Below are 144,179 nucleotides of genomic sequence, written 5' to 3' on the forward strand. Positions count from 1 at the left end.
TACGTGGTTTATGGACGCTCCCTTATGACGAATTGGTAAGAAGTTGGTTTTTGTTGTAAGAAATAATATCTAGTTGTTTTAAATAATTATAAACTGATATAGAATCGTAACATATATAAATAAATATAACCTTTCAAATCAAGTAATGTATAGCTTTGCAGTTTTCAGTACAAAATGTACGTAACTGTTCTACTATCCATTGCAAATCTATAATTTTATATGGGTCTTATTATATAAATGTTTATAGTTCACAATTTTACGTTTTTCAGTGGTTACGTGTAATCATAATATAAACAGTAACACTGAACAGTTTAAATATCAAAAATTTATCTCTAAGATTTGTTTAAATAGTTTAATTTTATTTATTGTACTAAATTAATAAAATAGTATTCAGACTATACAGTACTAAAAAGGAGTGCCAAGTGTATTATGTATAATAATTTAAAGGCAGTGCTGTTAAAAATACAAAACAATAGAAAGGAAAAAATACGTTAATGTGTTCAGAATTGTATCGACCGGTGCTATGGTGCAAAAAAATTATTTTGATATGTGTAAGGAAATACTTTGAAATAAGACAATAAATTGTAACAATACAGTTTAAAACATGGACGCTAAAACTGCATGTGTCATAGTAATATCTCTGTCCAAAAAAAAGGGAATCTGGAATCTATTTTTGTATGGCAAACGAAATAATAAATTTTGCATCTGTCAAAATTTAAATAAAATTACAAGCAAAATAATATGTTAAATAGCTACTGAAGATTGAGAATTAAGTTTACAATTTAATAATTGTGTTTGCAAGCAAACGAAAAAAAAAACAAACTTCAATTATATCGACAAGTAACACAACGTAGGTAGACGAAAAAATAGTCAAGTAAATACGCATTATCAAAGATTACTCCAAAAGTTGTAATCAGATCTCGATGAAATTTAAATGTGGCCACATGATAAACATCAACTTTCGATTAACTTAAAAATCATTAAAATCAGTACACCCAGTAAAAAGTTATGCGGATTTTCGGATTCGCGGAGTATTTCCCCTCGATTGCTCTGGGATCCCATCATCAGATCCTGGTTTCCTTATCATGGTACCACACCAGAGATATCCCCTTTCCAACAAAAAAAGAATTATCAAAACTACATACATAATATATATATATACGGTCGAATTAAGTAACCTGATGATGAATATTTTTTGTTTTCTTTATTTCATAATTAGACACTACTTTATCTTTTAGATTTTTCTATTCATTTTATGTAAAACGGTAGTTTTAGTTTAATTTTTGAAGTGGAAACAAGCCCACAAGGCACAAAGCCTGCTGCTATCTGACAACCTGTCATTAACAGTGGGAAAGGCCCGAAATGAAACTGTTTCTTAATCTTCAGTAATTAATTAACAATAAACATAACTTCTTAATCAGTTTCCTCAAATTGGAAATCGTGGTGCTTCCATTAAAGTGTAGCAGTTAACTGTTAAGGACCTTTGTGAACGTTAGCCTCTACACATTAATTATTGTTGCAATTACATTGACAAAATCCGACGTGAATGGAGACACTCGACAGTTTATTTCATCTTTTTTCAACTCAGCCTACCGTCAGGGTAAATATTTTTCTCTAAAATTATTTCTCATAACAAAGAGCTTGGAGTTTAAGGAGTTTAATCTCCGTCCTTATAACACATTCATTTAAATTCATTTGATCTTCTAGTCCTGTAACCGTAGTTTAGAATTAGATTTAAATTATCATTAAGTTACATATTCACTAAAATTAAACTATTTTGTTACTAATCGATGCAAGGTAATATTTATATAAAATATTTTAAAAATTCTGTATACTCTGTTGAGAGTGACTTTTTTTTTTTTTGTATACTGTTCCTATTTTTTTTTTAATTCAAAATAGCTTTATTGAAATGCTTAGTATTTGTTTTAATTTAGTAAACATAGTGTTGATTACTTTTAACTTTTATGTTATTGTTTAAAAAAAATAAATCGCATAATTATGGCATCTAAAAATTGTTAACTTTTCCCACCATTTTCTTATTATAATAATTTTTTAATATAAGCTATTATCTTCACTTACTAATTATTACTTATAGAATTAAAGATCTGTGAAATTACTTAAGATTGAAGTGAGATTACATGACATAAGTATAACAATAACCGAATTTATAAGAAAAACTATAAATGTGTTACATTGGATGGTACTGTTACGTTTTTCATATTGTAAGGTTAGACATGGCATATCATGTTTTGTAGAAAAATAAATGGTTATGCAAGTTGAATTTGTCTTTGTATTTTTATCCTGCAATTTTTTAATTATATATATGACATAGGTTAAATGTTTTGTTCCAATCCATACTAATAGTTAAATATGTTATCAATAACTGTCGTCGAACAGTTACCTACTATTGCTCGCAATAACAAACTTGTCAACTGTAGCTAAATTTAATTGATATTAAGTATATTATGCATATATGAAGACGCGTTGGCGCAAAGGTCGCAGCACTGGTGATTGTTGCGCTGGCGGTTGCGGGTTCGAACCCCGCACATGATAAACATTTTTATCTACCATACTATATAGATACCATACATATGTTTACCGTGGTCTGGGCGTTGTGCCGTCCTTGTTGATCTCCCCACCGTGCCTCGGAGAGCACATGAAGCCGTCGGTCCTGCTTGTTATCATGTATTTACACCTGCAGGCCTAGCATGCACGCCACGACAAAATTTTGTCTACCCCTTTTCTCGTATTATCTCTCTATGTCTACAGTAGCTAACATGCGTGCATGTGATACTCTTCTCGTTACGTCAATAGAAGAGATAATCATTAAATTTTAGTGATCTGTGATATTTATCTCTACGGAAGCTAACATGACATCGTAATTTTGTCGAATTTTGCCGTTTTAGGAAGAGAAACTTCTCGTCTTCAATATTATCGACGAGAAAGACGATAAATAGAAAATAAATAAAACCGGGTGCCTATTTTTTGTATACCACGGCGTTTCCCTATTATAATTATATAATTTCGGTAATTTCTTCTTATTCTAAATAATAATAATAATAATACTTTATTTCAGACCAAAGTATAAGTCCATATTGAGTTAGTACAACAAGACAAGACAACATTCAGAATAAAAAACAAAACAAAATTATATTAAAAAAATCAATAAGTAAAAATAAAATTAAATAGAATAAAAGTATAATCAATAATCAAAAAAAAAACAATGCGTGATAGAATTACAATTATCTAATGTGCGACAAGATATAAAGCACAACACGAGCATATTGTTTTACATATATAATTAAATTCATTTACTTACGCCGTTTTATTTTCCATATTAGATTTTTTAAATTAGATATACACTTTTTATCTTAGCCAAAAGGCCGAGAACATTGTTAAATAAAACATGTGTCACTCGTTTGAAATTATACAAACGTTGGCTCATCCTGGTTTGGCACGATTGGTCAATAACCTTGTAAATTCAACTTTACGACATAAGAAATAAGAATGATATTCAGTTGTGATTATGGTTGATAATGTTTCTCTACTCGACAAGGCGAAGTCTTCGGAAGAGAATTTTGTCTCTCGTAGTGCGCATGTTAGGGTAATCGAGAAAATACTCGATGTAGACATTATCTCTCTCTCTCGTCAAGAGATATCTCTTTGTATGCATGCTAGGCCGGCTGGTAGCGATCGTTACTCTTAGTAGGGAATATATCCGCCAATCCGTATTGGAGTAGCGTGGTGGATTAAGCTCTGCTCCTTCTCCTACATGGGAGAGAGGCCTATGCCCAGCAGTCGGATATTACAGGCTGAAGCGTAGCGTAAGAATATTATGTTAAAAATTTTATGTATTCTAGGTACTAAATTACCTAGAAATGTATTTAAATAAAGAAATAAACACAGTTTAGACATATATTTATTTATACATTTTATAAATGTAATATTTTTTTAATATTAAAGCAGTCTCTATTACATATATCTTATATACTACATTTTTCATTAATCTACCGGTCGAGTAGAGATCCAAGTAGTCACATTGCACTCCATGACACTGGTACACTCCACAAATACAAATATACACTATTTATCTACATAGTTATTATGAAATTCAATATATATTATATGAGCGATATATTAGTTCAGTATTAGGACATTGTAGGAATCTGGCGAGGCGGGACGTCACGAGTCGTCGTCGAGCCTCAGGTCTAGTCAGGTTAGGTCTCCGTCCTCGAGGGCTAAGTCTCAAGTATCCTGCCAGTAGTTGTAGCCGGAGGGCGGGGGCGGGGCGTAGGGCGAGCCCTGTGGGGACCCGTAGCGCGGTCGGAACCAGGGCCGGCTCGTATACGTGTACTGGTTACTGGCATACGCGGCTAAATTCTGCCCGGTCGCGTTCGGGTAGGGATTTTGGGTGTTAGGGTAGGGATTTTGCGTGGGGACGTTCGCCATCGTTATGTTCTGCGGAACGTTTGGCATCGTTGGCATGTTTTGGGGGACGTTGGGCATCGATGGCATGTTTTGGTACGTTTGATTCGGCGCAGGTGTTGTCGATGGTGAAAAGTTTGCTTGTGACGTGTTTTGTGTGCTTGGGGTCGTTTGTGGATAAGATTGAGTGGGTGTTTGAGGGTTGGAGCCATTGCTGGGGTAGCTCGGGGGTTGTGTGGACGCCTGGCTGACGCTGTAGCCGGTGTTCTGGGATCCACTGCCGTTCGCAGACCCGTAATTCTGTTGTGACACGGATTGATTTGTCGACGAGTACCCCGCTGTAGGTGTCGAACTTCCATCGTTTGTGAAACCCTGTTGAGTTGCGTTTTGAACAGACGTTGTGCCAGATATCGAGTAACTATTATCTTGAGAAGATGACGAAATATAATTAGTTTGATTGCTTGTTCCGTTTGTATTGTCCGCTTCAGCGGTGTTTGATTGGCCATTACCGTTTGTAGGCGCTGGAGTTGTAGCTTGATTTGTAGGCATAGTGTATTGAACATTGGGGTTTGAAGGCATAGTTAACGCTCCAGAATTCGTTTGCATAACGTACTGAGGAGGCATGCTCGCGTATTGTGAAGTAGGTGTCATGTAATTTGAATTTTGCGGCAAAATTTGATGCACTGGAGGTTGAGACGCATTTAGTGTAGAATTGTTTGTCATTGGAGAAGATGGAGGTGCTTGAACTATTGGTATCGTTCCGGAAACTGTTAAGTTTGAATTCGCTAGCTGTTGACCCGCTAACGCTGCGTTTAATTGTTGTGCCGATAATTGAGTATTGAGGTTTAACCCTGCTGGCATGTACTGAGAGTTATGAGGCATATTCATCGGCATCAATGGTACGTTGTATTGAACACCACCTGGCATACCAAGTTGATTTGGCTGCATTACTGTAACATTTTGTCCCGGTTGTAACACTTGTTGCCCAAGTAGCCCGGGAGGAAGAGCACCTTGGACTAAGTTCGGATGATTCGCTGGTATCATGTATACTTGACTATTTGGTTGCCCAATCACTGTCGGCATTTGACTGATATTGAGTGGATTTTGTAAAACAGTCATTCCTTGCGGAACTGTTATCATTTGAACGTTTTGTGCTGCGCTTTGTATTTTATTAGATGTCAAATCTTGTTTCTGTCCATCTTTACTCGTCTGTATTTGTATAGCGTTTCTATCAATCTGCTTTATGTACATTCCTGTTCCGTCTTGGGTTACTGTGGACGCCGATACACTGTGAACAAAACACACATTTCATTAAATGTTATTTCAAGTAATTACTTAAAACTAAGCTTTTTTTAAATAGACACGAAATATTGACAAACTAAAATAGGAAAAATATTTTTACATGTGTCATCATTTAAGAAAATATGACATTCTTACTTATTTAAAACTCACTTTGTTTGTTGTCCAGAAGATACGTGGATGATGGTCCCGTGAGCCGGATTAATTTTCATACCCATGCTGACCATCGTATTGTCTCTAGCTGTTAAAATGTTTTATCGTGTACATTATAAAAAATAATTCAATTTTACGCAACGCATATCTGCATTAATGAAACTACGCAATTGCACATCTTTATGTATAATCAAGACAGGTGACAGCTGACAGGAGACAGGTGACAGGTTCCCGATGTCTTATATGGGTTAAGGCAAGTTCAAACAGATTCTGTAGAAAAAAACATTATTATTTAGGTGTTGTTGGTTGATCTTGAGAATATTCATATTAATCCGACTTTCGGAATCTTGTGATGACCCTGTAAAGAAAATTAATAATTATAGGAAACAAACAAAAATTGTGTAAAGTTTTGAAAAGCACCACGTCCGCTAACCCAACGAACCTTACTCTGTAATGACAATATGGAAGAAAAATTCTGTTTACAAAATATAAACCCATAAATAATAATCAGTTACGCTTCTCGACCAAAGTTTTAAGTGAAAATTTCATTTCAAATTTTACTAAAACTTTTATTTCACTTACGCAAGGTATTGTTTACGCTTTACGCTTCACAATAAGCTATGTAATTTTGTTGCGCAACAAAGAATATTGATAAAATTACTTATATCAAGTTTATACGCAAATTGCAAAACAATACGCTTTTCCTTAAATTAAAAAAAGCACTTTTTATCATTGCTGGTTTGATTAATGACTTAATTTACTGCCACTCCATTGGAAAGAGATTTTTGTCGAAATTAAAGCAATGTACATCCGGTCTACAAAGAAGCTTATACCTGCAGAAGATTCTCGTTTACAAAACTAACTTAGACATAGTATATACTAAAAGTAGCTCCTGCTAGCCCAAATCTAAAAACTCGAAAATGTAAAAATAAACAGACACTAGAATACCAGCTGCCAGGAATTCCATTATCTGTCTACCTGCACAAATGGACAAAATCAACACAATTAGAATAAGAGCAAGAAAGAAAATGTAGAGTAACATCTGCAGTTACTGTTGACACGGCACAACTCTAACAGCTGAAAATAAAATATGAAACAACCGTCTTTCCTTTAAAACTTGACGCAAAACTTTGTATATTTACGCATTTTTTTTTATTTTTACTTCGGTACATCTGATTGGAATTAGGTACGCTAAATTTTTTGACGCAAATTAAACGCTCGAAAGTTTTGCATTTTTATTGTTCCATTAAAAATCTAAACAGCATGATCGTGTAAGGTAGAATTAAAAATGTTGAAATTTGAAATAACTAGTGATGACTTAATAAGTATGAAACAAAATGAAAGATGCTCTCCAAATTTCCTTTTCAAAGTTTCAAATATGAAAGTACCTAATTGAATTTTGGGGGAAAGCTCGGATCATCGGTTGTTCCTAGAAATAAAAGTTTAAAAAAAAATCTAGCAGTCTGGTCTGGACCTACAATACAACAAAACACATTACATAATGTATATAACTCATGACCCTTGCAAAGAAGAACCTGCTTAAAATAATCTAAAGAATAAAAAGGCATCTTCCTATATCTTCTGAAAGAAATTCGCTTAGCATTATTTTTAGCAATTAAAATGTTTAAGGCTTTTAAAATGGAAACGCTGATTTAAGCGTAATACATTTATATTAATAACTACAAGAGCGGATTGGTTAGTCGTTACGAGTTTTAAACAATTTATAACCGAGATAAGTAAAATGAAAGTTGTACTTTCTATATTATACATATTTAGGGTTGCCATAACTAAATAATCAGCAAATCTTAGTAGTTCTTTCGTCAGTATGAAGCTAAGTATTAACATCTTACATCAACTTTTTAAACTATGTAAACTTGACTAGGATCCCGACGATAAAAAGAAAAAATTATTGTTCATTAAATAATTGTAAATAATAAAAGAAAATAAGTCTTGTCTGTGTGTATGTTATATTTAATCAATAAGTTGTTTGAATTTTTTCAAATTTTATATAACATGAAGATATTAAAAACTCAACTCTGGAAAATAGACTAATTTAAAGTAATTTAAAAATAGTATATAACAACAACCTATTAATCATCTAAAAATATTTTTAATGTTTAATTAAATTTTTAGTCCATCACTAATAAAAAAAAAAAAAAAACATTAAATTACAACAAAAGAAACAAGGTGGTATTTAGAGTCATGACAGCCCTGTACATATTCAAAATGAATTCAAATTTTATACTATTTTAAAATCAAACAAGTCACAAGACAATCTCGGATATAAAGTGCAAGTTTAAATCTTCAATACCTGCGGCAGCGGTCCACGATCTGGAATCTCTTGATGAGCTCTTGTCCTGGTTTACATGAGACCTGCGGCATCGTATCGTTTCAATACACAAATTATACATCACACAATATCGTATATATTAATAAAGCCCCAATGAGACCAAACAGTCAAAGCCGTCGTCCAAGGCCGGTTAAGAATGGCTAAAATACTCATCCTATTAAAAGGCATGCAGGTTTTTAAATATAAGAATTAATTTCAATAATAATTTATACTTTCACTAATTATGAATAGAAAGATCATCCAGTGATTTAGAAAAATTTTGATTTTAAATTTTCCTGAACTGGTTGGAATGATTCTAAATTTGGTTAAAATCGACGCGACCTGCTCCAGTAATTTAGATGCGATGAGATATCTGGCTAGGATAGTGATCTTTAATGGGCAAATGTACATATTTTTTACTACAAATTAGTCTGAATGTAATAAAACATTTTTTCATTTCTACTCGGCTGCTTCTGAGTGCTGCTTTGTACTACTTTCACAACATTAAAGATCAGAAAACATTGCTCCTGTGATCTGAAAAGAAAACTTTATTTAGTGTATTAACCAAAAAATCACTCACCCAGCTGGCGCAATCGGTCGCAATTGCAATTGGCTTGGTGTTCCATCGGATAACCTTTTTTGACCTCTAGACTCTTGACTCGAATTTTTTGTAGGGGTCGACGAACTCTGAAAATATATTATATACTTATTAAATTATGTTAAAGTTAAAAACGAAAATGATTGACATCGAAAAGCCCAAAAACCAATTAATTTAGAGGCTAGTGCGGGAAATGTGACAGAAGGTACAATTAAAAATGACTAAACAAAACATATGGGTATTATTTGCAACCAAACTTAGTGAGGAATTAATAAAAGCCGCAAAGAAACTGTTACATAGAATTAAAAATCACATCAAGCTATTTTTGAAGTAACTATTTTATATATGAGATTCCTTTACCGTCTACGATCCATGGCGCAAATAAATGTCTCAATTAATAGAAGCTAACATTGAAATGGGAAATGGGGGTAAGACAGAAGAAATTATATTAGTATGGTGAAATGCTAATGTAATATTTGCATTTGCTCACTGATATAATTTGCGGTGAGGACGCTTGGCCGGTAGAAATTATATTTATTAAGGACGCACTGCTTACTATTGGCTGTTAAAATGTAAAATACTTTTATTACTCTTCATATCTGCATTATGAGAGAACTTATAAAATTGTTTGGAGAAAGATTTATGATTTTCTTTAAACAAAATATTATTAATTTTAATTACTAAATTAATTTTTATTTCTATTTTAAGTACTAAAGCTCTTAAAATATTAATTATATTAATGCTGGAAATATTAAATCTATTTGAATATAAAATTCTGAAAATAAACGAATTGCTTAATTTTATTTTTGATTTAAATCAATATATTCAATTTAATTTCCAAAGGACATATCTGTCTATATGTACAAAATTTGATGATTTGTCTTAGTTATATATAGTCTATTCACATTAAGAAAATAGTGGCTTGTTTAAGTTAGGATTCAATATGAACAATTTTACTACAATTTATTGAGTCAAGGGTCTTGGGTAATTATAAGCTGAGTGACAATAGTTCACTATTTTCTTAATGCAAATAAATTATACATATAAAACAGTTGTTGATATAAAATAAACATCTTTAAGATTCCTGTAAGGTTTCTAACAGTATTCATACTCAATAAAGTTATAATAAAATAAAAATAAAATAAAAATAAAAATGTTTTTATCACCTTTTGATTTAACTGCATTATTGTACCGGTGGCCTGCAACTGTTGCAGTTGCAACTGGGACAGCGGAAGGGAAGTTTGTTGAAAACTATTCGCTGGTGCAATCTGTAAAATATGAATATTTATGACAATGATATAATTAAAATATATTCTACATAGATTTCACTATTACTAAATTAGACTATAACTACAAAATATATTTGGTAAAATTATTTTATGCAGATATTTGTCAACTAGCTTAAATTAAAATATATTAATAATATATAATAAGCTATTTCCTATTGTTATCCTAGTGTGCATAAATTGTTAAATAAATAAAATAAAAATATTTAAATACATGTTATTAGAAGAGATCTCTGCCAATTTTGTAAATTGAGTAAGTTGATTTGTCAATGTTGTAATTGATAACAGATGGTTAGTAATCAATGTTAAATAAAAGCTTCTTATTAGCTACGTTTCTTAAGAAATAGATAAAAACCCTAAAACTTGATTAAATTTCTCTTGATTAAAACTAATTCTTCCATGTAATGTTATAGAATCATTATCAAACAACTAACAGAGTTACTCATAGTTTTTTTTTTCGAAGTTAAAGAGTGCTGTTGTCCCTATAGGCTTTGACGGCGTCACCAGGTGGGGTGTCCAGGTATTAAAACCCAGCCATAAAAGAAAAAGGGAAGCCCTTTAGGAGCCCCATACTTAACCAATGTCATTTATACGTCTAGTCTGAAGCAAAATAAAATCTATATTTAAAGAATGTTTATACTTTTATTTTTTTCTCAAAGGAAGTCTAAATTATATTTTTTTATTAAATATTTCATGTTTTATCACAGTATAAATAATTAAGAATTGAAAGTTGCTAATATAAAATTTATATTTTTTTGTTTTATTATAATATTTTTGCTGTGTGGTTACAGCATTAAAAAATATAGCCACCCCCTCTCTTCCCGTGGGTGTCATAAGATGCGACTAAGGGATAACACAGTTCCACTACTACCTTGGAACTTAAAAGACGACCGATGGCGGGATAACCATCCAACTACTGGCTTCGAAAAAGAAAGATTGAAGACGGGCTGCAGCGTCTTCGGTGCAACAAAGCCAGCCCTGCTGTCACCAACGCGCCTGCTCAGCGTGGTGACTATGGGCAAAACACATGAGTTCACACCATTTTTGGCTCGAACTTGTGGAGGCCTATGTCCAGTAGTGGACTGCAATAGACTGATGGTGATGATATATTATTTATTAGGAATAAGTACTCACCGACACAAACTGCTGAGGTTGAAGGTTTGTCAAGCCTGTTTGATTTGTTGCTAGATCTTGCAACTGTTGATACGGTATCAACATAGTTTGAGACCCAGGGACGGTCCACTGCATTGTTTCAGCTCCTTGTATGTGGTACTTGACTTCTTTGTCACCCTTATCAGTACTATAAAGGATTTTCTGTGATGCATTAGTACTCTGTGCCGCACAAACTACAGGGGTTGCTGTCGCTGAACTAACAGTAGTTGTATCAGCCCCCGTTAAACTCGCCTGGGGAAATGACAGGCCATTTGGCAAGATCATAGACATTGACGATGGAACTCCACTGAGTCTCAACTGAGTGACATTCACAGGCTGCATGCTAGAAATATCCACAATTTGTGTTGCACCGAAATTCGGCTGCTGTATTGCACTTAGTTGCTGAGCTAATGGAAGAGATGTAAAATTTGTATTCGATACTTGAACTCCTGGCTGCACTATAGGTATTAACTGTCCGCTTTCCTGATTTAACACATACTGTTGCTGAGGTAGTAATTGCAAAACTGTCGGCTGTCTAACTGTCATCAAGGGTGTTGAAGCAACACTGACAACTGGAGGCATAACTGAAGGATGTGACGTGGTTGTTAACGTTGATGGTGTGGATAGTGCCACTGTTACAACAGGAGGGGGTACGGGAGGCGGAGCGGCTGTTGTTGTGAGAGTCGGCGGAGGCACATTGAGCGCAGGCGGTGGCCCTCCCGCTTGAGCGGCACTCCATTGAGCTAACTCTGCTCGAATGGTTTCTATGAGGTTCTGCGCCAGTGATCTAGCCGCAGCCAATGCCTCTGATCTTGTATGATGCAGTGCTAAGTGCAGGGGCTCGAATTTATCACTTTTCAAAACAGCAACAACTCCGGTCTCGGATCTTATATACTCAAGATTAGTACCATTCTGTAATATAAAGATTAGTAATCTTAATGAAAATTATATGTGAAAAAACGTGATTTTTAAGGTCGAATTACTTACTGGTCCAAGTATTCTCGATTTAATATCAAATGCAGATGGTGCATTGTCCAAGCCTATATAAACTTTATCTATGAGCCCACCAGACATTATTAATAGGTAATATAGTCCTATTTACCTTTTATTTAAGTTATTTTAGACGAATGCATCTTATAACTCTTATAAGCAAAGACAGTTGTTTTGACAGCTAAGAATATTGTTCTGAAACGAATGCTTTAAAATTTTATGAAACTAATTATAGCAGAAGCGTCTGCTGCGTTCGGAAACATATAGCACAAATTGTCAGCACTAGAGGCGTGACAAGCGTATTATATATTTAACTTAAAAGGCTAAAACCAAGCTAAAACCTAAAAATTACCTTTATATACTCTTTGCTAAAATATGCGAAATACAAGAAGTATAATATTAAGTAATATTTACCTCTTTTGACTCCACAAATGTTTTGTTTTAAGAATAACATTCCTCTATATGACTTTTTAGTTTGAGTCATGATCATAATTATTTTAAAAAGCAGAATAGAAATAAAATAACGACTTTAAAAATTAAAAAAGAAGTATTCAAAATAACTTAATAGCATAATACGGCGATAATTATGAACACGGAAAATCGGTATCCAGTTACAGCTTCTTTATTTATGTTGCGTGAAATAAAAAATCGACAAGAAAAAGTAAATAGAGGACATCAATTACTGAAACGAAAGGCAGAAGCTCTACGACTTCGAGGTCGGCAAGCTACAACCGAATTGGCTGCGATTCAAGGGATATTAGGGAACACATTACGAGAAGCGTATATATCTCTTGCAGCTGTTAAATTCACCAATGGGGAATCTAATGCTTTGGTACTGGAGAATATAGGAGAGGTAATCAGAATTTATAAAATGTCATTAGGCATACCTAGCGTCTTCGGTACAATAAAGCCAGCCCTGCGGTCACCAACCCACCTAACCGTGGTGACTATAGGCAAAACACATGATTTCGCAGCAGTAGACTGCGGTAAGTTGAAGTGATGATGATGATGAGGTATACTTTTGTATTTAAATTATAATAATATTTTATTATCAGGCACAAATTCGTGTACAAAGAGTTCCAGAAAATATATCCGGGGTACCGACAGCGTCTCTTCAAATTATCGAAGACATGACTGTAAATGATTCTTTGCGCTACGCTGGACTTGGAGCGGGCGGACATCGTACAGCTGAAACAAAGAAAACCTTCAAAAAGGCTATTGAGCTTTTGATTAAATTTGCTTCTTTACGAAATACATGCTTATTGCTTGATCAAGCCGTTAAATCAACTTTAAGGTCGGATCATGAAGTATTTTAACAAAAGTTGAGTTAAAAAGCATAATTAATCACCAATACTTTATAATTTTTCAGAAAGGTAAATGGTATTGAAAAAGTAATAATGCCTAAATTACGAAACACGGAAAGCTACATTTTGACGGAAATGGATGAAAGGGTTACTGCAATTGCAATAAAATACATTATTTTATTTCTTAATCTGCATAAAATATCTAATTTTTTACATAAACATAACTTTTTTTTTTTTGATAGGAAAGAGAAGAATTGTATCGGTTGAAAATGGTTAAAGCAAAAAAAAACTTTAGTCAAACATTGTCAAAAATAAAAAGTGCAAAAAAATCTGTCTGTGGTGATAGTGGTTAGTGAATTTTTACATTCAATTTAATTGTAATTTGTATGCATAAATTAAAAATAAGAAATTTATTAACCTCATCATTCAAAAAATTCACTTCAAAATTGTTAGCTTGTAAAATATAATTTTTTAAACTTCCATGGTCTTTATCAAAACTTTTACTTACACGTAACGGAAGTCAAGAATTGCGAAATAAAAATTGTTGTATCAAAAAATTTATGTATAATGTAAGCGTACAATTAAGATTAACATATTTATTCAAAATTATCGAAACATAATTCTAGTGTCATCTAAGTTTGTCGAATCTATCGTTAGGTGAAACAAAACGGCTTAAAGAAATAAGCTTTCTAAGAGGATGAAAAACGATTCACCAAAAAAAAACGGTGTTTTATCTTTTCAGATAACTCTATTGTACCGCCAGCATCACCCAAAGAATCATTTGAAAGCCTTGCGAAGATTTGGCCTTGCACACTAATGTCCTCGACTACTGTATCTGCTGGTGATTTCAAACCAGTGTGCTACCCACATAACTGGGAAGATGAAGATTTACTGTTTTAAACATTTCGCTTATACGTCTGACATATTTTAATAAAAATCGTCAAAGTTTCAATAGTGTTTTATTAATTAAAGAAAATTACGAGATTTCAAAATTGTTATAAAACCCATCCGTTATCTAGTCTCTCTTCCATTGGTTTCGTAAAATATTGACATCTTCTAAACTTTTCCAATATTTCACCCTAGAAAAACATTAACGTATATATTAGGCGAAAAATAATACTAGAATAGAAAATACGCTGTCGTTTTAATTACTTACAGGCCCCGTCTTTTTTATTGTCTCGCTATAATAAGTTACGGCACTTGAACCTGTTCCATATAATGGATATTTAAGGTGCATCTGTGAAAAAAAAACAAACAGTGCTTTTTTACCATTTGAAACAAATACTTTAATTAAAAAAATATATATATATAATAATATAACATATACATTTTTATCTGCTGTAACTGCCAAGTTGCGCGGTTGGAACTCATCTTTTACAAAGTTAGCGTCATATTCTGAACAGTATTCTTCAGCAGGTTGTGATGTTGCTAATTCCTCAATAACTTCGTCCAACATTTGCTCCCAAAAAAAGTCAGTTAGCATACGTTTTCGAATACCTTCACGGAAATTTAATTGCAAGTTACTATTAAAATACTTTTTGAACTTCACAATTTATTAAGAAATTCATATTTTAAGTAATTTAAGTACTTAATTTGAATTCGATTATAAATATAAAATTTTACTTCAAATGTATCATAGTATGTATTTTGCAATGACTAATAAATCAATTTATTGACTAGATGGAAATAATATTATTTCTTTCATTTTTTCTGATTATTGTATAAACAGTTATTTATTTTCTATAAAAACTTTTTAATTTGTTAAACTTATTGTACCTTCAGACTGTTTGGGTTTTTTAGGGAATTTAAAACTATCCCGCATTTCACTGCCTTGCCCGGGTATGCCCCGACCGTCTTGAAGTATCCAAGGTCTACTGAAATTCTTTCCCTTGCCATATGCTGAAGCCTCAATGGGTGCTTTTGGGTTGAGTTTAATACGTTCCAAGGGTCTAATTTTAATTTGTGTTTCCTCTTCAAGAGGTTCCGGTATATCAGCTTGTATTTCTTCATCCATTTTTACAGAAAAAAATGTTATTCTAAAAGTAACAAAACTTGATTTTTACTTACTTTTGGTTGTTTATAAGTTGCTAAGGAAAGCGATGGTTATATTTTACCAAGGTCAAGTCATGTCATCTATTAGTTTATGACTTTGACTACTTTCTCATCTCTTATCTGTATTATTAAAATTCGATTCTGATAAAAATATTTTTATCAATTGCCACTGTCACTGTCATATCCTAAAAATGGCTGAGGCTTGTCAGATAGCCCGAAAACAAGATTTGCCTCCTCCGGGAGGCTACAAACCTATTCCATATAAAAGATTACCCGCTAAACAATACTTCAGTGGTAAGTTTTGTAATAAAATATTTTTTTTCACATTAATCAATTACATATTATGTAACTTTGTAATAGGTTAGGTCTGTAGTAATAACTAATCTTTATTGCCCATAACCCAGTTCCTAAATATATCTTATACCATACATTTCACAAACTTCATATAAGTAGTCTCATTGATTATTATATTGATTATTATATTGTATTTAATTTATGTACATGTATTACTGTAAATCAATAAGACCCTAATACCCTACCCTATATTACGTTGTTTACTACTACTAAGTTTTTATTATCCTTTTAGGGTATACTATGTTCGCTGGCTATGCCGGCTTAACTTTAGTATCTATTTATTTGTACAACTTAACTGCTAAGAGAATACAGAAAAATGAAATTGAGATGCGCTCAGCCAAAATGGCCATATATCCTATGTTGCTGGCTGAGAGAGACAGGGAATACTTAAAGCAGCTCCGCAGGAACCGTGATGCAGAGGCTGAACTTATGCGTGACGTGCCTGGATGGGAGGTATTATTAAAAACTTGTTTTATTATAAGACTTTTTATATGACTAGGTACAGCTCACCTCACATGGTAAGCGGTAGGGATGTTATGTGATGGCGGATGGTAAGCCTTTACCTATAGATGCCTGCAATACCAGAAGCATCACAAGCGCATTGCCGACCCCACTCTAGATTGTTATAAGTATATAAAATAGTTAAATAATTTCAGCTGCATCAGCTACACTTTTTTTAGTTTACCTTTTTTGTTTTCATTTGTTCAAATAAATGCCATAGTATAATCCTAATATCTTTTTTAGACAATAAGTACCACTAATTTACTAAATTGCCCATATCGAAAATGGAGTTGATTGTGGATTGAAATATTTTTGCCAAACTACATTCAATTAATCTTAAAATGTAAAATAAATTATTAAGATATAATATCTATACTAATTTTATATTTGAATTCGTTAATATCAGGAAATATTGAATCGAAAAATTCCTTTTGTAGGATAGTCCATTTACCGAGGAAACCTATAGGCTATATATTTTAGTACATTTTTCCTCAAATTAATGCAGGTGAGACCGCTGGGCACAGCTAGTTAAGTATAACTTTTTGTTTCAAGGTCGGCACTTACTACGGTGAGCGTGTTTACAAGATGTTGCCACCAGACACACTGGTGGAACCTATTTTCCATGAATACTATGCACACAGCTCCCCGACCGAATGGTTCAAGAGGGCTTACATCAAACTGCGTTCTTAAGTGCTTGTTTTTAAAACAAACTCATCCAAAACTTGCAGTCAGTCTAAAGCTACCAAAAAAATTGATTACGTAATGAAATATCTTGAAGAAAATTAAGCGTTTTTAATCGCTGACTTATATTTTAAACAGGTAACTTTAGTTCAAACAGATGTTGAAACCCATTTCATAATGATTGTGTGAACGAAATTGATCATTGTAGTTACTTTGGTCTTAATAAAGGCTCATTTATTAGTGTGAAATTATTTTTAACTACCTTTTTATTCTTTTCAACTTTTATTTAGAAATATTAAAATAATAAACATACATACATAGAACATCAATTTATTTTCATATTTTCATTCCATAGATAATAATTGCAACATAATTATGTAAAAATTTAAAAACAAAATAAAATTTATTATTTTCAATAATCTTGACAGTAAGTTATAAATATAACAAAAAAGAGTAGTTTTGGAGCATTTTACACTGTAGAAACAGATTGTTCTTACTTACTAAAGAAATTAATCTATATATATATATATATGTTTGTTTGTATGCCCCTTTATAGAATCGCAAACTATAATTTGATCATGTCATGATCTTCAGCAAAGTGTTGTGCATAAGCCCACAAGTTTCTGAGTTGGTACGACGAAAAAAAAGCATAGCGACACGCGCAGGGTACAGTTAGTAAAACATAAATTGCACTTATTTATTTGTTACTTTTACGTAATCCAAATATTAATAGTGTTTTATATTGTAAAACATTTTAACCCATATAGTTTCAGTTTATAAGTAAAAAAAACAAAACTTGTTTTTAGTAGACACTTAGTTTATAAGTGTTCAATCTACTGAAATCAATGTATAAAAAATATCAGTAAAAACTTTTTAAACCAAAAAAAAAAAAACAGAGATGCACGCGTAAAAATAAACAGAATACACACATTGTTACTAATAATCTCCTTTTACCAGGGGTTGTTTGGAAGAGATTGCTTAAAGCAATAAGACCGCCTTTGCATGCTATCAGTGTTACAGTTGTACTACTTTTTGTTTAATTTTATTTCTGTACTGCTGTTTTGTCCTTTTTTTACTATGTAAAAGTGTTTGACTATATTTATTTAAGAAGTAATAAAAAAATGAAAGATATTAGTCAAATAACTAACCCTAGGAATTTCTCATTAATTTTAAAATGTAAAAAAAAGCTTAAAACTGGAGACAAATGTAAATAAAGAATTATATAATTTTTGGTAATAAGGCTCAATATAGAAAACATTTTTTCTAATTTATGAAATAAATAACCATAACCACTTGATTTAATATAAGATAAAACAAATATATAATAATTATATAGGATAAAAGAAATTTTACGGTGGACATCAACATTAAAAACCTTTAAAATAACAAAAAAATCTACAACTTAATTTATTAAAATAAAATAAAATTAGTTCCACTACAACTCAACACACAGACCTTTATATATGTGGTTATATATCTTATTATTATTGTGCTTATTTACATTTCTTAATAACAATCTTTGGTCTTAATTTCACCGTTCTCAATTTATACATGTGACTCATAAGGAAGAACGTTGCAGGGAATGTCAGTAACAGCAAGTAGAGCCTTAGGTAAAATGGCATGTCGAAAGTGAAGTTCCATTCGTTAGGCAATGATATTGTGAATCTTTGAGTTTCTTCAAAGTAAGGTATGCTCCGTAGGATGACAATTGATTCGCATAAAATTCCAAGTGGGTACAGAGGTATCCACATGGTGTAACGAAGCCATGTCAGTATATAAATATTCTTCTTATATATCTGTGTTATGTAAAACGGATACCTGAAAAGAAAAAGAGTAACTGGTAAAATATTGTAAAAAATACAAAATGATCATTCAAGAAAATATATTTTGAATTACCAATAAATTTCATTATAAACCAATTTCTTTTGCTCACCATTCATTTATTTTCAAAACAGTTCATGATTTTTCAATTCAAAAATATTTACAAACATAATTGAGAATTATACCTTAACATATCTTTGTGTTAATTTTCAAACTGTAGCTATGAATCTAATTAGCTTAATCTAAGGGCCTGTTTCACCAGTTGTGATTTTTATTAAGAACTAAACAACAATACAAAAGTAAAATAATGATGCAGAAATAACACAATTACATTGTAAGAGTATTTATTTTATCGTCGACATTTTTAAGTAATATTATTTAAAAAAAATTCATCTTCACAAGGTTATTTATTACATAATTCAGTAGAGTTCTAGTTCTAGTTCTAGCAACTTTAACAACATCAAAATTTTATCCAAATTTACTATTATTGTGGTATTAAATTATCGTTCAACTGTTTCACTAGTTATCGCTCGCTTCAGCCTGTCATATCCCTGCTGGGCATAGGCCTCTTTCTCCATATAGGAGAAGGGTCAGAGCTTAATCTACCACTGCTCCAATGCGAGTTGGGGAATACATCCCATACTATGAGTAACGATCGCTATCAGATGGACATGAAATACTTCTCCGAGGCACGGTGGGGAGACATAGAAACACCCAGATCACGGCAAACATCGGTATGGCCAATACAAATGTTTGTCATGTGCGTGGATCGAACCCGCAACCGCCTGCGCAACAGCTACAAACCAGTGCTGTGACATAGCTACAAACAAGTTGCGCTATTTGACGGATGAAAGGAACCGTGAGTAAAAAGTTTTAGAATATTTTTTTTACCGTTGAATTCTATTACATTTATAAAATATTTCGTATATATGAGTTTATTAATTTAGGAGAAACAGGTCCTACTGGAAAATTCTACCTCCCACTGTCAGTCTATGTATTCGTATTATCATCCGTGTTCGTTTTTTTTTCTCCTACATTACTTGGACATTACTTTATCTTATTTATTATAATATTGAATAAAGGAAAGGAAGGTAATGTCTACAGAGACATTAGAAATTTTGAGTAACTTAATGTTTTGACTAAGTTAAGGTTGCTCATAACACTGGGTACATTACCTAAGTTTGTAATGTACCTAGTGTTAAGATGTAAATTTTTATTTTATTGCTTGATATTTTTGATACCTTAACTTTCTTTTATTATTGTTTTTTTTTTTTGTAAATGATATTATTTTTGACTTTCGTTAGGTGTGTGTATCACCTTATGACGAAATAAATGTTTTCATTTCACTTCATTTCACATGTACCGTATTTTAAATTTAAAATGTTTTTTCAACATTTTTCACTTTAAATTCGTGTGTATCAGTTATTTTTTAAGACATGTACATATTAGAAAAAATGTGTTCTTTTTTTAAATACATTTTTAAGTTTAGATAATTTTAATGCATGTTTTTTGTTTTTAGCTATTTATTTTTATTTATATAGATTATAATAGCAATTCAATATTTTTGAAGTTATTCTATTGGTGCATTCGGGAGAAATAAGAGTAAATTTTTACGACGTGCGCGCACACCGTCACAAAAACCGACACCCTGAAGTTAACTAGTCAACGAAGAAGAAGTTAGCAACGCGAACGTGAAGATAGCTAGCCAATGAAGTATAACCTCTTACGTCCGTACATAAGTATAGTTCGCGTCATGTCAAAAGAACGCTGGCCTTGAAGCTGCGCAGAAGCGATTTATCGGTCTATTTGGTGGTACGGGTAGGGGGACGGGAGTGTTTATCAGGTGTCGCATGCTTGCCGGTGTGCTATTGGTTGACAGCGGTTGACAGTTCGACGTCGACTCAAAATATTATCGCGCACAAAAGTTTTAAATTACAAAATTCTCCATTTACTATTTATTTCACTAAAAAACAATTAAGTATCAATTTATCATTTTAAACACATAAAAACTATTAAGATACGAATATCGGGAGTACAGATAATTATTATTTTTGAATACGACATTTCAATAACTAAAAAATTTGTTATTGCTTTTGTTTAAAAAAAAATTGTGATTTTGTAAAGTGATAATTATTATACTTATTTAGTCCGAATTATTCGCACTTGTATTTCTAGTATTTTTTAATGTACCTGCCAATAACCATTATACGAAGCCGCGAGTGAAAGCCTAATTAAAAAATAAAACAGTAGTACTTGTGCGCGAGTATACCCATGCGCAAACGCACCCCCTCCAGTTTCTTTCAGCGTTCTTTTTACACGACGCGAACTATACACACATACATTTTTATCTTTTATTAATCTTGTAAAAGATTACAAATTATTTTTTAAATGAAAAAAAATATATTTTTTTAGTAGCTTACCTGACAATTTCAATAGTGCTCCACATTAGGAACAAATAGAAGACAACCGGTTTGGTTTGCATCCTTGGCTCGGAATCTATCAGTACAAATAGAATAAATGCACGTCCACTGACTTGCATAAACGGTACAAGGACTCCGCCCTTAAAATTAATAATAATACTTAGGTAAAAAGAAAAAGAAGACAGAGAGAGAGTTGCATTCCACTTTATGAATGTCAAAATTAAAAAAAGGAAAAATGTCAAAATTGTCAAAAAAAAAATGTTTCTGATATTTTTTTCAATAACTATCCAGGTAGGCTTTCAGTTCATTTTTTAGGTTAAAAAAATAAACAACAAACCTTAGTATATCCAAAGAGAGGATGCATGACTTCTAGATACATCATTAGTTGGAGAAACTTCACGGCCGGTCCAACATGCTCATATGTGTCCGCAACCGAATCATAATCCAACTTAGCATATCTTATGGCCATCACACTCAGCACGTAAACAAATCCAATCAATTGAAATAAGTTGTACAACACGAGGTAAACTTTCTTCAGATCTTCTGGAAATTTAAACGCCATTTTCTCATTCATTTATAAACGTTCTCAAGTAAATTACCATGCGTCGTTGTCTTTCGATAACTACTATTAAAATTACAGTTTAAACTACAAAATGTATCTATTATCTTGACTGAAGGCTAAATAATGATGTAACGTAAAGATACTATCATTTTAATCCATAAAATTTAAAGATAACTGGTTCTTTGTAATTTATTTTTAGATTAAATAAAGGTCCCAAGGGTAACGTTAGAATAGGCTTTTTCTGGTAATTACCTACTATACCTTAAATCGTGAAATATATTCGTAAGTCCTAACTATATTAGTAACAGTTACCATAAGGAAAATAGATAAAATAAAGTTTAATCCAGCTTAAGATGAGCCCTACGTTTAAAGGCTTCTGTTCATTCTGGATTTCAAATTATTTGGATCTAATACTACGGGACTCAAATCATGCGTTAACTAGTTGCATATATTGACTTTCATCCTCCTCCCAAGGGTATCGTGCAAAACTTCGAAACAAAAAGTACTGTGTCCTACTTAATATTAAGAAGTCAAATCGCGCTCAGTTTCCTTTAAATTTATTCTGTGATCTTGGCGTAATGTATGCGGCCATAATGCAGAGATTTTATTGACGTACGGCACATAGCACGAAATACCTATCTTGGTCGAAATTTGGGGCAGACTGACTGGGAAAGTAATTTAACCTTACAGAAGTTTGTAACTAAATGATACTGTGTTGTGTTCTTGTGGTGAGTGAAGTAGCCAGACCTCCTGGAGTTGGTCAGGACTAGGGTTGGCAACGCGCTTGCAATGCTTCTGGTATTGCAAACGTCTACAGGCTATGCTATCCTCTTACCATCAGACGGACCGTACGCTTATTTGCCAACTTTGTAGAATAAAGGGGGGCAGAAAAATAAAGAAAAAATATTAGACATTAAATTAACGTGTATATTTTTATTACTAAAACTATTTTAAAACGGGATATTTACCATATTTTTTAATTCCATTTTACGGAGCTCGATAGTTCGACATTATCTACGAATAAAGAAAACTAAAGAAAAAGTACTTTTTTCAGACTTTAGTATCGTATGGTGTCATCCAAAAAAAGTTTTTAAATAGCTTTATTATCCGGAATCGGGTCTTTTACAGTTACAATAAAGTATAAATAGACGAAGCACGCAGTTGCACCTATTTTATGTTTCGATATTTATCTATCACATTTAAATAAGCAATGGTTTTTTGGACACAAGACTAAAACTTTTCAACTTGATAAATTTTACAGTATAATGAAACTATAATGATGTGTCACGTATGATTACATAAGCCCTTCATTTTCGACCTTGTATAAATGTATCTTTAGTTATAATTTTTTTTAAGTATGATAATTAACATTTTTTATTATTATTGTTATTTTTTTATGTTAATAAACTATCATTGAGGTTGACTACAAAACGTAGTCGTATAACATTTTCAAGTAATGCAAAACATTAAAATAAAAAATAATTTCCGCCTTGTATCACTCAAAATACAGGGTCCAAAAGTTCGTTAACATTTCATAAGATGATATAAAAAAAAGCTATTTAAGTGAAATCTTTATTGATTCTGACAATATTCGCTCTTAACCTTAGATATAAAAAAAAAAAAACAATCTATTTGTAAAAAAGTATCATCGATGCGACGCATTCCAAAATGCGACGATGTTCGAAGATATTGTTCATGTTGCACTGCACTTTTCTCACTATTCGCTTATGACGTCACCACAGTGTCGTCTACGCTTGACAACGGCGTGTAGTAAACGGATTAATGGTGAAACGCTAGGGATGCGTCAGATTTGCGATATCAGATTATGGCAATTTGATTGATTTTAGTTGATTTGATTTTTTTATTTCTTTTGCTATTTATGTGTTAGCTGATAGTTTTATGTTTTTTACATTTTGTTTTATTCAAATATCAAATTATTTATAGAAAATATAACACGTTTGAGTTCAATTTTGAATAGCTTAAAAAACATCTATACCATTTTGACCAGCTAGTTGGCGCGTTGAAATTGATAATACATAGAGGCTAAAATAGTATATAATTATTATAATGAATAGCTCGTTGGCGCAGTTTGTAGTGACTCTGCTTTCTGCTCCGGGAATTGTGGGTTTGATTCCCACCTCGAGTCTGGGTGTAATATATATTTATTTATATATCTTATTTATATGTAAGTATATCAAAAAAAAAAAAAAAAAATGTAGCTATACCAGTCGGCTGTCATCTATAACACAAGCATTAAGTTCCTTACTTTAGGAACAGATGACGGTGTGTGTATATTATAAATATTTATTAATTTATTATTTATTTATACCTCTTGCGTCACATCCCTAGCGGTCAACTTTAGACGACTTCGACGTTCTGGACATAACATTTACGTGGAATAAGAATGCATGGTTTTATTTCAATATATCTCAGTATGTGTAGCTCTAAAAGACTTGTTTTTTATACTCAAATGTTGCAGGGATATTTTATTTTCAGAAGTGTTGAATTATAATACTAGAAATATTTTTTAAATAATTTTTTTTAATATTTTTGTGGTGCGAGTTTTTTTGTCGCCTATAGACTTCGTTAGCGCACAAGACTCGGTAGCCCTTGTCAAGTATAGGTGAATATGGCGTTCAAAAGGTTAAAGATGTTTTTTACACCGCTTTCGAGTAAGTAGACGTTCTAATTTTGGGATCGTGTGATGCTGTAGGTACGCCAGATCGTGATTTTTGTTTTTTCGCAAAATTTTTCTTGCCTTAGTGTAGAAAAATCGTTGTTCGATAGTACTCGCGTACACACAATGCGCGTTGTTTTCTTCGAATGATGCCATGGGACTAAATTAAATTGTAAATTCCAATCGTCCGCTGTAACATTTCATACCTCGACCGCCCCGCCCCACCCTTCCCTCACTACTCGACGCAGCTACCGATTAAAGTGTTAACGGACTTTTGAACCTTCCTGTATAAGTTTCGAATTAATTAATTCGTATTCAATGTGATTTTCTTGATTAAATTATACATTTTTCTAATTTTTCATTATCTTTTTACCTGACTGCCTAGGAATGTATGCCTTATGTCATAAACCGTCAAAGGCTAGTCAAAAGGAGTCTGCACACTCTGGATTAATATATGGAAATCATCTGAATTTAATAGAGAAATGATTTGGAAAAGAATTACTTTAACATGCTTATGACGCTTCTGGTGTTGCAGGCGTCTATAAGCTACGGAAACTGCTTTCCATCCGGCAGAACCTAAGCTTGTTTGCTGCCCTAGTATAAAAGATAGAATAGTATAAAAGACAATGCTTACCTTTCCTATATCCTATTTCTTCCTTCTGTAACTTGTCGTACATGCCGGGGTAGTCTTGCATGACATCTCTAGCTTCCTCTTCACTATCGTGGCCATCATCAGATTTCCATAAATCAAAGTTTATCTGCGAAAAAAAAGGTTAAAAGGAATACACGCAACAATATTCTTTGCCCACAAGTGTGTTCCATGGGTAGGTTTTAATTGATCATTTGTCGAACTCTGACTTGATCTTTCATTTTACTTTTTAACTTTATGGTCTCTATTTTTATTGTAAAGAAGTCTAAGATACTTCTTGTAAAATTAATTACAAACGAGTTCTTTAAAATTTGTTCAGTACTCTTGAAACCAGAGTAAATAAATAAATAATAAAAGTAAGAAAAACTTAGGTAACTTTTTTTTCGAATTTTTAAAAGATGCATAATAGGAAACTGTATTATTTATTTGTTTAAGTTCTCCATTTTACAATGCACTTACACAAACTGTTTTACTTTATATTCGTAGGTAGTATTTTTTATTTATTGTTTCAAAATCTCAATTTCAATGTTCAAGGTACACAATACAGACAAGGTCGAAGCATGAGTCAGTTTTATTCAACTTGAACGCATCGCGGAAATCGGAATTAATATGTTTATTTTATTAGGTACAAAGTTCCAGTTTTTTAGAATCTAAAGGGGGCCATTGACGGTCAGTTCAACTGATCAGTTTAACTGATAAGTTTTGCGCGCTCTCCGAAATTTGATCGTGAGTGTAGAACCATCGCTCCAGAGTTTTAACTGACGACGCGCCACGTAAATCCATCCCGGCGCGTCGCGCCGAACTAGGATTGTTGATAAAATATCGATATATCGAAATATCGATATTTATTACTAATATTAATTTGATATTGAAATTTTAATATCGACAATCGATATTTTGAAGTAAAACTTCTTTACGCACACTTGACTTGGGAAGTAAGCTGGTAAATACGTACTGAGATTGTTACGAAAAGTGTGATCAGGCGAGGCAAACGGAAGTTGAGAGGGACACATTAGTTAGTGAAAGTAGAAAGAGAGACAGACTTATGTTTCGTAACGCTTTGTTTTTTTTTAAGTAAATTTTTATTATTTTATTTTTTCTCGTCAATTATTTAAACTAGAACATAATGATAAGTTTATTATGTTCTAATTTAATCCACTAACTTCTTCTAATCTACTGAACTTTATTTACACTACATTATTTTTTTAACCGACTTCCAAAAAAAGAGGAGGTTCGCATTCGACTGTATTTTTTTTAATATGTATGTTACTTTAGAACTTTTGACTGGGTGGACCGATTTCGACAATATTTTTTTAATCGAAAGATGTTGCGTGTCATTTGGTCCCACTAAAATTTATTTGAGATCTAACAACTGCTTTTGGAGTTATATCTAATAATGCGTTTTTACTTGACTACTTTTTCGTCGACCTACGTTGTACCGCATAACTTTTACTGCGTGTACCAATTTTGATGATTTTTAATTTAATCGAAAGCTGGTGTTTATTATGCGGTTATATTTAAATTTCGTCGAGATCTGATTACAACTTTTGGAGTTATCTTTGATCACGCGTATTTACTTGACTATTTTTTTGTCTACCTACGTTGTATTACTTGTCGATGTAGTTGAAGTCGGTTTTTTTTTCGTTTGCGAGCAAATACTATTATTTTTTTTTAGTTTAGTTATTTATATACTAGCTTTTACCTGCGGTTTCGCTCGCTTTGAACCCATTAAATAAGTAGAGAGATCTTATTTTTCGTAAAATATATATATTTTTATAAAAAGTATTCTATGTTGCTCTGATACCTCCAAGAATATATATACAAAGTTTCATGATGATCAGTTAAGTAGTTTTTGCGTGAAAGAGTAACAAACAAACACATTCACATTTATAATATTAGAAGTAATTGTCCTTAAACGAAATGTAATTTTCGTAGGCGATTCTCCACGCAGAGAAAAAGAAACAACTTCATCCTCATGGGATAGACATGAAAATATGATATTACTCTTGAAAAATTTGTCTAATGACTTTTTGTCACAATTTTTGTTACCTACATACCTGCTGAATTAAAGCAGTATTTAGATCAACCAAATATTTCAAAGTCATTAAATGCACTAAAAATTTGGATTGATAGTAAATATTTTACTCTGGTGCTATCGGAAATAGCTGTTGAATATTATTTAATCAAAAAACAAAAAATAAAGCTGTTAAATATTCGATTTCTTTTGCTACATCTATAGCATTTGAACGAATTACTTCTTTAATCAATCTTTTAGTGCCTAATAATCGTAATAGTCAAACAACTGCGCATATAAAACAACGAGTATTTTTAAAAACTCTTACTGAATATTGTACACATTATTGTTTTATTAAAATTGAACAATAATTACTTAGAATCTTACATTTTAATACACTTATAATTTAATTTGTTTTACAAATATACTGAATTATAAACTGTGTAAATTATTTTTGAGCCGACTTATGTTTATTTATTTTTTTAAACAAAGGCGATTAAATCAAATCGAAAAAATATCGATATATCGATATTTTAAAAAATATCAACAACCCGACGCCCAACTGCCGGTGTGTGTGTGTGTAATCGTCATTCCAACCAATCGCGTCATTTTGCTCGCAGCGTCCGCGGTGATTGAGAGTGTACTAGTGTAGTTTTTGTATTTAAAACGTCGGCGACAGTGTCCCCTAGACGAGTCATAACGACAGAATTTATTGAAAAATATGAAAATTCAGAATGTTTGTGAAAAACGGACGAAAATTATAACATTTAAAAAAAAAGTTTTATTTTACACCTACTATTTTTTTTAATACATATTTATAACATATACACACGGTCGTTTCTTCCTACAGTAATCAATGTAATGCTTGTGGTATAGGTAACTGCCGGCTGATGTAGATACTTTTTTTATAAATACATATAAATAACACTTAGAAATAAATAAATACATTTATAATTAATGGCATTAACGACACCGTGCATGATCGATTGCCCATTGACATACTTATTACAAATGAGGTACAACTAATAATAAAAACTTTTCATATAAAATTATAAATCATTGTAGACCAGTATATGGCAACAAACAGTAGCCGTTTAAGAATTAATGTTTCTTCTTCTTAATCAGAATCCATTTTTTTTTCTCGACAAAAATAGGTAATACCTACACGTCCTTTAAACAGCCCGGTCGGACGAAAACTGAAGGGCCGGAGTGACGCCAGTCAATGGGCAAATATTTCAACTGACGCGAAAAACTGATCAGTTGGACTGATCAGTCCAACTGATCAGTCCAACTGATCAGTTCAACTGACCGTCAATGGCCCCCTTAAGGGCCTGTTTAACCGGTTGCCCTTAAAGCTATCTGACGTGTCTAATAGATAAAAGTTTATGATATATTTTTCTTTTTCTCCATCGAATTCCATATTTTTCGCTAAATGTGAATCAAAAAATTGTAGTTTTTTTTATCATGATCTTTATTATTAATAATAATTGTGGTGAAACAGGCCCTTATGGTCCATCCATTTCACCTTCTGCTATTTAAGTCTACTCGTAACTTATGTGAAGGATAAATTTTATAAACAACCGGGGAAAATTAAAATTCACGAACAGACCCGTAGTAAAAAATGTCTCGTACAGTATTCATTGAATAGTTTTTTTTTACAATACGTCGATATAGTCGTTTCGAACTATTGGTTACGCGCTATTACTTTATTTTACTTTTACAATCGGCACACAAATCGGCTGAAAGGTGATTGTATTTTTACGATTCGTGAGAGAAACTACAACTAATTAGATATACGCAAAAACTCACTATCAGTTGAAACCCTGAAGATTTTTGAACGAAGTATTCTAGGAGCTCTATTAAACTATATAAATGTTAGAATATATATATTAATTTCTTTTGATGTACGTATAAGATGAAGATCAGTCTGTATTATACTGAATAAAATGACGTTTAGTCGGCAGAAAAATTATCCTATTTTTGCAATGGTTTTTTGTAGTGTGCTTGCCAAAATTATCTACAGAGCTGAATACTTTGAAATATCATCATAAACAGAGTTTATCTTGTGGTATCTTCATGGCTACAATGCACCTTTGATGGGTTTATGGGAGCATTATGGAAATTTTATTCTTTTTTTTAGTTTCCAAAAACACAACTCAAAGTAAAATAGTTGTAACTGTTTGTTGAGGAAAATGGGTGCATAGGTCTGATGGCTGGTTCTTTTATATAAAGAAGTGCACTGCCTGTGTTGAAGATTATTAAAAATAGCAAAAAGTTTTTTCATACAAGATTTATTATTTGACTAATTATTTCTAGTTTTGTTATTGAATAACATCTACATGTCCCATACAGTACTGTTTGGGTTACCTCACATTCGACAATGTTATTGTCTTCCAAACTAATAACCGTCTTTAATTTAGGTTATTTCTTACGAAATTGCTGTTTGCCTGATGCAGATGACGTATGTACTTCTGTTTATATATACTCAAAATAATCTTAATAAACTTAGTGTTAGATCGATTTTCATTGGGTTTGGTTTCCCTCATGATATTCTCTCAGACATCAACTCTCACTCAACCATAGACTGTACCACTGTACCATACATATCGGATGATATTATGTATATCAGAACTGTTTATTTTTTCTGTGATGTTCATTTATTTTAATTATTTAATTGTGGCGTTACTCACATATAAATAAAGACATGCCATTACAAACATTGGTATGTATTATTAAGTAAAATATATCTCAGAGACAGACATTACTCCTTCCAATTAAAAGCAAACCAGAGTTAGCTCTGTAGTAAAAGAAGGTGCTAAATTGAAAAAGACTATGGTGGGCTCAGCAAATTCATATGCTTTGTAACCGACTTCAAAAAAAGGATGAGGTTCTCAATTTGAATGTATTTTTTTTAATGTATGTTACCTCAGAACTTAATACTAGGTGGACCGCTTTAATAATTCTTTTTTTAAACGAAAGGTGGTGTGTGTCATGTGGTCCTATTTAAATTTTATTGAGGTCTTACAAGTTCTTTTCATGTTCATGTTATATTTAAAAATGCATATTTGCTTGACTATTTTTTCTTTGACCTACTTTGCATTATACCACATAACTTTTCAATTTATAATACTTTTTATTTTTTAACAATACAATATTGTACACTGTAACTGGCAGCTTCCTATAAAATACATCAATCATTAATAATACATTATTTTTGAACTTTTCTGGATAGTCGTAAAAATTAATGTAATACTTTAGTTGTTCATAAATAATATTACCTTCAACCAAGCTGGTTTTTGTGGTTGGGCTGTAAGTCTCGGCCACCAGGACGGTTTCTCCTTATCCAAAATTACTTCAACTCTGTTGTCGAAAATTCTGACTGTTGCTGCATCACCATCTTTGTTCTGTGATATCAATCGTATTTTTTTAATTTTTTTTGTATTTATAAACTACAAATATTAATAAAAATTAAAATTCATATCTTTAAAAATATGAAAATCTTAAACGTTTTGTCATTACATTTTATTTAAAAAAATAAGAATCCACAGAAAAAATACTCTCTAAGCTGAAAAAATAAATACATGTGTAATTCATATACATTTAAATTTTACTGTAAAATATTTTACCGGTTTAGTTGAAGCGAATAAATCCAAACTGAATTCATATTGACTATCTCCGTGCGCGCCTACTCCGCGAGTCGTAAACTTAATATTATTGTTGAATACACTGATATCAGGCTTCACAACATTTCTTAATTCTATTTTTAACGACACACTTTTGTCTGTTTGTGCCCAATAGACAAATGGACTTGGGACAACCATTATTTACGTTATTTTAGACTTAAATATTAAATAAGATTTTCCACCATGCAAATTCACTCGTGACACAATACTGAATTGTGTACTTTTTATAAAATAATATCGCTTTTAATTAGTTATTATCAATAGGTAATAATTTTTAATTTAAAAATTATTATCGACCGTGAGAAAAAACAACGATCGGTGAGATAGTGAATAATAAATTAACAACAATTTGACAAGCATAGATTGTTGTTTTAAAATTTATCCCCAATAGGGAAAGGCAAAGGACTATAATCCATACAGCCTAGTCTGAATTTGTAAGTTTCGTTCTGATATATCAAAAGGCCGGAGCCAAGTCTTAAGTAACTTTATTGTTCTTCTGATTCGATGACTGGTAGAGTAAGGCCGAAACCAAGTCTGAAATTTCATATTTTCGTCTACTCTTCTTTGTCTTTAAGTGATAGGCGAGGTCGAAACCAAGTCTGTAATAGGCCGAAGCCTGAAATATCAAAATAAAATTTCACATCCGATGAATGAAGGTCCTGATCCTGTTTCAAATATCATTGATAGTATTGCAAATAAATTCAAATATACTAGTATAGTTATCCAAATTAGTCAATAAATCTTGTGTATTGCGCGGGACATTTTTTGGTCCAGAAGTTGATAACAAGTTGGCTATAAATAAGAGGCGTTCCAGATTAAAAGCGGAGCATTCAAAAAATATGTGATCTAAAGACTGTGTAGAGTTGTTGGTGCAATGTGGGCAAACGGGCGATGAGATGATACGCATACGATTCAAATGTGCATTAAATCTGCAATGTCCAAATCTCAAGCGGCATAGTATTGTATAATATTTTCTGCTTCTATGTTGATGCGATTTAGTAAACCAAGGACTTTTTCCAATATCTTGATTTATCTGAGCATACCAAGATCCTTTTCTTAACAAGGTTTGTCGCCAAAGATCACGCCAATCAGATAGGATTTTTGATTTAATAGCAACTAATAGATCAGTGTATGGTACGGCAACATTCTCATCAACAGGGCTGCCGCTGTCACTGTCAACAATTGAACGTGCCAGAAAGTCCACATGTTCATTTCCCCTTACTCCTATATGTGAAGGTGTCCACAATAATTTGATGTTGTAGTTTCTTCTGGATAGTTGATAAAGGAGATGTCTTATTTCTAAAATGATGAAGTTTGTATTAGCACTGAATTGATAATTATCTAAAGCCTTTAGAACGCTCATACTGTCAGTAATGATCAGCCAATATTGATTAGTTTGTTTTTTAATGAATTCTAGGGCAGCAGTAATTGCTAGAGCTTCAGCTGTAAATATTGATATCTCCTTTTTCAATCTGACGCCTTGGCCAAACTTCAGATGAGGTACATAATAGGCCATGGAAACATTTATATCATTTTTTGATCCATCTGTGTAAACTTGTTTGAACTTATCAGAGTATTGTGCTATGAGGTTGTAAACTTCCTGGCGCTCTTTTAGCTTATGGTCAATAATAATATCGATTTGATTAATAAGACAGTCAAACTCCTTTTCGTAACACATCCAATTGCTAGAACTGTGTATTTTGTGTTGGTTATTTAGATTTAACATGAATGAATATTCGAAGAGAATAAATGGGTTATTAGAAGTTAATGGAGCATTTACAGGATATTTATTATGTAAGTAATTAAGCTTTTTAATTAGAGGATGATTACTAATGGAAAACAGTTTTAGCAAAAAACAGTATTTCAAATATTTAAATCTAAGGTGTAAAGGGGAAATGTTGCACTCGACCTGTAACGAATTAATTGGGGTTGTTTTCATGGCGCCAGTGATAAGTCTCAGGCTGTGATTTTGAATAATATTTAATTTGTTAACCAACTTGTCATTAGCAGAAAAACATAGAAATCCATATTCAAAATGACTGCGTACAAGAGATTTATATAGGGTAAGAAGGATTTTTGGATCAGAACCCCAATATGTTTTTGCAAGAGACTTTAAAATATTAAGAGCCTTAAGAGCTCTATCAACTATGTGGTCTACATATTTGTTCCATGATAAGTTATTCATGAATATAACACCTAAAAATTTAACTTCATTTGTGATAAGAAGAGATATATTATTATAGTTTATTTTAATTCTTTCAGACCCTACTTTATTAAAAACTATGACTTTAGACTTTTCAAAGCTAATGTCCAATGCAAGATAATTAAAATAAGAATTTAATTTAACTAAAGCTTCGTTTAACTTAAGATTTAGGGTAGTTATATTATTACTAGAACAATAGACTACCAAATCATCAGCAAACTGTAAATTGTATATATGAGAGCCTAGAATTAAGTTTAATCTATGTATATAAAGTGTGAAAATCAATGGACTCAAAATGCTACCTTGACATGTACCTTTATGAGAAAGCCTTGGACCAATAAGTCTATTATTATACTTAACAAATACCTTCCTACTGTGCAAAAAATTAAAAATCCATTGTATAACTTTTACAGGTAAACCAATCGCAGCTAATTCCGTGGATAGAATATGATGGTTAACATTATTAAAGGCTCCAACTACATCGAAGAAAACTCCAGCGAGAGCTTGCTTTGATTGTATAGCATTATAAATATCAAGATGTAAGTGAGCAATGCTCTCCCTTGAAGACCTGCCTCTTCTAAAACCAAACTGATTAGAAGGTAAAATATGATTAGACTCTATGAAATGTTCCAATCTTTGTTTTAAAAGTTGTTCAAATATTTTTCCCATGCAAGAAGTCAATGCTATAGGTCTATATGAATCAAAGTTAAACTTGTCCTTGTTGGGTTTTAAGATAGGTACTAAACAATCAACCTTCCAATCCATAGGAATAAGATTATGCTCCCAAAGAAGATTCAGGATATTTAATAAAATTAGTTTAGATTGAGAAGACAGGTGTTTAAGCATTTTATATGAAATGTAGTCAAGGCCAGGTGTAGAGTCTTTTCTGGATGAAATAGCAGAATTTAATTCGACAATGGTAAAAGATTTTATAATAAAATTTTGATTAGGAAGAATATGGCAGAAAGAATTAAGATTAAAGGCTGGCTCTACAGTATCTGGAGTATATTTTTTGAGAAAATCAAAGATCCAAGAATAGTCAGAGTTGTTATGGGAAGGTGGAGAATAGCTTTTGTTAAATTTTCGCATATACGTCCAAATGACTGATATAGGAGTCGATCTGTTAAATTGTTCACAAAGTTTTATCCAACTGTTTCTTCTCTCATTTCTGATAATATATTTTTTGGTGGCTTGTAGTCTTTTAAAATTAATGTAATTAGCCTCAGTGGGATCAGATTTAAAAGTCAAATAAGCGTTTTTGCTATTTAATACGGCTTTGGTGCAATTGAAATTCCACCAAGGAAGAAGTTTTTTTTTTTTATTTAAGTTAGAAGGAGAGCATGAAGATAAAGCTGTATTGACCAAAGGGTGCTTAGAAATAGAAGATGATTTCCACAGTGCTGAGTGTAAAATATCTGTAAATTTTGTGTAGTTATGAAGGGGGTCTTGTGTATCAAGAGAAAATTCAGTGAGCAATAGTTGGACATTTAAATTATAAATGTTCCAATCAACGTTGTTCAGGTTAGGGAAGCAGGGTAGTGAGCTACTATTGGGAATAGGAGTGGCATTGTAATGATTGTTATTAAGTAAAATTTTTGTGATTACAGGAAAGTGGTAGCTGCCTAAGGGATCGTCATGTACTGACCAGTCACACTCTAGAGCCAATGAAGGTGATACTATGGTTAAGTCAAGAGCATTCTGTCTCCATATGTGCGAACCAACAGTGGTCATACTTCCGTCATTAAGTATAACCAAATTATTGTTATTGATAGACTCTAAAATGTCTTTGCCTCGACAATTAGAAGTAGAACAGCCCCAGGCTGAGTTTAGGCCATTAAAATCTCCTGCTAGGAAGATTGGTTCTGGTAAACTTTTAATTAACCTGTCTAGTTTAGATTTAGAAAAAGCAGGATTGCAATTAGTTGGACTGTAAAAGCTTATGATAGTAAGTTCTTTGTTGCTAGAGTATTTTATACGAACAACAACATTTTGAATGGAGTCATCATAAAAAGTATCAATTTTAGAATAAGAAATAGAGCTATGTATTAATATGGCTACGCCATTGTGGGTGTTTCCTGAATCAAGACGAATTACATTGTAATGACGTATCTTAAATTTTTGACAAGGCTTTAACCAAGTCTCACAAATTAACGCAATGTGAATATTTTTGTCCAAAAGGAAATAATTAAAAATATGTTGATTGTGTAGAATACTCTGAGCATTCCATTGCACAATATTTAAAGTATCCATAAAGTACAAATTATTTATTAGTAACCTTTTTTAATGTATCTTGCAGGACATTTTTAATATTTTGGGAAGAGATAGGTATTTCATTATTTTTGTTTAGTGTTATAAGTTTTACTAAAGCTTCTGTAATAGATTTGAGTATTATTTCGGAATTTAAAAGAGATAAGAACTGATCAGTTTTGTTTAATGATGGAAAGTGAGAGCTGTTTAAAACATCAACAAAGCTTTTTTTCTGAAATTTATCTCTGTTAAGCTGGATTTTTTCTTTTTTAACAGGGCATGCAGGGGATATGGCAATGTGATTGCCAGAGCAGTGACAGCAACTGGCTGCAGTATAAGGAGTCTGACAATCTTTAAAATTGTGACCTTCGCCACAAATGCTGCATCTTTGTGAATTTTTACAGAATTTTGCAATATGACCGTATCTTAAACACTTTAGACACTGCTTTACTGGCGGGATGTACTGCCGTACTTCGAACCGCCAGCTGTTGAGGTCCACACTATCTGGTAAATTGGGACAGGAAAAGGTTATAGAAATTGTTTTTGTGGGGATTAATTTTATTTCTCCATTTTCTCTTACACGTCGCATAAATCTACGTATAGATATAATATTTTTCGTGCTAGTTAGAGCTGAATATATTTCTTTATTGGATAATTCTATAGGCACATGAGAAATAACCCCAGTGACCTCTGTAGCGGCAGCCGGAAGGGAAGCTTTCAGTTTGTACCCATCAAGATATTTTTTGTTGCCTAAGACCGCGTTAGCAAAAGCAGGTCTATCAAAGATAACTCCAACTTTACTTTTATTAATGCGTTTTAGTTGTTTCACGCCTTTATTATATTTTTTTATGCTATTAGCGAGTGTCATCATGTCTCTTGTTCCGATTGGCTTGTCAGCCTCTGTACTCTCCAGGAATACAATATAGTCAAAATTACCCCCGTTCTCAGGGTAGTGCCGCACGTAATCGGCTACCCGAAACGGGGCATACCTTTCGGCGTCTGTTAGCTCAACAGATTTTATGGACTCGGAGTCGGAGCTCAACGAGTCGTCCTCAGCGTTACCTTCCTCCTTCTTTTTCCTTTTCTTACTTCTCCCCATCTCTTGATTAATTTATAAGTATTTATTTATAAAAAACTCCAGTGAATGAATTATAAAATTAATAAAATATTTTTGAAAAAAAAGACCGCCTTTTCACTTCAAAGTTCCCGCGCTTTTTTCTGACAAGCATAGATTATACACTTATATTGACAAGCATAAGAGCGACGTACTTATAAAATGTTACTAATTTATAAAATTTTTAATTTTTAATTAATATTCTACTTAAAATTAAAATACAAGTCAAGGGTCAAGCACTATCACAATAATAAATTCTCAATATATAGAAAATATGTTAGTCAATCATTTTTAGCATAGGGATATTCTTATTATTAAAATAAATTGTTACAAATAAAAAAAGAGTGTGCTTTAAACCACACGACTGCAGTAAAACTATCTGTCTTCGTCTTCACTAACTTATATCAACCTCTCAACTTCCGTTCGCCTCATCCCATCATACTTTTCTTAACGCTCTCGTCACGCATTTACCAGCTTACTTTCCAAATCAATTGAGCGCAAAAAAGTTTTACTTCAAAAAGTAAAAAATGATTTTTTTTAATATTTCCACGTATTTAGTTTATAAAAAAAGTATTAGTAATTTGATAGTATCAACTCATGGGCAAAACACATGAATTCGTGTGTACCACCATACTCACCACGCTGGACAGGCCGGTTGGTGACCGTAGGGCTGGCTTTGTCGCACCGAAGACGGTGCTGCCCGTCTTCGGCCTGTGTATTTCAAAGCCAGCAGTTGGATGGCTATCCCGCGATCGGGCGGCTTTTTAAGTTCCATGAGTTAATGCCATTTTGATGATGATGATGATGACGAGTCGAAGTAACGAGACAAGTAAATTAATACAAGTATTGCGGCAAGTACCTACTTACTCTCTCGTTTGTTGTACATTGTTTTTGATATCAAGTACTTTTTGTGTCAATACCTTAAAGCTAATTATCGTGTAAGTATATATGGTTAAAATTACGCGAGTGAACCCAAAAATTCTCTAATGGGCAAACAGAAAAACTAAGTTTTGGAAATCACTATAAAAATTGCCTTTTTTCATAAATTCGTTTTAAAACTCATATTTTTTCATAAATAAAAAATATCAATACTTGTTACGGTGTTTAATTAATTTTTTAATTTTATAAAATAAAAGATTAATATAAGTATCGATGCTTTACGACCGATAGTCCGATACAATATAATATTGAAGTATTCCCACCCATTTCCCAATCACCACCAAAACAGCTTTTTTAATCTGTATTTATTAATTTGTCTGTCAAAAAGCCGTTTGCCCTATTGATGGGTGTCGAGTTTCTATAATAAATTTCTTATTTATACAAATTTTTTAGTCGTCTTTACGGTTTTGTATTGCTAAAAATGGTTTAAATACTTTAATTTCGTTTTAAATATTAATAAGTGGCTGTGCACCGAATCTTGTAAACAAATCCAAAATGTCCGTTCCCAACACTGGATTGAGCAAATTGAAAAAGAAACATATTCGCGTGAAACATCAAAAAGTGAAATTGTTTCGTGCTAATGAACCGTTATTGTCTGTTTTTATGTGGGGTGTTAATCACACGGTAAATTGATTATTTTAAATTGCGATATAATGATAAATTATTTAAACTAAATCTGATTGGAACCTAGTAGGTACATAAACATCAAGGTACATAATCAATAAATGTTTCGCTCTTAAATCAGTAGCAGTATTACCATATTATTTATTACTCATATTGATATTATGAACGAAAACTTTATATATTATAGGAAGACTGTATTAATATTATATACAGTAGGATATTTTTTGATTGCTGGCAAATGATCAATAATAAAAATTACTATTGTTTTCTAAATATAGATGTTTATAACATTGAAGGATAAAAAAATAAATGATGAGCCAACTACATTTATTATATCAATACTTATGTATTGCTATTCCTAATTAATTTATACATTTTATAAGTACTCCTCATATTTTCATGTTTAAGTGGTTTACATTTGGATGCTATTTGCACTGTGCTCGTCATTTTGTGTCAAGTCATAATACCAATATATTTTATATTGTTAGGCATTGTCTATAACAAATCAAACTCCCTTACAGGATAGTTCGTTTAAAAAAAGTACATTTTTAGACTTCATAATTATCTGTTTTAAAAAGTAATATAATAAAATTAATCTGATTTGATGTGTTAAAATTACCAAATCATTAATAAATACATTTTTAGATAAAATTTTGTCTTCAGTACATGTATAAATATATCTGTATAGTTATAATTGTTTAATAATAGAATTGTTTTTAACACGTTGGATGCCATGACGGACACCGTATGTCCGACAGCATACTTTCGCCTGGGGCCACACCAATAAATCGAGAATCGTCAAAAAATTGTTAAGGTGTTTTTCTGCAAATATTGTCAGCGAAAACCTCAAAAATAATGGGCGACTGACGGAAACAGTTATTTACCCATTATTTTCCAAGATCTTAAGTGGCAGACACCAGCTATAACATTTTTAGAAACAACTTGTTAAAAAGCCTATAAATTCAAAGTGTTTTCGATTTTTTTTTTGTGCTATGTGGCCTTATTGCACTGTGAGGCCGCGCGGGTCACTTGCCTTAGTAAAAACAGTCGAAACACTGTCCGTCAGCTCCCTAGAGGCTTCTGAAGTGATCGAGGGCATGCGGACACATGGTGTCTGACGCGGCCTCTTGGACCCAATATAATGGCAGTCACATGGTGTCCGTCGTGGCCCACTGGACTAAACATGGTTTTTGGTCTGGCGTTCAACGTGTTAAAATTATTTTATTTGAAACTTCATTTATAACTAATGAGTAAAGTCATCACTGTATTGAAGCATGGTGAATTATGCTCTAAACTATTTTTTATATCGAGACATGACCTTTGTTCAGCTGTGGGATCTTGAATTGTAAATGTGGCTAAGAGGATCACTTTCAAACCAAAAAGACGCTTAAAGTCTGATTAGTAAATTATTTATTTTTACTTAAACATTTTGAATTTATTTTTTTGACTAAACGTAATTATTATAAAAATTTTATAAATATACAAAAGTTATGTCAGATAACTAGACATGTTACTTCTTAAAGCGATTTTCACGAAATTATAAAATATGACACAGTTCAATCTAAACAAATAAAATAATATTCCAAATTTAAAGTAATTCAAATATAATCAATTTAAAACCAAACAGATAAGAGTTGACATCAAAAGAATATGTATAATCTGAGATTACCAATCAACATGGGATTCTGTTCAGTCTCAGTAAACTATTGTAAATGATTGATATCCTGATTATGATAACTTGTTGCACTATTCTCCTTACAAGTATTTTAAATTTGTTTTTATTTATTCATTTTTTTTCTCTTTTTACATGCCAATAAAAATGATAATAGTAAATATAAATAATCTGACTAGCTCTGGTTAAAAGATAATTTGATCTCCTTCACTGCGAAGAATAAGGCCGCACTGCGGTCGGCGCAGAAGATCATCACGGTGAGGGTGATTCAGGGGTATCGTACGGTATCGTGGGCTGCAGCTGCTGCTCTAGCTGGCGACCCCCCGTGGGAGCTCGTGGCGGAGGTCCTTGCCGAGACCTACTCATACGTCTCGGGTAGGAGGACTCTCGGTGAGATCCTCACGTTGGACGGGATCCTACGGGTGCGCCGGATGGGGCAAGAAGCATTAATGCGGAGGTGGGGGAGGACCTGGCGGAGCAGCCGTATGGTACGCGTAACGGCTGCCTTGCGCCCGGTCCTTGAGTGGTGGATGCGCCGTAAGCGCAAACCCCTCACCTTCCGTCGGACGCAGGTTCTCACCGGGCACGGCTGCTTTGGTGAATACTTGTGTCGGACGGCCCAAAGGGAGCCGACGACTGAATGTCACGATTGTGGCGCGGCGGTGGACTCTGCCCAGCACACCCTCGAGCTGTGCCCGAGATGGGCGGCGCTACGGCGGACTTGTCACTGCCGAGCGTTATCACCGCGATGCTCGGTGACGACGAGTCCTGGAAGGCGATGGTCTCCTTCTGCGAGACAGTAATGTCCCAGAAGGAGAACGACGAGCGGATGAGAGAGGGGGCCGCCGACGAGGCCTCCGTCCGCAGGCGACGAACGGGGGTGCGTAGGAGGCGCTACTTAATGCGTCTCCAGTAACGCCCCTGTGCCCATGTCGGGCCGGGATGGGAACCCGGTCCTGCTAGACATGGCGTCGTCGGGATTGTTCAGAGGTGAGCCGGACAGTCCCATGGAGGAGAAGTCTGGTCTTTTCGCCGAGGCCAGCCTGTCGCTGGAGGGATCCTGTTGCCTGCAGTTCCGGGACCCTCCAATTAAAGCGGCTGAAGGCTCCCGCAGGGGTTTTGGTCGGTAGTGCACCCCCAAGTGCTAAGCCGACATACGGTCTAGGAATGCCTACCCGGGCATCCTGGATATCACCCGTAAATGGGTTACCCTGCGATATCAAAAAAAAAATAAAAAAATAAAAATAATTTGATCTCAATTAAAACAAAAAAATAATAATAAAAGTCTTAAAGAATATTGAAAGATGGATTGTTTTTGTTATGTTTCAATTATGAGTTTATACAATTTATATTATTAACTTTTTAATGTTTTGTTAGAGTATTTGTCGAGTTTTAAATAATAAAGATCTTCAATATTAATGGGTATTCATAAGGAAGGTAGTCACGATCCTAAATATTTTAAACAGGAAATTAATGCGATAAGGCTTAACTACTAAGCATTAGTGTGGGTCTTAATTATTACCTTTATCCTGGTAAAATATTGTGCTATAACTTAAATAAACATTAAAATAATATTTAATAATAAACGTAAAATTTTTGATAACTTTATTTTGGTAAATTTTATTACTAAGAATTTGACTTCCAAGTTATTGGTTCAATTGAATTGAAAATAAAATCATAATTATATTACATTGTTTCAGATAAATGAATTGAGCCATGTTACCATACCTGTCATGCTGCTGCCCGATGACTTCAGAGCTTATTCTAAGCTCAAGGTGGACAACCATTTGTTTAACAAGTGAGATATATAATAATAATAATAATAACATACATAAATTCTTATTTTCTTCATTTTTAAATCATTTTATTTTTTGTCATATACAAATAGCTTGTCCTACGCAAATGCTGTCTTACGCCAATCTTGACTTACACAGTTTTTCCATTTATCCAAATTAGTACGCATGATAATACCAAAATTATGCTTATAACATATTTATAAGTAAATAATACCACGAAACCTTCTGTCAAATGAGCTGTATCTATATGCGACGTCTCGACTTGCGCAAATTTGACTTAGGTACTTAGTTACCATTAATCTAATCTATCTCATAAGATTGGGGTGCTAATGAATAAAATTATATATTTAATTCTTTATATAAGCGTCGTATTTAATCATTCTTTGGCTAGGCTTTAGATTAAGAACCGTCATTTTGAAGTTAGATAGGTTTGGGTTATTTTTTTTGTAACGAAATTATGCCGATAAATGGTCAAATTTTGAGCTTAAATAATTCGACGGTTCTTAATCTATCTTACCTATTCTTTAAGTTTGATGTAGCATGTAAAACAATTAAATATATTAAATATAATCCTCAGATCATCAAATCATCAAAAATCATCAAATCCTGGTTTCCTTATCATGGTACTAAACTAGGGATATCTTCTTTCCAACAAAAAAAGAATTATCAAAATCGGTACACCCAGTAAAAAGTTATTGCGGATTTTCAAGAGTTTCCCTCGATTTATCTGGGATCCCATCATCAGATCCTGGTTTCCTTATCACGGAACTAAACTAGGAATATCTCCTTTCCACCAAAAAAAATTTCAAAATCGGTACATCCAGTAGAAAGTTATGCGGTACAATACAACGTAGGTCGACGAAAAAAGCGTCAAGTAAAAACGCATTATTAGATATAATTAGATATAACTCGAAAAGTAGTCGTTAGATCTCAAATAAATTTAAATGGGACCAATTGACACACACCACCTTTCGATTAAAAAAAAATTGTAAAATCGGTCCACACGGTCAAAAGTTCTGATGTAACATAAAAAAAAAAAAAAATACAGTCGAATTGAGAACCTTCTTCCTTTTTGGAAGTCGGTTAAAAATGTACCTATTTATAAATGCCTAAATTTGTATTGTTTTGCGAGTCATTAAAAATCCATTAAGTATATTAATAAAACAATAAAAGACTGCGTCAACTCTAATATCTGAATATCGTCAAAGTAATTAATTATAGTGTAGTGATTTAATGACTGTGCTGTGTATTTACTTATTATAAACTCCATTCTATATAATCATAATAAAGACGTTTATTATATTTTATGATTATTATCGTAATGCATATTATTATAAATAATAAATAAGCCAGCAAACAGAGAATTATATATTATAAAATATTTTGTTAACAGAAACTTTTAGTTTTTGAGCAATTGATTCGACGCAACTTATCGCGATTGACAGGTCACCCGTGATCATGGCGTCATCAATGTCATCGAAATATCGGGGGCTTTCAAAATGATAATGGTAGGAAGTTCCGTAGAATCAATAGTGCACATAGTGACCGTGATAGTATTATTTATACCATCATTACAGCCTATACAGTCCATTGCTGGACATAGGCCTCCACAAGTTCGCGCCAAAAATGCGTGAACTCATGTGTGTTGCCCATAGTCACCACGCTGGGCAGGCGGATTGGTGACCGCAGGGCTGGCTTTGTCGCACCTAAGACGCTGCTGCTTGTCTTCGGCCTGTGTATTTCAAAGCCAGCGGTTGGATGGTTATCCCGCCACCGGTCGGCTTTTTAAGTTCCAAGGTGGTAGTGGAACCGTGTTATCCCTCAGTCGCCTCTTACGACACCCACGGGAAGAGAGGGGGTGGCCATATTCTTTAGTACCGTAGCCACACAGTACATAATTTATACCATAATCATATAATAATTTATACCATACCCGGCAGTAAATATTGCACATCGGCTAGTTCGGCTTCGCAGAGCTTCGTCTCTGTCGCACTCGGGTGAAAGAATACAAATCGAAACTAGCCGATGTGCAATATTCACTACCGAGTACAGTATTTATGTTTTTTGTCTTCTGTACTAGTTTTAGGCAAAGAAATGAATGCAATTTTACAAAATGCAAAACTCTTAAGGGGGTGATAGACGTGCGAACTTAAAGTACGCGGTTTTAAATATCGCGAACTTACTCGGCTCGACGTTCGTGATACACGTGAAGCTTCTCGTTCTTTATTGCGATGTCGACAGAAGAAGCTTTGTGCTATTTAGGAATTGTATCGTATTACATTTTAAAAACCAAAAAAAAAAAGTACAAACTGAACTAATTGATTCTGAGTAATTTTTCAATCAAAAATAACAAAGATTACAAATACCCACACTACAAGCGTTGCGCGTCCACGGACTGGTAAAACATAATTGTGTTTGCTCGCAAACGAAAAAAAACCGACTTCGATTACATCGACTAGTAACACATCGTAGTAGACGAAAAAACAGTAAAGTAATTTTATTTTATTTTAATTACGCATTATTAGATTGATATAACTCAAAAATTACTTGTTAGATCGCAATCAAATTGACCCCACGACACACACCACCTTCCGATTAAAATATAATTGTGTTTGCTCGCAAACGAAAAAAAACCGACTTCAATTACATCGACGAGTAATACAACGTAGATCGACGAAAAAATAGTCAAGTACCTACGCGTTATCAAAGATTACTCAAAAATTAGTTATCAGATATCTCAATAAAAATATGAATAACCAATGATAGAATTCTTATTTTATGATGTGTAGCAAATTGAGAACTTTCCTATTATTTGGTTAAAAACTTTTTCTATTATTTTTCTATTATTCTACTGTCCTATTATTTGGCTAAAAACGAAGCAAAATATTACTATACTGTATAATAGAATTGAAATTTATTTTTTCTCATTGTATTGTTGTGCCTTTTTATGAATATTTTTATTTATCTTCTCCAGTCAGCTATTACTTTAGGTATTAGATTGTGGTATTTGATAAGGAAAATATTACGTTTATACTCCAAGTAGGTATATACTTGGAGTATACGACGTGTTTAAATATTTAAATTATTATAGAGGAACAATTCTTTATAATATTATTTTTCAATCAGTTTTTTGTTAGCGTGAAAATCGATCTTATAACGATAAGATCGCCGTTGTACATATTTTATAATGTTTGTATTTTTGCGTACAATAAAGAATACCTATGGTAGCTTCACATAAACTATTAATTTGTAAGATACAATGGTGCTTTTGAAGCCTATTTGAATACAGATATTTTCCATTTTGTTTAATATTGTTACTCATCTATTGCAGAGAGAACATGCCATCCCATTTCAAGGTGAAGGAATACTGCCCACTAGTCTTCAGGAATCTTAGGGAGAGATTCGGTATCGACGATTTAGACTACAAGGAATCGCTGACAAGGTAAAGTACCGCCACATAACTGGAAACACAGACACGTGTGAAGCGCTAACGAGCTATAAGTTGTAACTTGTATTTATATATATTTATTTCTACCCCCATATAATTCGGTCTGGACCGTCCCTACCTATCCCGTGCCCTACCGTCCCTAGGTTTAGAAAGCCAGATAACTACCTCTGTTCGAAGACGAGGAGGTTAAACAGTAAGCTGAGGCGGTCGGCGACAGCGCCCTGTGGCGTTGGGGAAGTGAAACCTGACAGCCATCAGGAGGGGATATTCCACGATGCGAGTGAATTCGTCAAACGCGGTTTGACGATAAAACGACTGAGGTCAGCGGAGTTTCACTAAGCGCTGTATGATTTTCTTTTTACAAATAACAAGTTTTCTTAGTGTGCCTTAAAACTGACACGGCATTCATTCGCATAATCATGGACACTGGCTGCGTACCGTCATCTCCCTTAACAATTAGCACTCATACAGATAGAGAAAACGTACCTAAAGTGTGTATTTGAGATCGTAAAGTTTTTCAAGGTTTCCTTGTTTTTTTATGATTATTATTTTATTTATGTTTTTAAACATCCCGACTGTTCCTTTCCCTGATGTGTTCCTAAACCTATCATATGTAAAGCAAGTCACGGCAAAAGTATGATATATGTATTTATATATATTTATTTACACAATGGCAGCAGGTTGTTTCATGATCGCACTTACAAGATACATTTAAAAGGTAAGTAAATATAATACGCACGATAACGTCACGTTCAACAAAATAATAAATATTATATGAGTAATATATAAGAGATGTGTATATAAATATTCAGCTAACTTAGACGCACTTATCAGAACAGCACCATTTAACTAACTAGGTGGATTTAGGACTTAACTATAGGTTATTTGAAGTATAGTTGATTTATTAATGACAAAATCAAAGATAATTTTTTTTAAGGAAATTTCTGCTAATGTAGGTACTATAGCTAATATATTATAAACCTTCAAGTTTTACATTTGAAATGAAATAAATTGATTTAAATGTTTAGGTCAACACATAACTATGCATTTCATATAACGTTTTCAAATATCCTTATTAATAAAGAAACCCAAAAAAAGAACACATGAAGTGTTATCGAAAATGATGTGATTTTTTTGTCTGAGGTTTGTTAATAATAAAAATTAAAAGTAATGTTTTGTAAAAGTCATAAATAAGACTGAATTTTTTTGAAAATTTTCCTGTTATTATAAAATTTATCTAGTAAAATTTATACTATCAATTATAACTTCTTTTAGTACAATAACCATAGACTATAAAGAATGTTAGTCTTCCTATTTTATCTGTATAAAATAAAACCCGATTTTTTTTTTACAAAACGTTCAAGAAACTATAGCCAACACAAGATTTAAATAAAAACTAAATAGTCTATGGCATTGTCGTCAGATCGCAACCAATACCTGACGAATCATCAGGAAAATCTGGCGCGAAGTTCTACCAGAGCTACGACAGGCTTTTCATTCTGAAGACCCTTACTTCTGAAGAAGTGGAGAGGATGCACTCCTTCCTTAAACATTACCATCCGGTGAGTGTCATAGACAATTTTTTATTCTGTATCTGGGTGCCTAAAATTCCATCTAAAATATTTTATTAGCTAAGCTAATATTTAGAGAGTAATAATTTTTTTTATCTATTTTTACTTTCAGAAAAGATTTGGTTGAGATTGTTTATAGTAATTAGACCGACCTTGTGAACTTTCCTTTTAGGTAAAGAGACTATCTTTAATGTTATTGAAGTGTTTGCAATAATGTTTTTATTTTTTTCTTTTAAGTAAAATCAGAGTTAAATAGATTATTGAAGGTAGTTGTGAATTCAATTTAGGCGACTTACGCTATTCCCGACTTAAGTTAACTTTTTTTACTTGGGGAAGATCCTCATGGATACCCCACCAGTGCGGGGCACCAGAGAAGTTATGTTAGAGGTGTTGTTAGAGTTTTAACTGAGGTAGGGCACAGCAGGAATTTCCTGCTCAAATTATGGACAGCCCGACTGGGGTAGTACCTCGACCTTACAGAAGATCATAGCAAAATAATACTGTTTTCAAGCAGTATTGTGTTCCCGTTGGTAAGTAAGGTGACCAGAGCTCCGGGGAGGGGGGGGGGATTGGGTCGGCAACGTGCTTGCGGTGCTTCTGGTGTTGCAGCCGTCTATAAGCTACGGTAATCTCTTACCACCAAGTGAGCCGTACGCTTGTTTGCTGACCAAGTTGTATAAAAAATTTGTATAAAGCATAAGTTAGGGTAGCGTCGTAAGAGCTATGCTCGACAGAGAAAGATCGTGGCAGGCGGCGGTCTCCTTCTGTGAAGAGGTATTGACGCAGAAAGAGACCGAGGAGCGGACCAGGGAGGAAGGAGCTCTGGTCACCTTAGTCACCACAGGAACACAACACTGCTTGCAACAGTTTTATGTAGCTGTGATCTTCTGTAAGGCTGAGATATACATCCCCAGGCGGGCTGCTCTAGATTTTAAGGAGGATATATTCTGCTGTGCCCTACCTCAGTTATGTATTTATATGCTATCTCCCTATTATCCAGTATGCTGTCTCCTGCTTACGTTACCCTGACTTACATGCATTCTGACATACGCTTCATGCGCTTCAGCCTTTAATATCCCACTACTACTGGGCATAGGCCTCTTTCCCCATGTAGGAGAAGGATCAGAACTTAATCCACCACGCTGCTCCAATGCGGGTTGGCGGATATATTCCCTACTATGAGTAACGATCGCTATCAGGTGTACATGATAACAACCGGGACCGACGGCTTAACGTGCTCTCCGAGGCACGGTGGGGAGACCTACAAGGACTGCACAAACACCCAGACCACGGCAAACACCTGTATGGCCAATACAAATGTTTGTCATGTGCGGGGATCGAACCTGCAACCGCCAGTGCAACAGGTACAATCCATGGCTGTGTAGGCTGTTACCTGATGATTGATGTGATGATGATTCTGACATACGCCTTTATCAAATTGTTGCATTTTCAATCGACAAAACTACTGGGTTTTTTGTAGTATAAAATTAATAACACATATTTATTATAAATTATTATTTATAACAGTAAATTTATAAAAATTAATCACGAATGAAAACCGTCCGTCGTCGTACGTCTTGTTTATACAATATGCATACTCGTATAAGCAATGCTGTTTTTCGTCTTACGTCAATTCGACCCACGCAGTTAAAACTCGATACCATTTGCTGCATTAGTTTAGGGTATTACTGTAACTCCAGTTCCAATATTTAAAAAACGATTCGTTTGCTCACGAAAAGATCAATTTCAAACACGTTATGCTCGTATTCGAAATTCGAAAATGTCTATTCATACAATAAAAGTAATAAAAAGAGAAAAACCAAAAAACCTTAGTTGTGTTGTTAATCTTAAGTAATCCATTAAAGATTGTGATACAGATGCGGTAAATCGTTTTATTTTCCAGACAGTGCATGTAACTTGTTATTGTAAGGGAAAGATTAAGATAAGATTATAGTAAATAAGCTAGTGTTAAAATTATGTCTATAATTAAAATAGATGACCGTCATGTTTTCTCCCGCGTTTTGTTTTTCTATATTATCTATGGTTTATAAAACTTTGTTTGTAATTTTCAGGACGTCATATCTATAGTTGCGTTGTAGTTGTGTAAATAATTACTCAGAAATAGGTTTTCTAATGCAAAAAATATCTTTAATAAAAAAAAAAATATCGGATGTGCTTTAGATCACACGATTGAAGTGAATCTTTAGCTCCATCTAACTTGATATCTCCCTCTCAATTTACGTTCCCCTCGCCCGATCACACTTTTCGTAACGCTCTCGTCACGCTTTCAACAGCTTACTCTCCAAGTCAAGCGTGCGTAAAGAGGTTTTACTTCAAGAAGGATTAAATCAAATTAAAATACAGTTATTTTAAGAAACATATACGACTGAAGTAAATGATATGTACTAATTAATTATTTATTCCACAGATATTGTTTAGTGGTTACTATAATTATACTAAAATTGAGTAATACATAATTATATACTTAAGTACTCAAAGCAAACGGTAAACGTACAACATTTTAGTAAATGTTACATTTTCCATAAGTAACGGAATGGATTGTTTAGATATTTAATTTTGACTTAATTTTATAGTTTCTTATATCTATGACAAATACAATAATAAATGCACATGAAAAAGCGTCCATCCAGTAGGATAAAATACTTTGTTATAAAAGACACAGACGACTTCACAGCGACATTACGTGTGTGTTCAATCCTACTAATATTATAAACGCGAAAGTTTGTATGTATGGGTGTATGGATGTTTGTTCCTTTTTCAATACCGAAAAAATACCGAATGGATTTTAATGAAAGTTTACAATAATATAGCTTATACATTAGAATAACACATAGGCTATAATTTTTTAAAGATAGTGTGTGAATTGTCCAAAATATAACGATAAATGTGAAGTAAGTCGGAAAAAAAATTTGCCATCTGCGAGCTATTCTGGCGTACGCTGCAAAAACTGTAGTGTAGTGTTGAACTGAGGTAGGGCACAGCAGGAATTTCCTGCTCAAAATATGGAGCAGCCCGACTGGGGTAGTACCTCGACCTTACAGAAGATCACAGCAAAATAATACTGTTTTCAAGCAGTATTGTGTTCCTTTTGGTGAGTAAGGTGACCAGAGCTCCTGGTGTTGCAGGCGTCTATAAGCTACGGTAATCGCTTACCATCAGGTGAGCCGTACGCTTGTTTGCCGACCTAGTGACATTAAAAAAAAAAACTGTAGAGTTTACACATATATAATGTATAAGAGAAATCTAGTGCTGAACGTTGCTTACACAAACTACAAATAATAAATTAATAATGCTTAAATATTATTAAGTACAGATATTTGGCATGTAGTTTTTTCTTATTCAAACATATACTAAGGAATTACTTTTGTCGAAAAAATATTATATTTTGTTCAAATAATAATTGTGTTTGTCCTAAAAAAAAACGACTTCAATTTACATTGGTAAGTATAGTACAATGCACATTATTACACACAATCAAAAATAACTCGTCAAATGTCGTTCAAATTTAAATGGGACACAACAAACGCCAGCTTTCGAATAAAAAAGAATATCCAAATCTGTAATGACATTAAAAATTAGGCAACGCAAGAAAATACATATAAATTATTGTTATATTATCATGATAAATTCCATCAAAAAATAAGTAAAGTCTGGGGCCACGGGATCTTTGAATATTGAGATTTGCGGATTACCCATTTAGAGATTAATTTTCATTTATAGATACATATATGTTTCCAGTATATAGTGGAGAGACACGGCAAGACGCTCCTGCCGCAATACCTCGGCATGTACCGGCTTACAGTCGACGGTATCGAGCACTATCTCGTCGCTACTAGGAATGTGTTCTCCAATCACCTCAATATACATAAGTAAGTTTTTGTGTGTAAAATACTTGATTATATTAGCTGACTTAACTGACATTGCCTTGCCGGGAACAGCAGCTACTAAATTTGAATGCTAAAATACCTACAGCAGCGCCACCTACTGGGTGGGTACCAAGTGGGTTTCCAAAACCATCCATGAACCCCTTGACCACCCGTACATTACACATGAAATTTTAACCCTATCGGACCAGTCGTTTGAAACAAGCTAGGTGACAAACATACATACAGAAGAATTATATATATATCAAGATGTTGTAGTATTAGGTTCTATCTACTTAAGGATATATCATAGTGTATAATATACACTGAGAAGTTGGTAAAATTCGGCTTCCAAGATTTGACCTAAACTTACAAACATTGCAAGTTAAATAAAAGCTTATAAAAAAGGAATCCTATACTGTTTTTTATATATACAATGTTTTTAAATGATTCTTTTGTTTCATATTACACTTTTCCAAATGAGTAATATTTTTAATGTGTTTGTATCTATTTTATTGACATAACGTGATAAAATATCTGTGATATGGTCAAATCAAATGTATTGGAAGTTCATGCTTTGCTTGTCTATGTATATATAAGATATAAATATTCAATCTGCACACATCGCCAGGTCGATTTTTCCGAACATAGGCGACATAATACTTGTTTTAAGTAACATCCGCCTTATGATAACATAAGACATACATTACACCCAAACCTAATGCGGGAATCGAACCCATGATATTGGAGCCAGAAAGCAAGGTGCCAACTGTGCCAAGGGCCCAATGATATTACATACGAAGTACTATATTATTTGTAAAATATTATAATATTATCATTTCAAAATCAAAATCAAAATCAAAAATAGCTTTATTCAAATAGGCTCCAAGAGCACTTTCGAATCGTCATTTTATAAATTAAAACTAGAAATTAATTATTATTTTTGTAAAAGTGAAGGTACCACCGATTCGGAATGTAAATTCTGCAGAGAAGAATCGGCAAGAAACTCCGCAGTTACTCTTTTGAAAATAACATATAAACTGTGTTTTAGAACAAAATTAGAAACATGTTGCATTACAGGAAATATGACTTAAAAGGGTCCACCGTTGACCGTGAAGCGTCCGAGAAGGAACTTGAGAAAGAACTGCCAACTCTCAAAGATAATGACTTCATCAAGCAAGGTGTTCGCATCGATATTGGTGACGCTGCCAAGGAGAAGCTTCTGGAGACGCTCACCGCTGATGTTGAGGTAAGATTACATGTAATACACGATAATGTTATTAATGAAGATTTTAAATAGGAATGGTCCTAAAATTGTTCCATAAAGAACATCAATCACACCGAGATTTGTTTGAATTATGACTTGGTAACTACGATTGTGCGTCTGTTACCTAATATGAGGAAATCACAAAATAGGCCTTTCCAAGCCAAAAGTTGAGAGTTAAGCATTCATAATAAATCATATAATTTATAATTATCCTTGTTTTGAGCTTAACCACACATGAATTAAAAACTGCACGTAGTTAATTTTATTTGGCGAAAATTTGTACAATAATGAAATTTAAATTATATTTATATAATTGATTTTGATTTACTTATAGCACTGTAATCATCTATTGTAGTAAGAATTTTGTTTTAAGGATGGTGTAATCATTAAAATAAAGATAACAAAGTCCCACCTAAAAATTTTCCTCTCATCTTCTCAATTATCAAATGAAAAAACGGCGAAATCATCAGTTTTGCCTTAGCACTTTTCTTCTTCTTAAAGTGCCATCTCTTCACGAAGATCGGCGATCATTTTGGTATTTGTATCCTTGATGCCGCGGCCCTTAATAGCGAACGGGTTCTCCCAAACTATTTTAGTTTTTTTAACGGCTGGTGTTATGAGTTTCTCACAATATGTATGAAGTACAACTGTTGGAAGCCATCAATCCAACCGAACGAATGAAGCTAATGGAAATTGTATAGTAAGGCTCGATCCACATCACACTCCAGCAACGATCCGTCTATTGTTTCTTTTACCGAAACCGAGAACGACACAGTTGTGGATCGCGCCTTAAGTACGTTCGGTTTGGTGTCCCAGTTCCTGACGAAGCTGCACCTGATGGACTACTCGCTGCTGCTGGGCGTGCACGAGTGCGGGCGTGGCGAGGCGGAGGCGGAGGCGGCGCGCGCGCGGGACGCCGAGCTCGACAGCGACAGCGACAGCGACGACTCCGACACCGACACGCGCCACGGCGACCGGTAACTGCTCGCCCTCACAGCTGGGGGGGGGGCCGGCGTGCGCGGGCGCGGCGGGGCGGGGCGGAGGCGGCGCTCGCGCGGGACTCCGAGCTCGACAGCGACGACTCCGACACCGACACGCGCCACGGCGACCGGTAACTACTCGCCCTCACAGCTGGGGGCGGGGCCGGCGTGCGCGGGCGCGGCGGGGCGGGGCGGAGGCGGCGCGCGCGCGGGACTCCGATCTCGACAGCGACAGCGACGACTCCGACACCGACATGCGCCACGGCGACCGGTAACTGCTCGCCCTTACAGCGGGGGGCGGAGCCGGCGCTGCGCGGGCGCGGCGGGGCGGGGCGGAGGCGGCGCGCGCGCGCGACGCCGAGCTCGACAGCGACAGCGACGACTCCGACACCGACACGCGCCACGGCGACCGGTAACTGCTCGCCCTCACAGCTGGGGGCGGGGCCGGCGTGCGCGGGCGCGGCGGGGCGGGGCGGAGGCGGCGCGCGCGCGCGACGCCGAGCTCGACAGCGACAGCGACGACTCCGACACCGACACGCGCCACGGCGACCGGTAACTGCTCGCCCTTACAGCGGGGGGCGGGGCCGGCGTGCGCGGGCGCGGCGGGGCGGGGCGGAGGCGGCGCGCGCGCGCGACGCCGAGCTCGACAGCGACAGCGACGACTCCGACACCGACACGCGCCACGGCGACCGGTAACTGCTCGCCCTCACAGCGGGGGGCGGGGCCGGCGTGCGCGGGCGCGGCGGGGCCGGCGCTGCGCGGGCGCGGCGGGGCCCGGTCGACTGCCTCGCGAGTGGAACGCTATGGTTATAGACTATGGTGTAAGGGTGTGGTTATTTATTGTTCTATTTAAATATAATGTTAAGCTGACGCCGCGTTGGCGCAACGGTTACAGCCATGGATTGTACCTGTTGCGCTGGCGGTTGCGGGTTCAATCCCCGCACACGATAAACATTTGTATTGGCCATACAGATGTTTGCCGTGGTCTGGGTGTTTGTGCAGTCTTTGTGGGTCTCCCCACCGTGCCTCGGAGAGCACGTTAAGCCGTGGGTCCCGGTTGTTATCATGTACACCTGATAGCGATCGTTACTCATAGTACGGAATATATCCGCCAACCCGCATTGGAGCAGCGTGGTGGATTAAGCTCTGATCCTTCTCCTAAATGGGGAAAGAGGCCTATGCCCAGTAGTGGGATATTAGTGGGCTGAAGCGTTATAATGTTAAGCTGATAAATTCGAAGCGGCATACACCATAATATTACCATCATTACAAGTATAAGGGTGATCACTTAGTAGCACATGGTAATGGTTTGGTAATTTTTCACTATCAATCTAAAATTTCATCACTTGTCATGTCAAAAAAACGCGTGTGCTTTAGACCACCAGACTGAAGTAAAACTTCTGCACAATAGGCACTGTGGCTTAGATATACGAAACATAATTCGCTATGAGATAAAGAGAGAAAATGAGCTCGCACCTCTTTTTCTTGCTCCGTTCGCGTCGCCCGCTAACACTTTTCGTAATGCTCCCGTCGCGCATTCACCAGCTTACTCCCCAAGTCAAGCGTGCGTAAAGAAGTTTCTTCTTATTTCTTCAAAAATCATTGAAACAATTGAAATTCTAAGGCATTATACAACTGAAGTTATTTTTGTCATATAATACTACCAAAATAAGCAAATAATAGTGTATATTATTCCAGATGGGGGTACAACACCCCTCCGGACAGCCCCCGGGGTCTCGGGCGCCAGTCGTCTCTGCGCTACGAAGGCATCATACCCGAGCTCGACATCTACGCCATTCCGAGTCATGAAGGTTCGTTTATTCATCTATAATATAAAAATGAGTCGCTGAATGTGTTGCTAAGCGCAAAACTCGAGAACGGTTGGACCGATTTCGCTCATTCTTTTTTTTAAATATTCCTTGAAGTACGAGGATGGTTCTTACGGAGAGAAAAATCCTAAAAAAAAAAAAAAAATTTAATTTCCTGAAAAAGTCTAAAAACAACACTTTTCTATACTCCCATACAAAAGATTTGTGATAATACTTAAAAGTCAATTTGAACTTTAATACCATACGATAAAGTTTGTGTTAGGCGATACGAAGTTCGCCGGGTCAGCTAGTATTCAATAATATTTTTTTATGTACCAAAAACCTTAAACGATACGATCACGTAACGATGTACGTAAGATTGTCGGTGTAGGGTGGATGAGGATTGCGAAGAACCGGGATGTCTGGCGCGAAGTTGGGGAGGCCTATGTCCAGCAGTGGACTGCAATAGGCTAAACTGACTGATTAAATGATGTTTTAAAGAAAATGTACATTTTATGTATTTAAAATAACTCAAAAGAAATGTAATATAACCGAAGTATTAAGAAATTAAATTTCACAAATGTACAATAAAGACAAAAACCTACCTTAAAATATTGATTATGTTCATTAAGTACTTAAGAATCGAAAATTAGGACATCAATATTTTTTATATTATTACTATTTCTTTCTGTCTTTAATATTTTACTTACATTTTTTTTTATTCCACAGGTGCACCAAAGAAAGAAATATATTTCGTTGCTTTAATCGATGTTCTGACGCATTACGGAGTCAAGAAACAGGTAATAATTTATATAAGTATTTATAGTAAACCTAAGATTAGATCCATTCACGATAAAGGAGCATTACTAGCCCAACACTAAAATCCATAAATATTTAAATTAAAACCCTTAAACAGACAAATTGTTCTGCTTAAATTTTTTTTTGGCATTGTATTACTTTAGTAAGTAGAAGGCATTTGATTACACAAATATCTGTTGTTTACTAAGTGAATTGTACAGTTCAATTCCTAGTTAATTAATAAATAAAAAATTGCGAGCCTACAAAGTACACATGTCAGAAGTGAAACTTCTTTGGCAAACTAATTGAAAAAAAAAAAAGTTAACGTCACGCGGTGTTCCCAGGCGGTCACCCATCCAAGTACTGACCGCGCCCGACATTGCTTAACTTCGGTGATCGGACGAGAACCGGTGTATTCAATGCGGTATGGACGCTTAAAAATTCGTGACTCGTGACGACGTGACGCCGTGACGCGTTTCATCTGTAAAAATTTTACCCCTCTACGCCTAAAGAAGTTTCACTTCAAAAATTAACAATATCATATCATGTTACTTGTTCCATAAAGAAATTTATATAAGTTGTTAAATTAATTTTAATATTTACAGGCAGCTAAAGCAGCGAAAACCGTTAAATACGGGAGCAACGTTGACGGTATATCAACTTGCGACCCCGAACAGTATGGGAAGAGATTCATAGATTTTGTGGCCAAAGCTATAGAAGGAAACTAAATATGTTTACTATGCCTCTTTTAGTGCACTGTTAAAGGTATTATTAATTAATTATTATTCCAAAATAATTATATATTTTTTGTTATACTATTACGTGAACAGTATAGAAATTTTACATAATATTATTTTCTTAAAGTGTGATTGTATATTTATTATATTATATATTTATAATTATTTCATAAAAGGGTGATGTGCCTTGTGAGGGAAACTGGAAAGCAATTGTACTTTTAATAGGATTTGCACGATTTGCATTTTTTTTTTTAACAATATGTTTAAGTACATGTATTTTTCTCTGTAAAAGTTATTGTAACTAATGAAACAATATTCAAATAGGTATTAAAATACAATTAGTTCAATTACATTGATTGTCCTTACATCGAACTAAATTCAAGTTGCAATAGAATTGTTCTAGTTGCCAGTTGCAACAAAATGTTTCATTATATTATATTTTTGATTATACATATGTGGACTCGACAGGGTGTTATAGGGTTACATCTTGAATTTTAGTTAGCAATTTTAGTAAGCACTAAAAGAGGCATAAAAAAAAACAAGGAAAGGTCAGTGCACAACTGTCATTCAAAAAGCTTCAGTTCTAAAAGAACAAGTAAAGTATACTGGTTCATTGAAATTTAATATCTAGTGAATGGTAAAATATTTTCAAATAACTTGTTCAGCTTTGATTATCGTTCGTAAATTCTATTATTAGATACAGTTTATTGTATTTCATTTAAATAATTCGATTTTGTCGAAAACGATATTATTAACCATTGTCAATTTTCCATTGTATTCCACTGCCGATGCACGTATCTTTATTTTGAAATAAATAAATATTAAACTAATAAAACTCGATTAAATTCGATTATTTGAATAACAGCTTTTTAAAATTACTATGTGCCATAACCGCATATAAAAAATGTCTCGAAAGAATTTTAAAAATTTGTGAATTAATTTTATAGATATAAAATATTAATTTACATTTCGATGTAAAACACAATAATACTATAGACGTGTTTTTTTTTATTAATTGTAAAAAAAGTGGCATGGTATGATTTATAAATAGATGTCGGAAGTAAAAAGCTGTTATTCTGATTGTGTCATTTTGATAGTTCCGAACTGATACTTTAAATCTACATGCACACCTTGCAATAATTTTCATAACTCGTTGCTAGCTTTTATAATGTTCCGCTATTGTAGATTAGTATGTAATGAATATTATTGTTAAATATCATTATTGAATAAAGTTTTGAGAGTTAAATGAAATTAATGTTAAATGCTGAATTCGATGTAAAGTTTGATATACGGTTAATGGCTGTTACGATGAGGCATTGTGATGACTACCGGAGTTGCTATTTAATCGTTACTTTTGCCAATGGCTAAATAATTTGCTTAGTATCTGTCTAGCGTAGTGTTAAAAGTATATTGTAAGATTTTGTTATTTATTATTCTATAAAGAATTAAGACTAGGATTGTTGTTGAGATCTTTGTGATGTTGTTCTGTGAAACTGTCAATATTGTGACGCGGTGTTTATAATTGAATTGTAATTGGAGACGGTTAATGATTTACAATATAAAAATTCTAAATACTATGTGTTCTAGATGTTTCCGAACATTTTGTTTATATTCGATGTATTGTGTATAAAAAAATAAATATTTGAAAAATAAATCAGTATTCCGTTTCATAGATGCCCCCAAGCATTGATTTTAAACTTCGTCAAAGATAACTTTTGTGATAGATAATGTTTAATTTAGAATTTATTTTAATCTAAATAAGACGGTCCGTCATTTGAATCTTGTTTAAATAATGCACATTTTACACACAAATAATGTAAAATTAAAAATTTTAAGGTTTCATTATCGAGAATTCAATTAAAACTTTTTAGGTTTTGTAATTTTTGATGTGTCAACATTGATTCCTGAACAATGTGTTAGTCATGAAATGATTCAATATGTCATATATGTTGCCATTGTTTAGGTGGATAATTAATTGTAATGTTACAATAAGTTTTGTTTTGTTAAGGGTGAGGGAGCTCCAGCCCATTGGGCTTATATTTATTACGAATAATACAGATGCTTAGCTAAATAATCGGCATGCAAGCGACACAATTGAAATGTTATAATTCTCTAGTCTAATTCCTACTCTTGTAAAGACTTGTGTATGAAGAAAAATTAATTAAACATTAATTTTTTTAAATATTCGGTTTATAAAGTTTCTGCAATTTGCGTGTTTTATTTTATTTCCCTATTATGACCGATACAGGCGAAATTGCTCTTAAATTAATATTTTAAAATAATTTGTTTCATAATTTGTGCATGTAATGCCACTTACAATACCTAATGACACGGGACTAATTTATTTTTAACATATTCAATCACTAAAGTATTGATTGAAATGGTCAATAAATTTTTAGTTAGATTAATATTAATATGTTTTTTTCGACAATTTAACAGTATCAACTGTTGCATTTTGATTAATCCTGAAAACAGGTATCAAGCTTATTATTCGTTTAACAATAAATATAAATATATAATCCTAAATCTTGTTTCACAGTGCTTAATACCTAGTCTGCAAATATTATTTAAAATAAATGAAAAACTGTTATTTTTGATAGTTTATTTATAAAGCATATATCGTAATACAATAACCCTAATCCATTCTAGTCTTGACATGCTTTTCGGTGATCTTATCCTTCTCAATTATGTATACCACTGCACCCCAACCAGATATAGCATCACGGTCTGCTGCATTTACTAAAGCCTGGAATGTAAGCAGTTATATTTGAGTACTGGTTGCTATTTTTTTTAATATGACCAGGTCACAATGCTACTTGAAAGCAGTGTTATTTAGCTGTGATCTTCTGTAAGGTTTAGGAACATCACACACGGGGTGCTCTAGAGCAAAATATATTCTTCTGGCTACCTCAATAAAAAGTTGAAGTGCTCGAATTTAGAAGACTACATTTTATTTTACTGTCCAGTCTGTTTATTTTGTTTATGGTTCCGCTACATAAGTTATGTACTCCTTTTATAGGCTTCCAGATATCTCCACTTACAATATATCAAATACTACAATTTAACCATTAAAAGTATTCTTACAAAATATATTGTTATATAAGGGATGGCTATACGAGATAGACAGTTGCATTGGGACACACAATATACAATATTATAATGTAATATGCATTTAATTAATATTTAACAACTAGCTTTGCACACAACAAGTTATAAAATAAATAAATTTCTAAAATAAAAGTAGCTTAAGTAACTTCTTTTTACATCAGCTATCTCCCAGTTCTGTCAAAATAGGTCGAGCCGTTTCAGAGATTAGCCATAACAAACAGAAAGACAGATACAAAAAGATTGTTTTTGGTATATGTATGGGTGTATACATCCAAATACATTTAGTAAAAATGGGTTATTTTAATATTACAAACGGACACTACGATTTTATTTATTTGTATAGATAAATAGTCCGAATTATCACATGACTTGAACAAACTTGTTTTATACTTCTAGTAGACTTTAAGAGTTAAACACAAGTAAAGTTACACAACGGATATGTATTGCAAATTTCTTCTACTTTATTATCATATTTATACAACATGATATACTATCTATAACAATATGACAAAAATCTGCAATTAAAGATGTAGTTCCAGTAGTATCTAGATTCATATGCGAAAAAAATCTTACCTGTGAAATAGTTTCAAAAAGTTCATCTGGCTTTAGGTCAGGCTCCCATAAAGCTTCACACATACCATACAACTGGTCTGTACAAGTGCCTGACACTACAAAGTCTTCAGGCTCATTAGGGCAGCCAATCTAACAAACAAAAAATTAAAAATAAAAAAAGCAGTTGAATATATCCTAATTTGAAAGTAATTTAAAAATAAAAAGGTGTACCATGATAAATTTATAAATATCGTAGATGGGATGATGACTAACTTTTTTGAATTAATGTTTAACTCATTTGTATAGTTTTACAGATTTATAATAAGTAAATTGTAAATGTACAGCTTTATTACCAGATCCATATTGCAGACGTAAGGTGTGTTATCTAGGGGATCCAAACCAGCAATCACTGGCTCAATGAAGTAGGGTCCAAAACGTCTCTCATAAAGCAAGTTTGAGAGCATCGCTGAGAATGTCTTGGGCCTCATTATCCTATTTTCTTTCAGCTCATAGAGGTTCATTCTAGAAAGAAATTTAAAGAAACATTTAATGATGAATTCGTCTGATCTTTATAGTAGTGTCGATAAAATTTTCACCTCACCTCAATAATTAGAAGAAAAAAGCATACTGTTAATGGCAATGTTAAATACAAATGCATCATGTAAGAGCTATAATATATACAAATATAAAAAATAGTTCCCTAATCGTTAAAATGATCAAATTTACCTGAATTTAAGTCTCTGATAGACTGTCTGTGTGTCGGTAGCCAAGCCGGGGAGACCGACAAAAAGTGTGGGTCCCATCTGATAGACCTTTGGAAAATTTGTCGATACTGTTTGAGCTTGTATACCGTAGCGCTTGTCTGTGGCAATGGCCACGCAGTCCTTACCCTTCATTGCGACCACCGCTCCTCCATTGTAAGCTAAGATTGACTGGAAAAGTAAGAAAAAACGGATACAATGACTGCCTTCGTATTCATTTAACTCTTTGTTGTAACATAAACATTGAAATGATTTATCACTCGTTAATTACCTAATGGTAGTCGTATATTATTTACAATTATTTAATTATTAGAATATGTCACAAGTTTTTACATTGTTCGTGACGCTAAAATATAGCCGGTAAATATAATAAGCATAGAGGTTTACTCATATTACAAAAGCAGATCTAGTAATATTCACTCACCATTTTCACTTTTATAATATTTTTGTTCTAAACCTTATTATTTAATGCGTGTTCAACACTTATTAAAAAACAAAATTGTAATTTTCGAAAACGAAAAATGACATATCATCGACCGTGCACAGATATAGAGAGAAACATGAGAGAAACACTATGAAATACAAGTGTAAATAAAAATGTATGAAATGGCAATACTCAACTAATTTTTGAAGAGCTTTAAATTTAATTATTAGTACTTTGAAAAAGCGTAATAAACCTGAAAAATCTTGTTTTATATTAGGATAAGCTACTAATATTATTATCTCTATGTGGTCATTGAATAAATATGTCTAATATGATGATTATTAAGATAAGCAATTGTTAACCAATGGAAGTAGATGTATATATATATATATATATATATATATATATATATATATATATATATATATATAACTGGACACATCAATTTTTAATTTTTATGTCAGTTTATAAAGTTTAAACTTGATAAACAAAAATAATACTTTAATAAAAAACAAAAATATTGTTTGAGTTTAGTTTAGTTGATATTGTATGGAACGTTACTGCGTTAAGTTGATTAGTTTAATTCAAGAAGCTTATACAAATATGAGCTTCTTTGTTTAATTAGGATTTGTTTAATTTATTGAGAGCGATACAAGTCTTTCGCTCTATTTATTTTAGGATACAATCTCAATGTTGCCACTTAGAATTTTCGTAAAATAATTTTAAAGAGTTTTAATAAAAACGTAATATAAGCAAATTATTAAAATTACCTTCAGTTTTAGAAGACATTCCGTAATAGAAATTTAATTTTTTTATATGTGAAGTGGAGTTTGTACTAAATAAAAAATGCAATGATTAGAAGCAATAAACATTGTATAAAACGAACGAAACAATTTTGAAATCCTTTGTTAACAACTTTATTTCATATTATTCTTAGCAAGTTCTTTTGCATACATATCTAAGCGAGCAGTTGTATTGAATCCCCATTGGTCTTTGACTTGACGGCACAAATTTAAATCTACTGCAACCATAAGAAGACCGTCTTTGTCTTTAGGAAGACCAGGTGTCCTACTACCATCAGGTGCAGTAACGTAACTGGAACCATAATATGTTCTTACTTTTATATCTTTATTAACAACAAACTCTTCCGTACCAACTCTATTGATACTACAGGTAAAGTAGTGATTAGCAACGGCAGCAGCACGTGCTTCGATCCCCCAAAATGATTCTCCGAACTCAGCAATAGTTGCTGCAGGATTGAAGACAATCTGTGCTCCATTCAGAGCAAACATCAACCAGTTTAATGATTGATGACGTCCATAGCAGATGTTCACAGCAATGTTTCCATATTTTGTACAGAACACTGGATGACCTAGGTTGCCAGGTTCATAATAGGCGGTTTCACTAAAGCTGCCTACACTGGGCAAGTGATTCTTTCGATGTTTGCCCATATAATTTCCTTCTTCGTCAATTACCACAGCTGTATTCCACCATTTATCATCTTCGTCTCTTTCCAATATCGGTGATATGATTACCATTTCATATTCTTTGGCCAATTTACTCAGAAAAGTTGTACTTGGTCCATTTGAAGCTGATTCTGCGAATTCCTTCCATTTTTTCTTTTCACCCGTGCATAAGAAAAAAGGCATCGACCACGTTTCTTGCAAGCAAAGGATACGCACACCTTCAGATGCAGCTACCTTAATAATCCTCTCAATCTTATTGAAAATGGCTTGTCTCTGGTTCTTTATCGGTTGATTAGTTGGCAACACAATTGAATGCTGTATTAGGCCTAACCTCAAAATATTAGGTTTCCTAAACTCTTCTTTTGCTGCAGCGAAAGAATAACCCGATACTTCGAAATTTCCGTCCGCAATTTCAGCTTTCGTCGATTCTTTCAATTTTATTACACAATGTTCTTCTCTTCCATAATATATTTTGTTGAATTGTTTTATTTGTTCTTTATTTAAATGATGTTTTAATAAATCATCGAAACTATTCATGTTGTTATCTCTCTGATAGCGTAATAATTACGTAATGTTGAGTAAGTATCAATTGGTATGCACTGGTTCTATGTACAAACTATAAATAGATATAATTTTAATGGTCAACGGGGACTGGAAACTTGATGTATTGACCAAGTAAGCTGCGGTACTTTAAGCCATTTACATATATGTAAAGACTCGTTATACTGCTTGGTATCAGTTGTAGCATAGATAAAACAAGTAAAATATAATTTAATGTTTTAAGGTTCCGTAATTCTGTTAATACATTTTTTTGTCTGTTATCTATACATAATAAATAAAACAAATAAGTGTTTGTTTTTAATATTAAAATAACCGCTTTTTAATAAATGCAAATTTAAAATATGGATGCGTACATGGTACATATACCAAAATAACATTTTTTACAATTTTTGTCTGTCTGTCTGTTTGTTCCAGCTAATCTTTGAAACGGCTGGACCGATTTTCACGGGACTTTCACTGGCAGATATTTGATGTAATAAGAAGTAACTTAGGCTAATCATATCTATATATCCATTTTACAACTCTGCGCATTGAACAATAATTATTTTGTTAAATTCCATGCGGACGAAGTCGCGGACACAGCTAGAAAAAAATAATATAAAAATAATATAATTCTGCGTTTATATTATGTTATTTATGAAGAATTGTGCATATGACTTTATAGACCCATTTGGTCACGTATCTCTATTTTGTTTACCATGATAAACCAAATAATTCTCCCTCATTATTGTTTGAATTTATCACTTAAGGTCTAAGGTCGGCGGGATATGTAATAATAAACAAAAACAAACAGTAACTATCGTCTTTTATTCATGCTGTACAACCGGTGTGGCTATTTAAAGCCGGGAACGATCGAGAATGATCAGTTGTTGACGCTGACTCGATAGCGACCGGTAATCTATAACCATGGACGGAGAAACGCACAGCCTTGAAGCCATAATTAATAACAACCTGAGTGGGCGAGATCTGGATGAATTTAATAGGATGTACTACGGTCGCAAGGACCATCTAGAAGTTCCAATTAAGGAGACTTCTATTGCTGCAGCTAAGGATAACAATTTCGACATAGCTGCATACGCTTTTCCTGCGAAAAAAGAATCAACAAGGCCACCGAGGATCGTCAAGGTAGGCATCATCCAGCACTCGATCGGCGTTTCAACCGACCGTCCAATTAACGAACAAAAAAATGCAATCCTCGCTAAAGTTAAGAAGATTATCGACGTAGCCGGTCAAGAGGGCGTCAACATTCTTTGTTTCCAAGAATTATGGAACATGCCATTTGCATTTTGTACACGAGAGAAAATGCCTTGGTGTGAATTCGCCGAATCTGCGGAAAATGGGCCGACAACTCGCTTTCTCCGTGAACTCGCCGTTAAGTACTCCATGGTAATAATTTCATCGATCCTCGAGAGGGATGAAAATCACGGAGACATTCTATGGAACACCGCTGTCGTCATAAGCGACACGGGTAACGTTATTGGCAAACACCGTAAGAATCACATTCCACGAGTCGGTGACTTTAATGAATCGAATTACTATATGGAAGGTAACACGGGTCATCCAGTTTTCGCAACAAGATATGGTAAAATAGCCGTTAATATTTGTTTCGGGCGTCACCACGTCTTGAACTGGATGATGTTTGGACAGAACGGCGCTGAAATCGTATTCAATCCATCAGCAACTATTGCTGCCGAAGCTGGAAGCGAGTATATGTGGAACGTTGAAGCCAGAAACGCTGCGATAACGAATTGTTACTTCACGGCAGCTATCAACCGAGTTGGGTATGAGGAGTTCCCTAACGAATTCACTTCAGCAGATGGCAAACCGGCTCACAAGGATTTAGGGCTCTTTTATGGGTCCAGTTACTTCTGCGGTCCCGATGGTGTTCGCTGCCCAGGGCTTTCTCGTACGAGGGATGGTTTATTAATTGCTGTAATGGATCTGAATATGAACAGACAGATAAGAGATCGTCGTTGCTATTATATGACACAGAGATTGGATATGTACGCGGAGAGTCTTAAAAAGGTTTTGGATTTGGAGTTCAAGCCTCAGGTTATTCACGAGACTGAGAAATAAAGAAGTATTGATTTCAAGACGGGAAAAAATACATTTATCGATACCATTTATAAAACATGTAATTTGTGAACGCACAAAAATAAATAATATTTTAATAAGTATAATCGTTTTATTTCACTTTAAAAAAAAAAACAAATGAATAAATAAACTATGAAATTTCTTATTAAATAATAAAAATAATGATAATGTACTAAACTTACATATCGTAAATTTATTTTACGTTAAGTATCCTTATTTAATATTTTTTAATATTCATTAAAAATATTAAAGTAAAATAAGTATAAAATATGAAATAATCATCAACTAAGAAAAACTTCTATAAAAATCATTTATTGTTATTTTAAACAAACTTTTACTAATGATTTTCGATAGCTAGTATCTACTAGACCGATTTTAAATATTCAGTAGTTATCTTTATCACAGTGAAATAGGCTATAATTATAACGACAGCCAAAATCGTGTAATTTTCGCGGGCTAGCCGCGAGCAGAAAGCTAGTTTTCAAGATAATATAATCAACAAATTGAGTACTGAGTAGACCCACGTGAGTAGACCACATCGAGTGTCGATTGTAGAGGTTATCTTCTTTTATCTATTTATTCTATCTGTTTATAAACAATTCTATGAAACACAGTTTTTTTTTGTTTGTTTCCATACATCAATCATGTGTTTGTGGAGAAAGTATATAAAAATATAACTTAGACATTTCTGTTTAATAAATCTTATAATAATCATCTTCTTCCTTGTTTGCCGTAGACCGAATGGAATGATTTTGTGTACCTACCTAAATACTTGTAATATGATTTTGTCATCCTTTATATATATAACAATAAAACTATAATAATTTCTTTATTTCAGGTAACAATTTGACCCATAAAACAATTCTACTTAGACAATTCTTATAACACAAATACAACTACAAAAAAAAAAAAACTAAAACAAAACCCCAAACACATGAATTGCACCCATAGTGATTATGACTTTCTACCACGTTGATATGACACCGATGTCAATTTTAAGGTAAACGACCGAGTGACCTAAAAATTTTATACTTATAGTTTTAGTTTAAAATTATATACATTAAGAGTGTACCCTACCTCAAATTGCTTATTTTCCACTCGGCAGGATGTCCATATCTTCCAAACTACTGAATATTTAAGTTTGAAATTTATGTATGGTAAAGTTCAGGACATAAACTATCTTTCATATGTTTCGAAAATACGATTCCATAAAATTTTCTCGATAGAAAAAAATCGCAAAGTTACCTCTATTTTTGTATTAAAACCTTAATATCTCAGTAAATATAGAAGTTATGGACTTGAGATTAAGCATGGTAATTGAAATAAGTATGACGAACATTTTATATGTTGCGTTTTTTAAAAAATAACTATTGATAATGTTTGTGGGGAGAAAATACATATAATTCGCGTGATGAACAACCAAGCGCTCTCAATTCTCATGTGTATTTAGTACGGGTGAAACCTGAATTCGAGCTGAGGTAGGGTAGCCTCTTAAGTTTTATTTAGTACAGTAGTGTTTGCATGATGCTTGGCCGAGATAAAGGCATACACAAAAATACAGTTTGGCCTTCAGTATCGATTATAGAGATAGACCCTATTACAATTTTTTACCTTTAATGTGCAAAACTGAACGTCTTACAGGTTTATTATAAACACTAATAAAGAACTAGAAGCCTATGTATCTACATATATTACCATGGAAAGTTGATAGTAGTGATGTTAGGGAACCAGTATTGCAGCTTCTTGGCAGTCTTGGCTCTGGCTTGGCACGATACATTTGTTGTATCCTGCTAGTAGTTTAACCTAGACTCATTCGATAATTAATTTGTGCATACGAATTAATTGTTACATATTATGGCGGATAACTCGAGCAGTGAAGGTGAGCGTTGATGCGCATCTCAAAGGAGATCTCCTTAAACCTACACCTGGGTCGCAAGTCCTAGGCACTGCTCTGAGTTACTCCCTATGCCACACGATAGATTGGATCGGATCGCATTACAATTTTGTTATAATCATTTTAAGTACTACCTACATAGTATTGTAAAGGGTGCGAGTATAACCTACGCCCGCGCCCTGCGAATATAGAAAAGGAGCTTCCAATTTAGTCGAAAGACTACATCAGAAGCGGGATAAGATCCACCCCCACTTTCAAAATTTAACTAATTCAGTTAGTTACATTGAACGAAGAAATGTTTCTCTTCGCTTCCGGTGTGGAAGCTATTTCAAAAAGTAGCTGAAGTTATAGGCCCACCTGACGATACATCTGTTTTTAGCTAGTGTGCAAGTTAGTTGCAATATTTGGCGGTGATTAGTGGGTACATCGATCATCGTTTTATTTTCTTTTATTAGTGGGTACATCGGTATTTTAGTTCTTTTCGGTCGTTCTGTAATATTCTTATCGGTTAGTAAGCTGGTTGGACGGGCTTTGTACGCCCGGGCCATGGGTAGCTGGTTGAAGGGGCCTTGTACGCCCGGGCCACGCTACAGAGTGAGGGTGAAGGGGCCTAGCACGCCCGACCCACGGTTGGTAAGCTGGTTGAAGGGGCCTTGTACGCCCGGGCCACGCTATAGAGTGGGGGCGAAGGGGCCTAGCACGCCCGACCCACGGTTGTTAGCTGGTTGAAGGGGCCTTGTACGCCCGGGCCACGCTATAGAGTGGGGGCGAAGGGGCCTAGCACGCCCGACCCACGGTTGGTAAGCTGGTCGAAGGGGCCACGTACGCCCGGGCCACGCTATGTTAGGAAGGGATGAAGGGGCCTAGTACGCCCGACCCGCTAGTGCATTACGGTCTCAGCGTTTTGGTCAGGAATAGCCGAACAGTTATTAAAGTCACTCGTTACTGTTGTATAGGTCGGGAGGAGTAGCGCCGAGTTGGCGGATGCACGACATGAACGCACGAGGTCATGCGATTGTCAGGGTTTAGCTAGCTATTTTAGACGTTACATAGCTGATGTTGCCCGATAGCCGCTTGTATTGTCGACCGCTTCTATCAACAGTGAAGCCGGTGCAGCACGCAGCGAGCGGCGCGTGGACGTGTGCAGCGTTCAACCTCCGAAGGGCACATTACAACACAAAGATAAACACGAGGACGTGTAACTTGTCAGACTCAGGTCCGTGGGTGAGCGATGTGAGTTTAACTCTGGCGAAGGTCGTGGTCAATGGAGACCGTTGTTGTGAGATAGTAATTTGATTGCTCTTCGGCTAGAGAGCCATGGTGTTAGAGGTATTTACTCGGGCATTTCTGTAAGTTTGGTTGTAACTTGTTGTCGAAGTCTATAGTATTGGTTGCGATGACGTCGATGGTACATGGCTGTGGTATTTATCTGTAGTGATTAGTTATGATTGAGATTCTTGTAAAGTTCTTCGAATAACTTAAGTTTAGAGCGTAGAGTTTGTCTACTTTCCCCTTTTACGTTGAGTTTGACTGAGTGGTACAAGGCACTGTTGTGGCTCTTTCTTCTACTCCAGGCTGACTATCACACGAGGGCGTGTGCTAGCAGGATGGCCGTGTCGGCATTAGCGCTGTCTTACGCAATTAGAAAGGAATTATTAAACAACAGATGCAACGATCGCGCCACCTAGCACATCGTTCGATAGTCACCTACCCTCATTTATTATATTACTCGAATTGTTCTGACATGTATAAAACGAACGGTGTCACCTCGGCTAAGGCAGTCTCGGCTCTGGCTTGGCACGATACATTTGTTGTATCCTGCTAGTAGCTTAACCTAGACTCATTCGATAATTAATTTGTGCATACGAATTAATTGTTACATATTATGGCGGATAACTCGAGCAGTGAAGGTGAGCGTTGATGCGCATCTCAAAGGAGATCTCCTTAAACCTACACCTGGGTCGCAAGTCCTAGGCACTGCTCTGAGTTACTCCCTATGCCACACGATAGATTGGATCGGATCGCATTACAATTTTGTTATAATCATTTTAAGTACTACCTACATAGTATTGTAAAGGGTGCGAGTATAACCTACGCCCGCGCCCTGCGAATATAGAAAAGGAGCTTCCAATTTAGTCGAAAGACTACACATATATACTTGGGAAGTATGATAATAATAACAAGAATTATGAATTCTTTCCTAGACACGTTTAGAAAACAGTTAGGACTTAAGTAATATACTCGTATAAACTCCTATAATTATCGTTTTTACTTTTAGAAGTAAACAATATATCTTATTCTAATGAATTTATGTGTGTTTTTGATTATTTTCTACTGTCTATTATCAATGTAAATAAATATAAGGGATACGTTAGTTTTGTATTTTTTTGTTATATGTCTAATACAAACACATTTTCACTAAAGTAGGCAACTTCAATCACCGTGTTTGAGGTAGCTGCCAGTTTATTTAGGTAGACATTATATATGCATATATTTATTGATCAATTCGTTTGCGTTATAATTTTGTTAAAAATACTAACGAAACATATAGATAATAATTATGTACATAAGCTAATGGAAAATGTGTTTGTCACTAACGATTGCAGTTACGCAATCAATTAGAGTTAATTATTTATATTCTATCGGCGTAGGAGTTGATACTGCGCAGTTCAAGATACAGGTGTTAAATATTAAATCCTATGTCCTAGATAAAGTCTAAGGTCCAATTAAGTCTAATACAAAGAACGCATGTTAAAAGGTCTGTTGAAGGGATACGATCAATTCAATTCAAATTTTAACATCCGCGGGTGCAGATGTGGATGGGAATTTTTAAGGGTAGACATTCGCGGATGCAGATGCGATGCGGATGCGGATGTTAGGATTTATTAAGATATTTTTAATGTTATTATTGTACATGAAAAAATATTGATACTAAATATTGGTGGAGGTTTTAAAACTATCTCCATTAAAATCAAGAGAAAGTTTTAAGTTCAGCTTGGTGAAATTTTGCATTAACTAAGAAGTTTTTTATATCTCATAATTATACCAATAATTAGTTTCTATCGAAGACAAGCTTTAATGCTAGCGTTGTCAGGTTCTCCTTCATCTTCACTCGCTGAATCTAACGTTTTGGCAGATCGCTTTAATCAAGGCTTTGCTTATAATATCAATAGGGTTAATATTAGATTAATATGATGTAAATCTATTTTATTTTGGTAGTTGTAAAATTTGGACGGATTCAATAAGATACCTGGAATCAAATTATTATTTACTAGCTTCTGTGCGCGACTTCGTCCGCGTGGAACAGAGGCGCGCGCAATACTTGATCATTATATTGCTGCGATGTTATTTTAAAACTGCTATATCTCCTGAGATACTCATTGAAATCGAATTATATAAAAGGCTATTTTGTTTTAATTAAATACTTGTAACGAATAACGTATTTATTTAGATAAGGGATATCATGTTTATAAAAACATCTTCGCAAATAATGCATTATTTTAGAACGAACTTGGTTAGCATAAAAAAGGTTATAGTGTGCCAACCTTAAAAGATAGCTGTCACGGACTTTTTTAGAACTTTTAAAGAGGATCAATTTTGTCATACATGATTTTTGCGAAACTTTGACTGTTTTCACAGTGCACGCAAGCTCTCAAAAGGAAAAAAGAATCCCCGATTTTGAAACATTCTTCATTGGTGCTCCGCTCCTTTTGGTCTTAGCGTGATGATATATAGCCTATAACCTTCCTCGATAAATGGGCTATCTAACACTAAAATAATTTTACAAATCGGACTAGTAGTTTCCGAGATTAGCGCGTTCAAACAAACAAACAAAAACTCTTCAGCTTTATAATATCAGTATAGATTTTGTAAATATCCCAAGTTGTAATAAATTATTTTTAGGTAGTATAGTTTGAAATGGTGTTCATTAGGAAAAGGTTCCATGGCCTGGAGGGTAGCTCAGGCTAAAGAATGCCTACATAACCTTACAAACATTTGTTACGAACAGACATCAAACTTGCGGACACCTCCACAACCTCAACAATTTGTTGAAAATGTTGTAAATCTATATTCAGTAGACATTCAAAGCGTAATTTTAGTGAAATAATTATTTTGTTATGAAGGCGAACGGATAATGGTCTGATATACAACTTTTAAATTATGTTATACTTAATTGCTAAAAATATTCTGTAAGTATATAAATAATAATGAAGTAAATATTTTTAAGTGAAACTTCGATAAAAGATCTTTGACCCTGTTTACTTTGTAGATTTGTTGCTTAATATTGAGATAATTTGGATGTTTTTGTATTATTAATATTTTTAATAACTCGTATATAAATAAACAAAAATAACTAAACTAAAAATTTTATAGCTTCTAATAATATTTGGTCTGAAAAAATAAGTTTTTAACTTTTACTATGTCCACCAGTGGATGTCACACCACCATGTCACTACCATGTCACTAATGAACATTTTTGACTCACACGTGACTTACCTATTGCGCCTGTAACGTCGCTAAAATATCGGAGTTTCAAAATAACAATCGCTTAAGTTCCGTAAAATTAAAACGAAAACAAAAATAAATGAAACAAACATCAACATCTGTTAAAAACAAACCAGCCCATTATAGATATCAAAACAAATCGTACATCTTAAAAAAAGACTGACACTAAAAGCGCGAAACTCAACATAATAATTTCCGTGTAATTTTCTCACTTCGAGTCATGTCGCTAATGTGTTGCACTCGCGGTGTCGTCCCTCGATTGCATACTTATCTGGTAACGCTTAAGCGATCTTATTTTAAAGGCAATATGGTGGATTTTGCGATAGCAAGGTGTAGAATATAATTCGAATGTCTGTAGAGCACTTGTAGAGTTGCAGTCCGTGACATCCATTACAAAAATGACGTTTTTTTGTTAGGGATGCGTTTTGAAAAGTGTTAGTCATTTAAAATTGTAAATTGAGGTACGTGCTACGTTCAACTGACAGGTAGTAATAGTTGTACTTTGAATTATTCTGTCTGTTAAAATTGGTAGGGCACAGCAGGAATTTCTTGCTCAAAATATGGAGCAGCCCGACTGGTGTAGTACCTCGACCTTACAGAAGATCACAGCTAAAAAATACTGCTTTCAAGCAGTATTGTGTTCCTGTTGGTGAGTAAGGTGACCAGAGCTCCTGGGGGGGATTGGGGATTGGTTCGGCAACGCGCTTGCGTTGCTTCTGGTGTTGCAGGCGTCTATAAGCTACGGTAATCGCTTACAATCAGGTGAGCCGTACGCTTGTTTGCCGAACTAGTGGTATAAAAAAAAATTGAGATGAAAAAATTGATGCGGATAAATATTCTGGTCCTTGTTGTCTCGCTAGTTTCATATTGGTGTCCTTATTATTATTGTATTGTTTTAATCATATTTTATTCTTTTTTCCTTATTTCTTTTTTTTGTTAGTTTTTAAAATAAATAACAGATGGCTGAATATAGACATATCACATTGTTTTTGCTTTGCTGCGTATGTATGTATAAGTTTCAACTTATATAATCCCGCCATTCCTGTACTTCTATAGTGATGTCTAGATAATGTTACTTTTTGAAGTGGATAATTTTCCGCGTCTGGTTAAGTAACGAAATAATGACTTAATTACAACAGATTTTTTTTTCAAGAAGGGTCTTTATGGTAAATGCATTTAAATATATTTTTTAAAACGTAATAATATATTTTTTTAAAATGGTACAGATAATTATTTATTAAAAATGATACTATTTATTAAATGATCAGTTTAAATAGTCACCTAAAATCTTAATTTAAGAATCTATACAGAAGCTTTAGAAAGTACAGCTCATCTTAAGATGGCTAAGTAAAGTTTTGTAGACTTATAAAATGGTTGGTAATCATTAACAAGATTATAAGATAGAGCTGTTATTTAATAAAACAATATTATTATAAGTAATAAATATTATCACAAGTACTTAAGACAGAGAAGAATTATGAGCAAATAAAAAAAAAAACAATTTGTGATCTCTTTTAAAAGGTTTTAAAAGTAATTTAAAATATCTATGTCGGGAATAAGCATACATGTCCACGAATGGTAAGTGGTCAACACTAGTTAGTAATTATAGTGTCTATTGATTAGTAGTCATCTACAAACATAATCGTGATAGTTGGATTTACCGACTAGTTGATTGTTAGATCATTTTATAACAGCTACAACATTATGAAGTTCATGAACTTTGGGATTTTTTTTACTGATATAAATATTATCAAACCGTTAATTTAAGCAATTAAATATAAAATTAACGTTAACTCTAAATTAAAATTAAACAAAATTAATTTTTAATTCTTACAGGCAATGGACTGAACCGAATTGAATTATTTATGACGTAGTCTATGACCTACACAAAGTTTTTCACTAGCAACCCTGCTTGCATTTAGGTCGACTGCGGCCGGAAGTCACCGAAGCACTCGCTCCGCTAAATGCACCAGATGATAGGTGCTCTACGTTTCATTTTCACAGATACTTTTTATATGCATCACTTTGTACACAGTTATAGTAGACGAAAAAATCTCTGAAAAAAGGCTCTTTGATCTAATCAAGACATCTTTTGATTTGTTTATGAAAGGCTTTTCCTACCAGTCCTTATACGGTTATACCGCACTTCCTTATTAGCTCATATGAGTTTATTCTGCTGTATAATAATTATTACAAATCTGAGAAAAAAGACTTTACTAAAAAAAAAAAAAACCAGATTTCTCTATTTTGGCGAAAGATTGAAGCTTACTCAATTACGCTGGTAAATATATTATTATATGTTTACGTGCTCTCTGAGCATTGGTGGGGATATCCACAAAAACAAATATTAACTTAATAAAAACAAACGCCTGTCGCCTTTGTTGGGGGTCCGCCCAGACCACGGTAAACATCTGTACGGACAGTACAAATATGTGCTATGTGCGGGGATCGAATCTACAACCGCCAAAAAAAAAAAAAATTACCGCCGTAAATTGTTTCTAGTCTAGCATCTAGGTGAGACTAGATGGTACTACAAACAAATGTTATACATACATAAATAGCCACCAGTAGGAATCAAACCCGCTATTTCCGGCGTTAAAATTAAAACACAATAACCAAAACAAACAATAAATCATAACAAAAAAAAAAGATGTTAAAATTCGATTAAAGTCATAATCATAGCGGCGGTATGTTTTTTGCAATTTGTAATTAAGGCCATTACATTTTTAGAAGAAAGATGGCCGCACTACCGCTACCGGCGGCATTTTATAATTTTTCATTTACGGTCGGCGGTTTCAATTCTTCCACTAATTTCTCATTTAACTTAGCGCCGGTTTTGCCCTAAAGAATATTTTTAATAGAAATTAACAAATGTTTTAGATTATAATTTACGCATTCATATATATTTTGGAAAGTTTAAATGACGTGATTAACGTTTATTTCTTTCACACTCAAAATAATTATAAGAATATAAACACACACACACACACACACACACACACTTCAGCCTATCGCAGTCCACTGCTGGACATAGGCCTCCCCAAGTTCGCGCCACACATCCCGGTCTTCCGCAATCCTCATCCAGCCTACACCGGCAATCTTACGTAGATCGTCGGTCCAACGGGCCGGAGGACGTCCCACACTGCGTTTGCCAAGACGCGGTCTCCACTCTAGGACGCGTCTACTCCAACGGCCATCGGTCCTGCGACACAGATGACCAGCCCACTGCCACTTCAACTTGCTAATTCTGTGGGCTATGTCGGTTACTTTCGTTCTCTCGCGGATAGTCTCATTTCTAATCCTGTCTTTGAGAGAGACCCCAAGCATAGCCCGTTCCATTGCACGTTGAGCGACTTTAAACTTGAATAGAATTAGAATATAAAAAGAACGTACAAAAAAAAAAAGGATACTATGGCTATATATGGCTTAGATACTTATCTTTGTCTGCACTGTGTAGTCCTTATGTGTTAGCGAGCTCGAAATTGGTAACAAAAATAGGTTCCAGTTTGAAATAGCGAAAGGCTTACTTCCTATGCCGTAAAATCAACATTGTGGTAAGATTTTCAAGAAAATTTTCACCAAACGGTAATTACCAATTAAGCTCAAATTACGATTTGAATCTAAGTGGAAAAACCAAACGTAAAAGACTAAAAAAAAACCAACAAACACCACGCAAGCTTGGCGCCTGTCTAGCCCTGCCCGAAATTTGTATTACGACGCCTAATTTTCAAAAATTTGATCAGATTATATCACCTGTATTTAAAGATATTAATCTGAAAATTTCAATTTACTTTGTATGAAAAACATGTAGCTACGTGATATTAAGGTACAAGGGGAGGTAGGAGGTAGTTTAAATCATTAAAACTACAATGACTATAGCTAAAGTATTTTTTCAATCAGGCTCTTAAAATCGGAAGAATACAATTGTTGTATTGTCTAATTATCAGTCTCTAATTGTCTATTAATTGCATAGGTAGTTGATGAACAGCTTATATTTGTAAATATTGCCTATTGAACTAAGGTGTTTTTTTTTTAATTTCTCTTTAAGATAAACTCTAAGTTGTGTTCATGCGGAACACCACATTTGTAAAATTGAATAGAACGCAGGTGCGTCGTCATTTTCAAAATCTGTAAAGTGAGTAAGTGACATTTTAAATTCACACCACGTTTCAAAGTTGGTTCTTTCTGGAACATTTTGTTGGAATATTGTTGAAATGAATATTAAATCCAGAAACGATTTATCAAAAAATCTAAATTTTAATGTTTTTCAACGATTTATAACATTTTTTTGAGATTTCGTGGTAATTCATTTTTTTTTTTTATTGTTTTTTTTTTATGTCACTAGGTCGGCAAACAAGCGTACGGCTCACCTGATGGTAAGCGACTACCGCAGCCTATAGACACTTGCAACACCAGAAGCATCGCAAGCGCGTTGCCGACCCAATCCCCAATCCCCCAGGAGCTCTGGTCACCTTACTCACCAACAGGAACACAATACTGCTTGAAAACAGTATTATTTTGCTGTGATCTTCTGTAAGGTCGAGGTACTACCCCAGTCGGGTCATTATATCTATTGTTTAAAATATACAACTAGGTACAACTAGGTACAAACTATTAATTGTACATATTTAGGAAAAACAATCTATCTTAGTAGAGAGGATCTTTACGCCAAGAAAATAAGCCAAAATAATTATTTTTCGAATTTTTGTCGTTGTGCTTATTTTCCCATTACATAAAATCTGGTTACGGAATTGAATGTGGTTTTTACAGTTGTAATTCTGGAGGTCTAGCTTAAAATAAGGTGTAGGCTTTATTTTAATAATAAAAACTCTAAAACGGCAATTATTAATAAAATTTTGTATCTGGCCGGTGTACGTCAATGAAAAAAAAAACAAACTGTCAAACGGATCACGGGGCGGGCGCGGTTTTAACAGGTCGCCACAGATCCCATGAAGCGTGTTCGTTTCATTTCCGGTGCTCCCCGACCGCGGAGGTTTTCAGCGACTGTGGAAAAAATTCTCTCACTATTATATCACAAGTTAAATCACAAGTTGAAATGAAATGACTGGGAACAGAGCCAACCATCGTAGCTTACTTAACGACTGTTTTCAAATCATCATTATAATGTAATTTTATTTATAGAATATCATCACTGGCCTTAGTCCGTCTATTGCAGACGATTTAGACAGTGTCAGACAGACACTGTGTCGTCTAGGACACTCTTCAGGAAAACGCAGAGTTGCCTAAGCTCTGCGCCACCTTCTCGACCTCACTGGCTAGACCCACAGAAACGACGAGTCGATAACGATCGACGTGTGGAGCCAGTTCGGCAGCAGGAGTCTTTCGCATTTTAGAGCTATGCCACGAATGCTTGACGGAAACCCAATTCCGGGTTTCCAACGAAGTTTTCCTTCTCCAAGAGCCTGATGATTTTGAGCCAGGTTTATCCCTCGGTCGCCTTTTACGACCCCCACGGGAAGAAATTGGGTGGTGCTATTCTATTTGGCCGACACCACACAGCATATATATAGAATATACACATATCCTTGACGTGGTATTCGAATTAAAAAGTATAAAGTTTGCAAACTCTAGTTATTTTTACCAGTTTACAATAAAAGAAATCTTAATTGTATTTATATTTTATTCATTTTTAATTTAAAAAAATACACGTGTCTATTATGTTTAATGTATGTTGTGATCTTAGCAAATTGATAAAAAAGTTTTTAGGTTAAGTTTTTTTTTGTATTACAATTGTATTTAAAAAATGCATCCTACAGAAAGTTCTGTTTCATATTGTCATTGCCAAATTGAAAAATACACTCGAAAACCCCTTCAGTGTCACATGAATACTACACAATGCCAACACCCTGGGTATATGCCGGCCCCACATAGCGCGTTTATCGGCTTAAAAATTGACACCGCGGAAACGATGGAGCACGTGTATACCCCGCACTATGACAACATTGACAATGTTACAAAAAAAAGGAAACTGTATTATTCTATTTTACTAAAGGAGTATTTTTATCTATACATATTTGCAATTCTCGAAAATCGCACTAAAGATTTGGATGATATTTTCAAATTTAAATAGTAATTTTTACAAAAAACTTTTTAACCCGCGCAATATTTATTTCGCGTTCATAATTTCGCCGTCCCACTCATTTTAGCAAGCGCCATCTATTGACGCAAATACTAAAGGTGACATACACATATGTGCTTATAGTTTCTCTCTGGAAAAATTCACCCACTTAATGGTAACCCCTTGAACATCACTTCAGCCTGTGATATCCCACTGTAGAGCATAGGCCTCTTTCCCCATGTAGAAGAAGGATCAGAGTTTAATCCACCAAGCTGCTCCAGTGCGGGTTGGCGGATATAATAATAATAATAAATACTCTTTATTGTACACTACAAAGAAATGTTACAAAAAGGGATACATACGAAGAAAGATGTACGAAGGCGGTCTTATCGCTAAGAGCGATTTCTTCCAGACAACCTTAGGGTATAGGACAGGACATAGGATATCCGTTAAACATGTCAATAACTAACAAGAGGCTATGGAAATCTAGACCCATGACATGACATGATGATAAGACCTCAGGCTAAGGGAAAGGAACATGGGGATGCAAGACCCATGGCTTATTATTTATATTATTATTAGCAGGCAAAAGCACGTGTAAATGTGGTACGCTCATTTCTAGAGCCTGTAGATATGGACAAATTGTTTTCACTTCTTCTAATTTCCTACTTTAGCAGAATTAGCTTAGATTGTCTCTGTAAAAAAGCTGCTACAAATATAAGAATTTACGATGTATTAGTGTATATTAAGAAAATATTATATTATTTATAACGTAAAATATTAATACAGTCAAATACATTATCTATACATCCATTATCAACTTAATAAAATTTTATATTTTATTTGATGTTTTAATTACATTTTTTTAAAACAATCTTTAAATGTATATTTGAATATTATCCATATGTTTTTTTATGACGCAATAATTTATGATAGAAAATCACATAAGCTATATAACATGTGTGTAAACGCAATATGAATGAAACAAACAGAAAATTGCAATAATTGCAATTAAGGCGCCATAATTGGATGGGTCGCAAGGATGAGGGCCATAATTTGATAATAGTCTATGATGGATCACAGCATAAAACTTGTATCAAACAATACACGCCTGCTTTTGCCCTCCGCGTGAACCATTGTATGATATAAAACTAGTGACACAAAAGTGAGATAATGTACATACCTATATTTTTTTCTGTATATTATTTTAAGACTTATTTAATTAAGAAAAATTGATAAGGTAAATATGTACTAGATATTATACTCTTAAATATTGGTTTTGATTATGATATATGAGAATAAAGTTGAGGAAATCCTTCACAAAAATGTAAGAATTTAAAAAAAAAAATATAGCGCTTCTATTGATGGTTGTAAAATAATATAAATGATTACTTTTTAATTTTTAACATAAGAAATTGTTTTGTACAAAAAAGTGTATATCAAAGTTTCTCAATTCTATTCTATAATTGTTGAATTACAAAATTAATGACATATCATGTACGGACATAAGTGAATATATAAACAAATACGTGTAAAATATTTATATTATTATTATATATTTATATTTTAAAATATAACTTAACTAATATATTCGTTGTATATATATATATATATTTGTATCGTATGTATATATATATATATATTATTGTTTATTAACAAAATTGGAGTAATGAAGTAACAATACTGTTTTTAATTTCAATATATATATATATATATATATATACAAGGACAGGATACACGACTATACAAGTTTCATGAGCCTTACAATTATAAATAGCATTGTACAATATTTAAGCGTGTGCTATTGCAATGCAACAGGCGGCTGCACTATAGTGTATCTATTTTACGCCGCTACTTCGTCCGCGTGGAATTTAACAAAAAGGTTATTGTTCAGTTCACAGAGTTATAAAACAAATAAATTTCTAAAATAAAAGTAGAATAAGTTACTCCTTATTATATCAGCTATCTGCCAGTGAAAGTCCCGTCAAAATCGGTCCAGCCGTTTCAGAGATTAGCCGGAACAAACAGACAGACAGACAGATAGATAGACAGACAGACAGACAAAAAATAAAAAATATGTTATTTTGAGTTTATATTGAGTTTTAATTTATGTTTTTTACTTTTTTATAATTTTTAAAATGGTTTGATAAAGTAATTACATTCATGTGAAATTGTCGTTTACCATGCCATGGCACATTTTAAATAAAACAAAACTTAACTAGAATAATAATGAATGGAAGTAAAGTTTTATTTTTTTGGTTATAGAATAGTTAAAGTTACGACTAAGTTAAAGTAAGTAAAATGACCAGACAAACTAATGAAATAAAATTTGTTTGAATATATACAAACTGTTGTGCTGTGTGGCTACGGCACTAAAGAATTTAGCCACCCCCTCTCTTCCCGTGGGTGTCGTAAGAGGCGACTAAGGGATAACTAGGTTCCACAACCACCTTGGAACTTAAGAAGCCGACCGATGGCGGGATAACTATCCAACTGCTGGCTTTGAAATACACAGGCCGAAGACGGGCAGCAGCGTCTTCGGTGCGACAAAGCCAGTACTGCGGTCACCAACCCGCCTGCCCAGCGTGGTGACTATGGGCAAAACACATGAGTTCACGTTATTTTTGGCGTAAACTTGTGGAGGCCTATGTCCAGCAGTGGACTGTATAGGCTGTAATGATGATACAAACTGTTACAACTTATTTATATAAAAATAGCTATTCTGTGTTTTTCCAGGGTTCAACGTTATATTTATAAATTGTTTCGTTGTCTCTGGCTGATCACCCCCACGGGACCTATACGTCATACAAAGGGGAACACCGGTGGGAAGTTTAAATTTCGAATAGAGTCATCCATTTTGAAAATGGCAGGAAACTTGACCAAAAATTATAAGGGAACTAAACTAAAAACGTTAAATAAAAAGGAATTAAGAAAATAAAAATGGCCGTTTGATAATTCTTCTCTCAATTTCATGACGATAAGTCTCATAGTGTATTTCTATCGCAATTAATTTTCATAAAAAAATATTAACGTCCATTAATTCCCAACAAAAGCAACGGAAACTTATGTTCGATATTATTTAACTATAGATTCATACATTTCATTACGTTTTTATAATGTTGTACTTGTACATATTTTTACATGTATGCAACATTTAAAAAACATGTTGTGGATAAAAATAAAATCTACGATGTAAATTATATCCACACTTTGTCCTTATGCTTAATAAAAATCTATTAATATGCTATTCAATGGACATCAGTAATTTTAAAATGTATAATTTTGTTCGTTACTGATACAGACAACATAAAATCATTGTTTAAAGGTTGAAAGTACAATAGTTATGATTTGTTTTTAAAACAATTCCATCTAGCCACTAATACTCCTAAGGGACAATCAGAAGCGCAAAGGGCGCGGCATTTCACTAGAGTTCGCGACCTTTTTAAACGATACAGCATTAAAGGGCATGAACTCCATAAAATATGTGGTCTTGGCGGTGACATTTTTACTGAATATCCATATTGACTTTGTTTTTACATAATTACATTTTAGTAATTTTAAATTTCATTAGTTAATTACGACGACGCGTTGGTGTAACGGTCGCAGTTCTGGTTTGTGGCTGTTGCGCTGTTGCTGTTGCTGTGGTTGCGGGTTCGATCCCCGCACATGACAAACATTCGTACCATACAGATACAGATATTTGCCGTGGACTGGGTGTTTATGCAGTTCTTGTGGGCCTTCCCACCGTTCCTAGTAGAGCACGTTAATCCGTCGGTCTCGGTTGCTATCATTTACACCTGGATAGCGATCGTTACTCATAGTAGGGAATATCCGCCAATCCGTATACATATATGAGAAAAGACGCTCAGCAGTGAGATATTACAGGCTGAAGCGTATATTTAATTAACATAATCTCTATATGTTATAAAAGAATTGTGGTACTTCTATGTAATTATGAGATAAGTATCTCGAAAAAAAAAAAACTAATTATGAGTAGGAATCTCATGCCAACAACAGAAGTGAGAATCATTTTCCGCTATAGTTTAGAACAGAAAAAAAACCTATATTGATATCATTTCATCATGATTATAGTACATTGTATTAAAATTTTATACGATGGGAGGCTATAAGGCTAATTAAAGCTATAATTCGACTAAATTATCACAAATATATGTACTTCCAAGCTACCGAGACCAGCCAGTATTAGGATAAATGACGTAATATAAAACGTGGCATCACCCTTAACGGTATTACAAAGATCCGCTAATAAAGTCGGATTATCTTCATAAATCGCGAATTCCTCCACCCAAGTAATAATTTCAAATCATTAACTTGATTTTGTTGAAGTTGTAAAACATGACCAATTATAGCTGACCTTCAGAGCCTTTGTAACATTGGAGCGAAGGATGATATTTAATTTTGATGCGTTCTAGAAAGGGTTCTTTTTGAGGTAGTAAAGGAATTTATCATTTTATTCGGGGTGTTATCTCCGCGGATTGAAATAAGAGTTAATTCTGTGGGGGAAGGGTTCTCTTCTAGGTTTTGTGGATCATTAACAGCACCTGCGATTGTTGGTATAGATTTTCTTTATTTTGTTTGAACGAGTGTCTCGCTAATGTTGTTTTACAAGATTTTGATTTTATTTAAGACTACAATTTTGATAACTACTTATGTACTATAAGTAACTATCGAAATTTTTAATTATGAGTGATATTTATATATTTTTATTTAACTTAGAGAGGTCTATGTCTAGCAGTGGACTGCAATAGGCTGTACTGACTGACTGACTGAGTGATATCGTTTCTCTGTAGAAACAAAAACCGAAACATTAGCTGTTTCTAAAATATCTTGTAGTCTACTATGCAAATAGAGCCAGAGGAGAGATTACATTGAAATAACTGTAATTAGTTTAGATAAGAAGTTCTCATATACATTTTCTACTTAACTACTTACATGTAAAACGCATCTTGTTCAAAAAAAGAATATTATTCGTAAACAAAGAAATCTCACATAAACAGCATATGTACCACCGGTAAAACCGGGATAGATGCCTCACTTGTTGAAATAGCCACCTAATTTTAAAAATATGATTTTTATACGAATATTTTTTATTAATATAGCTAGCTCAATCCTTTATGTTGAATTATTATTATTTTCTTTTAACCTATCCAATGCAGATTTAGCAGAAATTAGATTTTCGTGAACCTTTTTTTTTGAGGATAGATGCCTACCTATATGGATAGTTGCCCCAGCATGAATAATAGTGAGTAGGATAGATGCCCTTTAAGCCGTGTAAATGAAAAACCCAAACCAAATGTTAGGTAGTTCTACTCTTAAAACATCGATTGTCTTTATGGGCCATAGTAATGAAAAACATTTTTGGGTTTTTTAAATCTTTTAATTGTTATAATCAGAATATAATTGCATATCACACAAATTACTATACCTAATTAAATTTTGAAAGCGTTTGTTTAACTAAAATATAAATTCTTAAGTTTCAACATGATATACATACATATATATTTAATTAAATTTTACAAATATTTGTTCAACAAAAATATAAATTGTTAATTGTTGGTATAAAATATTCATATCAAGTGTCAACATGCACATTGCACAATCATACTTTCTCATCGAAAGCTGACTGTAGGTTTTCTATAGTCCCAGAACATACTCGCGCTCGCACTCCTTCCTTTCTTTTATATTTTCGTGGCATAGTTCTGCTAGAATCAGTAAAACATCCAAACATAAATACACGTAAATACATAAAAAATATAACAGACACAAAAAAAATTAAACATATAAACTTACTCTGTACACGGTGAATGAAGGGATAGATGCCGCTAAGGGCACCTATACCTCAAAAAATCAGGGCAAGTATCCTTTGTGATTGGGATAGATGAACACGTATTTTTTAAATAAATTATAAACAAAATAGCATCTATTTACAACTATATGCAGACTCAATGACCTAATATATAGACGTGATAAAAAATATAGCGGAATTTATTACTATATATAAAACTATACAACCTTAAATACCTAACCTTTAAAACTTTGACGTGTTTGTAAACTTCGCCACGGAGACAATTACACACACGAGCCAAACGGGTCCTTGCCACACGAATATCTGTGGATATCTGAGATACGGGATGACTTCGACTCCTACTTATGCGATTAATTTTTATTTTTGAGTTCGGGATGTTGGGTTTTTAGAACATGAGTCATCTATTCCACTGCGGCATCTCTCCCGGTTTTACCATATACAAAATTATTTCTATTTTCTATTTTTTTACATTTACGGGAATTAATTCCTAGGTTTCTTGAATATGAGATAATATTTTTAACACTGCGTTCAAAATTACGAAGTCACATTCCGGAAATGGATAGCATTTATCCGATTGTACACAAAGGGGTTAGGGGGTTGCAAAATAATCGCTAACTCGGCTGTGAATATCTAACGGGACGCTTATAAAAAAACATCAAATAACACTTTATTTTCAGAAAAGGGCGCAGTGATGACCTGTCATGCCGTTATTTCTATTAACTTTATATTTCAAATGGTACGCAAATATCATAGACGTGTTGGAAAAGATGTAATTGCTTCATATTTTCTTTTTTTTTGTAAAGGTTAGTTGTACGACATTTGAAATTGGAAGGGTGAGAAATACTTCGTGTACGTTACACGGAACATTTGAAAAAAAAATAGAAATAAATAATTCAGTTTATCAGTAATTATTAACTTATATAAAATAGAGGCAAGACCGTTGTTTCTACTGAAATTTTTACACCAATTTCAAGTATTAATTAAATTCACTTAATTAGAAGAATATGGATTTTTTTTTATGTTTGAATTATAATTAACGTTTCTCTTTAAAGTATAAACCATATTATAAATTAAATTCTCTTTTACAATTTTGTGTTTTAACAAACGTATTGTCTTACAGTATAAAGTAAGGTAGCAAAAATATAGTATAAATTATGAATAGCGCGTTGGCCTGCAGTTTGTAGTGACCCCGCTTTCTGTTCCGGGGGTTGTGGGTTCGATTCCCACCTCGAGTCTGGGTGTAATATATATTTATACATATATGTATTTATAATATGCAATTTTATACAAAAAGAAATGTTCTATACCAGTCGGCTGTTACCTATAAGTCCTATAAAACCAGCATTTAGTACATTACAAGTTACTTTAGGTACAGACAACCGTGTGTGTATATTGTAGATATTTGTTTATTAAAATGTAAATATTTAAAAGGCAAAAAAGTGTTTTAAAAATTACTCAAAGTGACGTCAACAAACCCGCGTAAGTAAAAGAATCGGAACCGCGATTAAGAGTGACAACTCGTGTAAAGTAAATTGAAGGAGTTTCTGACATCTGCGCCGCTTATTCAGTGTGGATTTTGTGACAACTCCTTGGAAACAGAGTTAGGGAAATGTCACATGTACAGCGCGCTTGAGAGGTTTTGATACTTTGGTCAATAAAAGAGTATCTATTATAGATAAAAAAATGTATTCAGATTATTTGCTGGTATGATATGAATAAATTTGATTGTACAAATTTTCTTTTTTGACATATTTTGTAAGACTTAAATTTTTATGTTCATATATTAACTATGTCAAGTCATAATAGTATAATAAATTGAATAAAATAAACTCGTGTTACAAAGTTTAAATATTAAAATAAAGTTTGAATTACATCGTGCTGTAACATATATTTACTTTCACGTATAGGCATTAAAAGTTAAATAACATAATACAATAGTAAACAAAAATCAAAACGAATCAATCGCACCACACGAAAAGCAATGCAAATGGCGACCGAGCAATAATCGCAAAAGTAAGCGATACGAATAAAAATATCGCGTAAAAAAGCATTTCGTCCCCTCGGGGGCTGAGATTTAACATACCTAATGCGATTTGCGTGTTCCCTCACACCTTGACGACTGTCTGTAATCGTTTTAAGACGTTGTTGACTTGATACCGTTGCGGATTTTTTAGAGGACCCTCCATTGCGTGGTAATACTTTATTTGAATGACTATTTTGAGGGCTCGGTTTTGATATTGGTTAGGTAGCTGTTTTACAAATAAGCTGTTGGGTCATAATAAAAAAATAAAATGTTTACGTTTGCCCTTGTAAATAACAATCCCTAATAACCCTTGATGTTTCTAGTTTGCCCCCTCAAATTATAAGATTTTTTTTAATGAATTTCCAGTATGTTAGGTACATTCTGGAAATTTCTTTTTAACTATACCTGCTGTCAAATGGTGTAATAATATCGCCTTGTTTAATTTTTTAAATAAAAAACATAATGCACCCTTGAAAACAGTAAAATTTCTGGAAAATATATAAACACTAAAAAAGTAAAACGCTTGGAAGTTAATTTGAAACATAATAGGAAAAAAATTAAACAGTTCATCTACTGAAAAGTAATATGTACCTAAATTCTTTACTAAGATTGAATAGTTTTGTATGAAACCTCACACTTTCGAAAAATCAAACTTTATTTCAGCCTATCGTTATCCACTGCAGGGCATAAGCTTTCCCAGGTGTGCACCAAACATCCTGGTTCTTCGCAATCCTCGTCCAGGCTCCGTAGGTAAATTCATGTCAAAATCAGAATGAAAATTGACATTGTTCAGATAGGCTTCAAGAGTATTTTTGAGTCGTCATTTAACAAATTAAAGTGATGCTTGTTTTAATTAATTAATTACAGTTCAAGTTAAGCTGATACGGAATCAGAACGTAGATTCTGTAAAGAGGAATCGGCAAGAAATTCTGCAGCTACTCTGATAACAAAACTGTTGCAGAAACGTAGATTGTTAGTTTATTGGAACGAAGTTCCTTACGGCAGGCTTGACATTTGGCTGGGCGACCGAACTGAAAAAAAAATGTGATGCTAAAACCGTAAGAAAAATATATAACGGAAGTGACGTAATATCAGTCACACGACTGTATAATATGACGTTTGTAAAACTAAAATATTACTAGTAAACTTTTTTTAAATTATTTATGTAATTTTATACTGTCGACAAAAATAAATAATGACATATGTTTTTTTATTTCACTTAATAGTTTTAATTATTATTATTATTATTATTACTATTATTATTATTTTGTTTGATTTATTTTATTTTACGATATTTGTTATTTTATAAAATACTAAATTTCCTAAATACTTTTATGTATTTAATTAAAAACCAATCAATAAATTTAAAAAAAAAAACAAGAATTAGAAAATATATATAAAATTCATCATTTTTTTTCAAATTGTGTTGCTTGTATACTATCCGAAGGAACTTCGTTCCTACCTGGTGTCCCATGACACCACATAATTTTTATTAATCAATTAAAGTTTAGATTTATGATAAATGACACGATTATTTGCATTCCGAATTCTGTTTCGGTAACACCGTTCCCACGTCAAAGTATTGTGTCAGGTTTTGAATACGTAACAAGCTATCATCTCGCTACGATTTCCTAAACGCCTCGACTATTGTTATAACTGTAGTTCCTGACTGATTACGACCTAATATATTTTCTGTCTTTATCTGATACACGAGAAAATGGATGAGAGCGAATGGGAGAGGTATATTCGCAATTAGTATGCTCTGCTGGATCGTCCGCGGTAGATTTATACGCTCATTTGTAAATAATGAAGGCGCCACTCATTGTGATGGGAGTTTCATTGTAGGCGACCTACCACTCCCCTTAGCTAGGGCTGTACGTAGAAAGGTGAAAAAATAAAGAAAAAAAAGGTTTAAGGTGGTGGTAATCAATGGATCAGAAGTCTAACCGTTTAGGTTTATGTGTGACTTAAGTCTACTAGTTATTGAGAGGAAAATTGATTACTAATATATAAACCTTGTCATTCTTAAATAATGAACAATAACTTTTATAAGGCTTTCTCCTAAAAGAACATCTTTCCAAAATACACCACATATGAAAAGTGTTTTCATATTCTTTAGTATTCGTTTTTATATATTTGGGTGCTTTTAATTGATTATTTATTAATAATTTAAAACCAAATAAGTTTTGATTTTCTTTTTTACCTAAACAAAGAATACGAGATATCTGTAGACAATTAGATATGCAAGAATTTATTAATAAAAAAAAATTGCACAAAAGAAAAACAGTTCTTTATAATGACATAAAAGTGATATTCCTAAATCTATACCAAATTTCAAGAATATCTATTACAAAATCACACAAATACTTTTAAAATCATAATAATTACTCAAGTACCTATTACAAGAAAACAAAGGTGAAGTTAACGCAGTGTGTGTCAGCCCTGTAGCGAGGCCAATTACTTAAAGTCAGTATGTAGATTCACGACTACACCTGCCATTGTCCGTTGCTGAATGTATCGCTTAATTCCTGGCGCCCTCTGCTAGTGAATAGGGCTCTTACATCGCGGAGAGTTTAGTGGAAAATGGGGTTAGTTTAGCGGCGTATTAAAACGACGTTTTAAGTTATTATTCAACATGAACAGGATTGTTACAAATACGCTTCTTAATCTAGTGACAAATATGGTGTAACATAACATAGAAGATTGGTTACTACTAGGATTCTGAAAGAGGTCTATAGTCTATACTTCTCTATAAGATCCGGTCGTCTAATTTAAGACTAGCTTAAGACGATATGCGCTTACTTAAGACAGCAAATTATATTAAGACTAGCTGTGCTCCCCTGTCACGTGCGTTGATTTGAAGAAAAAGTAGTTTCTAAGATTAGTGCGCTTAAACAAAAAAATCAACAAACTTTAGAGCTTCATAAAATTATTATAGATAACTAGCTAACCCAGCAAACGTTGTTTTGTCATATATTTTATTAACCTTCTCAATCCCCCCCCCCCTCTCTCATAACTTAGAGGAATGAAAAATAGATGTTGGCCGATTTTCAGACCTACCCGATATGCACACAAAATTTCATAATATTTTATTAATCCTCTTAACCCCTCCCCCCTTATAACTTAGGAGTATGAAAAATAGATGTTCGATTCTTAGACCTTCCTGATATGCACACAAAATTTCATGAGAATCGGTCAAGCCGTTTCGGAGGAGTTTAACTACAAACACCGCGGCACGAGAATTTTATATATTAGATAAATTAGCTAGTATTGGTGTAAAATGAAAATTATATGTGTCTATGTGATCATTATACATTTTCAAAGGTTAAAAAAATAATGTTGTCTATAGAGACTAAATTAAGGTTCTATCATTTAGGGTAAAATAAAACCACGTAGACTAAGACTAGAAACGGTGTATCATATACCCAATGTACAATTGTACAGTCTATAAATATGCTATAGTCTGGTAAAAACTCTTCTATTCTGGTAAGATGAATTAGATCTTTATCCGTAAAGTTGCTGCATTGCAGATCAGCGATCGCATATCACTCACTTCAGCCTATCGCAGTCCACTGCTGCTGCTATCCGCCTACTCTTCTTAATGGGTATACTCTAGGTAATGGCATAATTATATAATTCGTATTAATTAGGTAATTACAAATAATTTTTTTTCAATAATTGTTTTGTCAGTATTTAAATTGTAAAGTGTGAGTTAGTTATGTGTTATTATATATGTTTCATTATTAACTAATTGTAATCCTCGTGATCAATGTACACAAGACCAACAGTCCAATAATTTATACAATTGTTGCGATTCAACATGGAACTAAGGCATCTCACGACTTGACCGTCTAATTGTTGTGACGAGTTATTATAGTGACTGCGGTATTACACGGAATTTCATTACGATTCCAACGCTGGTTTAGAATGCCCGGCTATTGTTCATTGAGTTATAGCCGGCCTGGCCGCCTGCTATTGGCGTATAGATGATACTGTTAATGTAAGAAGTTTAGGTTTTCATGGAATTGTCTGGTTTAAATCAAATCCTGAACATTGATTGTGAGAAATATAATTATTATATAGGTATACCTATATCATAAGTGTATTATCGATGTTGTTTTGAATTGATCTATAACCGTTTCTATATTAACCGTTTCGTAATTTAAATCAATTATTGTTTGTCAGATTATTTCTAATGACATTTAGTTTTAATTTTTACGCAAAACTCAAAAAAGTATTCAAAAGAAAATCATGCATAGTTTTCAAAACAATAAATCCTAATTCCCTAATTAATATTATAAATGTGAATGTAAGTTTGTTTATTACGCTTTCACGCGAAAACTACTTAACCAATCATCACACATTTTCTTGGTGGTATTAGAAGTAATAAAGAATCCTTTAAAAAAAATCAATGCGAGCGAAGCCGCGGCTAAAAGCTAGTTAAATATAAAATAGTACTTAAATTTGGGTTTAATTGCTTTTTACACATTATAAATTTCATATTATAATAAATATCAACAAGAAATCTGACTTGTTTCGTACAAAGCAAATTTTTAGCAATCATCCGCAGCACGATGGCCGGCTGGACGCAAATTGGCCGCGATTGGTCCACGTAATTGTTTGAAATATGCGACCAATTGCAAGTAATAGTTTAATGGCACCGGTCTTGGTGGATATTAAACATTAATTATTGAATTTTGACTATTTCATTTAAATATTTTAATGGACAGTGTCATATTCAAAATATATCTTAATAACGTACTTTTTAAAGGTAAAGTATCTTTAGGTTTTTTTTGGAATATACCTAAGTGAAGCCAGAGAAATTAGTTTAGTATTTCGTATGACTTAAAACTAATAACATGTATAATTAATATGAAAATAATTTGATGAATGCTTGAACATATATTGAACGATATTTTTTTTCGCATTACACACCTATAATGAGCCTATCAAATTAATCGATCGACCTTTAATCGATCGAAGCGTCAACCACAAGAATTAACATATTTGAAACTGCAAATAAAATATTGTGTTGAACAAAATAATTTCATTAAAGAAAGCACAACAAGAAATATTTTCCTTAAAATCTGGAAAAGAGACTGAGGAATCACAGACAAATAATTCTATTCGCAAGTAGTGTTGTATTTTTGTGGTGATTAAGTTAGTCAGAGAATCGGCAACGCGCTTGTGATGCTCTTGGTCCATAGGATGCTCAAAATATGGAGCAGCCCGACTGGGGCAGTGGCTCGACCTTACAGAAGATCACAGCTAAATAGTAATGTTTTCAAGCAGTGTTGTTTCTGTTGGTGAATAAGGTGACCAAAACTCCTTGGTGGAATTGGGGATAGGGTCCGCAACGCGCTTGCGATGCTTCTGGTTGTTGGTGAGTCGTACGCTTGTTTGCCGATCTATTTACATAAAAAACCTACCATCAAGCGAAACAAACTTTTGTTTGACGTTATAATGCTACAATTTTCATCCTTTTCTGTACAATAACTTTAATCAGTACATGTAAAATTGTTATTAATTTTTATTATTATTTATCAATTTAATAATATTTCCACAAATAAATAACGTATTAAAAAATAACACCACGAAAATATTGAGACGGTGTCTGTTAAACTATATTTAGTTCAAAGACGTTTTTATCTGAAATGAAATAAGCGTTTCTAATTTGTCCATCGCACTTGAGAGACTAAGGAAATTTATGATCACTGATAAATGAACGAATGTGCTCGTAAAACGATCGCTACTAATTGTTTTAAGAGTTTTGATTGCTCATGCGTAAAAGTGGCGTACATGACTAGATATGAGCATATGAATCTATCGTTATACTGTAGATTTGTTTGGTATTGACTTAGGTTTGGTATTTATTTCTAGCGTGACCAAGCCTGTACCTATCTATATATTAATACGTGAAGCAAAAACTTTGTACCCTTTTTTACGAAAATTGCGCAGACGGAGGAGTATGAAATTTCGCACACTTATAGTTTATATAGAGAACGAGTCCACTATGCTAATATTTTTTATTAAAATTATGCATAAAATATACATTAAATTATTAAAAGAACAAAAAAAAAAAAACATTATACACAAATGAAAATATTTATTTCGCCATAAGGACATTTATTACACAGACTTAATGAATGTCAAAAAAAAGCGAAATTTCAAAAAAATAATTAAATAAAAGAGTCATGGTTGCTACCAATTTCACAATTGCTATTATATTAACAGTAGGCACATTAAAAACTTAGGTATGTACCCAGTATTTATTGTTATGCAATAAATAACAATAGTTTTGTTTTGCACTAAGCTTTTGTGTCTCAGTAGAAATCGCCTTTCTATTATGTAATCGGCTTTATTAAATATTGCAAAATATTATTTAACCTAATGGACGCTAGTGTTTGCCGAGAGGAGAAAAGCCGGTGGAATGAATATATCTCTCGATACTCTTTTCCAAATTGAAGGTCGTTATGCAAAAAATTTATACAAAACTCACAGTAAGACAATGAAATGACCAGGACAATCATGAGCCAATCGTGTGTGCCGAAATCACCAGTTGCCACCTGCTTACAATATTTGGAACTACATAATTATCATGACAGGGCGGGATATAGAGGTAGCCTGGTCAAGCATAATTCAATCTCATACCTTTTCATCGTTAAAGTATTCATTGATATCGTAATAACCTTTTATACACAAAGTTCGTTAAAGACAGCGATGAGTCACTTTTTCCTTAACTCAAATAGACTACTGTTGTTACTTTATGGATGTTTATTTTTGTAAATGACTTAAGACCTAAACATTAATTCATTTCTTAGAGGAAATACAAATTAAGATCGTGTGAGACGCTAACAACGATGCGGACATCTTGCGGATGTGGCTAGTTGTCGTCGTGGGTTTGTATGCACGCACTTTTATAGTAAAGCAGCGCGTAACTCTGTGGAGACTTATTTGTATACACTACACACACATACACGCAGTAGATACACATGTTTGTTAAACGGTAGACGTGAAACAATAATTTGTATTTCTAATGGTTTATTTGTTTAATTTTAAGATAATTGATACAAATTTCAAGTAATAATGTAAAAATATAAGTAAATCAATAAGTTTTAGTAAACACACGTAGCTGTCCAATTTGATGGTTGTAATTTAGCAACAGCTAGCTCACACATTTATTTTTGTAACAAATAATACACATTGGGTTGTCTGGAAAAAATTGCTAAATAGCCATAAGTCCGCCCATTGTACTTCACAGTCTATAAATGTTTTTTAAATGTGTTTATTGTTTAAAATGTAGTTGTGGTGTACCATAAAGTATAAATAAATAAAATAAATACATACACCCAGGTTCGGTGCAGGAATCGAACCCACAACCAGTGGGGCAGAAAGCAGGATCATAACAAACTGCGCCAATGAGCTAGTCAATTCAAATCAAAAATCAAAGCGCCAAATGTTAAAATAAAACTGATTTAAAAATGTAAAACATTTAAATTCCAAAATAACAAAGCGACATTCATTTCCTAATTCAATAAAAATACAAAATCAAACGATATCCAACAATACGACAATCAAAAACTAAACTTCACCTGGCGGATCTTGTCCACTAAAGCCAGTCGAGTAATTAAAAAAAAAACACCGGAAACAGTTCCCATACCCTTCATCCGGTTGCCGATTGGTTGAACCTTTGACCCCACCCCACCTGTGCGGAACATATAGAGCGCCTTATATATCGAACCCTTATATGCAGTGTATGTACTCGCTCAGTGACATATCGATTTATCTGTCAAGGAAAAAGTCGGAACTCTGGCAGCGATCGTAGGCTGGAATGGTTTCATTTAGGTTATTAAACAGTAGTCTTCTATTCTAATACCTCATAATCTATACTAATGTTATAAATACAGAATTGATTTTTTGTTTCTTTATCACGTATAATCTTAATAAAAAAACCTCTGATTTTGATGATTCTTCTACCAGTAGATTGCTAACGGGAGAAAACAATACAGTCAAATTCGTGTAACGCACGCAGGCGAAGCTGCTTTTTAGAGCTTTAGAGATAGCTTTTAAGTCTATTGCTTGAATCTACCAATAGATTTAAAAGTGAAACAAAATTTGAACCGTAGTTTATGCCACGTTCCATATATTTTAATTGAAAAATTCTAAATTTAAATTTTTTGATTCATGGTGGACAGGAAAAAAAATGCATTGTGTGATTGTATTTAGATAGAAATTGCGTCTTATAATACGAAGTACTTTTTATCATGGGCTAATTGTTAGTTTTGGTTATAGGACGGCAGTCGTATTCATATAGACCGAGACTTTATATACATATTGACTTCAAGAAAAGCACTAAAAACGCGATAACAAAGATAACTTTAATTACAAATAATACACAATTAAATGACAGTAATATGTACGTGTTACGTCTTCATGTTGTGTGTTCGTTAATTAATTATTCAATACAACGCGGTAACAAATCACTGTTATTTGTCAACGCGACCTTCAAGCAATAACGAAATCCCACTCATTCCTACCCCGCATTGTTCCAGCAAATTGGAACTGTGATTAATTCGTTCACTCCCCCTGCAAACCACCACCAAATTAGAAAAAACCCCTTCTTTACAATTTTCAAAACGTTTTAACTTGAAACGAATCGATACGACGGGTCTGTTTGGACTGGACGCTAGTATGCTGTTTGGTTAGTTGATCAAATAGTTTTAAAGGTGTCTGTTAAGGGCTATTGTTTCTTGAAATAATTTCTTGGTTTTAACTATTATTGTCATTGGGATCCTTAATTTATCGTGTTAGTTTTTAAGGGTTAATTAGGCACAATATTGAAATATTTTTTTAAATATTTTTTTTGCTTCGCTTATATATATTACTCAATAATTAAAGAAATTGACCAATGACGATGATTGTACCTTTTAGGAGTACATGCAAACAATTAGTATTCGAAAAAAAAAAAAACTCCACCATAGTGCGGAGAAGTGATATTTCAAGGGCAGAAGAAAATACCGACGTATAGGTTATTACCGATATTTTTCGTTTATTTTTAGGAATTCGGTAATATCTAATTTCAGCATGTCGTGCAATAATGCTTGTTATATAAGGTGTTCGACTCTAATAGTTGTATGCGGCAGTTAGTACTAATTATTTACTTTATCGTCGTATTTTAGAGCTAAAAAAATTGTATTGGACGGTTATGCAGAAGAAACTTGCTGGAGTAGCTGGTATATTAAGACAGAGTAAAATTTTAAAGGGCTAGGATTGTTTTTCACGTGGAACGGGATTTATAACATGTACAGAACCCTTCGTTTGAAGGAACGCAGTTAAGTGTCGTACATGCTTTATAATAAGTAGGATACATTTTTGTTGACATCGATTTTACATGAAGAAGTATCAAAATAGTCTAATCGTAACAAAAAAATAATTATTATCTCAGACTTTATTTCCAAAGGAACTTACACTGGTTCAGGAAATTTTGCAATATTAAGATCACAAACACACACACACACACAGAAACATAGAATACATACAAAACAACACCAATACATAGAAAATTTGAAGATAATTTTAACTAAGTATTCATAGAATATCTCATGTTTTGATGTTCGTAACATTTACATTTTACAAACAATAACCAACTTACAAATTATTTAAAATTAAGTTTTTCGTATCTACTATGTAATATTTAGTGTATAACTTTGAAGTACTAATTATATGTTTCTAAAATATAAAGTATTCGAAGCTGTATTCTTGGCCAACCAAATACCAAACTTTAACTTAAGAATTTTTAAAAAAAAATATGTATTTTCAACTATAGTAAAGTTTCAGAATTCCCGGAAAAATAGTACAATTGGTAATCCTACAAGGATCCATCTCAAGATGTCCCAAAGGAGCTTGTTACCATCCTTTAATTACAAACACACCTATCTACCGCAATTAGAAATGGGAATTATTTGCTCGCGCGCACTTACAACCTTGTCGCATTACATTTTATCATCCTCGTCCTTTTGCTTCCTGCGGGGATGGCGGGGAGGCACTGAGATAAAGTTGCAGATGCATATCGCGCTCTCGAGTTTCCAAACAAGGGAGAGCTTGTTTAAATTATGGTTTCTACGAGTTGGCGACGTTTTCGGGGTGGTTTCGTGGCGTTCGTTGTCAACGGGTTAATTTAAAGAGTTCTTTTCACTTTGTCTTGATAGCGAATGTGCTGGAATTTATTGTCTCGACTACTTCTTTGATTAATGGTTTAAGAAATGTTGAAAAGATTTTACGAACCTAGTTGGTTTTAATTCTTGTCTTTTTTTCTTCTTTATTTAAAATCTTCTTTAGAAGATTATTGAATAACTATATGCATAAATAATTATGTATTAAATATCATATTACGTAAAAAAAATTAAAAAAAAAACATTTACAATTTTAGGAAAAACTTAATATGGATACAAAAATATTGTCAAACAAATGGAAATATATCTGATGTTATTATAATATGTGGCTCTGTTTAACAAAGGTACGTTATAATCCCGGGTTAGATACTGAACGAAATAAATTATAGACTTCCCAGTTCCCAGCCGTTTGTGTAATATGACCATTTAATTTTGCAGGATTATAAGTATAAGTAAATTAATGAAATGTTGTGTTACCTATTGAAAATACAAATATTTTGCATATAAAAGGATATAATGTCAACCCAGATTTTTTTGTTAAATGAGCACTAATTAGAAAAGCGACTTTAATTAATAAAATATTTTTTATTTTATCAGATTTATATCTATCACATTTTTTTTCAGTTTCAACCAAAGTTTATTTTTTATAGCACAATACGCGAAACTGGACACAAAAATAAGAATGAAATTGTTCATAGAGGAAAACAACTAAAAGTATTGTTATGGAAATTTTGAGAAATAAAAGATATCCACTTAATCCAGTCCAGATGTCCATAATTACTGGAACAGTGTGCCGAGTGAACATAAATTAGTCACAATTGAAGACGATTGCCCCAAATCCCGTGTCAATCGGGGATTATCCCACAAAATTGGTCGTATCCCGGAACATTAGTCCGTATTTATGGCGAACTGGTCACCCTAGCCGATATGTCTTAACTGTGATTAAATTGTTTACTGTGGTTTATTAATGTACACACACTTAGAACACTATATTTTAATGTAATAACTATGTTTCTAAGTTTTAATGTTGTGGTATTACTCACACACAAATATTGGACTTTTCTTGACGTTAATGACCTGTATTACAACTTTCCTCAATCATCTATATATGCTCATAAGTAATTTGTTATACGTTGAGCTGTTATACAGCACATCTAATAGGTATAGCATCTATATTTAAATAAAAATAATTTACAGAAGTGTGCCATAATGCGCCCACCATGAAAATATTGACAAAGTCAAAATAAATAATAAATAATAATAAATAAATATCTTATAACATATACACACGGTCGTCTGTTCCTATGATAAGGAACTTAATGCTTGTGATACAGATAACATCCGACTGTTAGAACTGTATTTTTTAATGTACATACAAATAATACATATATATATATATATATATATATATATATATATATATATATATATATATATATATATATATATATATATATATACAAATATTGCACCCAGACTTAGGCGGGAATCGAACCCGTAACCCGTGGAACAGAAAGCAGGGCCACTACAAATTGTGCCAACGGGCAAGTCAATATAAAAAATGTATACTTATTTTAAGCTGTAATTCATTAATTCATAGTTATATTTCATCCATTATTTTTTATAAGAAAGGAGATACTTAAAAGTTTGTTGCCTTCGCTATTAGGTCGAGTGTTCAGTTACTTGTAAATGTGTATACAGAGATAATGAGTAACTTTATTACATAAGATTAATACTTAATAATAAGTTAATACTTAAAATAGGCACATTACATATTGAAAGTAAAAGCTCGTATGAATCTATGAAGTAAATACTTAATTCTTATTCCAAAGATCAGAAAAATATAAGATGATAAATTAAATAATTTTATTCATGATCGTAAACTCGATGTTTATAATATTATCTTGGTTTTATAGGCCACCAGAAAAGGCGTATAACCGAAACTTACTGCCGGAATTCCAAGAGTGTCCGAGCACTCAATTTCCTAAGTGGAGCTAATGACAGATTATCGCGTCCCCGCGGCCACCTGAGCTGAGAGCCGGGCAAAATATGCAATAACTCACAGCCGGGTACAAACGGGCATAATTCACCCGGATCGCGACCAATAAATTCGTCAGGGTGATTAGTGCAGGTTGCGTTGGTACTATACTGAGGAGTGTACTTTTGTTTTCGTGTTTGATTGAATTACTTTCTCATATTTATAAAATGAAAAGCATTAAGCAAGGTTTTACAATACGGAGGAAGAAATTTAACATTAGTAAGGTTATAAAACTAATTAAACTGAAGGAAATTTTTAAAAATGTTTCGTTTTCGTAAAAACGTAAAACGTTTTCTTTTAGAATTTGTGTAGTTGTACAAATTAAACAACCAAACTTAAATTTGAATAGTCGTTTTTAATACAGTTCCATAATATTTCCAATTCATTAAAATATTGTTATGCTGCTGTTGTTAAACTTTTTATCTGTGTGAAATATAGACGAAGAGATAGAAATAGTATTTATATATGAGTATTCGTGTTTCATAATTCTTTAAATATAATCACACCAAAGGACCAATACATGACAAATATACACTTGTTACACCATTTTAAAAATATATTCAAAATAACTTAAACGTATAAAATTAATTAACATTATGTTAAAGCGTTACGTTTAATTTTTTATTAATTACTGTTGTACGATTTAAAGCTGTGTCATCTCGAGTAACTTTTGAATCCTCTTTTCCTAATATTGTCTTGTCTATTTTTAATCTTTTAGCGTTCTGTTTCGGTGTCAATGTAGTCTTTACATCTCTTACTTCTTTAATTTCTTTTTTAACAGCTAATCTAGGTATTTTACTAGGTTTAATTTTAGGATCTCCTCTAGGTTTAGTTTTAGGATAACGATGACTAGTGATTCCTACGTTTATTTCGGTTTGAGGTCTTTCTATTCTAATACGTAGTAAAGGTTTATTATTTTTCAGTTTTGGCGTTTTGTCAATCCCAGTTTTAATTCCTTCCTTATTATCCCTTTCAATTGTTTGCATGTTTGTTTGCGCCTTTTCATCTACTCTTGAGTGCATTAAAGTCTCACATAGCCCCTTTTTTTCTTTTAACTTCAATTTATCAAATGTTGATTTTAATTTTGGGTTCAGTTTTGGCAATGTAGATTTATTTTTATTTTTTGTGATTATCACTTCTTCTTTAGAACATGTGCTACATGTACATTGTAGTTTTTTATTATCTAAAACACTAATACAACACTTACATTGTGATTTAGATGTTTCAACCTGAGGTTCGATAACACTTTCTTGGCAATAATTGATTTCTTTAATAGTTTGTTCATCTTCTAAGACAGTTAATGTCCTCGTTGGTTCCAGATCTCTCTTATAAGTTTTAGTATTTTTTGTTAATGAATCTAAATTTTGAGCATTACTGGATTCATTATGAATTTTATTGGAACCACGAATCTCGATATCATTGAATTCAGGAAGTATTTTCTTTATAGACGGTTTTCTAGGAACTTTATGTGCAACAGATGATTGATTACCAGAAATGTTTTTGTTATTCGATTTGCTACTTTTTATAGAAATATATTTGGAGTCGCATGAGGGGTATTGAACGTCAACTTCTAATGTTCTAACGCGAGGTTTGAAATCAAGTTTTACGCCACGGTCTTGTATATCATTGTTCATATTCTTATCGAAGAAATGGTCGATTTTAATATTGTTGCTCTGATTAAAGTAAGAATACTTACTTTTGTCATTTTTAGGGTTTCTTTTAAATAAATTGCAAATCTGCGTCTTCATATTTCTACTTCTCTTTCTTTTCCTCAAATGTATTATATAGAACAATGATGGAAGACACCAAATAACTTCAACTATAAATATTATAATTATAATAAGATATTTGTTAGAGTATTTGTGCAAAAATGATGTAACCGAAATCGTTTCATATTTTAGCTTCTCACATTTATCTTTACAGTCTTTAGAAAAAGATCCATAGTTCTTTTCTGTATCATTCATTAAACTTAACACACTACCAAACGCTATGTATAAATTGTTATCGTTTAAATGAGGCGCTACATCTTTTGCCAACCAAGACTGAAATTTTTTCTTAAAATTTTTTGAGCTTTCAGGATTTTGTGCCTTCATGCAGTTTTCTGCTATATTGTAATAATTAAACAGAATTTTTGAAGAATTAATTGACGATATAGGTACGAGAGATTGATTTTTGAGTGGAACAAGAATAGTTATTGGAAGGATATTCCAATTAATCAACGGTAAAGGAGCTGTTAAATCTTGACCATTTTTTTCATAATATGCTAGATTATTACAAGGGTCTTTCATGCTTCTTGTGAGAGCTGCTCGCGGTCGAGATATTACTTCAATCGCAACTGACTTTAGCAGATTCTCATTAGGATTTCGCCAACCACGCCCATCTGTTTTTAAGCTACTTTTTATATCTTCATACGCTTGAAAAATGTTGACAGCTTTTTGCATCGATATGGCTCCTCCATAATAAGCATATTTAGTTATAGGAAGGACCCAAACTTTAAGATATCCTCCGAGGGCGTCAGAAAGAGCAATATCCATGATTGTATTTAATTCACGATTTTTTATTTCTTTTTTAACAGCTCTGTAAGATTCTTTGTAATAGGCAAGCAAATTGTCTAAATAATCTTCGTTAACTGCTTCAATTAAATATGGTGGAGGAATCAATCGCTGTAAATATTTTCGAGCTAGTAGAAGTTTTATCTTGTTTCTATTCCAGCGCTTTTTATTCAAATCTGATTTTGTAAACAGGACGGTTCCGACGTTTGGTGTTGGTGATTCTGTTTCATATATCACATATGCTAGTGTATTATGTATTAAAATTATCAGAACGAGCACATACATTATATATCTTGTAAATTATTAATAAAATAAACTCTTATAAAACAACACATGAAAAGATATTTCTTAAATCAACAATTGTCAAAGATGATCTGTCAAAAATATGTCTATGCACAATGTTGTATACTTTTTAAATTGTTTTTTTTTGGATCTACAATTTATTATTTATTTTTAGACAGTTGTCTTTTTTATATATAAAAAAAATATATTGAAAACTGCGCGTGAACAAAAAAGTTATTGTTCGATTCGCAATTATAAAATAAATAAATTTCTGAAATAAAAGGAGCTTAACATCAGCTGTCTGTCTGTGAAAGTCCTATCGAAATCGTTCCAGTCATTTCAGAGATTAGCCGAAACTTGCCGAAAAATCGAAAAGCGAATCGAAAATCGGTAAGAAAATCAATTCGAAATACTCCTTTTTACATTAGCTGCAAGTGAAATTACCGTCAAAATTGGTTCAGCCGTCTCAGAGATTAGCCGGAACAAACAGACAGACAGACAGACAAAAATTGTAAGAAATGTTATTTTGGTATATGTACCGTGTATATGCATTTAGTATAAAACGGTTATTTTAATATTACAAACAGACACTCCAATTTTATTTATTTATATAGATGTGTTAGTTGTGTGTTTTTAACTGACTTCCAAAAAAGGAGGAGGTTCTCAATTCGACTGTATTTCTTTTTTAAAGGTATGTTACCTCTTAACTTTCTAATGGGTGGGCCGATTTCGATAATTCTTTTTTAATGCTTTTTCGAAAGATGGTACTTGTCATGGCGTCTCATTTAAATTTGATCGAGATGTGATTAGTACTTTTTGAATAATCTTTGTTAACGCGTATTTACTTTTGACTGGGTGGACCGATATCGACAAAAAAAAATTAATCGAAAGGTGCGTGTCATTTGGTCCCATTTAAATGTATTTGAGATCTAACAACTACTTTTCGAGTTATATCTAATAATGCGTTTTTACTTGACTATTTTTTCGTCAACCTACGTTGTTTTATACCGGATAACTTTTTACTGGGTGTACCGATTTTGATGATTTTTAATTTATTCGAAAGCTGATATTTATCACGTGATCACATTTAAATTTCATCGAGATCTGATTACAATTTTTTGAGTAATCTTTGATAACGCGTATTTACTTGACTATTTTTTCGTCTAACTTCAATGTCGTCTAATTACTTGTCGATGCAATTGAAGTCGGTTTTTTTTCGTTTGCAAGCAAATACAATTATTATTTTTATTTTTACAATTCACTATAACTATTGTAGTCACTTAAGCGAAGTCTTTATCAATTAATCTGAAAAATTCCATATACATAAATCGCTTCCAGTTTATTTACCCTATCGGATCAGTTCTCAAATGGTAAACCATACGTGTCATTTGTCGGTCGTGTCAAAGCTTCAGGTGGTTCGGCGCACGTAAATCAAAGGGAGCCACCCCCGCATATTGTTTAATTAAACAAGGATCTTTGTAACATATCAGCATACATAATAGCAGTAGAACATTCAAATGGATTACAAGGAGATCATTTGACATGTGCAATTATACAATTTTCATACAAATCTGGCCTTATGTAGTAGAAAAACCTCCTTACTAATAACTTCTTGAGATTAACTTAATGATACGCTTTTATTTATTTGCTCAAATTTGACAAGGCTTAAATGATTATACTTTTTGGTGAACTTAATAGTAAGCTTATGAATGAACATTGTACAGTAGATAGTATTTTTTGTAAGATCTAAGTATCGAACGAACTTAATACAATATGTTGCTACAATATTGAGTACTTCAAAGGTTCCATAATTTTTTTATAACATTATGTTTGGTAGCTTTGTGGTTGTGAATAGTGGGGTTCATAGGTTGATTATAATTGTTGTAAATTTCACTTCAGCCTATAATATTCCATTGCTGCCCTTTCCTCATCTAAGAGAAGGATCAGAGCTTAATCCACCACGCTGCTTCAATGCGGGTTGGCAAATATGTATATTCTCTACTACGAGTATCAGTAACGATCGCTATCAGGTGTACATGATAACAACCGATACCGACGGCTTAACGTGCTCTCCGAGGCACGGTGGGGAAACCCACTTAACTAAAACTAGAAGTTATGAATTGTGTTATAAAATTTAACTAAAATTTGACTTTTTTTAAATAACAAAATTGATCTTAAATAAAACTATAATACAAAATGCGCTATTGTGCGTTTTATTAATTGATGGATGTGTGGTGGATATTTGCTACTTTTATGTCAATGGCGATATCATATAGATGATAGATTCATACCAAAACTATCACGTGATCAAAAGCTATGTCAGATGAAACCACGAACCACAGTTTGTGTATTATAAAAAACAACTGGAAAATTTGTTTCAATTATTATTTCAATTAAAACGCTAAATAGACAATAAATTTTTCTATGCCATGTTATTATAGTTATTTATAACTTTCGTCCGGACAATACCGATCATAGAACATTTGAATTAATTAAACTTGAAGTTGTTAGTTGAGATGGCGTGACAACGTGACCATTTGTCACGCTCGCGTGTCTTGCTAGCATGCTAATTGGAGACCACGTTATGATGACAAATGACCTGGTCACTGGATACAAATTAAACGGTATATTGGAACAGAAATTTCTAATATTAATAAGTTAATTTATCTGCTATTCGCGTTTAAGTTAATACTAGACTCTCTTCGCGGTTTTGCTTGATAAGACGAATTATAATAATAATAAATAACTTTATTGCACATAGTAACATATAACAATTACATAACAATAAAGCTTAAAAGGAAAATAAAATTACATCGCATGCAACGGGCGGTCTTATCACTAGATAGTCTTCCAGACTACCCACTATACTAATTATGGCGTAATCTCTCTATTAAGTTAGCAAATGTAAAGAGAATGCTCAACACAGTTTTGTTTACATACTACTACACTACTAATACATCAGTTTGTGCCATTTTCCACCTGGTTTAAGTCTGACAACCCTACCCCCAAACTCCCCCAGGAGCTCTGGCCACCTTACTCACCTCAGTAACACAAACTGCTTGAAAGAGGTATTGTTTAGCTGTCATCATCTGTAAGGTCGAGGTACTTCCTAAATCAGGCTGCTCCAGATTTGAGCAGGATATTTTCTGCTGTAACCTACCTCAGTTATCTGCTTAGTTTTTTGTTTAGTGGACAATTTTCTCTATCACGAGTGACAATTGGTGTCACTAGTTTATCGTAATTACTGGTTGGCTATACGTGCTTACTGAATAGCAGTGGAGACCTTGAGGACACATAACTAGACCAGAAACTAATATTTGTACAAATATGTATATGATTTGTATACGGTACGATATTAGCAAGGTTACGTCTGCAGAGACACTAAACATTAGCTTAGTTGAGTTAATATTGGAATTAAGCTGCATAGTACTGGGTACATTACCTAAGTTTTTAATGTACCTTACCTAGCACTTATCTAATGTCAAATGTGACAATTCTAAATTGTAGGTTGATTTTTGGCGTTCATTGAAGTGTCCTCATAATTAAATAAATAATTTCATTTAATTTCATATTTGCCGAAAGCGAGATTCAAACCAGCGACACAAAGTATTAAGGTAAATATTCGTACCAGTATATCAAAATAGACAGCTCTGGTGTAAATGGTGCGTGTGCCGTGTTGGCGGCATCTAAACACCGACGGTCGCGGATTCGATTCCCGCTGGGAGTAAATATTTGTGTTTATACAAATACTAGCTGTGCTCGCGACTTCTTCCGCGTGGGATTAAACAAAATTGTTCAGTTCGCAGAGTTACAAAATAGTTACAAAGTAGTTTAAATTGCTCCTTATTACATCAGCTATCTGCCAGTGCAAGTCCTGTCAAAATCGGTCCAGTCGTTTCAGAGATTAGCCGGAACAAACAGACAGACAGACACATATATATACATATGCATGCATTTAGTAAGAAGCGGTTATTTTAATATTACCAACAAAATTTTATTTATTTGTAAACAAATGAGTAAGTAAATAAATAATGGTTTAAGATCCGAACCTAAATCGATCTTCACCGATCTGATAATAGAATAAAAGATACTTTATAATCAATTTAGTATATTATATATTATATTAAAAATGGGTTGCCCGAAAAAATCCTGAACTGAGTATGTTTAATTATTTTTTAAAATTTTTAAAAATTAAAATTGCATCTTCATGATAATAAGAAGAGTTTAATCTTACTTGATATATGATTATTAATTAGTAAAAGTTTATTATCAAAGTGCTCATAAAAAAAGTTCCCACGCCAGTGTGTAAGCAGATAACTCACCTGATTTAAGGCAGCTGCGCGGCTGTCTACACGGGCACCGAAAGCGCTCTATATCGCTATCAGGGAGTTGTGGAGGAGGCTACAGTGACATCATCGCAGCTTTTCCCCAAGTCAAAAAAAAGAACAGGAAGAAGAAGATGAAGAAAAAGAAGAAGAAGAGGAAGAAGAAGAGGGAGAAGAAGAAGGAGAAGAAGAAGAAGGAGAAGAAGATAAAGAAGAAGGAGGAGAAGACGAAGAAGATGGAGAAGAAGAAGAAGGAGAAGAAGAAGAAGGAGAAGAAGAAGTAGAACAAGAAGAAGAAGGAGAAGAAGAAGGAGAAGATGAAGAACGAGAAGAAGAAGGAGGAGAAGAAGAAGAAGAAGGGGGAGAAGAAGAAAAAGAAGAAGGAGAAGAAGGAGGAGAAGAAGAAGAAGGAGAAGAAGAAGAAGAAGGAGAAGAAGAGGAAGGAGAAGAAGGAGAGGAAGATGAAGAAGAAGAAGAAGGAGAAGAAGGGGAAGGAGAAGAAGGAGAGGAAGGTGAAGAAGGAGAAGAAGGTGTAGAAGGAGAAGAAGGTGTAGAAGGAGAGGAAAATGAGAGGAAGGAGAAGAAGAGTGAGAAGAAGAAGGAGAAGTAGAAGGAGAAGGAGAAGGAGAAGGAGAAGGAGAAGACGATACATTTTAGCAAGAGTTTAGTTAAGTTTTGCCCATAGTCACCACGCTAGGCAGGCGGATTGGTGACAGCAGTTCCAAGGTGGTAATGGAACTGTGTTATTCCTTAGTCGCGAGAGGGTAGGGGGTTAGGGGGGGTAGGGGGATAGTGTAGGGTGAGGTAGAGAGATAGGGTGTGGCTATATTCTTTACTGCCGTAACCACACAGCAGTTGATTAACTATTTATTTATTTTTTCTGATTATTGAAGAACTTATTTTTTTAATTTTTGTTTTGATTGATTTATTTAAGCACTTCATATTAAAAAACGAGTAAAGACTAATCATCCTAACATTTTTAGTATAATGTTATACAATTAAGTACCAATAATTAGACTTGTACCACGAATCATTAAAACAGCAAGAGCACACAAAGTTAAAAACAATATCAAAATACCAATAATATTATCATTATGCATCGGCATTTTATCTTATTCCGAAACCTCACAAAGTAGGTATTAATACTATCAGATATGCAAAACAAGAGAGAATCCTTTAACACCACGAATTGTACGAATGCGGGAACATACTTTATAAATATAAATGAAACGTCTTATCTGACGCATTAAATATTAATGATTCTTGCGATTATTTTTATACCTTTACATACATCTATTCATATATTTTTTCTTTTTATTAAAAAAATCCTATGTCAATTTCTATACTGGTTGTTTTGTTTGGCTATTTCGTGCGAAAAAAATATAATAAAATAATCTGTCGTAAAAAATGTAACGTTTAAAACATAACTTCAGCCTATCGCAGTTCGCTGCTGGATATAGGCCTCTCCAAGCTCGCGCCAGACTTTATGGCGCGAACTCATGTGTTTTGCCCATAGTCACCACGCTGGGAATATTTACTTATTATAACAATTTTTTTTGTTTGGCAGAAAGGTTCTCGAGTGGCAACCGCGTACCGGGCGCCGCAGCGTTGTCAGGCCCCCACGAGGTGGGCCAACGATCTGGCCAGGGTCGCGGGAAGCCGCTGGATGCGTGCTGCACAGGACCGATTGTCGTGGAAAATATTAGGGGAGGCTTATGCTCAGCAGTGGGCGTCCGTGAGCTGATATGATGATGATGATGATACTATTTTTTGGAAGCGAAAGGAAAATAAATTGTATTCTATTTAGCATATTTTTAAGGAATTAAATATATCATAATGTAAATCCATACATTAGATACAAATCATAAGAGCAATTCACTTGCAGGCAATAAATAAAACTCACTACTACAATAAATCAGAACGCACCGCCACTCCACCACCCCACTAATTACGGACACCATAAAAATTACCCTAGAACCACTTAAGTGCACTTATTTTTATATATGAACATCATAATATGTTATCTGTAACCATATTATATTTAAATAAAATGTAACTATTTTGTAGTGTATAGATAGTGTTATAATGAATGACATACCTATACAATTTCGTATTATATGTGGTGTCAGTTTCCCGCGTATTTAAAATGGCGGTCACTCGGTTATTTATCAACTTCGTGTTTATATGTAAATTTTGTTTTACTTTAACACTTCATATAATTTTAATAAGAGAAATATCAAACACACGTAAAAACTATTTAAACCGAAACAATTAGCGTTATAACATTCAGATAATAATGTCGTAATAAGTTGAATAAAACAAATTAAAATTGAAAAAAAATCCGACAAAACACATACATTACATATTAAAGCATAGCACATAGAATGTATTCGGAATCCCTTTCAAATTTATTAAAATCTCATTAAAATTAAAACTACTACGAACAATTAGGAATAAACATAAAAAGGTTTTTAATCAGACCTAGTCGTAAATCCTTGAAAATCACTTTCAAATGAAACATCACGTCTAACATAACCCATTATGCTCAACAGTATTGCATTACACGCATCATTAAGGCCCTTTATTAATAGACAATGAAAGGGTTATCAAGATTAACGCAACCGATAATACATGTATCGTCGACAGCTTTATCTACGATGTGCTTACATTACAAACACCGAACACGCGATTCTGCCAACTTGAGGCTTAGAATTTAATGTGAAATCATGTATTGTATACTTTATTGATGATTAATGTTGGTGTCGCTCGCTTCAACCTGAAATATTCCACTAATCATATCGATACTAATAGTAGGGAACATATCCGCCAACCCGCAGTGGAGCAGCCTGGTGGATTATCCCAATGGATATCTCCAATCCTTCTCCTACATGGAGATAGAGGCCAGTGCCCAACAGTGGGATGTTACAGGCTGAAGGCGTATGTTGTCGTTGTCGTAATTTAAGTAGGTACTTACTAAGCATCTAATCACATATATTTATATGTGATTTATTGAAATAGTCTAGACAAACCAAAAATCAAAACACTATAGAGTAAGTTCCCAGGCCTTCTAGACCTATTTAACCGTGGTTGGATTCTCGGTTACAACGATCTTCATTACTCATTCTCTATCCAACGTAATATTGGCGAAATATTTTGTATCAATTCGCTTAACTAAAATGCAACTTTTGTGGAATAACGAAGAATAGAACTGAATAGACCAAAGAGATTATTGCCTCATAACACTATATACTAACACTTATACTATTATATCTTGAAATGTAATGGCAATAATGAAAAATGAAATAAAAAATAAAATCTCGTCTTCGACAATCTCATCATTACAGGGAGCGTTTCGATCTGTAGTGATTGACAGCTAATAACCGCAGATTTCCCATGGGCGAGCGCAATTTGTCCCCTCAACGCCATGGATTCATCGTCACGTCATGATGTGGAAATAGTTGAAGTCTTAAGACTTACTTGGGGTTTAAATATATATATATATATATATATATATATATATATATATATATATATATAATTGTTAATATGGAAGACAAACCAATACCAATATATCTGAAACTACATACTACCATACATTGGTAACTCTTTAACTATTTAAAAACGAAATTATTTAGAAGTAGCGTAAATTATAAACGTCAAACTGACACTAGTACGAGCTTCTGCGCGTCTCTCTTTCCTTCCTTAATCAATAGTAGAACTACAGAAGAATAGAAACAACAGAAATAAGTTAATAAAGTAGGCGAAACTATAATAAGCCCGCAACGTCGTTAGCAATTTTCTCTAGCATACAAAATATCATTCAAATCCATTAATTAGTTTTAGAATGTTCCCAGCTAAATACAGGCAGATAAACCAAAATTAAAATTCTTATTACCTTCAGTATCGACTTCAGAGTTCTCCTTTAAAATCATTTTTCGTTCTCGCAATAGCAGCTCTAGTTATCATTTAGTTTTATACAATTCATATTTTGTAAGGCGTTTTATTAATTAATTTCTGGTGCTACAATTTGTTTGCGTATAAAATATTTTAAAGATTGTTCTTAAAAACAATTCTAGTAATATTATTAAGAATCGTCGTTTCGTAATACACGAAATGGAGTTTAAATATTAAAATAATTTCAAATTTTAAAATAAACATTAAACGAAGAGTTTCAAAACCCGCGCTAAAGGAATTGTAGAGCAAGTTAAAAGTTTCTCGGTGGCAGGAAATTGATTCGAGATTCAATTTCCACTCATAATCCGTTCGGATCTGCGTTTCATCAGTTACATTTGTTTACAAAAAATGTAATTCTTATGTATGAGCAATGTTTGTAGGCGCACACAAGTGCACTAAATTGTATAATTTAGTAAAAAAAAATGGTGGGTCGCCGTGACAGTTACTATAGGTATATTTATGAATTTATTTCCTTACGTCCCGTAAATAAAACATTATGTGGATAGCAATTATATTTTTATGAAATTTGTTAACATGTACCAAGTTTCATGGGCTAGGGTTCTTTAATTGGGTTTAATATTTATTGACAGAGTATGACTCTGTTTTAAATAGTACTAGCTGTATGTACCTACCCTGTGCGCGTGGCTACGCTTTTTTATTTTATTTTTTTGTCGTCCCAACTCAGAAAACTTTGTGTGCTCATGCACAAAGCTTTACATCATCACATAATCAAATGCATAGTTTACGATTCAATAAAGGACATACAGACAAACATTCATTTATATAAATATATATAGATTAGAGATTAGATTGTCATCGCTGTCACTGGCCGCTATGAGATTGTCAATATGTAATGAATAATTAAACAAATATTTAAGTAGTATAAACCTGCAGTTTTACTTACGCCCTAAAAAAATACAAAGATAATTAAATTATAACGATAACAAATTTTTTTAGAATAAATTTTTTAAGTATTTAATAATTTATTTCTTAGTATGAATTGAAAACATAGTAATTATTATATTTTAAAGTCTGGTACCATTTTAGGAAAACAGCGCATTGTTAAAATAATAGGTAGGTTTTTTGTTATGTCACTAGGTCGGCATACAAGCGTACGGCTCACCTGATGGTAAGCGATTACCGTAGCTTATAGACACCTGCAACACCAGAAGCATCGCAAGCGCGTTGCCGACTCAATCCCCAATCCCCCCAGGAGCTCTGGTCACCTTACTCACCAACAGGAACACAATACTGCTTGAAAACAGTGTTATTTAGCTGTGATCTTTTGTAAGGTCGAGGTACTACCCCAGTCGGGCTGCTCCATATTTTGAGCAGGAAATTCCTGCTGTGCTCTACCTCAGTTAAAGGTAATACATTGTTTATGTTGCACTGCTTATCATGGGTACTACTTGTACTTTTTGTCTATAATAATAAAAGTACATATTCTGTAATAAAATAATAAATTTTAAAATAAAAAAAAGTACATATTCTGCGATAAGTCACTCTTAGGATTACGTGCTACACGATTATTTATAGCATGGCTAAGCACCATATAACAACAGTTAACATTTACAGCGAAAGTAGAGTCCTACATTTTTAAGCTTGAAATCCAAGACCGACAAAATGAATATTTGATCGGTTCCTGACGCAAATGTCAGTACAAATGGAATAATAAACGAGACAGGATTAACCGAAATGGATAAAGTTTAATATTTCAAATAGGTGATAGCTACTGAGAGATCAATGGACAAAAATGTTTTGTATTACCTTTTTTTACCCGCGAGTTTAGTTTGATACACACACATATGCACACACAGAGTAATCGTAATCAAGTTGACATTTAACCACACGAGTCAATAATTATGTCATCAAAAAAAAAGTATGTGTACTTATGGACGCAAGTAAGAAGTTATAATTCATTGGCTAGCTAACTTTACGTTGCTAACTTCTTCGTTGACTCGCTAACTTCAGGGTGTTGGTTTTTGTCGTGACGGTCTGCGCGCGTATCGTAAAAATTAACTCTCATAATTTTTCCCTAACGTGCCAAAAGAGGTATAACTTAAAAAAAATACATCAATTCGGGCTCTATAAACTCAAAAAAAAAAATAAAAATTAAATACTAATCTGACTCGGTTACTTCATACCGCAATCTTCTTTAATTCATTTTTTTATACTTACATACCTTGTTCTGACAACAAAAAATACCTACAAAACATTAAATTTATATAATATTTGGTGCAGTCGTTCTAAAGTTATGCACGTACATACATTTCATTTATATTTATATGGATATGAATTAGTAAACCAGCTGTTTGTCAATCACTGGTATGAAAGATTTATTTAATAGTGACGCAATGACGCCACGTGCGCGGGTATTTGCTCTGTTGGCTCAGAAAATCGACGCTACTTACAATTAGAGGAAATTATAGCACAGAAATTTCGATTTTATTCTAACGCGATAAATGTTATAATTGATTTAAATAATTTTAAATATAGAAATTAAATATTAAATAGGGCATAATTCATTCATATTTAGGTTTCTACTTTTATAAAATAATGTGCTTTGACCGGATGTCACATCCTTTGTGACTAACGTAAAACTTTCCGAATAGTTGAGCTTATTCGAGAGAGATTCATTTGGGTTCATACATACTTACATAAAAGTAATAATATATAACATAGTATACGGTAACCAGTCAGATAACACAGTACTTAAAGAAAGTTTATCCTTAAGACGCAAATTGTAGACAAGAATACTAGAAAAATATAATTAATTCAGAATTACATGAGTACGAAGTTGCAAATATATTTAATTGGATGTTAAATATTGAAAATAAATAGTTTCAATATATAGTAAAATATATATAATAAATATTAAAAAAAAAGAAACCATTTGGAGGTGCTGGGATTTGAACCCAGGACTTTCAGCATGCGAAGCAGACACTCTACCACTGAGTTACACCCCCTGACTCTTATACAAGAGAAATTGTTGATCACTTATTAAACATTGAGAAAACTTTTATTAAGATATATTTTATGTACTTCATGCTTTTATAAATGCCAATTAATTATGTACATATTGTTGTATTTAACGTATTCAAACATTATTTTTTTTTTTAATAACGTAGTTTGTCAATATTTATTACTTGACAAAGTTCCTATAATTTTTATGAATCAATTCATCACAAAAAAAAAACTTTTAATTGAATCCAGTCTTCTTTCAAGGAGACAACACCAAAAGTTACAGTATATTGTATTTGTTATAGAAAAGGTTTATTAAATACACTTGGTTAAGTAGGTAAAACTAAAACTTGACAATTTTGTAAAACTTAAAACATTCTATTAATATTATTTAAATGTAATGTAATAAATAAATGGTAATTAAATAATGACGAACATAAAAAAATATTCGTATCATTATATAAAAATAAACAACAAATAATATCCTAATAGTTCAAAAACTCACCACAAGATGGCGTTGTGCAGTAATTTGCTATGAACATATTTAAAGCTCAACTTTTGTCAGTGTCAATCCGTTATCGCATTCAATGTTTTTGCAGAGCGCCCTTTTAATTAGTGAAAATATTAACATGGCTGCCACCACAGATTGCCGCTTAAATTTAAAATAAACCACGCCGATGATAGTTTTGTATCAAAACAAACAAACAAGTTATCTCATTTACACGTTGCAAGATTTAATTGGTGTGGATTAATTGTTAAATTATAAAACAAATATGTGTATAATATGTTATATTTGTAATTTCTTAATTAGTTTATAGCCATAACGGGAAGGTCGAAAAATAGAGATTGAGTAATAGTATATTAACTTTGATCAGACGATTCAGCCTGTAATATCCCACAGCTGGGCATAGGCTTCTTTCTCCATGTAGGAGAAGGATTGGCGCTTACACATATTTTAGGCTATCGCAGTCTACTGCTGGACATAAGCCTCCACAAGTTGGCGCCAAAAATGGCGTGAACTCATTTGTGTTGCCCATAGTCACCACGCTGGGCAGGCGGGTTGGTGACCGCAGGGTCGGCTTTGTCGCACCGAAGACGCCGCTGCCCGTCCTCGGCCTGTACATTTCAAAGCCAGCAGTTGGATGGTTACCCCGCCATCGATCGGCTTTTTAAGTTCCAAGGTGGTAGTGGAACTGTGGTATCCATTTGTGGTAACGCTTTTTGACGGATGACGGTAATCAACTGATTGTAGTTTGGGATATACATATTATTCTTTTTTACAATTTTATCCCCCAGCTATACCTACTTATTTATGAATTTCTATTCGCAATAAGATTCGAGAAACAGGTACTAATTGCCTATTATTCTACCTCCTGCTGTTAAAGTCTTTATGTAACTTATGTGTGGATATACTTGATTCATAACCGGTGAAACTGGCACTTAATTGATACTAGCGTTTTGATTAGTTCTTATCGTTTCAGACGTGGAAAGTGTAAAGCGATATTTACAGCATTTTAAAATGTTGCTCAAATTAGAATAGTATAATACGATGTAATTTAAGATATATCAGGAGAACACACTGAACACAATCTATTTAAGAAGAATAATAGATGCTCAATTATATTATAACACGTGTCAATAGTTGGTTTAGGAATTAAAAAAGTATGATTTTTAAAATAATAACTTCTAAACCAACTAACCAGTATGGCACCAGCGGTAGCGTATAGTTTTAACAAAGTCAAACATTTAATAATACATTTTTAACCAGGGGCCGATAACCACATCCTTCGGCGGCGATGCGTGAAAATCGTATCAAAATGATTACAGCACTCTTTTGTTGCACCCCCGTTGTTTCAACCCTCGCTGTCGTCTCTATAATTATTTGTGCTGTGGTTTGGATGTACTGATTTTGAGGGTTGTAAAATAGGTCAAAAATCATTGTTCTATACAGTGTTAAAATAATATGGAATACTTTATAACAATGTTTTTAACAAGCGAAAGCCTGCATGTCAAGCTATATTTTTTAATACAACACCAAATAAAAAAAGAACATTAAAATTAAAAAAAAAATGCTACAAAAGTTATCTTCTTGAATATTTGAATTGTGTTCTAAAAATATATGTCTGAATATAAAAAATAAACTGTCACGTTGTTTTCTATTTTTTCTTACAACTGAAAAACAAAAACAAAAAAGAGTTTAATATCTAATGTCAAATATTAAGTTTCCAATAAAAAAAAAAAAAAAAAATTCACGTATGATAGTATCTACATAGTGAGAGGGTATAGTTCTATGATAAAGGCGGGTGAGCCGGTTAACCGGGCGAGTAATGCGGTTACATTCGTACATCTTCCCTGTTACTGCTGCATGGTTCAAATGCAAGGCTAACATTTGTATTAAATATTTTTTTTTATAGAATTGAAGTTATCTAAAATTCTTTTTAATGTATCAATATAATGACCTACTATTTACTAGTCGTCACTTTTTTCTGCTGAATCCGAGATACCTTGACGATTTTGAGATGGAAAGGTGTGTATTTAGAAGTAGGATCTGGATTTATTTATTCCAACAAATTTTTCCCACACTATTATTAGTTAGATTAGTATGACTGGTAGGAAGACGGATACAATGTATTATATAGATAAATTAAATGATTACATTTACAATTATAATCCTTTAAATTTATTTTATTGCGTATAATTTAAATTTTACTGTACGTTAAAAATTTAACGTTGTCTAAATGAAACTACCGATATTAGCTTAGATAAGCTATGGTCTAGTTAATTTACTAGAACGTTTATATAATTTTTTAAAATACTGTTCACTTCTATTTTTAAAAGATAGAATTTTTAAGTCATTTTCTATCATTCAATTGCCTACTATTTAGCGATCATTTATTCCTTATTGTATCTGTCTTAACCAACATTTTCGATTGAATTTTTTTATTATTATTCGCCTTTCTTGTATTAGGAAAATAAGGATTGCACAATTCTTGTACCGTGCAATAGAGTGCAATTCTGAGGATACTCCGATCCATGCTGTATCGGATCGTGCACAGCGAGATGAAAGAGACAGTTATATACATCATTGCCAATGATTAACAAGGACAGAGAACGTCTCGAGATGACCAACAGTTAGGGGTCAGGGGTGAACGCTCTCAGATATTCTGGTTCCGAATAAAAGTTTGAGCGCCAGAGGCAAGGTTTAGGTAACTGTGCTCGGCGCTTCGTCAGGTGACTTTGTTTACTGTGGACAATGGGTTACATAATGTTAAGGATTACTTATTATGCATATTGAGTTTTTAAGTTTTTCATTTTGTTAATTACTCTCGCTTAATTCTAAGATTAGCTTAGCGGCTTTGTTAATTGTAGGTAAATAATTGTGTATTATTTACGTAATTTCCGTCTTTTGAACCACACAATATGGAAGTACCTAAGCCTATATTAGTTAAATACAAGCTGACTTGGAACTTGGAATATATAATTTTTTTTTAAATTTTATATAGCAAACAAAAAAAAACTAAGTATCCAGTTTGGTTCTGACCTGTAATGTAACCTGGTTTTTATTGCACATATGAGTACGAAATCATTATTAATTGTAAAAGTGTCATTAATCACGCGATTATATTTAACATTCCTGTACTTTGCTGTCAAGTGCTGTAAACACTCCAAAACTACTGTTGAAAGCATCCTCATTGGTGGGATTGGAGGTTGATCGTTGATTGAGGATTGCTAATCGACCAGGTTGGTCTATTTTGGTTGAGCCGAGGCTGGACAATATAAAAACATCTGTAAGATAAAAGTTTTATCAATATATTTTGCTTTACCACCTAATACGAAAACCTTTTTAAGCTTAGCATTTCAGCAGAGTAAACTCAAAATTGACCCAAAGAGGGGTTTTTTAAAGTCGTACTCCATCATTCATATTTTGTCTTTTATAATTTGAACAAAACAAGCTGTCTTAGTATAACTTTCACCTTAAATTTTTATCACAAAGATTGATAACTTCATAATGCATGTTTTGCACTATTTTATACTTGCATTTTACTAGCTGACCCCGCAAACGTTGTGTTGCCATATATGTTATTAACCCCTTTAATCCCGCTCCCCTTATAACTTAGGGGTATGAAAAATAAATGTTAGCCGATTCTCAGACTTACCCGATATGCACATAAAATTTCATAAAAATCGGTCCAGCCGTTTCGGAGGAGTATGGTAACTAACATTGTGACACGAGAATTTCATATATAAAGTAGATTAGTTAATTCGAGTTATACCCTACGCCTTCTAGAATGGGCTCGGTGGACTGGCAAATTACTCTGGCTGTTTAGACAAACCAAATCAGTGAATATCCACGATTGCGCATGAAAAGCAGCCGTTAGAGTTGAGTTATTAAAAAAATACTATAATCGATATATCAAATAAATATTACATTCATTCAGCAATATTATGGCACTGATGATTTACTTCTGATACTTCTCATATACCGAACAGTTATGACCCCTAATCGTGGTAATAGCGACAGTATCAAAATATCGAGAACTCATAATGGGAACAGACTTGATACATATCACGTTTTTATTCTTAATAATATTACTAGTGACCTTGCCATTTAAAGAGTTTGACTTACATCTTTTGATGATGTGGGAAACAACTTGCATAAGAAATAAGAATATTACGATTTTTAGCAGTCAAAATTCCAACCAGACCACATACTGACTCGACTAAACCTAATTTAGGCCGTATTAATGCTCGCGTTCAACCGTGAAATTTGTTGTAACGCACATGACATTAGTGTTCGTTCTGATTTACGACGAATAGTGTCCGGTTGCCGGTTCGGTTCTCGGCATTTTAAGTTTTGCTTATTTTTTAATATGTCGAACAATGTGTTGATTTGATGTCTGGCTAGTAGGTAATGCACGGTTGTGTAGTGATGGTTACAAATAAATGTTTTCATTTAAAGATATTATTTTTTATCAGAGGTTTTTATTTTTTTTAAATGTTTTTTCTCTTTAAATTTTCACGTGGTCTGTTTTAATTTATTTAAACAAAGCAAGTAACACATATTCGCAACAACATTACAAATACTGTTTTTCAATTTTTTGCAATGTTTCCGAAACTACAAGAATATTTTTTAAAATAAACCAAGCGAACTTCCTCACGAATTCTAGAAGACTAAGCTTTTTTCCAGAGACGTCTTCAATAGACGAATTCAAATGGATGCAATTTCTCCAAACCAGCGCGGTATCAGCGAATTTATACCGCGGAATAACGCAAATTTAGTCCCTTTGAGATTCAAACTACGCCCGTTGTTTATTCTTACTAGATTACGCCGCTACAAAAGATGCTGAGGGCCATTTGTTCTGAGAAGATGATATACTACTCAGTCGTGCGTGTGACGACATGTTCCCGACCAACAAATCATTTTCGAGTCAAAAACTTCTCGAGAATTCTCGAACTTTTCTCTATTACAATAGAATAGTGTCGACATTTCTGTAACGTTTGCTGCTTTTGAGTGCAAGTCCTACAATTGTCACTGGCAATGGAATACGACGTAGAGAGAATAATATATAGCGAAAAAGTGGACCCCGGACGCAATAAAATATCAATTTTTTAGCATTGCACTAATGTTGAACTTGAAAAGTTTATACGAACTGGAAAGAAAATTATTCCGTTATAGATTGCTGGTTTTGTAAGCATATATTTTAAGGTTTTTGGAGGATAAGCAGAAATGTAGATGATGTCACAAATATTTTCGTCACAATCCGTATGTGGTTTAATAGTTTTGGTTAAGGATGCCTCCCCTTCCGCATAGTTTTAGTTTTGCCCGTGTAGTTGAATATGATTGTGGTATGTAATACGAAGGAGGGGAATTCTGCTAGGGTTTTTAAATATCTAAAGTTTTTTTTTTGTTAAATTATTATAGTTTTTTAAGCCGTTGAATAAAAAATAAAAGTACTTAATTTATTATATGAGAATTTTTGCTCAATCAAACGCGTTAGAGAAAAATGCATCCGCCAACCCGCATTGGAGCAGCAACAAAAAAAAACCGAAACCCTGAAGTTAGCTAGTCAACGAAGAAGAAGCTAGCAACGTGTAGTTAGCTAGCCAATGAATTATAACTTCTTACGTGCGTCCATAAGTACACACACACTTTTTTATTTTAATAAGTTACCGACAAACTCTTAGTTAGATATTTAGATTTTAGATACATATTTAGATTATAAATAATACGAGTTACAACTGTGAAACTAATTCTAAACAAATGTGCCTACCGTCATATTATTACGACGCTTATTCGAAACTTTTGGCCCATATTAAAGCTCTTTTTTTATTTTATTATATATTTATTTTAATTAAATTGAGTAAGTCATTATTTTAAGCTTTTAATTGATTGAATTTTACTTTTTAATTTAGTTGAAATTGTTATTTAAATTTAGTATTGATTGAATTTCGATTATAGTTTTATTTACATTGAATTTTAATATTAATTTTTGTTTGGTTTTTGATTTTAATTGCAGTTTAGATAGAATTTTAGTATTGATTCTGTTTTTTAATGTTAAATATTGTAATTTTGGTTGAATTTTAGCATTTGTTTTAGTTTTTAATTTTAAATATTGTATAATATTGATTGAATTTTGGTATTGAATTCGCTGATGATTTAAATTTCGGTATTAATTGAATTTTAGTTAATTGATGATGATTTTAATTTTAGTGTTGTTTAATTGGATTTTTGATTTAGTATAATTTGTTTTGTCACAATTATTGAAACTAACATAGTTAAGGAAAAAAAAAATGTAACTGACAAAAATATGGACTACGTCTGAAATAAATTATTATTATTATTATTATTATTATTATTATTATTATTATTATTATTATTATTATTATTATTATTATTATTATATTGTAACGTATGACCATGTTTATTAGAGGCATTTGACTGATATTTGGGAAGAAGTATTGCCTTATAGTAAGTAAAAGTATTTATCTAGAAGTAGTATTAAGTTTTAATTTACTAAGTTTTGTATGATTGCAACTACGAATGTTGGAACTGTTTTATCTTCGCATTATATCAGTCATTAAAATTCACTGGGTGACTGGGTGACTTACAATTTCTGGTAAACAAATTAAAAGTTCAACCAACCCGTAGTGGAGCAGTGTGGATCGGATCAGTCGGATTAAGCTCCAACCCGTCTCCTACAAGAAGAAGGAGGCCAATGCCCAACAGTGGGATGTTACAGACAGTCAAAAAATAAAAGTTTATACTAAAAAGAAATAAAAAACCAAAGTAAATTATTCAGTACAATGTTATATGAATGACAAAGATTTGACGTATGACTAAAATTGTTATGAATGATGGTTCTTAAAAGAGAAACTGTTGAATTGTTTGCCGATTCTAATCAGAATCTGCATATATTGGAGACGATCGGTGGTGGATTCATATTAATTATTATAATTGATTTACTACAAAAAGATACAATGGTGGCGAGTAAGGTGGCCAGGGCGCCTGGGGCGATTAGGGGTAAGGTCGGCAACGCACTTGCGATGCTTCTGGTGTTACAAGCAACTATAGGCTACGGTAATCGCTTATCGCCACGTGAGCCGTACGCTTGTTTACCGACTTAGCCGTATATAAAAAAAGAAAAATCTTCCGAATAACTACTGTACGGAGAGTATTTTTTCGTATATGTATTGTTAAATATTATTACACATTTTTATGTATTCTTATATCTTACTTAAATTTATCTCTATTCATTTTATTTCATTCTGCTGTGTGGTTACAGAAGTAAGGAATATAGCCACCTCTTCCCGTGGGTGTCGTAAGAGGCGACTAAGGGATAACACAGTTCCACTACCATCTTGGAACTTAAAAAGCCGACTGATGCAGGATAGCCATCCAACTGCTGGCATTGAAATATACAGGCCGAAGATGGGCAGCAGTCTCCAGTATGATAACGCCAGCCCTGCAGTTATCAACCCGCCTGCCCAGCCTGGTGACTATGTGCAACACGTATGAGTTCATGCCATTTTTGGCGCTAACTTATGGAGGCCTATGTCCAGCAGTGGACTACGATAAGCTGAAGTGATATTCATACTACGTGTATAAACGGTTCTGTAAAACTAAATCTAATTGGATATTTCTCTTTTTTGTTGCTTTTATTGTCAGGTTAAGGTTTTTATAAGAGAAAATTAAAAAAAAACATCCATATGTTCACGAAAAGAAACATGGTGGCACAAAGTTCACCAGATCGTCTAGCAATATACATATATATAAAAATTAAATATACCATTGACAAACTTACATTATGCATTATTATCTACGCGACGCAATTACAGAGGGCAAATAGAAATCAATTAGGACTGCCAGCGGCCATCGACGAATTAATTCACGGGCTAGTAGTCCACTTGTATGCTATAATATTTAATAAGTATACATTTTTTCTTTTTTTAATAGCCTGTGACAACTAAATTTTTGTTAAGAAATTTATTAAGTAAAGCTAATCACCAAAAACAACTAGCTTTTGTTTTAAAAATAAAACGATTTAATCTTTATTTTCCGTAACCACACCGTTATCTACGCGATGCCCATTGGTGCCTGCAACACCAGGAGCATCACAAGCGTGTTGTCGACTTCACACAGGTAATCATAAGAACTCTACACTAATTAAGAGCAGTATTGTGTACATGATCTTCTGTAAGGTTCAGGTTCATTTCCTCAGTCGGTATGTTCTAGATTTTTAACAAAATATTTGCTGCTATGATAGATCCTTTTTTTTATATCACTAGGTCAGCAAACAAGCGTACGGCTCACTGATGGTAAGAGATTACCGTAGCTTATAGACGCCTACAATACCAGAAGCATCGAAAGTGCGTTGCCGGCCCAATCCCCAATCCCCCCCAGGAGCTCTCCCTATGATATGATCTCTCTCTCCTATATGATATCAATAAAATTAAACAACTCGTTGTCAACATATCTCATCACGGATAATGTAATACACTTGCTATATTAATTTCGTAAAAATTGTAATAGCTTGTTTCGGATTTTTTTTTGTTCTTTAGTGTCTCGAATATACATTTTCTTATAGTTTGTAGCTAGCAGAGTCTTGGTGGAGTGCTATCCTACCACACAAGGGAGACAGATGTAAAAGAGTCCTGATTCGATCAGCGCTGCATAATATTCGGTGATAGCTGGTGAATAATTACAGAGGTATTACATACTTACATACATAGGCTATATAACATTGTATACAATTACATTATTACATAGTATGTTCCTTTCAACGAATTGTGTTATTTTTCAATAGATATTTTGCGTTCTTATGTGTCGAGTTTCGATATTTGGTCAGATTTCAATTTAATTTAACGTTATAATAGGTTGTCATAATTTTATACATTTGTACCCTTTACTTCTTTTCTTTGTTATTGTCATAACGCACCTCAACGCTGCTTTTTATTTTTTTAAGTCTTAAGGGTGACTGGTAGATAATGCTGTAAGGCTTTAAGTCCACCTTTTGCGCAACATGTCAACATGTTAAAAATAAATAACTTGATGTGAGTATTTTTATATGTATTTTGGAACTTTAATAGGCTAGCATTACAAGGAAAACTATTTAGAAATCGTTACCAATGTTTCGACGAAACGTTTATATCGTAACAAGCAAAATCGATTTTTTTATAACAACATCACTGTCATCAACATTTCTGCTTATTACAGTCCACTGCTAGATTTAGGCCTCCACAAGTTCGCGCCAAAAATGGAGTGAACTCATGTGTTTATAACAACAAAAGAAATTAATAATTGTGAAGTTTGAAACTTATGAGTTAATATCCTATTTTCTGATATCTTTCACTACATTTGTCAATACACTTACGCTTCAGCCTTTAATATCCCACTGCTGGGCAGAGGCCTCATTCCCCATGTAGGAGAAGGATCAGAGCTTAATCCACCACGCTGCTCCAATGCGGGTTGGCGAATATATTCCCTGCTATGAGTAACGATCGCTATCAGGTGTACATCATAATAACCTTGTCAATACACTTGTTTAAAAGATACCTCTAACTTTAAAGGCAAATAATTTAGAAACAAGAGAAAAAGATCCAAACTTTTTGTTTACCGTTTCACAACATTAAATGGTATTTAATGATTCCCACAGGATCAAAGACGATCGATCAACTTTAATGACTCACCCACATACGAGTTATAGCATAATAAATTTTAACTATAACAGTTGACCCTAATACTTGAAATAATACCAAAAAACCTTGTTTGGACTTCCGAGACAATACCTACAAAAGGACTCCTGGCCCTTCAGACACTTGCACCTTTATCGAAACGTATTAAGATACTCTCAACTTTAATACAACGTTATAGGGACGTCTGGAGTAGTACGTTTGATCGATTTTGGTATTTAGACAATGTTTTCGGTACATTTGCGATTGTTAGCTACAATGTCGTGGGAACTTGAAGACGCTAGTGACGTTTTGAAAAGCTTTGTATTGACCGCAGGACATGCCGGTTAGTCTATAATGTGGTATTTAGTATGTTTTTACTATAGTGTGTGTAGGTGGACTTGATATTTTTGTATTTTTATTAAATTATCATTATAAGATAACAAGAAATCTATCATCTGTAGTCTAATAGTATACATAGACAAAATTTTCTTTTATTTATAAATAAAATAATTTTAGCAAAAAACTTTTTAAACTAATTAATTGTTTTACTTACATGGGATATATCAATTATAACACGTGGTTCAATAAGTCCCGAGACTAAGTACTAAAAAAAGGTCTTTTTTATAAAATTATTTTTTATTCATCAACATAGTCTCCTCCAAGAGCGATACAGTCCCTCCAACGCTTTTCTAACTTTTCTATCCCATGTGTGTTGAACGATTTGTCTTTGGCTTCAAAATAAGCCTCCGTTGCTGCGATAACTTCACTGGACTTCCGAAACGTATTAAGTTACTATTTGAGTCAAATTTCTTACCCTGAAGCATTTTTTTGAGGTCTGCAAACAGCCAGTAATCGCTGGGGGCCAAGTCTGGCGAATAAGGGGGATGAGGAAGCAATTCGAAGCCCAATTCGTTAATTTTGGTCATCGTTCTCACGGACTTGTGACAAGGCGCGTTGTCCTGGTGAAACACCACTTTCTTTTTGTTCATGTGAGGCCGTTTATCCGCAATTTCGTACTTCAATCGCTCCAATAAGCACATGTAATAGTCACTATTTATATTTTGCCCCTTTTCAAGGTAGTCGATGAAAAGTATTCCATGCGCATCCCAAAATATAGACGCCATAACCTTACCGGCCGATTTCTGAGTCTTTGGACGCTTCGGGCGGCTTTCACCAGCCGCTCTCCACTCCGCTGCCTGCCGATTGGATTCCGGAGTGAAATGGTATATCCAGGTTTCATCCATTGTTACATAACGACGTAAAAAATCCTTTTTATTATGATTCATCAGCGCCAAACATCGCTCTGAATCATTGATACGTTGTTCCTTTTGATTAGTTGTAAGCAAACGCGGCACCCACTTAGAAAAAAGCTTTTTCATGGCCAAATTTTTATGTAAAATAGTGAAAACACTACCAACTGAAATCTCCACTATCTCGGCTATCTCTCGCACTTTTACCTTCCGATCTTCCAATACGATTTTGAGGACTTGGTTAATATTTTGTTGAGTCACTGCTTCATTTGGACGACCTGAGCGTTCCCCATCATTGGTGTCCATGCGACTGCGTTTGAAGTCGGCATATCACCGACGAATGGTTGCTTTAGAGGGAGCTGATCCTGCATAACATTTTATAAGCCATTGCTGTGCTTCAACGGTATTTTTTCCCATTAAAAAACAATGTTTTATCAACACGCGAAACTCGTTTTTTTCCATTGTATCGAAATTACAACCGTAGCGTCACTTAAATGTTTCAAAATCAATAATTTTATTGTTCCATTTTTAAAAATTTGACACATATTCTTGTATTGATAGCCAGTACTTTTTAAAAATCAAAAGAGTTTTTAATATATGCGCCATTTCCAGGTTAGTCTCGGGACTTATTGAACGATCTAGTATTATATATCATATGTTATCGTTACAAAATTACCGATACTTTGGCAACAATGCAGACGAAATACAAACAATCCATAATACGAGTATATAACAAACTAAATAATAAGTAAAAGAATTCATAATGACAGAAAAAGCTAAAGAAAAATAGACACTAAGTGAATATTAATTTTTTTCAATAAAATTGTTTGAATATTTATTATTACAATGTCGAAAACGAAGCTGTCCAAATAAGTCTTTTGTATAAAGTATCAAGATAAGCCAGCAGCAGTAGAGTGCGCAAGCGCCGGCTGCTTCTCGTTGCATTGTTCACGTGCTCATGGTAAAATGTGATATATCGGAACCGACCGTAGGTACTGCAGACTGTAGTTATGTATTAACATCGTTTTATAAGCACTACGATGATATATGATGTGAGATTTATAGAGCTTCGGAATTTTTGTAGAGTTGTCGAAAGTAGGTCTATGCAATTTAAAAAGGTATGATTTTAAATTAAAATGATTTATTAATAAATATAATTTCTTCGCGATATGGTAGATGGGTTAAGCTTAATTTACCGCTCTATTTAATAAAGGTAATTTTACCTACTTAACCTACGTTGGTCCTTTTGGTGACGATCGGTATTAGGTGTGATAAAAATAGGTACTGACGCTTCTACGTGTTCTCCAAAACTAACGGCAAAAGTCCTAAAAACAAAAAATTGTACAAATATAAAAAAATATATGCCTCATCCGGGTACTGATTACAGCACAGAAATGGTTATTGTATAGGAATGTAATATATTAGTACCATAGCATTACTCTATATAAATAGTGGGTCGGGTCGACATTCTGGACATTTCAATATTTACAAAACATTAAAAAGCTTATAAAACCTCATTCAATCTAAACCGATTAAGATTAAAGAGTTCGCCCGAACAGATGTCTCAGTTAGATGAGTTAGAACAATCACAGAGTCAAGCGCGAGTCGTAATCGAGTGACGCCATGTTTTTCATTACCCACCGTCGCCCTTGTTCCCTGTCTAACAGCGCCTTTGTCTCTTTACCACAAATGTTAGGCATTCCTGGTACTGAAACTACTTTTAATACTTGATAATATCGTACGTGACATTGGAAAAATCAACCGCACTTTTTGTTTTATTGAGGTAGTGTACGGTAGGAGATATCTTGCTCAAAATCTGGACCAGCACAACTGGGAAAGTACCTGAACCTTACAGAAGATCACAGCCAAGTAATACTGCTCTCAAGTCATGCTGTGTTCCTGTGGTGCGTAAGACAGCCAGCCCTGGATAGGGTTGGCAATGCGCTTGCAAAGTTCCTAGTGTTGAAGGTGTCCATAGACTTCGATATCCGCTTTCCATCAGGTGGATCATACGCTTGTTTGCTAGCTTATATTCTAAAAAAAAACATCATCACATCAGTAGAAATATGTACTAAAGGAGGCCTCGTCGCTAAAAAGCAATCTCTTCCAAGTAACTTTAGGACAGAGGAGATAAATATATGATATGGTGAAGATGTAGAGTTCATCTTCATCATACGTTCATATATGAATAGATTGACTACATATATATAAATTCATCATACTACATAAATAAGTAGTACCCAATACGTAACGTTGTCTAGTTCTAAAGTTGTATTTAAAATATAAAAATATGGAACTAGTGTTTAATACAGCGTCAGTACCAGGAACACCTAACTGAAAACAAAGTTTTCCGTACGATTAGTAAGGAGTTGAATATAAGAGTTTTGTCATCGGCGTATTGCTGCGGGTTCTTTAATAACGCCCTCGATGAGCGCCCCTCGTTTGTATTAGCTTTTTGTTTAGCCGCGTGCTCCATCGACTGTACGCTGATGAATAAGACGAATGAATAGGAAATTGGACCTAAATATTGTATGTTTTGAAATATTGACAATTTTTTTTTGAGAAAATTACAAAATTTGCTTAAAAATAAAATAAAAATGATCTGGAAAATTGTTTTTTTTTGTTTTCTTTTCACTATTTTGTGTTCAGCTAGTTTACTCATCAAATATAAACCCTTATAAAATAGTTTTTACTTTTCATCATATTCTACAATATAATACTTTTAATAAAAATATAACAAGAAACAATAAATACTATAAAAAACAAGTTTCTATAACGCAGTTAATAGTTTATTTTTCATAATTTAAAATTAGGTATTTGTAATAATTTATTTAAAAATACTACCGAATTTTATTAATATAATAAAAATGTTAAAAACATGTTTTACCGGATAATATTGAAATAACTTAGTAGTCCTAAAACTGATATAAATATTAGTCGCAAAAGTTGGAATCTTATCTTTACTATAAATTATATTTTTAGATGTCTTCTTCCTCAAAAGATAATTTGTTTTGAAGAAAAATTTTCTACTTTAAATTTTTATTTAAATAATTTTTTAATGTAAATAAAAATGAATCGCTAAATTGGACGTAATTACGCGCGTAAAGTCCTAGTGACTGCACTAAGCTGTATAATTCTTTTTTTTTATTGTGATCGAAAAAATTACGGATCATTTGGTTTTTTTATGTCGTATCGAATGTATAGAGATGGTTCCCTTTCCACAGCACTGAGCACACAGACCCGAACAAAAGTCATTAATTAACGCTCGGACGCGATCCATCACGGGTTTTTTACATTTTAATTAGAGAATGTGTGGACGTGTCTGTGTGCAACAACACATACACACACATGCTAAAGCTACAGTTCTTCAGATATTTAGTATGACTTATTTTTGCCGCCGTTTGTCACCAAAAACATTTCTTAAATGCTATAGGATCATTTTTAATATACATTTAGATTTAAAACAAACTCAAATAGCCACACCTACGTCTTGTCCTTGCTGTATATTGTTGCTATTAATTTTGAATATTATTATAATTTATATTATATATTTTAACATTATTTAAATAAATAAATGTATACATAAAAATAAAATATGTTTTTATTTACTTTTATTTATGCTTTAGCCTATAATATTTCAGAAACGGAACAAAGCTTAATCCACCACGCTGCTCCAATGCGGGCTAACGGATATATAATATCTATGAGTAACGATCGTTATCAGGTATACATGATATCAACCGGGACCAACGGCTTAACGTGCTCTCCGAGGCACGGTGGGGAGACTCACAAGGACTGACAAACATCCAGACCAAGGCAAATATAATATGGTTATGGTAATACAAATATTTGTCATGTGCGGTGTCTACTTTTTATTAGAGTTATTATTTAAATCCTTTTTAATTTTTGTAGTGTCAACTTCAATGTGGTTACGGAAAAATGGCAAGAGATTTATATTAAAAAGAACATTTAAAAAAAAATTTAATAATGAATGCTAAAATATTAAAAAAAAAACAAAAAAACAAAACAGTAATCATCACTTTACAAAACTCGATTACTTATTTCGCGCATACAACATTATTTATTTATTCTCAAAACATCGGTAAGACAAATAAATCTCGGATTACAATAAAAGCTTTAACAATGAAACTTTTATACCGATGAAAACCTCAATTCGACCTAATTAAGACTTACTCCAGAACAGACGGCGTTATCTTTGAACCTACCTGCTTTCAGCAGATTTCCACCCACATATTTTCCAAGAAAAATCTTTGAAACGAAAATAAACTTTATATCTAAAAAGTTAAGATACAATTTTACTTGTTATGCCACATAAAGGTGCAGATTTTAAGTCACGGAGGGTTCCTTGGGAACATTAATAAGAAGAATTAAGATTAAAATGATATTAAATTTTGATATTGTGTTGTGTTCGGATTATTCTCAAGGAAATTTTAATATGGGCTTCTTTCAGGCTCTTTGTGGAGTATCTTGTTTATGGTTATCTAGTTATAGTAAGATTTGTTCAGGTTAACTGCTTGGTACATCTATTGTTATGATGCTACAGTGATAGAAATATATAAATGGAAAAAAGTTATGGAATAAAAAAATGAATCACTGTTACTCTTGGTCACGCTGTTCATTAAGAACGATTCTATCGATATTATTTCTCTTTTCTTAATTTTTCTTATACTTAGTAAAATGTTTTTATAGAAATTAAGAAAACTGCGTTAAAATTAAAGTTACATTTCAGAAAACCTAACGTCTATTTAAACTTCACGTGCTATGTCCAGGATAATGTCAGCTACTTAATTTTTGGAAGCATTTGCACAAAAGGTTTTTAATTATAAAACACATTTATAAACACTATAATAATATAAAAAATGCTTCTCTGTTTTTGAAATCAATTGTTAGAAAATAATAACTTATCCAACAAGTGTGGAATATCAATGTTGATAGAAGTGGAAGAAATAACTACTCATAACAAAAATTAAGATAGTTATGTTAAGGTCTGGATGAAGATTGCGAAAACCGGGATGTCTGGTGGAACTTGGGGAGGCCAATGGCTAGCTGTGGACTGCAACAGGCGGAACTAACTATATTTAGTTTATAAGCTTTCACGGTCAATATTAACACTTTCATTTAATCGAGACTTATTGCGATTATTATTTTTGATATCTGGAAACATCTGGAATTTAAGCAACGTTCTTAACGCCATGGTTACGGGACATCATTAATATTAAAATATTCATCGCTTTAAGCCCTATTAAAATCATTGTGTTTATTTTCGACATACATATATACCTTAAAAATAAATGAAGTATGTAAAAAATTCAAGTCACGGAAACAAATGGAAACTTCTGAAGTGCAAACTGATTTACAATAATAGGTAACAAGACGCTTCAGAAAGTCCGTTTTTCTCGGCGACATAGTTTGAATAATTAATTCGTGGAAGGGTCACTCGCCCCAACAATCATCGCTCATCAAGACCTATTGAGTTCCTTTTTATAAGCTCTCGCATTGATAATTGTTTTATATCATGTTACTTGTTCAAGTCTTTGTTAACTTATTTTTATAATTTTAGTTAATAAAGTTTTATTGATCTACATTATGGTAAAAAACGCTTCAATATTATTTTACAAGAAACAATAGGGATTTTTGGCCGGAATTCTATATTGCCTTATATACATATAAAGAGCTAATATTAAAATAAGTAATAGCATATACTGCTATTACTTATTTTAATATTATATTATAACATTTTTACACAAAAAAGTCGTGAATCTTGTATAAGTGTAAATGTGTATTTATAGTTTTATACAAACATCAACATCTGTTCCAAGTAGGAAGAGCTCGCGACGATTGGTAACGGAACTTTTATCACTACAGCAAACGTTTTTCTGTATGACAGTATGAATTTATGAATCTAAGGGCCTGTTTCACCGGTTACCGTTAAAGCTATTTGAATTATGACGGTATTCATCTGATAAAAGTTTATGATAAGGTATTCATTTTTCATCATTTTCATCATCGAATACCACATTATTAAGATATCTTATTATTTAGGGTTCTATTTTTTACCGATGTTAAAGAAGAAGGTTCTTAATTAGACTACTTTTTTATGCTTGTGACTTGTACTGACGACTGTTATTCGAAGGCTGGTACTTTTCACGTGGTGATGGTTCTCGATATGAATTTAAGTCGGTTTTTTTTTGCTACCAAACACAATTTCATGCGGTTAAAGCCTATAAGTACCTCATGTGCATGATAACCTTTATAACATAACCCGTGTAGAGATATTGGTGTTGGTACATTCCCCAAACATTCATACACACGTGGAGTTATTAGCCATATAAATAATATTAAAAGAGAGGCTTAATTTATAATGCAAGTCCATATCGTAGAATGTATTCAGTGTTCGTTTAAATTCGATTTGTTACAGATATCCCGTTTCGAATAATTGCTTGTATGATTTCATATATGTAATTTATCTTTTCATTTTCTTTTTCTATCTTTCTCATGTAATTTATTTTTCTTTCCCTATGTTGTAAGCTTCATTCATACTTCTTCATATGTTGTAGTATAATTAACTGCATGGATGATTTTGAAGGGTTTTTTTATTTATTTAATTAAAGTTAATTTAAATGAAAATTTCGTAATGGCAACTCATGTTACTCATTGTATTTTTCCTAAAATTTTAGCATTTAAAAATGTTTCTTTTTATTATTTATAACTGTCATTTTGGGTTATGTCACAGAGACGATTTTAGATGCGTTAGCGCAGCGGCCACAGCACTGGTTTGTGGCTGTTGCGCTGGGGATTGCGGGTTCCATCCCCGCATATAGCATAGTTTGTATTGGCCATACAGATGTTTACTGTGATGTGGGCGTTTGTGTTTGTGTATTGTGTGTGTTTCTGGACCCCCGACACAGGACACAGGAGATAATCCTACTGAGAGCCGTTGAGTGTGAAGCGTTTATTTAAGCGTTTATATATTTTCTAATAAAGTCTATTTGAATTTTTGTTTGCTATCAAAATATTATGTACAAGATTTCTAGATAGGAAGCAAGATACTTGAAATTTAAAGCACGTTACAATGAGAAGAATGCCTAATTTAAAAGAGGTAAAGTTTAAATAAGTTAAAAGTGTCAACGGTAAATACAGAAAAAGACAATTTTCATAGGGATAGGTAAAGAGATGTTGAGGCTCAGGGTTGAAAAGTTATTTTAAAAAAAAACTCTCGAGAAATTAACATAAACACAAAAAAGTGGCATTCTTAGGTTGAAAGGCATAAAAATACTGAGAATGAGAAGATGAAAAGGTGAGTGAACTATGAACATGTAATACTAACATCATTACTAAAAAATATTGACGTTTTATAATATATGTAAAACCGTATTCCAGACAGTTAACTTACGTACAAAAATAGAGTAAATAGTGAGGAGTCAAATGCTTATTGATCTCCAATAAAGTCATAGTGCACATATGACGCCGGATCAAATTAATTTAACATTTCAATTTAAATTTTTTGCGGTCGCCGTAGGGGTGTCACTACCCTCTCACATTAATTGGGTTACGAGCCAGAGGGTTTCGTCTCCGGGGACAGAAGGGTTGCTCCTCCGAGAGCGCGATTGATTGAGATGAATGTTGTCAGCGGACAAATTTGAAGACAACTCTTTTTTGGACTTTTTTGTTCTGTTAATTTTTAAATATATTTGTTGTTTTCTTATGGGACTCGAATCATCTTATTACTGAAATTGATATTAATTCACGATCGCTTAGATTTCCCCACCAATTACACGATATATTTTCAAAACGATTTTTAGTATTCGAGTCGATTATTTTTCTTTATTTAAAATGATAATAATGAGGTGTTTCGTTCAACAGTAATTGATAAACAAATAGTTCAGACCATGACAAACATTGGTTTGATAAGTGCATAGCATAAAACATTAAGATCTCTTATTCTAAAGTCTCTTCTACCTAGAGATCACTAATTATTATACGAAGAATTAATTGTGTCAACCAATGTAACAAGAATTTTATTCTAATGGAATTGAAATTGTCTACGTCGTCTAGTACAAGTTCAATACATATGAATGAACAACAACGGTACAAAACAATCGAAAACATTTGCAATTAAAAACTTTGAATTGTTTTGTTTTTGTTTTTTTTTTGCAAACTCCAAAAAGCGATTGAAATTGAATTAATTAATTTTTAAGTTCTTGAAAGCTTTTATTGTTTTGGAGTTTCGTCTATTTTGTTGTTTCCGGATTGTCATAATTACTTGATGGATAGGTAATGTTTCAAAGGGTTTCTTGAATTTTGGTTAGTAAAAATCTTAAATTGTATGAAAATTAAAAACAAATTGCCTTTTTGATTGCTCTTGAGGAAGGGTAATAAAGTTTTTAGGAAGGACCATTAATTTTTTTTACCAATGTTGTATTTTTTTTAATTGTAATATTTTTTTTTATTATATTTATTACCAACATGACCATTAGACTTTATTTTAGTGAGAGCGTTTTTGTTATTCTTGATTGTATTTTCGTTTATATTTACAAAATACCCAATTTTTCAAGAATTACATTAAATTATTTTAATTTAGCCTTAATTACCTAGTTCTATAAGTTCATTTTGTTTTTATTTTCGTAGTTTGTTTTTGTTTACTAACACTATTTTTGATTTTTGATTTATTTTTTATTTATTTTTAATTTATTTTACATTTGTAGATTTTTTCATTGTTCTGTTTGTTTTACTAACCCAATATGGATTTTGGTATGAAACAAAGAGTTATTATTATTATTATACGAAAAACGAAAATATGAATTTTAGAAACTACATTTATCATTAAGTTAGGCCACAGCAGGGAATATCCTGCTCAAAATCTGAAGTATCTCGGCCTTACAGAAGTTCACAACTAAATGATACTGCTTTCAAGTAGTATTGTGTTTCTGTGGTGAGGTTTAAGGTGGCCAGAGCTACTGGGGAGGGTCGCGGTTAGGGTCGGCCACTCGTTTGCGACGCTTCAGGTGTTGCAGGCGTCTATAGGCTACGGTAGTCACTTACCATCAGGTAAGCCGTACATATTATGTTTGCCGACCTAGTTGTATAAAAAATATTTTCTGATACTTAATTTATACAATGTTTAGTCAAGGAATAAATAATGGATTTACAAATAATATCTAAACAAAAAAAAAAAAACACCTGGATCCCTATTCTTGTTGCTAGTCTTGATTGAGGGATTGATAAAATAACATGATAACAAAAACGTTCAACTTTGCATAAATGCCTTCAATCGGGGCTCACGTACTAGACGCTCCCTTCTTTCTATAACCCAATAAAATCAAATAAAGTCTTATCAATGAAAACTTATTTTAACATCACAATAAACATTACTTACTCACTATAGCAATTGATCGTATATTTTTATGCAAAAACAGCAAAGGACGTTGTGCTTGGACAATAAGTCGCAATCGGTTTATTTTTGTATAGGAATGGTACGTTGGTGAGATGGTAAGATGGCTGATAACCTGAGATAATCCCGATAAACGCGATTTGCTCTGTAGCGGTAGCTTATAAAGCTTGTTGAGTTGAATCAATATTGTTCGGTTCTGATCTGCAATCTGCCTTATAGAAAAACATTTATGGAATATTCGAGAATGCAGACTGGGACGGTTAGACTACGGTTTTGTTTGCATATCTTTATTTTTTTAATTTTATTAGCTTCTACTATCAAAGGCTTTGAAATATTTGATATCAGGATAAGTTAAAAACGTCGTGCTAAGATTCATAATTTGTTATTCTTAACATTATAAGCATACGTTTAAAAATAAGTAATTCTTTCACTTAATATAACCAAATTAAATATTAAACAATACAAGTCGTAAACATCATCATTAAACTGTTATTAATTTTGATTGGTATTTTACTATCGGCGTTCTTCAAATACAAATAGAAGTTATACGAGATTGGCAATAAATTGTCAATTATTGACAAATATTAGCGCCTTCTCAAAGCAAAACATTTTATTAGGAATCTTAACAACAAACAGTAAATTAATGTTAAGTCAATTTACACCTTTTATTATTGTTAAGCAAAGTATTTTTTGTTAGTTATTGCCAGGAAGTTGAAAAACATAGACATTCGCTAAAGCAAAAGCAGTTCCACGGGTCAACGAGTATAATTGTATTATTACTCATCTATTATATTGATAAATCTAGCATTCGTAATTAATGAGGAAATATTACTTCTCAAATAAGAAAGTGTAATGGAAATGTCACTATTGATAATAGCATTTTTTTAAAATCTTGAGTCTTATTGTGAATCACAGCGCCAACTGAGGCAGATTGGTATTGTATAATATTTTCATTGGTAATGTCGAACACCCACAAGGGCGACGTGTCAACTGTCAACTCACTCATTTGTCACTCTTGTCGATCGCTGGTGTCCTGGTGGTCGATCGTCTGATTAGATCTTAGCAAATGATATATGTATTTATATTGTTTAGCATTCATTGTATGTGTGTATCTATTTTAAATATTAATGTATAGGTATGAAACGTATCTATGTCTAGCTCGGAGCAACTACATTCAAATTGTCGAACCAAATGTTGCTATATATGCTGAGTATTCTAAAAAAAGGCTGCTTTAGATTTATGTTCCTTATTGGTAATAAATTAAGGTGTATTTGATTTCAAAGTGATCAAAACAGCCGTCCAAAGTTACAAGTACAAATACCCATCAAATCTTTCTCTTTGAAGCCAACTTATACCATCATATGAAGCGATATTCTAGCTAATATTAGCCTCACCGCATGATCCACTATAAACAGCGATTAGCCTCCAATAAAGCTGGAAACATCAAAGTCTAAAAACGGCGCAACTTTTCCAATTTCCCCCCCAAAAACCCTCAAAAGGATTTGCATGCGATTCGAACAATACATCTTGTGTTTTGAAATATTTTCAATACCGCCGCGTGAGTCCGGACAACTTAGGGGTCGTTCCTTTGTATTCGCTTTAATATCTGTGGGAATGGACATACCGACTTCCATTACGTAATTTATCATTCTTAAACGAGTGTAGACCATCCACTATTATCCTTGTAGAGTTTCTAGTCTTAAAAGGGCGAAGACTACGCGCTTTGTGCGAACATGTTCAAATTAATAGCGGATTCTGGCGCGACGGGTTTGCCTTTATTGATTTTGAGTGCTCGAGGTCCGAGGTCCGATGTCCGATGTTTATGAATTATTAGCTATTTGGGTTCCCATAAAATCTGTTGTAGATAGAACTATCGAGTACGGGTTTTTAGCGTGGGGTCACTTTGGGTTTTGTGAATTATTAATGAATATTCGTAGAAACTTATCTATAATAAGAGGATGTAATAAAATTAACGAAAATTGTGTTTTTGTATTATTTTGATGCATTTGTCAAATAGCTTAAATAAACTATTTAAGTTTGTTGAATTTATAAGTGAAACATTACGTAATGTGGGTATAAAGATACCGAAAGTTGATAATTTAAACGTTTCGTTCACGATTATGATAAACAGCTTAACATGTAAATATTGAGCAAGGGCAGGCGTCCATTCAGTAAAAAAATGATTTATCTCTCAATCTTCAAGGGTCATGCCATCGATTAACACTAAAAACTTGAAAATTTTATTCAAACACGAGATGACCACAGCTTCCCTTGCTGAGGTCACGCTTGAGGTTAACCACAAGCTCACCTGACACGAGCCGTACACGCGTTTTTTGGAATAATGTTAAAAAGAGGGATACATTTTTATTGAGATTTAGATTATAGTGACCACATGAATTAGGGAGATGATGGAGAGTTTTTTAACGGGTACCATTATTATAGAATTCATTCGAAGATATTGATGGATGATGCGTCTTAAAAAAATTAAATTACATTGGTATTTTACAGTAGGTTTGTTTCAACATTAGTATTGACTGCAATGCAATGTCTTCTGTAAGGTACTAGGTAGTTCATTTGGAAGTTAAGACCATGAATCGTAAAGGCTTCTAAACTACATAGGATTAACTAGTAGTGTTTATGCGCATTTGTATATAAAGCCTTTTAAAAGACGTACGAGTGAGTTTAATATGAATAATACTCATTTTTAAAAAATATTTATTTTCTCATCGTGAATGCCTAAACTTTTTTTATTTACTTCTTAAGCTGTAATTCATACATATTATCACTTAAATATCCTAATAAAAACTAACTTAATAAAATACTAATAGACTAGAAAGTTACAGAAATTTTTTTCGTGTACTCTTTTAGGATGCCGTAACTTAAAAATCCCAGTTGGATTAGTGTTTAATGCGGATATTACTTAATTCAAAATGGTACACTACCGACTTCGGACTCCTACCATAGAAGGAGTAGCAATAATAATCGAAAATTTATTTACCATTATTGGAATTTAAGCCTGACATTTATTATCAATTTCAATAAACAAGGGCAAAACGAATCAGCGTGATGCCAGGGAAGCTGTGATTTCGGTAGTTATTTGAAACAAGTGGGTCTAAGCGGGAGACACTATTTACATTATGAATATATTATAATGAGATGTAAATAGTAAAATTGAACATTTTGTAATTTATACATGTGTATACTGACATTGACGATGATAATAAATAAATTAGCGTCAAATAAAAATAAGTTGTAAGAAATCTTCTTAGGAATTGCGAAATGTACAAAAAAGTTTACATAATTTTACTAATGATTTAATTACATGCCGATTAGAGTATCCTCAGATGATAACGATGACGAACCATGTAATCCTTAAGTAGGACCACGTCCTAGCTTTACTAGGACTTTACAGGACTGTCGATTTGTAGTAAGTGAAATAAGTCGCCTGTGGTATCATAATGCATGATGTTCAAAAAAGGCATGGGCATTTAGAGCCCGTGGAATATAATTTTAAATAAATAAATATAAAAAAGCTTGAAGTACGAAATGTATTTAATATTATTATACTAATAATTAATAAAATTAAGGAGGATATGACACTAAAACACCATTGTTCATTGAACTAAGAAATATTTTATTGCTTACAAATTTTAGATAATTCATCAAGTAAATACAGTAAATACATTACTATTTGTGTTTCGAATGAAAATGTTAGCAATACTACTATTTTTCGTTTTTTCGCCTGTTAAAAATGCATTATTTAAATAAAAAGTTGAATATTATATTGCGCATTCTCCTTGAATGAATAGTAAGCTCATTAAAGCCACAACCCACCATAATATAACACCTGAACGAGTACGATTAAGGATAATGAGAACAAAACCCTTTGTAACCATTCAGCCACTGATATTAATAAAAAGGGATAGTGACTTGGTCCTTTGTGTACTTGTTTACTCGATGGAATGACATGAAAGTTTAGAAGCAAAAAAGCGAGGCGTCATAGACTAACGGAGGCAAAAATTACAATAGCGTTTTGTAATTTTAAAACTTACCGTAATCCTTTACAATAAGATATAATTTCCAGTGATTTATTACTTGGTTGTTAGTAAAAAAAGTAAGACGCAGGTGGAGAATATGATGATTGGTGACCTCTGGCATCTAGTTGTGAGGTATGTTTGATTGACGTTTGTTTGACTTGCGCTGTGAGAGAAATTTTCGGAATTTGGAATTCGTAGGCTTCCTTGTAAAATAAAAAATAAATAATTATCAATGAATATTGAAAGGGAACTTTAACTATATTATATGTAATCAACAAATATTTATGAAAAATGTTACGCAAAGAATTGTCCACAGTAGCGCATAGGAGTAGTTCATTGAGTAAAGACCACTGAGATCATTAAAGCTGACAATGAAAGCAGAAGCCGTTGGTAAAAAAAAAACAACTGGACACATCAGTCGTGACGTTGCAAGCACAAAAGATCTTTAAAAAAAATACAATGCCTTTCAAAGGGCACAAAGTTGACAATAGTGACAATGGTAGTCTATGGGAAAGACACAAAAGTCGTCTATATTTATGCATTGTTTGTTTAGATTCTAATAGGTGACGGCAGAAACAAATAGCGCTCCTTTATACCGCTCGTAACCCCATCGTAAACGTAACCAGACTTTTAAGATCTACGTCACGATGATATTTAAAGTTTGAAACGGTCATTGATAATTAATTGGTTTTTTATTCATGTTTTAACCATTTTAATTGCCTATTATAATGTTACTTGATATTTTTCAATAGTTTAGCATTACTCGGATTGACTAGCCGATTGGCGCAGTTTGTACTTGCCTTGCTTTCTGCTCCGCGGGTTGCGAGCTCGGTTCTCGCCTCAGTCTGGGTACATTTATAAAAAAAAAAACGCTTTATCAATCTGTTGTTGCCTATAACACAAGCGTTAAGTAGCTTCTCTACCATAAGAACCGACGACCGTGTGTGTTTTAACTTTTTAAGATACGAGTATAAAAATAATGGACAGGATGTTTGAAGGAAGAAAGATTATTATTAATATTAAAATACGTAATTTGTAAAATACGTAATTTGTAAAATACGTAAATTTCAAGATTAATTTTAAGTATAAGTCTGGTCGGGTTTTTTTATAGTATATTGTGAATTTAGTGTTTTTTATAGCTTCTGTTATTGACATACAAAATAATACCTTATTGTTTTTGCAATTGCCGCAATGGTTCGATAGCATTGGTCTGTCTTGTATTAGTGTTTTTTACTTTCTGAAATATAATATTAATATTTAAAGACTCACCTTTTGGTATCTTTATGTATGTCCATTCATAGAAAAAGTGTTAATAGTCCCGCCGCAACTCAATTCAAATCAACGTGACGGAATAAATCTATCGAAGCCGTTGATCAAGACAAGAGGTAAAACTAACACTTTAATATACTCAACCATCGACCGGTCTAACGGACCCGATGATTCATTTAGCACATTAATAAAGCTTTTTATCGAAACACCTTTGTTTAACCCTTTTGTGTTCGGACCGAAAATTATGCATGAGCCGACCATTAACTTCTTGAATTCGCTATTGTGATTTTTGGCTATGCTAATCTTGGTCCCGGAAACCTCGCACTGTGACTGATTGGCTTAAAAAGTTTCTCATAACCGGCGAGTACCCACGGTCATCTGAGGATACGTGAATGGAGATTTGCATATCGTTACGTAAGCAATTTTTCGTCTCTTTGTAAAAAGTTATACTTGTTTCGTTTCATATGATTAATGACGAGGAAAAGTTAACGAGTCCCTTAGGAATGTTGTTTTAAATAAACTTGAATCAAAATCAAGGATAGTATATTTATATTACCCGTTACTGTTGGTGCATTATATGTTTGAAAATGTATGTTTGGTTAAGATTTTCAATACAAACTCGCAACTGAAAATATTTTTTAACAAGTCACCAAAGTACTTTAAGAGATCATTTAAATATTATTTTAGCTTAAAATGTTGTTTTTTTTTTTAAATATTGTTTTTTTTTAAATAAAATATGTAGGGAAGCAGTGGACAAGATATTCAGAATTTATTGAAGTAAAAATTCTTTATACAGGCTTGAATTGGGGAGTGAGCTGGCGAACGCGTGACGAGAGCATTACGAAAAGTGTGATCGGTCGAGGTGAACGTAAATTGAGAGAGAGAGATAGTAAGTGAAGATAGAAAGAGAGGGATTTTACTTTTAAGCGATTTTATTTACATCTAAAGCACACGTTTTTTTTTTAATTTAAAATAGTATAATTGATAAAAAAAATTGCATTCATTAAATAAAGACTATAGTAATAGATTGAGGATAGTGACACTATCTGTGAGCTTGTATCATCAACATCATCATCAGTTCAGACTAATACAGTCCACTGCTGGACATAGGCCTCCACAAGTTGGCACCAAAAATGGAGTGAATGCATGTGTTTTGCCCATAGTCACCACGCTGAGCAGGCGGATTGGTGACTGCAGGGCTGGCTTTGTGGCACCGAAGACGCTGCTGCCCGTCTTCGGCCTGTGTATTTCAAAGCCAGCAGTCAGATGGTTATCCCGCCATCGGTCGGCTTTTTAAGTTCGAAGGTGGTAGTGGAACTGTGTTATCCTTTAGTCGCTTCTTGCGACATCCACGGGAAGAGAGGGGGTGGCTATATTCTTAATGCCGTAACCACACAGCATAGCAAGTGAGCTTGTTATAACGACACAAATATAGGTCACATGACAACTTCCTTCATCAAGAGGATAATGTGAAGTTTAAGCTATTTTTAGTGGTCGAGTTTAAACGAAAATAGATTTTTATTCTGTGTACTAGAGCACAATACAAGAAAAATATTTTTTTTGCAGTTTTCAATAGTTTATAAGTTTGCACATTACTTGCATATTACGTATTACATACTTGTCTTAACTGTGTAAACTTGTAAAGCTATCAGACGTTAAAGTTGGAGAGAAAATATTACTCTTACATTTTATCTTTATTTTTTCTTGTGTTTTTTTTTGTCCGATTACTGTTTAGTTTTTATTGGCAAGTCATGTTTAGTGTAAAATAAAATAATTAGGTCAATAACATTTGTTTGTAATAATCCTTACTCACAGCACGAAAGATACAATACAAATATTTGAAAGAAGGAACGTCTAATCGTAACTTTTTAATTCCTATCTTCTTGTATTCCTATGTTATACACTCATAAGAGCAAACTGAAATCTGTTATAACATAATCTGTCCCAACCCTTCGTCACCGCGATCCCGACCGCGGGGCTTTAATAATGCATCCGCCATTAGTTAGGTAACCCACAGATGCCGCGGCCATCTTCGAGTAATTCTAATTGCACGGAAAGGGTTGAAAGGATTACTCTACCGAGTTTTCACAGCAATGTTTTCACTCGACGCCTTTATCTTATCTAACAAATTCTCTCGTTTAATTTTCACGTGCTACCTTGATGGAATAAAAACATCGCATCCTTTAAAACTCCTCTTTATCTCGCCGATATAACAAAGCCATTAGCGTCGCTAAAATTTCCATTTTAATGTTGGAACACAACATAATTAATTTTTGACGATGTTGACAGAGTGGTTTTTTAAAGGCGACGACTCACAGAAGGTGTCCGGGCACAGCTGGGATAGTATTACGCTAATCTCTACGCCGTCGCACTTGTTAAATATTAACGCAGTCTAATTACAACCGCCCGCCACCCCACCCGCTCTAATGGCTTTTAAAACTGATTCCCGCCCCGAAGGATGCGTATTTGATGACAACTTTCGTCGTTTCGCTGGCTTTACAACGAGGGCGACAGGAAAACTCTGCACGTGGTCCTTTGCACTTTAATCTCTCGTCGAGGTGTCTTCCAACGTCGGCTGTGGTCGTGCTTGTCACTTTGAATGTCAAGAAGGAGTAATGGATCGTGTGGTGGCGATAATGCGAGCGATGTTGCGAAACGTAACGAGTCTTCATTGCATTAGACACATGTAATGCTTTTAAGGTTGAGGGTTTGACACTTAGCGCGAAACGCGTCGTTGAAAACTTAATTGGCGCCGTGTATCTACTATGTTTCTTGTTAAACTAAAATAGGAACTGACTAAAGGAATTAAAATCTGTAAAACTCTTTTCTTTAGTAAATATGTAACAAATTATCATATCGAACTTCGATCCTTTTTAGGTAATAAATGCATATAAATAATTATTTAATTCTTAATTTAATTACCTTGTGTTTTTTTTTGTATAGAGCGACAAATTCAGTTTGAGTTTCATGTTTATACACAAAATCTTTCCCACACCTATGATCAAACAAAAATTTTACTTAATACTAAGATTTACGACGAAAAAGCAAACGCGCGTAATTAATGATGTCGTGTCAGTTTCGGCTATTTGTTCAACTGGCCGGGATGTGCAAACAGGTCTGCAAAAGGGATCGTTTAACGGTAACAACTATTTATGCGTCGCTAATGGTGGCGACAATCATTCTGCACCATTTGACGTATCATTAGCGACACCGTTTTATTTGTTGTTTGTTTTCTTAAAATCTACGTTCTCTCGGACCGACGCAGCCGTTTTCGGGTTCAAATCATTAATCAGTTGGAAGACGTGAGTTTCGTTTGAGGGACAAAAGTTTTTTGATCAACAGCAAGCAAATATGGGATGGACGATGTGGGATTGAATGAGCGTTTGGATCGGTTTTATAAATGATTGTGGGATAACGTTGCTTTTGTGGCATATTTTATTGCTTCTAACTGTTATAAATATATAATTATATATATTATAGTAAAGATATGTATACTCATACTAGATGACCGGACGGACTTCGTACCGCGATATATTTATTTGTAAATATATCACTTTTTTAATTTTCTATATACAAACTGGTTCTCACAATAATGAACACATAATTTGGTGTAGTCGTTTGAAAGTTATACGTGTACATACATTCCATCAATTCGTTTTTATTTATACAGGACTAGCTAGTTATGTAAAGCATATTCTATTAAATTATTATATTATATCAGTAACATTCAAACCTAGGTTACAAATATATTAGAAACGATATGATTGATAAAAGATTTTGCGCTTTGTTAGTCAAATAAAATGTCAGGGACGAAAAAAAAACAATTCAGTAGACGAAATGTAAAACAGGGAGAGCAACGGTTCCTTCGCTTGTTTTACGTGACTTGTAAATGTCACGACATCTGTCACGCGGTGACACGTCTTATCTTTTGGGGTAAAAAAGCCCCGTGGGTGATTTTCGCGGAAAAATTGGCTGGAACCTGAATGTATTTATGACTATGTAGATTGGTTCAATTCGAAGATGTATTTAGACTTTTGTAAAAGTTTTTCTTTTTTTTTTCTTTACTTCTGTATTGTTTCGAGCTTTTATTTGTAATGTAGATGGATATTTTTGAATTTTTAAACTATATTCAGGGAAAAATACTGTACTGACAAGTCCGTTTTCTTTTTGTAAATTTTCAAAAGTTAACTAACCATTAATCTCAAGAAATATCATTGTAAGTACCTTTGCTGCCTTATGGTCTCCTCTTTGAGGTTAAAATTTGTTTCTATTGCAATTTGACTCGGTCTTATATTAAGCTTTGATTCACAATTTGAACATTATCTGCATTATTTATTTACACATTTATTTATTATAATTAGAACGATTACAATGCATAACTTACACCAATTCAAATGTCACGAAAAATAAGAAAAAGGAAGAGGAAACAGTTGACAAAAACAGTTTTAGATTAAGCTTTTACATATTATGTGCTTCTCGAAAAATTTAGTGATAATGTTACACACATTGTAACAAAATTGTTAACCTTTTTTAACAGACTTCCAAAAAAGGGAGAGGTTCTCAATTCGACTGTATTTTTTTATGTATGTTACTTCAGAACTTTTGACTGGGTGGACCGATTTCGACATTTTTTTTTCAATCGAAAGGTATAAAGGTATGTCATTTGGTCCCATTTAAATTTATTTAAGATCTAACTACTGCTTTTCGAGTTCTATCTAATAATGCGTTTTTAGTTGACCATTTTTTTGTCGACCTACGTTGTATTATACCGCACAAATTTTTTGTAAATATGTTTAATTGAACGCTGTGCAATGGTTTTATATTAGTCACTGCTTACTGTACAAGCTCTAGTTTTTTTATGTAGCAACCGTATGTGAAAACTTTTAAATGGTTTATTTTTATTTTCTTTTTTATGTAATTAGCTTTAAACTAAGTCTCTATACACTGTCTGTTTTCCAAATAAATCAAAATAAAATAAAATAAATAAACAACTTTTTTGCTGGATGTACCGATTTTGATGGATTTTTAATTTAATCGAAAGCTGGTATTTATCATGTGGTCACATTTAAATTTCATCGAGATCTAATAACTGCTTTTTGGGTAATCTTTGATAACGCGTATTTACTTGACTATTTTTTCGTCGACCTACGTTGTACGTATTACTAGTACGTAGTACGTATACAATAATTAGTAATCTCCATTACAAAAAATATAGGTATTGTTATAACTTAAAAATAGTTTCTTATGCTGAGTTGTGTGTGGAAAAAAACAGGTGGCCACGTTGATTTAACTTTTACTTAGAAAATTGCGTTTTGCGTATAAATTAAGTTACTCGATCTAGAGTCACTTAGATAAGATAAAAAATTTACTCAAATATATCACTTATAGAATTCAGTTCATAGTTAAAACTAAACTCCTATAAAATTATGCATTAAAATGAGAGTAAGGTAAGTGAATTAAATAACTATTCTTCTCATTTTGCGAAAGTGGCAATGCGGTAAGTTTTCCTCCCTCGCGTGTAAGTTCTGAAAATTACTGCGATAAGTGCATGACGTCAATGTGTGGACTGCGGTCGGGGGTGCGATGTTTGGTTTTTTTATACGTCCGTATCAATTTTTCAGAGTTTTTTTTTTTGTACACGTGATAATAGTCTACACGTTTTTATAGATTTTCTCGAGATAATTCCTAAGCACTTACTATTTTTCCTTATACAAATGCTTAAATTTTTTATAAGCAGTTAGTTTTCTTGTTGTGTTTTAAGGGTTATTTTTAAATTTAAATTACGCACATCGAGGAACGCATAAAATTATATAATTATGTCTGTGATTGGAAAATAAGGTAGATTTTCTTACCGAAGTATTAATTTTTTAAGATTTTAAATTAACATGGTTTTTCGTGGTTTTTCATTGTTTTCACAGTGCATAGTAAAATGTCTTTTTTTCATTTTGTTATCTTCATATTGAACCAAATAGGAGTATCTGCAATTAGAACTGCATATTATGATTATACACTACGTACACATACTTGGAACAAATTAAAAAAAAAACATGAAAGTAAAATTACGAAATTACGAATTATTATACGAAATTTTAGTCAGATCTTTAACTTTAATTTTATTATTATAATTAAATACAATATAATCCTTAAAACATACGATGTATTTTAAGACTAGTCTTCAGATAATGCCTGCTCTACCAGAGTACGATAAATTTCATTAGGGTCGATATTTCGGCGCTAAAACAATGTGTTGGGGAGGTGAGATATATTGTCACTTGCGATAGTGGCTCGGGGACGCTGGTGCCGTTTTATTGGTAAAACAAGAGCAGTTAGTTTCGTGCATTAGCAAATGTGTGATTCCATTTTCGAAATTTGTTCTTTTTTACGTTTTGTCTTTCATTTCTTTTTTAGTTTTTATTTCGTT

At 33.3% G+C, this 144,179-nt stretch overlaps 9 protein-coding genes and 2 non-coding genes across 11 annotated transcripts; 4 read left to right on the plus strand and 7 right to left on the minus strand.

The window, feature by feature from the left end:
* Positions 1-3,935: 3,935 nt before the first annotated feature.
* LOC123659159 (mucin-5AC-like) lies at positions 3,936-12,316 on the minus strand. The gene is made up of 8 exons (XM_045594416.1): positions 12,230-12,316; positions 11,225-12,154; positions 9,971-10,072; positions 9,295-9,366; positions 8,787-8,893; positions 8,189-8,250; positions 5,878-5,965; positions 3,936-5,713 (listed from the first exon to the last, which is right to left on the minus strand). The coding sequence occupies exons 1-8, from the start codon at positions 12,314-12,316 to the stop codon at positions 4,246-4,248; spliced, it is 2,916 nt and encodes a 971-aa protein (XP_045450372.1). The 3' UTR covers positions 3,936-4,245.
* Positions 12,317-12,818: 502 nt separating this feature from the next.
* On the plus strand, positions 12,819-14,488 carry LOC123659160 (V-type proton ATPase subunit D-like). The gene is made up of 5 exons (XM_045594417.1): positions 12,819-13,085; positions 13,288-13,526; positions 13,602-13,683; positions 13,779-13,875; positions 14,279-14,488. Exons 1-5 carry the CDS (start codon positions 12,819-12,821, stop codon positions 14,434-14,436), a joined length of 843 nt encoding a protein of 280 aa, XP_045450373.1. The 3' UTR covers positions 14,437-14,488.
* On the minus strand, positions 14,480-15,552 carry LOC123659162. The gene is made up of 4 exons (XM_045594418.1): positions 15,313-15,552; positions 14,864-15,033; positions 14,693-14,773; positions 14,480-14,615 (listed from the first exon to the last, which is right to left on the minus strand). The coding sequence occupies exons 1-4, from the start codon at positions 15,548-15,550 to the stop codon at positions 14,532-14,534; spliced, it is 573 nt and encodes a 190-aa protein (XP_045450374.1). The 5' UTR covers positions 15,551-15,552; the 3' UTR covers positions 14,480-14,531.
* Positions 15,553-15,729: 177 nt separating this feature from the next.
* LOC123659163 (NADH dehydrogenase [ubiquinone] 1 alpha subcomplex subunit 13) lies at positions 15,730-17,372 on the plus strand. Its single transcript, XM_045594419.1, has 3 exons — positions 15,730-15,882; positions 16,175-16,395; positions 16,996-17,372. Exons 1-3 carry the CDS (start codon positions 15,780-15,782, stop codon positions 17,131-17,133), a joined length of 462 nt encoding a protein of 153 aa, XP_045450375.1. The 5' UTR covers positions 15,730-15,779; the 3' UTR covers positions 17,134-17,372.
* Positions 17,373-18,507: 1,135 nt separating this feature from the next.
* On the minus strand, positions 18,508-31,118 carry LOC123659150 (very-long-chain (3R)-3-hydroxyacyl-CoA dehydratase). Its single transcript, XM_045594404.1, has 6 exons — positions 30,894-31,118; positions 30,546-30,671; positions 25,239-25,362; positions 21,703-21,908; positions 21,366-21,505; positions 18,508-18,942 (listed from the first exon to the last, which is right to left on the minus strand). The coding sequence occupies exons 1-6, from the start codon at positions 31,086-31,088 to the stop codon at positions 18,618-18,620; spliced, it is 1,116 nt and encodes a 371-aa protein (XP_045450360.1). The 5' UTR covers positions 31,089-31,118; the 3' UTR covers positions 18,508-18,617.
* Positions 31,119-37,725: 6,607 nt separating this feature from the next.
* LOC123659107 (phosphatidylinositol 5-phosphate 4-kinase type-2 alpha) lies at positions 37,726-58,245 on the plus strand. The gene is made up of 11 exons (XM_045594369.1): positions 37,726-38,077; positions 41,450-41,547; positions 44,877-44,987; positions 45,137-45,313; positions 46,417-46,555; positions 50,324-50,454; positions 51,529-51,697; positions 52,532-52,692; positions 54,394-54,506; positions 55,233-55,303; positions 55,907-58,245. The coding sequence occupies exons 1-11, from the start codon at positions 37,949-37,951 to the stop codon at positions 56,027-56,029; spliced, it is 1,422 nt and encodes a 473-aa protein (XP_045450325.1). The 5' UTR covers positions 37,726-37,948; the 3' UTR covers positions 56,030-58,245.
* On the minus strand, positions 55,621-55,739 carry LOC123659341. The gene has a single exon (XR_006744015.1). It is a non-coding gene; the product is annotated as a 5S ribosomal RNA (ribosomal RNA).
* Positions 58,246-58,625: 380 nt separating the features above from the next.
* LOC123659106 (proteasome subunit beta type-3) lies at positions 58,626-61,039 on the minus strand. Its single transcript, XM_045594368.1, has 5 exons — positions 60,884-61,039; positions 60,425-60,630; positions 60,052-60,220; positions 59,720-59,848; positions 58,626-58,784 (listed from the first exon to the last, which is right to left on the minus strand). Exons 1-5 carry the CDS (start codon positions 60,884-60,886, stop codon positions 58,674-58,676), a joined length of 618 nt encoding a protein of 205 aa, XP_045450324.1. The 5' UTR covers positions 60,887-61,039; the 3' UTR covers positions 58,626-58,673.
* A 745-nt stretch (positions 61,040-61,784) lies between these two features.
* Positions 61,785-63,062, minus strand: LOC123659055 (beta-ureidopropionase-like). Its single transcript, XM_045594326.1, has 2 exons — positions 62,201-63,062; positions 61,785-61,814 (listed from the first exon to the last, which is right to left on the minus strand). Exons 1-2 carry the CDS (start codon positions 62,884-62,886, stop codon positions 61,811-61,813), a joined length of 690 nt encoding a protein of 229 aa, XP_045450282.1. The 5' UTR covers positions 62,887-63,062; the 3' UTR covers positions 61,785-61,810.
* A 683-nt stretch (positions 63,063-63,745) lies between these two features.
* On the plus strand, positions 63,746-65,085 carry LOC123659121 (beta-ureidopropionase-like). The gene has a single exon (XM_045594380.1). It carries the CDS (start codon positions 63,817-63,819, stop codon positions 64,984-64,986), a length of 1,170 nt encoding a protein of 389 aa, XP_045450336.1. The 5' UTR covers positions 63,746-63,816; the 3' UTR covers positions 64,987-65,085.
* A 46,465-nt stretch (positions 65,086-111,550) lies between these two features.
* Trnaa-cgc lies at positions 111,551-111,622 on the minus strand. The gene has a single exon. It is a non-coding gene; the product is annotated as a tRNA-Ala (tRNA).
* Between the last annotated feature and the right edge of the window lie 32,557 nt (positions 111,623-144,179).

The sequence above is a fragment of the Melitaea cinxia genome, chromosome 13 (genome assembly GCF_905220565.1).
Source record: "Melitaea cinxia chromosome 13, ilMelCinx1.1, whole genome shotgun sequence".
In the NCBI taxonomy this organism is placed as follows: domain Eukaryota; kingdom Metazoa; phylum Arthropoda; class Insecta; order Lepidoptera; family Nymphalidae; genus Melitaea; species Melitaea cinxia.

Excerpts from the sequence above, each read along its gene's own strand:
- LOC123659150 (XM_045594404.1), bottom strand. The coding sequence starts at position 31,088 with ATGGTTGTCCCAAGTCCATTTGTCTATTGGGCACAAACAGACAAAAGT. Across the intron at positions 30,672-30,893 it reads TATTCGCTTCAACTAAACCG|AACAAAGATGGTGATGCAGC; the intron begins GTAAAATATTTT and ends TTGATATCACAG. Across the intron at positions 21,909-25,238 it reads AGAAATAGGATATAGGAAAG|AAGATCTGAAGAAAGTTTAC; the intron begins GTAAGCATTGTC and ends TTAAATTTCCAG.
- LOC123659163 (XM_045594419.1), top strand. The coding sequence starts at position 15,780 with ATGGCTGAGGCTTGTCAGATAGCCCGAAAACAAGATTTGCCTCCTCCG. Across the intron at positions 15,883-16,174 it reads CGCTAAACAATACTTCAGTG|GGTATACTATGTTCGCTGGC; the intron begins GTAAGTTTTGTA and ends TTATCCTTTTAG. Across the intron at positions 16,396-16,995 it reads GTGACGTGCCTGGATGGGAG|GTCGGCACTTACTACGGTGA; the intron begins GTATTATTAAAA and ends TTTTGTTTCAAG.
- LOC123659055 (XM_045594326.1), bottom strand. The coding sequence starts at position 62,886 with ATGAATAGTTTCGATGATTTATTAAAACATCATTTAAATAAAGAACAA.
- LOC123659106 (XM_045594368.1), bottom strand. Across the intron at positions 60,221-60,424 it reads TATCAGAGACTTAAATTCAG|AATGAACCTCTATGAGCTGA; the intron begins GTAAATTTGATC and ends ATTTCTTTCTAG. Across the intron at positions 59,849-60,051 it reads ACGTCTGCAATATGGATCTG|ATTGGCTGCCCTAATGAGCC; the intron begins GTAATAAAGCTG and ends TTTGTTTGTTAG.
- LOC123659160 (XM_045594417.1), top strand. The coding sequence starts at position 12,819 with ATGAACACGGAAAATCGGTATCCAGTTACAGCTTCTTTATTTATGTTG. Across the intron at positions 13,527-13,601 it reads GCCGTTAAATCAACTTTAAG|AAAGGTAAATGGTATTGAAA; the intron begins GTCGGATCATGA and ends ATAATTTTTCAG. Across the intron at positions 13,684-13,778 it reads TGACGGAAATGGATGAAAGG|GAAAGAGAAGAATTGTATCG; the intron begins GTTACTGCAATT and ends TTTTTTTGATAG.
- LOC123659159 (XM_045594416.1), bottom strand. The coding sequence starts at position 12,316 with ATGTCTGGTGGGCTCATAGATAAAGTTTATATAGGCTTGGACAATGCA. Across the intron at positions 10,073-11,224 it reads AACCTCAGCAGTTTGTGTCG|ATTGCACCAGCGAATAGTTT; the intron begins GTGAGTACTTAT and ends CATATTTTACAG. Across the intron at positions 5,714-5,877 it reads TCTTCTGGACAACAAACAAA|TGTATCGGCGTCCACAGTAA; the intron begins GTGAGTTTTAAA and ends TTTTGTTCACAG.
- LOC123659107 (XM_045594369.1), top strand. The coding sequence starts at position 37,949 with ATGTCCGTTCCCAACACTGGATTGAGCAAATTGAAAAAGAAACATATT. Across the intron at positions 50,455-51,528 it reads AATCACCTCAATATACATAA|GAAATATGACTTAAAAGGGT; the intron begins GTAAGTTTTTGT and ends GTTGCATTACAG. Across the intron at positions 54,507-55,232 it reads CGCCATTCCGAGTCATGAAG|GTGCACCAAAGAAAGAAATA; the intron begins GTTCGTTTATTC and ends TTTATTCCACAG.
- LOC123659162 (XM_045594418.1), bottom strand. The coding sequence starts at position 15,550 with ATGGATGAAGAAATACAAGCTGATATACCGGAACCTCTTGAAGAGGAA. Across the intron at positions 14,774-14,863 it reads CAGTTACAGCAGATAAAAAT|ATGCACCTTAAATATCCATT; the intron begins GTATATGTTATA and ends TTTTTTTCACAG. Across the intron at positions 14,616-14,692 it reads CAATAAAAAAGACGGGGCCT|GGTGAAATATTGGAAAAGTT; the intron begins GTAAGTAATTAA and ends ATGTTTTTCTAG.
- LOC123659121 (XM_045594380.1), top strand. The coding sequence starts at position 63,817 with ATGGACGGAGAAACGCACAGCCTTGAAGCCATAATTAATAACAACCTG.